Here is a 144,179-nt window from a genome sequence, read left to right on the forward strand (position 1 = left end):
CTTCGTCAATAGGAGTGTCAGAGGGATACAGTAAACCTGACGTGAAGCATCGGAATCTATAACTACTGTCACAGGATTGGTTCAAAACATAGACAGTAAGAAGAGCCAGTCTTTGTGTACTTAAGTCGGCATTGTGCCTTTTGTATTTAATTCCGATGCAATTTCTGTGTTTCATCGTCAATACGAAGGTCAGAGTGATACAGTAAATCTGAAGTAAAGCATCGGAATCTATAACTAGTGTTACAGGTATGGTTCAAAACATAGACAGTAAGAAGTGTCAGTCATCTTGTACTTAAGTGGGGATTGTGACTTTTGTATTTAATTCCGAAGCAATTTCTGTCTTTCTTCGTCAATAAGAAGGTCAGAGTGATACAGTAAACCTGAAGTGAAGCTTCGGAATCTATAACTTGTGTCACAGGAATGGTTTAAAACATAGACAGTAAGAAGAGCCAGTCTTCTTGTACTTTAGTCGGCATTGTGCCTTTTGTATATAATTCCGATGCAATCTCTGTGTTTCATCGACAATAAGAAGCTCAGAGGGATACAGTAAACCTGAAGTGAAGCATCGGAATTTATAACTAGTGTCACATGAATGGTTCAAAACATAGACAGTAAGAAGAGTCAGTTTTCTTGTACTTAAGTCGGCATTGTGCCTTTTGTATTTAATTCCGATTCAATTTCTGTGTTTCTTCGTCAATAAGAAGGTCAGAAGGATACAGTAATCCTGACGTGAAGAATCGGAATCTATAACTACTGTCACAGGAGTGGTTCATAACAGACTGTAAGATGAGTCAGTCTTTTTGTACTTAAGTCAGCATTGTGCATTTTGTATTTAATTCCGATGCAATTTCTGTGTTTCATCGTCATTAAGAAGGTCAGAGGGATACAGTAAACCTGAAGTGAAGCATCGGAATCTATAACTAGTGTCACAGGAATGGTACAAAACACAGACAGTAAGAAAAGTCAGTTTTCTTGTACTTAAGTCGGCATTGTGCCTTTTGTATTTAATTCCGATGCCATTTCTGTGTTTCTTCGTCAATAAGAAGGTCAGAGGGATACAGTAAACCTGACGTGAAGAATCGGAATCTATAACTACTGTCACAGGAATGGTTCAAAACAGACTGTAAGATGAGTCAGTCTTTTTGTACTTAAGTCTGCATTGTGCATTTTGTATTTAATTCCGATGCAATTTCTGTGTTTCATCGTCATTAAGTAGGTCACAGGGATACAGTAAACGTGAAGTGAAGCATCGGAATCTATAACTAGTGTCACAGGAATGGTTCAAAACATAGACAGTAAGAAAAGTCAGTTTTCTTGTACTTAAGTCGGCATTGTGCCTTTTGTATTTAATTCCGATGCAATTTCTGTGTTTCATCGTCAATAAGAAGGTCAGAGGGATACAGTAAACGTGAAGTGTAGCATCGGAATCTATAACTAGTGTCACAGGAGTGGTTCAAAACATAAACAGTAAGAAGAGTCAGTTTTCTTGTACTTAGGTCGGCATTGTGCCTGTTGTATTTAATTCCGATGCAATTTCTGTGTTTCATCGTCAATAAGATGGTCAACTGGATACAGTAAACCTGAGGTGAAGCATCGGAATCTATAACTAGTGTCACAGGAAAGGTTCAAACATAGACAGGAAGTATAGCCAGTCTTCTTGTACTTGAGTCGGCATTGTGCCTTTTGTATATATTTCCGATGCATTTTCTGCTCTTCATCGTCAGTACGACGGTCAGAGGGATACAGTAAACCTGAAGTGAAGCATCGGATTCTATAACTAGTGTCACAGGAATGGTTCAAAACATAGACAATAAGAAGAGTCAGTCTTCTTATACTTATGTCGGCATTGTGCTTTTGTATGTAATTCCTATGCAATTTCTATGTTTCATCGTCAATAAGAAGCTCAGAGGAATACAGTAAACCTGAAGTGAAACATCGGAATCTATAACTAGTGTCAGAGGAATGGTTCAAAACATAGACAGTAGGAAGAGTCAGTTTTCTTGTACTTAAGTCGGCATTGTTCCTTTTGTATTTAAGTCCGATGCAATTTCTGTGTTTCATCGTCAATAAGAAGATCACAGCGATACAGTAAACCTGAAGTGAAGCATCGGAATCTATAACTTGTGTCACAGGAATGGTTTAAAACATAGACAGTAAGAAGAGCCAGTCTTCTTGTACTTTAGTCGGCATTGTGCCTTTTGTATATAATTCCGATGCAATCTCTGTGTTTCATCGACAATAAGAAGCTCAGAGGGATACAGTAAACCTGAAGTGAAGCATCGGAATCTATAACTAGTGTCACATGAATGGTTCAAAACATAGACAGTAAGAAGAGTCAGTTTTCTTGTACTTAAGTCGGCATTGTGCCTTTTGTATTTAATTCCGATTCAATTTCTGTGTTTCTTCGTCAATAAGAAGGTCAGAGGGATACAGTAATCCTGACGTGAAGAATCGGAATCTATAACTACTGTCACAGGAATGGTTCAAAACAGACTGTAAGATGAGTCAGTCTTTTTGTACTTAAGTGAGCATTGTGCATTTTGTATTTAATTCCGATGCAATTTCTGTGTTTCATCGTCATTAAGTAGGTCAGAGGGATACAGTAAACCTGAAGTGTAGCATCGGAATCTATAACTAGTGTCACAGGAATGGTTCAAAACACAGACAGTAAGAAAACTCAGTTTTCTTGTACTTAAGTCGGCATTGTGCCTTTTGTATTTAATTTCGATGCCATTTCTGTGTTTCTTCGTCAATAAGAAGGTCAGAGGGATGCAGTAAACCTGACGTGAAGAATCGGAATCTATAACTACTGTCACAGGAATGGTTCAAAACAGACTGTAAGATGAGTCAGTCTTTTTGTACTTAAGTCTGCATTGTGCATTTTGTATTTAATTCCGATGCAATTTCTGTGTTTCATCGTCATTACGTAGGTCACAGGGATACAGTAAACGTGAAGTGAAGCATCGGAATCTATAACTAGTGTAACAGGAATGGTTCAAAAGCATAGACAGTAAGAATAGTCAGTTTTCTTGTACTTAAGTCGGCATTGTGCCTTTTGTATTTAATTCCGATGCAATTTCTGTGTTTCATCGTCAATAAGAAAGTCAGAGGGATACAGTAAATCTGAAGTGTAGCATCAGAATCTATAACTAGTGTCACAGTAGTGGTTCAAAACATAAACAGTAAGAAGAGTCAGTATTCTTGTACTTAGGTCGGCATTGTGCCTGTTGTATTTAATTCCGATGCAATTTCTGTTTCATCGTCAATAAGAAGGTCAGAGGGTTACAGTAAACCCGAAGTGAAGCATCGGAATTTATAACTAGTGTCACAGGAATGGTTCAAACATAGACAGTAAGAAGCGTCAGTTTTCTTGTACTTAATTCGGCATTGTGCCTTTTGTATGTAATTCCGATGCAATTTCTGTGTTTCATCGTCAAATAGAAGGTCAGAGGGATACAGTAAACCTGAAGTGAAGCATCGGAATCTATAACTAGTGTCACAGGAATGGTTCAAAACATAGACAGTAAGTAGAGTCAATTTTCTTTTACTTACGTCGGCATTGTGCCTTTTCTATTTAATTCCGATGCAATATCTTTGTTTCGGCATCAATAAGAAGGTCCAAGGGGTACAGTTAACTTGAAGTGAAGCATCGGAATCTAAAACCGGTCTCACAGGAAAGGTTCAGCATAGACACTAAGAAGAGCCAGTCTTCTTGTACTTGAGTCGGCATTGTGCATTTGTATTTAATTCCGATGCAATTTCTGTGTTTCTTCGTCAATAGGAGTGTCAGAGGGATACAGTAAACCTGACGTGAAGCATCGGAATCTATAACTACTGTCACAGGAATGGTTCAAAGCAGACAGTAAGAAGAGTCAGTCTTTTTGTACTTAAGTCGGCATTGTGCATTTTGTATTTAATTTCGATGCAATTTCTGTGTTTCATCGTCATTAAGAAGGTCAGAGGGATACAGTAAACCTGAAGTAAAGCATCGGAAACTATAACTAGTGTCACAGGAATGGTTCAAAACATAGACAGTAAGAAAAGTCAGTCTTCTTGTACTTAAGTCGGCATTGTGCCTTTTGTATTTCATTCCAATGCAATTTACGTGTTTCATCGTCAATAAGAAGGTCAGAGGGATACAGTAAACATGAAGTGAAGCATCGGAATCTATAACTAGTGTCACAGGAATGGGTCAAAACATAGACAGTAGGCAGAGTCAGTTTTCTTGTACTTAAGTCGGCATTGTGCCTTTTGTATTTAATTCCGATGCAATTTCTGAGTTTCATCGTCAATAAGAAGGTCACAGGGATACAGTAAACGTGAAGTGAAGCATCGGAATCTATAACTAGTGTCACAGGATTGGTTCAAAACATAGACAGTAAGAAGAGCCAGTCTTTGTGTACTTAAGTCGGCATTGTGCCTTTTGTATTTAATTCCGATGCAATTTCTGTGTTTCATCGTCAATACGAAGGTCAGAGTGATACAGTAAATCTGAAGTAAAGCATCGGAATCTATAACTAGTGTTACAGGTATGGTTCAAAACATAGACAGTAAGAAGTGTCAGTCATCTTGTACTTAAGTGGGGATTGTGACTTTTGTATTTAATTCCGAAGCAATATCTGTCTTTCTTCGTCAATAAGAAGGTCAGAGTGATACAGTAAACCTGAAGTGAAGCTTCGGAATCTATAACTTGTGTCACAGGAATGGTTTAAAACATAGACAGTAAGAAGAGCCAGTCTTCTTGTACTTTAGTCGGCATTGTGCCTTTTGTATATAATTCCGATGCAATCTCTGTGTTTCATCGACAATAAGAAGCTCAGAGGGATACAGTAAACCTGAAGTGAAGCACCGGAATTTATAACTAGTGTCACATGAATGGTTCAAAACATAGACAGTAAGAAGAGTCAGTTTTCTTGTACTTAAGTCGGCATTGTGCCTTTTGTATTTAATTCCGATTCAATTTCTGTGTTTCTTCGTCAATAAGAAGGTCAGAGGGATACAGTAATCCCGACGTGAAGAATCGGAATCTATAACTACTGTCACTGGAATGGTTCAAAACAGACTGTAAGATGAGTCAGTCTTTTTGTACTTAAGTCAGCATTGTGCATTTTGTATTTAATTCCGATGCAATTTCTGTGTTTCATCGTCATTAAGAAGGTCAGAGGGATACAGTAAACCTGAAGTGAAGCATCGGAATCTATAACTAGTGTCACAGGAATGGTTCAAAACACAGACAGTAAGAAAAGTCAGTTTTCTTGTACTTAAGTCGGCATTGTGCCTTTTGTATTTAATTCCGATGCAATTTCTGTGTTTCTTCGTCAATAAGAAGGTCAGAGGGATACAGTAAACCTGACGTGAAGAATCGGAATCTATAACTACTGTCACAGGAATGGTTCAAAACAGACTGTAAGATGAGTCAGTCTTTTTGTACTTAAGTCTGCATTGTGCATTTTGTATTTAATTCCGATGCAATTTCTGTGTTTCATCGTCATTAAGTAGGTCACAGGGATACAGTAAACGTGAAGTGAAGCATCGGAATCTATAACTAGTGTCACAGGAATGGTTCAAAACATAGACAATAAGAAGAGTCAGTCTTCTTATACTTAAGTCGGCATTGTGCTTTTGTATGTAATTCCTATGCAATTTCTATGTTTCATCGTCAATAAGAAGCTCAGAGGAATACAGTAAACCTGAAGTGAAACATCGGAATCTATAACTAGTGTCAGAGGAATGGTTCAAAACATAGACAGTAGGAAGAGTCAGTTTTCTTGTACTTAAGTCGGCATTGTTCCTTTTGTATTTAAGTCCGATGCAATTTCTGTGTTTCATCGTCAATAAGAAGATCACAGCGATACAGTAAACCTGAAGTGAAGCATCGGAATCTATAACTTGTGTCACAGGAATGGTTTAAAACATAGACAGTAAGAAGAGCCAGTCTTCTTGTACTTTAGTCGGCATTGTGCCTTTTGTATATAATTCCGATGCAATCTCTGTGTTTCATCGACAATAAGAAGCTCAGAGGGATACAGTAAACCTGAAGTGAAGCATCGGAATCTATAACTAGTGTCACATGAATGGTTCAAAACATAGACAGTAAGAAGAGTCAGTTTTCTTGTACTTAAGTCGGCATTGTGCCTTTTGTATTTAATTCCGATTCAATTTCTGTGTTTCTTCGTCAATAAGAAGGTCAGAGGGATACAGTAATCCTGACGTGAAGAATCGGAATCTATAACTACTGTCACAGGAATGGTTCAAAACAGACTGTAAGATGAGTCAGTCTTTTTGTACTTAAGTAAGCATTGTGCATTTTGTATTAATTTCCGATGCAATTTCTGTGTTTCATCGTCATTAAGTAGGTCAGAGGGATACAGTAAACCTGAAGTGAAGCATCGGAATCTATAACTAGTGTCACAGGAATGGTTCAAAACACAGACAGTAAGAAAAGTCAGTTTTCTTGTACTTAAGTCGGCATTGTGCCTTTTGTATTTAATTCCGATGCAATTTCTGTGTTTCTTCGTCAATAAGAAGGTCAGAGGGATACAGTAAACCTGACGTGAAGAATCGGAATCTATAACTACTGTCACAGGAATGGTTCAAAACAGACTGTAAGATGAGTCAGTCTTTTTGTACTTAAGTCTGCATTGTGCATTTTGTATTTAATTCCGATGCAATTTCTGTGTTTCATCGTCATTAAGTAGGTCACAGGGATACAGTAAACGTGAAGTGAAGCATCGGAATCTATAACTAGTGTCACAGGAATGGTTCAAAACATAGACAGTAAGAAAAGTCAGTTTTCTTGTACTTAAGTCGGCATTGTGCCTTTTGTATTTAATTCCGATGCAATTTCTGTGTTTCATCGTCAATAAGAAGGTCAGAGGGATACAGTAAACCTGAAGTGTAGCATCGGAATCTATAACTAGTGTCACAGGAATGGTTCAAACATAGACAGTAAGAAGAGTCAGTTTTCTTGTACTTAATTCGGCATTGTGCCTTTTGTATGTAATTCCGATGCAATTTCTGTGTTTCATCGTCAAAAAGAAGGTCAGAGGGATACAGTAAACCTGAAGTGGAGCATCGGAATCTCTAAATAGTGTCACAGGAATGGTTCAAAACATAGACAGTAAGTAGAGTCAATTTTCTTTTACTTACGTCGGCATTGTGCCTTTTCTACTTAATTCCGATGCAATATCTTTGTTTCGGCGTCAATAAGAAGGTCCAAGGGGTACAGTTAACTTGAAGTGAAGCATCGGAATCTAAAACCGGTCTCACAGGAAAGGTTCAGCATAGACACTAAGAAGAGCCAGTCTTCTTGTACTTGAGTCGGCATTGTGCATTTGTATTTAATTCCGATGCAATTTCTGTGTTTCTTCGTCAATAGGAGGGTCAGAGGGATACAGAAAACCTGACGAAGCATCGGAATGTATAACTACTGACACAGCAGTGGTTCAAAACAGACAGTAAGAAGAGTCAGTCTTTTTGTACTTAAGTCGGCATTGTGCATTTTGTATTTAATTCCGATGCAATTTCTGTGTTTCATCGTCATTAAGAAGGTCAGAGGGATACAGTAAACCTGAAGAGAAGCATCGGAATCTATAACTAGTGTCACAGGAATGGTTCAAAACATAGACAGTAAGAAGAGCCAGTCTTTGTGTACTTAAGTCGGCATTGTGCCTTTTGTATTTAATTCCGATGCAATTTCTGTGTTTCATCGTCAATACGAAGGTCAGAGTGATACAGTAAATCTGAAGTAAAGCATCGGAATCTATAACTAGTGTTACAGGTATGGTTCAAAACATAGACAGTAAGAAGTGTCAGTCTTCTTGTACTTAAGTGGGGATTATGACTTTTGTATTTAATTCCGAAGCAATATCTGTCTTCCTTCGTCAATAAGAAGGTCAGAGTGATACAGTAAACCTGAAGTGAAGCATCGGAATCTATAACTAGTGTCACAGAAATGGTTCAAAACATAGACAGTAAGAAGAGCCAGTCTTCTTGTACTTGAGTCGGCATTGTGCCTTTTGTATTTAATTCCGATGCAATTTCTGTGTTTCATCGTCAATAAGATGGTCAACTGGATACAGTAAACCTGAGGTGAAGCATCGGAATCTATAACTAGTGTCACAGGAAAGGTTCAAAACATAGACAGGAAGTATAGCCAGTCTTCTTGTACTTGAGTCGGCATTGTGCCTTTTGTATATATTTCCGATGCAATTTCTGTGCTTCATCGTCAGTACGACGGTCAGAGAGATACAGTAAACCTGAAGTGAAGCATCGGAATCTATAACTAGTGTCACAGGAATGGTTCAAAAAACAGACAGTAAGAAAAGTCAGTTTTCTTAGACTTAAGTCGGCATTGTGCCTTTTGTATTTAATTCCGATGCAATTTCTGTGTTTCATCGTCAATAAGAAGGTCAGTGGGATACAGTAAACCTGAAGTGAAGCATCGGAATCTATAACTAGTGTCACAGGAGTGGTTCAAAACATAAACAGTAAGAAGAGTCAGTTTTCTTGTACTTAGGTCGGCATTGTGCCTGTTGTATTTAATTCCGATGCAATTTCTGTGTTTCATCGTCAATAAGAAGGTCAGTGGGTTACAGTAAACCCGAAGTGAAGCATCGGAATCTATAACTAGTGTCACAGGAATGGTTTAAACATAGACAGTACAAAGAGTCAGTTTTCTTGTATTTAATTCGACATTGTGCCTTTTGTATGTAATTCCGATGCAATTTGTGTGTTTCATCGTGAAAAAGAATGTCAGAGGGTTACAGTAAACCCTAAGTGAAGCATCGGAATCTATAACTAGTGTCACAGGAATGGTTCAAACATAGACAGTAAGAAGAGTCAGTTTTCTTGTATTTAATTCGACATTGTGCCTTTTCTATTTAATTTCGATGCAATATCTTTGTTTCGGCGTCAATAAGACGGTCCAAGGGGTACAGTAAACTTGAAGTGAAGCATCGGAATCTAAAATCGGTCTCACAGGAAAGGTTCAGCCTAGACAGTAAGAAGAGCCAGTCTTCTTGTACTTGAGTCGGCATTGGGCCTTTTCTATTTAATTCCGTTGCAATATCTGTGTTTCTTCGTCAATAAGAAGGTCAGAGGGATACAGTAAACCTGAAGTGAAGCATCGGAATCTATAACTAGTGTCACAGGAATGGTTCAAAACATAGACAATAAGAAGAGCCAGCCTTCTTGTACCTTAGTCGGCATTGTGCCTTTTGTATATAATTCCGATGCAATCTCTGTGTTTCATCGACAATAAGAAGCTCAGAGGGATCCAGTAAACCTGAAGTGAAGCATCGGAATCTATAACTAGTGTCACAGGAATGGTTCAAAACATTGACAGTAAGAAGAGTCAGTTTTCTTCTACTTAAGTCGGCATTGTGCCTTTTGTATTTAATTCCGATGCAATTTCTGTGTTTCTTCGTCTATAAGAGGGTCAGAGGGATACAGTAAACCTGACGTGAAGCTTCGGAATCTATAACTAGTGTCACAGGAATGGTTCAAAACAGACAGTAAGACGAGTCAGCCTTTTTGTACTTAAGTCGGCATTGTGCATTTTGTATTTAATTCCGATGCAATTTCTGTGTTTCATCGTCATTAAGAAGATCAGAGGGATACAGTAAACCTGAAGTGAAGCATCGGAAACTATAACTAGTGTCACAGGAATGGTTCAAAACATAGACAGAAAGAAAAGTCAGTCTTCTTGTACTTAAGTCGGCATTGTGCCTTTTGTATTTCATTCCAATGCAATGTACGTGTTTCATCGTCAATAAGAAGGTCAGAGGGATACAGCAAACATGAAGTGAAGCATCGGCATCTATAACTAGTGTCACAGGAATGGTTCAAAACATAGACAGTAAGAAGAGTCAGTTTTCTTGTAATTAAGTCGGCATTGTGCCTTTTGTATTTAATTCCGATGCAATTTCTGAGTTTCATCGTCAATAAGAAGGTCACAGGGATACAGTAAACCAGAAGTGAAGCATCGGAATCTATAACTAGTGTCACAGGAATGGTTCAAAACATAGACAGTAAGAAGAGTCAGTCTTTTTGCACTTAAGTCGGCATTGTGCCTTTTGTATTTAATTCCAATGCAATTTCTGTGTTTCATCGTCAATATGAAGGTCAGAGGGATACAGTAAACCTGAAGTGAAGCATCAGAATCTATAACTAGTGTCACAGGTATGGTTCAAAACATAGACCGTATGAAGTGTCAGTCTTCTTGTACTTAAGTGGGGATTGTGACTTTTGCATTTAATTCCGATGCAATTTCTGTCTTTCTTCGTCAATAAGAAGGTCAGAGGGATACAGTAAACCTGAAGTGAAGCATCGGAATCTATAACTAGTGTCACAGGAATGGTTCAAAACATAGACAGTAAGAAGAGTCAGTTCTCTTGTACTTAAGTCGGCATTGTGCCTTTTGTATTTAATTCCGATGCAATTTCTGTGTTTCTTCGCCAATAAGAAGGTCACAGGGATACAGTAAACCTGAAGTGAAGCATCGGAATCTATAACTAGTGTCACAGGAATGGTTCAAAACATAGACAGTGACAACAGTCAATTTTCTTGTACTTACGTCGCCATTGTGCCTTTTCTATTTAATTCCGATGCAATATCTTTGTTTCGGCGTCAATAAAAGGTCCAAGGGGTACAGTAAACTTGAAGTGAAGCATCGGAATCTAAAACCGGTCTCACAGGAAAGGTTCAGCATAGACAGTAAGAAGAGCCAGTCTTCTTGTACTTGAGTCTGCATTGTGCCTTTTGTATTTAATTCCGATGCAATATCTGTGTTTCTTCGTCAATAAGAAGGACAGAAGGATACAGTAAACCTGAAGTGAAGCATCGGAATCTATATCTAGTGTCACAGAAATGGTTCAAAACATAGACAGTAAGAAGAGCCAGTCTTCTTGTACTTGAGTCGGCATTGTGCCTTTTGTATTTTATTCAGATGCAATATCTGTGTTTCTTCGTCAATAAGAAGGACAGAAGGATACAGTAAACCTGAAGTGAAGCATCGGAATCTATAACTAGTGTCACAGGAATGGTTCAAAACATAGACAGTAAGAAGAGTCAGTTCTCTTGTACTTAAGTCGGCATTGTGCCTTTTGTATTTAATTCCGATGCAATTTCTGTGTTTCTTCGCCAATAAGAAGGTCACAGGGATACAGTAAACCTGAAGTGAAGCATCGGAATCTATAACTAGTGTCACAGGAATGGTTCAAAACATAGACAGTAACAACAGTCAATTTTCTTGTACTTACGTCGCCATTGTGCCTTTTCTATTTAATTCCGATGCAATATCTTTGTTTCGGCGTCAATAAAAGGTCCAAGGGGTACAGTAAACTTGAAGTGAAGCATCGGAATCTAAAACCGGTCTCACAGGAAAGGTTCAGCATAGACAGTAAGAAGAGCCAGTCTTCTTGTACTTGAGTCGGCATTGTGCCTTTTGTATTTAATTCCGATGCAATATCTGTGTTTCTTCGTCAATAAGAAGGACAGAAGGATACAGTAAACCTGAAGTGAAGCATCGGAATCTATATCTAGTGTCACAGAAATGGTTCAAAACATAGACAGTAAGAAGAGCCAGTCTTCTTGTACTTGAGTCGGCATTGTGCCTTTTGTATTTAATTCAGATGCAATATCTGTGTTTCTTCGTCAATAAGAAGGACAGAAGGATACAGTAAACCTGAAGTGAAGCATCGGAATCTATAACTAGTGTCACAGGAATGGTTCAAAAAACAGACAGTAAGAAAAGTCAGTTTTCTTAGACTTAAGTCGGCATTGTGCCTTTTGTATTTAATTCGATGCAATTTCTGTGTTTCATCGTCAATAAGAAGGTCAGTGGGATACAGTAAACCTGAAGTGAAGCATCGGAATCTATAACTAGTGTCACAGGAGTGGTTCAAAACATAAACAGTAAGAAGAGTCAGTTTTCTTGTACTTAGGTCGGCATTGTGCCTGTTGTATTTAATTCCGATGCAATTTCTGTGTTTCATCGTCAATAAGAAGGTCAGAGGGTTACAGTAAACCCGAAGTGAAGCATCGGAATCTATAACTAGTGTCACAGGAATGGTTTAAACATAGACAGTAAGAAGAGTCAGTTTTCTTGTATTTAATTCGACATTGTGCCTTTTGTATGTAATTCCGATGCAATTTGTGTGTTTCATCGTGAAAAAGAATGTCAGAGGGTTACAGTAAACCCTAAGTGAAGCATCGGAATCTATAACTAGTGTCACAGGAATGGTTCAAAACATAGACAATAAGAAGAGCCAGCCTTCTTGTACTTTAGTCGGCATTGTGCCTTTTGTATATAATTCCGATGCAATCTCTGTGTTTCATCGACAATAAGAAGCTCAGAGGGATCCAGTAAACCTGAAGTGAAGCATCGGAATCTATAACTAGTGTCACAGGAATGGTTCAAAACATTGACAGTAAGAAGAGTCAGTTTTCTTCTACTTAAGTCGGCATTGTGCCTTTTGTATTTAATTCCGATGCAATTTCTGTGTTTCTTCGTCTATAAGAGGGTCAGAGGGATACAGTAAACCTGACGAGAAGCATCGGAATCTATAACTAGTGTCACAGGAATGGTTCAAAACAGACAGTAAGACGAGTCAGCCTTTTTGTACTTAAGTCGGCATTGTGCATTTTGTATTTAATTCCGATGCAATTTCTGTGTTTCATCGTCATTAAGAAGATCAGAGGGATACAGTAAACCTGAAGTGAAGCATCGGAAACTATAACTAGTGTCACAGGAATGGTTCAAATCATAGACAGAAAGAAAAGTCAGTCTTCTTGTACTTAAGTCGGCATTGTGCCTTTTGTATTTCATTCCAATGCAATGTACGTGTTTCATCGTCAATAAGAAGGTCAGAGGGATACAGCAAACATGAAGTGAAGCATCGGCATCTATAACTAGTGTCACAGGAATGGTTCAAAACATAGACAGTAAGAAGAGTCAGTTTTCTTGTAATTAAGTCGGCATTGTGCCTTTTGTATTTAATTCCGATGCAATTTCTGAGTTTCATCGTCAATAAGAAGGTCACAGGGATACAGTAAACCAGAAGTGAAGCATCGGAATCTATAACTAGTGTCACAGGAATGGTTCAAAACATAGACAGTAAGAAGAGTCAGTCTTTTTGCACTTAAGTCGGCATTGTGCCTTTTGTATTTAATTCCAATGCAATTTCTGTGTTTCATCGTCAATACGAAGGTCAGAGGGATACAGTAAACCTGAAGTGAAGCATCAGAATCTATAACTAGTGTCACAGGTATGGTTCAAAACATAGACCGTATGAAGTGTCAGTCTTCTTGTACTTAAGTGGGGATTGTGACTTTTGCATTTAATTCCGATGCAATTTCTGTCTTTCTTCGTCAATAAGAAGGTCAGAGGGATACAGTAAACCTGAAGTGAAGCATCGGAATCTATAACTAGTGTCACAGGAATGGTTCAAAACATAGACAGTAAGAAGAGTCAGTTCTCTTGTACTTAAGTCGGCATTGTGCCTTTTGTATTTTATTCCGATGCAATTTCTGAGTTTCATCGCCAATAAGAAGGTCACAGGGATACAGTAAACCTGAAGTGAAGCATCGGAATCTATAACTAGTGTCACAGGAATGGTTCAAAACATAGACAGTAACAACAGTCAATTTTCTTGTACTTACGTCGCCATTGTGCCTTTTCTATTTAATTCCGATGCAATATCTGTGTTTCTTCGTCAATAAGAAGGACAGAAGGATACAGTAAACCTGAAGTGAAGCATCGGAATCTATATCTAGTGTCACAGAAATGGTTCAAAACATAGACAGTAAGAAGAGCCAGTCTTCTTGTACTTGAGTCGGCATTGTGCCTTTTGTATTTAATTCAGATGCAATATCTGTGTTTCTTCGTCAATAAGAAGGACAGAAGGATACAGTAAACCTGAAGTGAAGCATCGGAATCTATAACTAGTGTCACAGGAATGGTTCAAAACATAGACAGTAAGAAGAGTCAGTTCTCTTGTACTTAAGTCGGCATTGTGCCTTTTGTATTTAATTCCGATGCAATTTCTGTGTTTCATCGCCAATAAGAAGGTCACAGGGATACAGTAAACCTGAAGTGAAGCATCGGTATCTATAACTAGTCTCACAGGAATGGTTCAAAACATAGACAGGAAGTATGGCCAGTCTTCTTGTACTTGAGTCGGCAATGTGCCTTTTGTATATAATTCCGATGCAATTTCTGTGCTTCATCGTCAGTACGACGGTCAGAGGGATACAGTAAACCTGAAGTGAAGCATCGGAATCTATAACTAGTGTCACAGGAATGGTTCAAAACATAGACAGTAAGAAGAGTCAGTCTTCTTATACTTAAGTCGACATTGTGCTTTTGTATATAACTGCGATGCAATTTCTGTGTTTCATCGTCAATAAGAAGCTCAGAGGTATACAGTAAACCTGAAATGAAGCATCGGAATCTATATCTAGTGTCACGGGAATTGTTCAAAGCATTGACAGTAGGAAGAGTCAGTTTTCTTGTACTTAAGTCGGCATTGTTCCTTTTGTATTTAAGTCCGATGCAATTTCTGTGTTTCATCGTCAATAAGAAGATCAGAGGGATACAGTAAACCTGAAGTGAAGCATCACAATCTGTAACTTGTGTCACAGGAATGGTTTAAAACATAGACAGTAAGAAGAGCCAGCCTTCTTGTACTTCAGTCGGCATTGTGACTTTTGTATATAATTCCGATGCAATTTCTGTGTTTCATCGACCATAAGAAGCTCAGAGGGATACAGTAACCCTAAAGTGAAGCATCGGAATCTATAACTAGTGTCACAGGAATGGTTCAAAACGTAGACAGTAAGAAGAGTCAGTTTTCTTGTACTTTAGTCGGCATTGTGCCTTTTGTATTTAATTCCGATGCAATTTCTGTGTTTCTTCGTCAATAAGAAGGTCAGAGGGATACAGTGAACCGGACGTGAAGCAACGGAATCTATAACTACTGTCACAGGAATGGTTCAAAACAGACAGTAAGAAGAGTCAGTCTTTTTGTACTTAAGTCGGCATTGTGCCTTTTGTATTTAATTCCGATGCAATTTCTGTGTTTCATCGTCAATACGAAGGCCAGAGGGATACAGTAAACCTGAAGTGAAGCATCGGAATCTATATCTATTGTCACAGGTATGGTTCAAAACATAGACAGTATGAAGTGTCAGTCTTCTTGCACTTAAGTGGGGATTGTTACATTTGTATTTAATTCCGAAGCAATATCTGTCTTTCTTCGTCAACAAGAAGGTCAGAGGGGTACAGTAAACCTGAAGTGAAGCATCGGAATCTATAACTAGTGTCACAGGAATGGTTCAAAACATAGACAGTAAGAAGAGTCAGTTTTCTTGCACTTAAGTCGGCATTGTGCTTTCTGTATTTAATTCCGATGCAAATTCTGTATTTCATCGTCAATAAGAAGGTCAGAGGGGTACAGTACACCCGAAGTGAAGCATCGGAATCTATAACTAGTGTCACAGGAATGGTTCAAAACATAGACAGTAAGAAGAGCCAGTTTTCTTGTACTTAAGTCGGCATTGTGCCTTTTGTATGTAATTCCGATGCAATTTCTGTGTTTCATCGTCAATAAGAAGGTCAGAGGGATACAGTAAACCTGAAGTGAAGCATCGGAATCTATAACTAGTGTCACAGGAATGGTTCAAAGCATAGACAGTAAGAAGAGTCAATTTTCTTGTACTTACGTCGGCATTGTGCCTTTTCTATTTAATTCCGATGCAATATCTTTGTTTAGACGTCCATAAGAAGGTCCAAGGGATACAGTAAACTTGAAGTGAAGCATCGGAATCCAAAACCAGTCTCACAGGAATGGTTCAAAGCATAGACAGTAAGAATAGCCGGTCTTCTTGTACTTGAGTCGACATTGTGCCTTTTGTATTTAATTCCAATGCAATTTCTGTGTTTCATCGTCAATAAGATGGTCAGCTGGATACAGTAAGCCTGAAGTGAAGCATCGGAATCTATAACTAGTGTCACAGGAATGGTTCAAAACATAGACAGTAGGAAGAGTCAGTTTTATTGTACTTAAGTCAGCATTGTTCCTTTTGTATTTAAGTCGGATGCAATTTCTGTGTTTCATCGTCAATAAGAAGATCAGAGGGATACAGTAAACCTGAAGTGAAGCATTGGATTCTATAACTTGTGTCACAGGAAAGGTTTAAAACATAGGCAGTAAGAAGAGCCAGCCTTCTTGTACTTCAGTCGGCATTGAGCCTCTTGTATATAATTCCGATGCAATCTCTGTGTTTCATTGTCATTAAGAAGGTCAGAGGGATACAGTAAACCTGAAGTGAAGCATCGGAAACTATAACTAGTCACACAGGAATGGTTCAAAACATAGACAGTAAGAAACGTCAGTCTTCTTGTACGTAAGTCAGCATTGTGCCTTTTGTATTTAATTCCAATGCAATTTACGTGTTTCATCGTCAATAACAAGGTCAGAGGGATACAGTAAACCTGAAGTGAAGCATCGGAATCTATAACTAGTGTCACAGGAATGGTTCAAAACATAGACAGTAAGAAGAGTCTGTTTTCTTGTACTTAAGTCGGCATTGTGCCTTTTGTATATAATTCCGATGCAATTTCTGAGTTTCATCGTCAATAAGAAGGTCACAGGGATGCAGTAAACCTGAAGTGAAGCATCGGAATCTGTAACTAGTGTCACAGGAGTGGTTCAAAACATAAACAGTAAGAAGAGTCAGTTTTCTTGTACTTAGGTCGGCATTGTGCCTTTTGTATTTAATTCCGATGCAGCTTCTGGTTTCATCGTCAATAAGGAGGTCAGAGGGATACAGTAAACCTGAAGTGAAGCATCGGAATCTATAACTAGTGTCACAGGAATGGTTCAAAACATATACAGTAAGAAGAGTCAGTCTCTTGTACTTAGGTCGGCATTGTGCCTTATGTATATAATTCCGACGCAATTTCTGTGTTTCATCGTCAATAAGAAGCCCAGAGGGATACAGTAAACCTGAAGTTAAGCATCGGAATCTATAACTAGTGTTACAGGAATGGTTCAAAACATAGACAGTAGGAAGAGTCAGTTTTCTTGTACTTAAGTCGGCATTGTTCCTTTTGTATTTAATTCCGATGTATTTTCTGAGTTTCATCGTCAATAAGAAGATCAGAGGGATACAGTAAACCTGAAGTGAAGCATCGGAATCTATAACTTGTGTCACAGGAATGGTTCAAACCTAGACAGTAAGAAGAGTCGGTCTTTTTGTACTTAAGTCAGCATTGTGCCATTTGTATTTAATTCCGATGCAAATTCTGTGTTTCTTCGTCAATATGAAGGTCAGAGGGATACAATAAACCTGAAGTGAATCATCGGAATCTATAACTAGTTTCACAGGAATGGTTCAAAACATAGACAGTAAGAAGGGTCAGTCTTCTTGTACTTAAGTGGGCATTGCGCCTTTTGTATTTAATTCCAATGCAATTTCTGTGTTTCATCGTCAATACGAAGGTCAGAGGGATACAGTAAACCTGAAGTGAAGCATCGGAATCTATAACTAGTGTCACAGAAATGGTTCAAAACATAGACGGTAAGATGAGCCAGTCTTCTTGTACTGAGTCGGCATTGTGCCTTTTGTATTTAATTCCGATGCAATTTCTGTGTTTCATCGTCAATAAGATGGTCAGAGGGATACAGTAAACCTGAAGTGAAGCATCGGAATCTATAACTAGTGTCACAGTAATGGTTGAAACATAGACAGTAAGAAGAGTCACTCTTCTTGTACTTAAGTTGGCATTGTGCCTTTTGTATTTAATTCCGATGCAATTTACGTGTTTCATCGTCAATATGGTCAGAGGGGTACAGTAAACCTGAAGTGAAGCATCGGAATCTGTAACTGATGTCACAGGAATGGTTCAAAACCTAGACAGTAAGAAGAGTCAGTTTTCTTGTACTTAAGTCGGCATTGTGCCTTTTGTATTTAATTCCGATGCAATTTCTGTGTTTCATTGTCAATAAGAAGGTCACAGGGATACAGTAAAACTGAAGTAAAGCATCGGAATCTATAACTAGTGTCACAGGAGTGGTTCAAAACATAAACAGTAAGAAGAGTCAGTTTTCTTGTACTTAGGTCGGCATTGTGCCTTTTGTATTTAATTCCGATGCAATTTCTGTGTTTCATCGTCAATAAGAAGGTCAGAAGGATACAGTAAACCCGAAGTGAAGCATCGAAATATATAACTAGTGTGACAGGAATGGTTCAAAACATAGACAGTAAGAAGGGTCAGTCTTTTTGATCTTAAGTCTGCATTGTGCATTTTGTATTTAATTCCGATGCAATTTCTGTGTTTCATCGTCAATACGAAGGTCAGAGGGATACAGTAAACCTGAAGTGAAGCATCGGAATCTATAACTAGTGTCACAGGAATGGTTCCAAACATAGACAGTAAGAAGTGTCAGATTTCTTGTACTTAAGTCGGTATTGTTCCTTTTGTATTTAATTCCGATGCAATTTCTGTGTTTCATCGTCAATAAGAAGGTCAGAGAAATACAGTAAACCTGAAGTGAAGCATCGGAATCTATAACTTGTGTCACAGGAATGGTTCAAAACATAGACAGTAAGAAGAGTCAGTCTTTTTGTACTTAAGTCGGCATTTTGCCTTTTGTATTTAATTCCGCTGCAATTTCTGTGTTTCATTGTCAATATGAAGGTCAGAGGGATACAGTAAACCTGAAGTGAAGCATCGGAATCTATAACTAGTGTCACAGGAATGGTTCAAACATAGACGGTAAAAAGGGTCAGTCTTCTTGTACTTAAGTCGGCATTGTGCCTTTTGTATTTAATTCCGGTGCAATATCTGTGTTTCTTCGTCGATACGAAGGTCATAGGGATACAGTAAACCTGAAGTGAAGCATCGGAATCTATAACTAGTGTCACAGGAATGGTTCAAACATAGACAGTAAGAAGAGTCAGTCTTCTTGTACTTAAGTCGGCATTGTGCCTTTTGTATATAATTTCGATGCAATTTCCGTGTTTCATTGTCAATAAGAAGCTCAGATGGATACAGTAAACCTGAAGTGAAGCATCGGAATCTATAACTAGTGTGACAGGAATGGTTCAACACATAGACAGTAAGAAGAGTCAGTTTTGTTGTACTTAAGTCGTCATTGAGCACTTGTATTTAATTCAGATGCAATTTCTGTGTTTCATTGTCAATAAGAAGGTCAGAGGGATACAGTAAACCTGAAGTGAAGCAACGGAATCTATAACTAGTGTCACAGGAATGGTCCAAAACATAGACAGTAAGAAGAGTCAGTCTTTTTGTACTTAAGTCGGCATTGTGCCTTTTGGATTTAATTCCGATGCAATTTCTGTGTTTCATCGTCAATACGAAGGTCAGAGGGATACAGTAAACCTGAAGTGAAGCATCGGAATCTATTCCTAGTGTCACAGGAATGGTCCAAAACATAGACAGTAAGAAGGGTCAGTCTTCTTGTACTTAAGTCGGCATTGTGACTTTTGTAATTAATTCCGATGCAATATCTGTGTTTCTTCATCAATAAGAAGGTCAGAAGGATACAGTAAACCTGAAGTGAAGCATCGGAATCTACAACTAGTGTCACAGAAATGGTTCAAAACATAGACAGTAAGAAGAGCCAGTCTTCTTGTACTTGAGTCGGCATTGTGCCTTTTGTATTGAAATCCGATGCAATTTCTGTGTTTCATCGTCAGTAAGAAGGTCAGAGGGATACAGTAAAAATGAAGTGAAGCATCGGAATCTATAACTAGTGTCACAGGAGTGGTTCAAAACGTAGTCAGTAAGAAGAGTCAGTCTTCTTGTACTTGAGTCGGCATTGTGCCTTTTGTATTTAATTCCGATCCAATTTCTGTGTTTCATCGTCAATAAGAAGGTCCGAGGGATACAGTAAACCTGAAGTGAAGCATCGGAATCTATAACTAGTGTCACAGGAATGGTTCAAAACATAGACAGTAGCAGGAGACAGTCTTCTTGTACTTAAGTCGGCATTGTGCATTTTGTACTTAATTCCGATGAAATTTCTGTGTTTCATCGTCTTTAAGAAGGTCAGCTGGATACAGTAAACCTGAAGTGAAGAATCGGAATCCATAACTAGTGTCACAGGAATGGTTCAAAACATAGACAGGAAATAGAGTCAGTTATCTTGTACTGAAGTCGGCATTGTGCATTTTCTATTTAATTGCGATGCAATATCTGTGTTTCATCGGCAATACGAAGGTCACAGGCATACAGTAAACCTGAAGTGAAGCATCGGAATCTATAACTTGTGTCACAGGAATGGTTCAAAACATAGACAGTAAGAAGAGTTAGTCTTTTTGTACTTAAGTCGGCATTGTTCCTTTTGTATTTAATTCCGATGCAATTTCTGTGTTTCATCGGCAATACGAAGGTCAGAGGCATACAGTAAACCTGAAGTGAAGCATCGGAATCTATAACTAGTGGCTTAGGAATGGTTAAAAACATAGACAGTAAGAAGGGTCAGTCTTCTTGTACTTAAGTATATAATTCCGATGCAATTTCTGTGTTTCATCGTCAATACGACGGTCAGAGAGATACAGTAAACCTGAAGTGAAGCATCGGAATCTATAACTAATGTCACAGAAATGGTTCAAAACATAGACAGTAAGTAGAGCCAGTCTTCTTGTACTTCAGTCGGCATTGTGCCTTTTGTAATTAATTCCGATGCAAATTCTGTGTGTCATCGTCAATAAGAAGGTCAGAGGGATACAGTAAACCTGAAGTGAAACATCGGAATCTGTAACTAGTGTCACAGGAATGGTTCAAATCATAGACAGTAAGAAGAGTCACTCTTCATGTACTTAAGTCGGCATTGTGATTTTTGTATTTAATTCCGATGCAATTTCTGTGTTTCATTGTCAATATGAAGGTCAGAGGGATACAGTAAACCTGAAGTGAAGCATCGGAATCTATAACTAGTGTCACAGGAATGGTTCAAAGATAGACAGTAAGAAGGGTCAGTCTTCTTGTACTTAAGTCGGCATTAAGCCTTTTGTATTTAATTCCGATGCAATATCTGTGTTTCTTCGTCAATACGAAGGTCATAGGGATACAGTAAACCTGAAGTGAAGCATCGGAATCTATAACTAGTGTCACAGAAATGGTTCAAAACATAGACAGTAAGAAGAGCCAGTCTTCTTGTACTTCAGTCGGCATTGTGCCCTTTGTATTTAATTCCGATGCAAATTCTGTGTTTCATCGTCAATAAGAAGGTCAGAGGGAAACAGTAAACCTGAAGTGAATCATCGGAATCTGTAACTAGTGTCACAGGAATGGTTCAAATCATAGACAGTAAGAAGAGTCAGTCTTTTTGTACTTAAGTCGGCATTGTGCCTTTTGTATTTAATTCCGATGCAATTTCTGTGTTTCATCGTCAATACGAAGCTCAGAGTGATACAGTAAACCTGAAGTGAAGCATCGGAATCTATAACTAGTGTCACAGGAATGGTTCAAAACATAGACAGTAAGAAGGGTCAGTCTTCTTGTACTTAAGTCGGCATTGTGACTTTTGTAATTAATTCCGAAGCAATATCTGTATTTCTTAATCAATAAGAAGGTCAGAGGGATACAGTAAACCTGAAGTGAAGCATCGCAATCTATAACTAGTGTCACAGAAATGGTTCAAAACATAGACAGTAAGAAGAGCCAGTCATCTTGTACTTCAAACGGCATTGTGCCTTTTGTAATTAATTCCGATGCAAATTTTGTGTTTCATCGTCAATAAGAAGGTCAGAGGGATACAGTAAACCTGAAGTGAAACATCGGAATCTGTAACTAGTGTCACAGGAAAGGTTCAAATCATAGACAGTAAGAAGAGTCACTCTTCATGTACTTAAGTCGGCATTGTGATTTTTTATTTAATTCCGATGCAATTTCTGTGTTTCATTGTCAATATGAAGGTCAGAGGGATACATTAAACCTGAAGTGAAGCATCGGAATCTATAACTAGTGTCACAGGAATGGTTCAAAGATAGACAGTAAGAAGGGTCAGTCTTCTTGTACTTAAGTCGGCATTGTGCCTTTTGGATTTAATTCCGATGCAATATCTGTGTTTCTTCGTCAATACGAAGGTCATAGGAATACAGTTAACCTGAAGTGAAGCATCGGAATCTATAACTAGTGTCACAGAAATGGTTCAAAACATAGACAGTAAGAAGAGCCAGTCTTCTTGTACTTCAGTCGGCATTGTGCCCTTTGTATTTAATTCCGATGCAAATTCTGTGTTTCATCGTCAATAAGAAGGTCAGAGGGAAACAGTAAACCTGAAGTGAAACATCGGAATCTGTAACTAGTGTCACAGGAATGGTTCAAATCATAGACAGTAAGAAGAGTCACTCTTCTTGCACTTAAGTCGGAATTGTGCCTTTTGTATTTTATTAAGATGCAATTTCTGTGTTTCATCGTCAATAGGAAGGTCAAAGGTATACAGTAAACCTGAAGTGAAGCATCGGAATCTATAAGTAGTGTCACAGGAATGGTTCAAAACATAGACAGTAAGAAGAGTCAGTCTTCTTTTACTTAAGTCGGCATTGTGCCTTTTGTATATAATTTCGATGCAATTTCTGTGTTTCATAGTCAATAAGAAGCTCAGAGGGATACGGTAAACCTGAAGTGAAGCATCGGAATCTATAACTAGTGTGACAGGAATGGTTCAACACATAGTCAGTAAGAAGAGTCAGTTTTCTTGTACTTAAGTCGCATTGTGACTTTTGTAATTAATTCCGAAGCAATATCTGTGTTTCTTAATCAATAAGAAGGTCAGAGGGATACAGTAAACCTGAAGTGAAGCATCGGAATCTATAACTAGTGTCACAGAAATGGTTCAAAACATAGACAGTAAGAAGAGCCAGTCTTCTTGTACTTGAGTCGGCATTGTGCCTTTTGTATTGAATTCCGATGCAATTTCTGTGTTTCATCGTCAGTAAGAAGGTCAGAGGGATACAGTAAAAATGAAGTGAAGCATCGGCATCTATAACTAGTGTCACAGAAATGGTTCAAAACATAGACAGTAAGAAGAACCAGTCTTCTTGTACTTCAGTCGGCATTGTGCTTTTTGTATTTAATTCCGATTCAATTTCTGTGTTTCATCGTCAATAAGAAGGTCAGAGGGATACAGTAAACCTTAAGTCAAGCATCGGAATCTATAACTTGTGTCACAGGAATGGTTCAAAACATAGACAGTAAGAAGAGGCAGTCTCTTTGTACTTAAGTCGGCATTGTGCCTTTTGTATTTAATTCCGATGCAATTTCTGTGTTTCATCGGCAATACGAAGGTCAGAGGCATACAGTAAACCTGAAGTGAAGCATCGGAATGTATAACTAGTGTCTTAGGAATGGTTAAAAAATAGACAGTAAGAAGTGTCAGTCTTCTTGTACTTAAGTCGGCATTGTGCCTTTTGTATTTAATTCCGATGCAATATCTGTGTTTCTTCGTCAATAAGAAGGTCAGAGGGATACAGTAAACCTGAAGTGAAGCATCGGAATGTGTAACTAGTGTCACAAAAATGGTTCAAAACATAGAAAGTAAGAAGAGCCAGGCTTCTTGTACTTCAGTCGGCATTGCGCCTTTTGTATTTAATTCCGATGCAAATAATGTGTTTCATCGTCAATAAGAAGGTCAGAGGGATACAGTAAACCTGAAGTGAAACATCGGAATCTGTAACTAGTGTCACAGGAATGGTTCAAATCATAGACAGTAAGAAGAGTCACTCATCTTGAACTTAAGTCGGCATTGTGCCTTTTGTATTTAAATAAGATGCAATTTCTGTGTTTCATCGTCAATAAGAAGGTCAAAGGGATTCAGTAAACCTGAAGTGAAGCATCGGAATCTATAACTAGTGTCACAGGAATGGTTCAAAACATAGACGGTAAGAAGAGTCAGTCTTCTTGTACTTATGTCGGCACTGTGCCTTTTGTATATAATTTCGATGCAATTTCTATGTTTCATAGTCAATAAGAAGCTCAGAGGGATACAGTAAACCTGAAGTGTAGCATCGGAATCTATAACTAGTGTCACAGGAACGGTTCAAAACATAGACAGTAAGAAGAGTCAGTCTTCTTGTACTTGAGTCAGCATTGTGCCTTTTGTATTTAATTCCGATCCAGTTTCTGTGTTTCATCGTCAATAAGAAGGTCAGAGGGATACAGTAAACCTGAAGTGAAGTATCGGAATCCATAACTAGTGTCACAGGAATGGTTCAGAACATAGACAGGAAAAAGAGTCAGTTATCTTGTACTGAAGTCGGCATTGTGCATTTTCTATTTAATTCCGATGCAATTTCTGTGTTTCATCGGCAATACGAAGGTCAGAGGCATACAGTAAACCTGAAGTGAAGCATCGGAATCTATAACGTGTGTCACAGGAATGTTTCAAACCATAGACAGTAAGAAGAGTCAGTCTTTTTGTACTTAAGTCGGCATTGTGCCTCTTGTATTTAATTCCGATGCATTTTCTGTGTTTCATCGGCAACACGAAGGTCAGAGGCATACAGTAAACCTGAAGTGAAGCATCGGAATCTATAACTACTGTCTTAGGAATGGTTAAAAACATAGACAGTAAGAAGGGTCTGTCTTCTTGTACTTAAGTATATAATTCCGATGCAATTTCTGTGTTTCATCGTCAATAATTAGCTCAGAGGGATGCAGTAAACCTGAAGTGAAGCATCGGAATCTATAACTAGTGTCACAGAAATGATTCAAAACATAGACAGTAAGAAGAGCCAGTCTTCTTGTACTTCAGTCGGCATTGTACTTTTTGTATTTAATTCCGATGCAATTTCTGTGTTTCATCGTCAATAAGAAGGTCAGAGGGATACAGTAAACCTTAAGTCAAGCATCGGAATCTATAACTTGTGTCACAGGAATCGTTCAAAACATAGACAGTAAGAAGAGTCAGTCTTTTTGTACTTATGTCGGCACTGTGCCTTTTGTATATAATTTCGATGCAATATCTGTGTTTCATAGTCAATAAGAAGCTCAGAGGGATACAGTAAACCTGAAGTGAAGCATCGGAATCTATAACTAGTGTCACAGGAACGGTTCAAAACATAGACAGTAAGAAGAGTCAGTTTTCTTGTACTTAAGTCTGCATTGTGCCTTTTGTATTTAATTCCGATGCAATTTCTGTGTTTCATCGTCAATAAGGTCAGAGCGATACAGTAAACCTGAAGTGAAGCATCGGAATCTATAACTAGTGTCACAGGAATGGTTCAAAACATAGACAGTAAGAAGAGTCAGTCTATTTGTACTTAAGTCGGCATTGTGCCTTTTGTATTTAATTCCGATGCAATTTCTGTGTTTCATCGTCAATACGACGGTCAGAGTGATACAGTAAACCTGAAGTGAAGCATCGGAATCTATAACTAGTGTCACAGAAATGGTTCAAAACATAGACAGTAAGAAGAGCCAGTCTTCTTGTACTTCAGTCGGCATTGTGCCTATTGTAATTAATTCCGATGCAAATTCTGTGTTTCATCGTCAATAAGAAGGTCAGAGGGATACAGTAAACCTGACGTGAAACATCGTAATCTGTAACTAGTGTCACAGGAATGGTTCAAATCATAGACAGTAAGAGGAGTCACTCTTCTTGTACTTAAGTCGGCATTGTGCCTTTTGTATTTAATTCCGATGCAATTTCTGTGTTTCATCGTCAATAAGTAGGTCAGAGGGATACAGTAAACCTAAAGTGAAGCATGTGAATCTATAACTAGTGTCACAGGAATGGTTCAAAACATAGACAGTAAGAAGAGTCAGTCTTCTTGTACTTATGTCGGCATTGTGCTTTTTGTATATAATTTCGATGCAATTTCTGTGTTTCATAGCTCAGAGGGATACAGTAAACCTGAAGTGAAGCATCGGAATCTATAACTAGTGTCACAGGAATGGTTCAAAACATAGACAGTAAGAAGGGTCAGTTTACTTGTACTTAAGTCGGCATTGTGACTTTTGTATGTAATTCCGATGCAATATCTGTGTTTCTTCGTCAATAAGAAGGTCAGAGGGATACAGTAAACCTGAAGTGAAGCATCGGAATCTAAAACCGGTCTCACAGGAAAGGTTCAAAACATAGACAGTAAGAAGAGCCAGACTACTTGTACTTGAGTCGGCATTATGCTTTTTGTATTTAATTCCGATGCAATTTCTGTGTTTCATCGTCAATAAGACGGTCAGAGGGTACAGTAAAACTGAAGTGAAGCATCGGAATCTATTACTAGTGTCACAGGAATGGTTCAAAACATAGACACTAAGAAGAGTCAGTCTTCTTGTACTTAAGTATATAATTCCGATGCAATTTCTGTGTTTCATCGTCAATTAGAAGGTCAGAGGGATACAGTAAACCTGAAGTGAAACATCGGGATCCATAACAAGTGTCACAGGAATGGTTCAAAACATAGACAGTAAGAAGGGTCAGTCTTCTTGTACTTAAGTTGGCATTGTGACTTTTGTATGTAATTCCGATGCAATATCTGTGTATCTTCGTCAATAAGAAGGTCAGAGGGATACAGTAAACCTGAAGTGAAGCATCGGAATCTATAATTAGTGTCACAGAAATGGTTCAAAACATAGACAGTAAGAAGAGCCAGTCTTCTTGTACTTCAGTCGGCATTGTGCCTTTTGTATTTAATTCCGATGCAATTTCTGTGTTTCATCTTCAATACGACGGTCAGAGGGATACAGTAAACCTGAAGTGAAGCATCGGAATCTATAACTTGTGTCACAGGAATGGTTCAAAACATAGACAGTAAGAAGAGTCAGTCTTTTTGTACATAAGTTGTCATTGTGCCTTTTGTATTTAATTCCGATGCAATTTCTGTGTTTCATCGTCAATACGACGGTCAGAGGGATACAGTAAACCTGAAGTGAAGCATCGGAATCTATAACTAGTGTCACAGGAATGGTTCAAAACATAGACAGTAAGAAGGGTCAGTCTTCTTGTACTTAAGTCGGCATTGTGCCTTTTGTATTTAATTCCGATACATTTTCAGTGTTTCATCGTCAATAAGAAGGTCAGTGGGATATAGCAAACCTGAAGTGATGCATCGCAATCTATAACTAGTGTCACAGGAATGGTTCAAAACATAGATATTAAGAAGAGTCTGTTTTCTTGTACTTAAGTCGGCATTGTGCCTTTTCTATTTAATTCCGATGCAATTTCTGTGTTTCGTCGTCAATAAGAAGGTCCAAGGGATACAGTAAACCTGATGTGAAGCATCGGAATCTAAAAATGGTCTCACAGGAAAGGTTCAAAGCAGAGACAGTATGAAGAGCCAGTCTTCTTGTACTTGAGTCGGCATTGTTCCTTTTGTATTTAATTCCGATGCAATTTCTGTGTTTTATCGTCAATACGAATGTCAGAGGGATACAGTAAACCTTAAGTGAACCATTTGAATCTATAACTTGTGTCACAGGAATGGTTCAAAACATAGACAGTAAGAAGAGTCAGTCTTTTTGTACTTAAGTCGGCATTGTGCATTTTGTATTTAATTCCGATGCTATTTCTGTGCTTCATCGGCAATACGAAGGTCAGAGGCATACAGTAAACCTGAAGTGAAGCATCGGAATCTATAACTAGTGTCACAGGAATGGTTAAAAACATAGACAGTAAGAAGGGTCAGTCTTCTTGTACTTAAGTCGGCATTGTGCCTTTTGTATTTAATTCCGATGCAATATCTGTGTTTCTTCGTCAATAAGAAGGTCAGAGGGATAGAGTAAACCTGAAGTGAAGCATCGGAATCTATAACTAGTGTCACAGAAATGGTTCAAAACATAGACAGTAAGAAGAGCCAGTCTTCTTGTACTTCAGTCGGCACTGTGCCTCTTGTATTTAATTCCGATTAAAATTCTGTGTTTCATTGTCAATAAGAAGGTCAGATTTATACAGTAAACCTGAAGTGAAACATCGGAATCTGTAACTAGTGTCACAGGAATGGTTCAAATCATAGACAGTAAGAAGAGTCACTCTTCTTGCACTTAAGTCGGCATTGTGCCTTTTGTATTTTATTAAGATGCAATTTCTGTGTTTCATCGTCAATAGGAAGGTCAAAGGTATACAGTAAACCTGAAGTGAAGCATCGGAATCTATAAGTAGTGTCACAGGAATGGTTCAAAACATAGACAGTAAGAAGAGTCAGTCTTCTTTTACTTAAGTCGGCATTGTGCCTTTTGTATATAATTTCGATGCAATTTCTGTGTTTCATAGTCAATAAGAAGCTCAGAGGGATACGGTAAACCTGAAGTGAAGCATCGGAATCTATAACTAGTGTGACAGGAATGGTTCAACACATAGACAGTAAGAAGAATCAGTTTTCTTGTACTTAAGTCAGCATTGTGCTTTTGTATTTAATTCAGATGCAATTTCTGTGTTTCATTGTCAATAAGAAGGTCAGAGGGATACAGTAAAACTGAAGTGAAGCAACGGAATCTATAACTAGTGTCACAGGAATAGTTCACAACATAGACAGTAAGAAGAGTCAGTCTTTTTGTACTTAAGTCGGCATTGTGCCTTTTGTATTTAATTCCGATGCAATTTCTGTGTTTCATCGTCAATACGAAGGTCAGAGTGATACAGTAAACCTGAAGTGAAGCATCGGAATCTATAACTAGTGTCACAGGAATGGTTCAAAGCATAGACAGTAAGAAGGGTCAGTCTTCTTGTACTTAAGTCGGCATTGTGACTTTTGTAATTAATTCCGAAGCAATATCTGTGTTTCTTAATCAATAAGAAGGTCAGAGGGATACAGTAAACCTGAAGTGAAGCATCGGAATCTATAACTAGTGTCACAGGAATGGTTCAAAACATAAACGGTAAGAAGAGTCAGTCTTCTTGTACTTAAGTATATAATTCCGATGCAATTTCTGTGTTTCATCGTCAATAAGAAGCTCAGAGGGATACAGTAAATCTGAAGTGAAGCATCGGAATCTATAACTAGTGTCACAGGAATGGTTCAAAACATAGACAGTAAGAAGGGTCAGTTTACTTGTACTTAAGTCGGCATTGTGACTTTTGTATGTAATTCCGATGCAATATCTGTGTTTTTTCGTCAATAAGAAGGTCAGAGGGATACAGTAAACCTGAAGTGAAGCATCGGAATCTAAAACCGGTCTCACAGGAATGGTTCAAAACATAGACAGTAAGAAGAGCCAGACTACTTGTACTTGAGTCGGCATTATGCTTTTTGTATTTAATTCCGATGCAATTTCTGTGTTTCATCGTCAATAAGACGGTCAGAGGGTACAGTAAAACTGAAGTGAAGCATCGGAATCTATTACTAGTGTCACAGGAATGGTTCAAAACATAGACAGTAAGAAGAGTCGGTCTTCTTGTACTTAAGTATATAATTCCGATGCAATTTCTGTGTTTCATCGTCAATAAGAAGGTCAGAGGGATACAGTAAACCTGAAGTGAAACATCGGGATCCATAACAAGTGTCACAGGAATGGTTCAAAACATAGACAGTAAGAAGGGTCAGTCTTCTTGTACTTAAGTCGGCATTGTGACTTTTGTATGTAATTCCGATGCAATATCTGTGTTTCTTCGTCAATAAGAAGGTCAGAGGGATACAGTAAACCTGAAGTGAAGCATCGGAATCTATAACTAGTGTCACAGGAATAGTTCAAAACATAGACAGTAAGAAGGGTCAGTCTTCTTGTACTTAAGTCGGCATTGTGCCTTTTGTATTTAATTCCTATGCAATTTCTGTGTTTCATCTTCAATACGACGGTCAGAGGGATACAGTAAACCTGAAGTGAAGCATCGGAATCTATAACTTGTGTCACAGGAATGGTTCAAAACATAGACAGTAAGAAGAGTCAGTCTTTTTGTACATAAGTTGTCATTGTGCCTTTTGTATTTAATTCCGATGCAATTTCTGTGTTTCATCGTCAATACGACGGTCAGAGGGATACAGTAAACCTGAAGTGAAGCATCGGAATCTATAACTAGTGTCACAGGAATGGTTCAAAACATAGACAGTAAGAAGGGTCAGACTTCTTGTACTTAAGTCGGCATTGTGCCTTTTGTATGTAATTCCGATACATTTTCAGTGTTTCATCGTCAATAAGAAGGTCAGTGGGATATAGCAAACCTGAAGTGATGCATCGCAATCTATAACTAGTGTCACAGGAATGGTTCAAATCATAGACAGTAAGAAGAGTCACTCATCTTGAACTTAAGTCGGCATTGTGCCTTTTGTATTTAAATAAGTTGCAATTTCTGTGTTTCATCGTCAATAAGAAGGTCAAATGGATACAGTAAACCTGAAGTGAAGCATCGGAATCTATAACTAGTGTCACAGGAATGGTTCAAAACATAAACGGTAAGAAGAGTCAGTCTTCTTGTACTTATGTCGGCACTGTGCCTTTTGTATATAATTTCGATGCAATTTCTGTGTTTCATAGTCAATAAGAAGCTCAGAGGGATACAGTAAACCTGAAGTGAAGTATCGGAATCCATAACTAGTGTCACAGGAATGGTTCAAAACATAGACAGGAAAAAGAGTCAGTTATCTTGTACTGAAGTCGGCATTGTGCATTTTCTATTTAATTCCGATGCAATTTCTGTGTTTCATCGGCAATACGAAGGTCAGAGGCATACAGTAAACCTGAAGTGAAGTATCGGAATCTATAACTTGTGTCGCAGGAATGTTTCAAAACATAGACAGTAAGAAGAGTCAGTCTTTTTGTACTTAAGTCGGCATTGTGCCTTTTGTATTTAATTCCGATGCAATTTCTGTGTTTCATCGGCAACACGAAGGTCAGAGGCATACAGTAAACCTGAAGTGAAGCATCGGAATCTATAACTAGTGTCTTAGGAATGGTTAAAAACATAGACAGTAAGAAGGGTATGTCTTGTTGTACTTAAGTATATAATTCCGATGCAATTTCTGTGTTTCATAGTCAATAATTATCTCAGAGGGATACAGTAAACCTGAAGTGAAGCATCGGAATCTATAACTAGTGTCACAGAAATGATTCATAACATAGACAGTAAGAAGAGCCAGTCTTCTTGCACTTCAGTCGGCATTGTGCTTTTTGTATTTAATTCCGATGCAATTTCTGTGTTTCATCGTCAATTAGAAGGTCAGAGGGATACAGTAAACCTGAAGTGAAATATCGGAATCTATAACTTGTGTCACAGGAATCGTTCAAAACATAGACAGTAAGAAGAGTCAGTCTTTTTGTACTTATGTCGGCACTGTGCCTTTTGTATATAATTTCGATGCAATTTCTGTGTTTCATAGTCAATAAGAAGCTCAGAGGGATGCAGTAAACCTGAAGTGAAGCATCGGAATCTATAACTAGTGTCACAGGAACGGTTCAAAACATAGACAGTAAGAGGAGTCAGTTTTCTTGTACTTAAGTCTGCATTGTGCCTTTTGTATTTAATTCCGATGCAATTTCTGTGTTTCATCGTCAATAAGGTCAGAGCGATACAGTAAACCTGAAGTGAAGCATCAGAATCTATAACTAGTGTCACAGGAATGGTTCAAAACATAGACAGTAAGAAGAGTCAGTCTATTTGTACTTAAGTCGGCATTGTGCCTTTTGTATTCAATTCCGATGCAATTTCTGTTTTTCATCGTCAATACGACGGTCAGAGTGATACAGTAAACCTGAAGTGAAGCATCGGAATCTATAACTAGTGTCACAGAAATGGTTCAAAACATAGACAGTAAGAAGAGCCAGTCTTCTTGTACTTCAGTCGGCATTGTGCCTATTGTAATTAATTCCGATGCAAATTCTGTGTTTCATCGTCAATAAGAAGGTCAGAGGGATACAGTAAACCTGACGTGAAACATCGTAATCTGTAACTAGTGTCACAGGAATGGTTCAAATCATAGACAGTAAGAGGAGTCACTCTTCTTGTACTTAAGTCGGCATTGTGCCTTTTGTATTTAATTCCGATGCAATTTCTGTGTTTCATCGTCAATAAGAAGGTCAGAAGGATACAGTAAACCTGAAGTGAAGCATGTGAATCTATAACTAGTGTCACAGGAATGGTTCAAAACATAGACAGTAAGAAGAGTCAGTCTTCTTGTACTTATGTCGGCATTGTGCTTTTTGTATATAATTTCGATGCAATTTCTGTGTTTCATAGCTCAGAGGGATACAGTAAACCTGAAGTGAAGCATCGGAATCTATAACTAGTGTCACAGGAATGGTTCAAAACATAGACAGTAAGAAGGGTCAGTTTACTTGTACTTAAGTCGGCATTGTGACTTTTGTATGTAATTCCGATGCAATATCTGTGTTTTTTCGTCAATAAGAAGGTCAGAGGGATACAGTAAACCTGAAGTGAAGCATCGGAATCTAAAACCGGTCTCACAGGAAAGGTTCAAAACATAGACAGTAAGAAGAGCCAGACTACTTGTACTTGAGTCGGCATTATGCTTTTTGTATTTAATTCCGATGCAATTTCTGTGTTTCATCGTCAATAAGACGGTCAGAGGGTACAGTAAAACTGAAGTGAAGCATCGGAATCTATTACTAGTGTCACAGGAATGGTTCAAAACATAGACAGTAAGAAGAGTCGGTCTTCTTGTACTTAAGTATATAATTCCGATGCAATTTCTGTGTTTCATCGTCAATAAGAAGGTCAGAGGGATACAGTAAACCTGAAGTGAAACATCGGGATCCATAACAAGTGTCACAGGAATGGTTCAAAACATAGACAGTAAGAAGGGTCAGTCTTCTTGTACTTAAGTCGGCATTGTGACTTTTGTATGTAATTCCGATGCAATATCTGTGTTTCTTCGTCAATAAGAAGGTCAGAGGGATACAGTAAACCTGAAGTGAAGCATCGGAATCTATAACTAGTGTCACAGGAATGGTTCAAAACATAGACAGTAAGAAGGGTCAGTCTTCTTGTACTTAAGTCGGCATTGTGCCTTTTGTATTTAATTCCTATGCAATTTCTGTGTTTCATCTTCAATACGACGGTCAGAGGGATACAGTAAACCTGAAGTGAAGCATCGGAATCTATAACTTGTGTCACAGGAATGGTTCAAAACATAGACAGTAAGAAGAGTCAGTCTTTTTGTACATAAGTTGTCATTGTGCCTTTTGTATTTAATTCCGATGCAATTTCTGTGTTTCATCGTCAATACGACGGTCAGAGGGATACAGTAAACCTGAAGTGAAGCATCGGAATCTATAACTAGTGTCACAGGAATGGTTCAAAACATAGACAGTAAGAAGGGTCAGACTTCTTGTACTGAAGTCGGCATTGTGCCTTTTGTATGTAATTCCGATACATTTTCAGTGTTTCATCGTCAATAAGAAGGTCAGTGGGATATAGCAAACCTGAAGTGATGCATCGCAATCTATAACTAGTGTCACAGGAATGGTTAAAGACATGGACAGTAAGAAGGGTCAGTCTTCTTGTACTTAAGTCGGCATTGTGCCTTTTGTATTTAATTCCGATGCAATATCTGTGTTTCTTCGTCAATAAGAAGGTCAGAGGGATACAGTAAACCTGAAGTGAAGCATCGGAATCTATAACTAGTGTCACAGAAATGGTTCAAAACATAGACAGTAAGAAGAGCCAGTCTTCTTGTACTTCAGTCGGCACTGTGCCTTTTGTATTTAATCCCGATGCAAATTCTGTGTTTCATTGTCAATAAGAAGGTCAGATTTATACAGTAAACCTGAAGTGAAACATCGGAATCTGTAACTAGTGTCACAGGAATGGTTCAAATCATAGACAGTAAGAAGAGTCACTCTTCTTGTACTTAAGTCGGCATTGTGCCATTTGTATTTAATTCCGATGCAATTTCTGTGTTTCATCGTCAATAAGAAGGTCAGAGGGATACAGTAAACCTGAAGTGAAGCATCGGAATCTATAACTAGTGTCACAGGAATGGTTCAAAACATAGACAGTAAGAAGAGTCAGTCTTTTTGTACTTAAGTCGGCGTTGTGCCTTTTGTATTTAATTCCGATGCAATTTCTGTGTTTCATCGTCAATACGAAGGTGAGAGGGATACAGTAAAACTGAAGTGAAACATCGGAATCTATAACAAGTGTCACAGGAAAGGTTCAAAACATAGACAGTAAGAAGGGTCAGTCTTCTTGTACTTAAGTCGGCATTGTGACTTTTGTATGTAATTCCGATGCAATATCTGTGTTTCTTCGTCAATAAGAAGGTCAAAGGGATACAGTAAACCTGAAGTGAAGCATCGGAATCTATAATTAGTGTCAAAGAAATGGTTCAAAACATAGACAGTAAGAAGAGCCAGTCTTCTTGTACTTGAGTCGGCATTGTGCGTTTTGTATTTAATTCCTATGCAATTTCTGTGTTTCATCTTCAATACGACGGTCAGAGGGATACAGTAAACTTGAAGTGAAGCATCGGAATCTATAACTTGTGTCACAGGAATGGTTCAAAACGTAGACAGTAAGAAGAGTCAGTCTTTTTGTACTTAAGTTGGCATTGTGCCTTTTGTATTTAATTCCGATGCAATGTCTGTGTTTCTTCGTCAATAAGAAGGTCAGAGGGATACAGTAAACCTGAAGTGAAGCATCGGAATCTATAACTAGTGTCACAGGAGTGGTTCAAAACATAAACAGTAAGAAGAGTCAGTTTTCTTGTACTTAATTCGGCATTGTGACTTTTGTATATAATTCTGATGCAATTTCTGTGTTTCATCGTCAGTATGACGGTCAGAGGGATACAGTAAACCTGAAGTGAAACATCGGAATCTATAACAAGTGTCACAGGAATGGTTCAAAACGTAGACAGTAAGAAGGGTCAGTCTTCTTGTACTTAAGTCGGCCTTGTGACTTTTGTATGTAATTCCGATGCAATGTCTGTGTTTCTTCGTCAATAAGAAGGTCAGAGGGATACAGTAAACCTGAACTGAAGCATCGGAATCTATAATTAGTGTCACATGAATGGTTCAAACATAGACAGTAAGAAGAGCCAGTCTTCTTGTACTTCAGTCGGCATTGTGCCTTTTGTATTTAATTCCTATGCAATTTCTGTGTTTCATCTTCAATACGACGGTCAGAGGGATACAGTAAACCAGAAGTGAAGCATCGGAATCTATAACTTGTGTCACAGGAATGGTTCAAAACATAGACAGTAAGAAGAGTCAGTCTTTTTGTACTTAAGTCGGCATTGTGCCTTTTGTATTTAATTCCGATGCAATATCTGTGTTTCTTCGTCAATAAGAAGGTCAGAGGGATACAGTAAACCTGAGGTGAAGCATGTGAATCTATAACTAGTGTCACAGAAATGGTTCAAAACATAGACAGTAAGAAGATCCATTCTTCTTGTACTTCGGTCGGCACTGAGCCTTTTGTATTTAATTCCGATGCAAATTCTGTGTTTCATCGTCAATAAGAAGGTCAGAGGTATACAGTAAACTTGAAGTTAAACATCGGAATCTATAACAAGTGTCACAGAAAAGGTTCAAAACATAGACAGTAAGAAGGGTCAGTCTTCTTGTACTTAAGTCGGAATTGTGACTTTTGTATGTAATTCCGATGCAATATCTGTGTTTCTTCGTTAATAAGAAGGTCAGAGGGATACAGTAAACCTGAAGTGAAGCATCGGAACCTATAATTAGTGTCACAGAAATGGTTCAAAACATAGACAGTAGGAGAGCCAGTCTTCTTGTACTTGAGTCGGCATTGTGCCTTTTGTATTTAATTCCTATGCAATTTCTGCGTTTCATCTTCAATACGACGGTCAGAGGGATACAGTAAACTTGAAGTGAAGCATCGGAATCTATAACTTGTGTCACAGGAATGGTTCAAAACATAGACAGTAAGAAGAGTCAGTCTTTTTGTACTTAAGTTGGCATTGTGCCTTTTGTATTTAATTCCGATGCAATTTCTGTGTTTCATCGTCAATACGACGATCAGAGGGATACAGTAAACCTGAAGTGAAGCATCGGAATCTATAACATGTGTCACAGGAATGGTTCAAAACATAGACAGTAAGAAGGGTCAGTCTTCTTGTACTTAAGTCGGCATTGTGCCTTTTGTATTTAATTCCGATGCATTTTCTGTGTTTCATCGTCAATAAGAAGGTCAGTGGGATATAGCAAACCTGAAGTGATGCATCGGAATCTATAACTAGAGTCACAGGAATGGTTCAAAACATAGATATTAAGAAGAGTCTATTTTCTTGTACTTGAGTCTGCATTGTGCCTTTTGTATTTAATTCGGATGCAATTTCTGTGTTTCATCGTCAGTACGACGGTCGGAGGGATACAGTAAACTTGAAGTAAAGCATCGGAATTTATAACTAGTGTCACAGGAATGGTTCAAAACATAGACAGTCGCAAGAGTCAGTCTTCTTGTTCTTAAGTCGGCAATTTGCCTTTTGTATTTAATTCCGATGCAATTTCTGGGTTTCGTCGTCAATAAGAAGGTCAGCTGGATACAGTAAACCTGAAGTGAAGCATCGGAATCCATAACTAGTGTCACAGGAATGGTTCAAAACATAGACAGGAAAAAGAGTCAGTTATCTTGTACTGAAGTCGGCATTGTGCATTTTCTATTTAATTCCGATGCAATTTCTGTGTTCATCGTCAATAAGGAGGTCCAGGGGATACAGTAAACCTGAAGTGAAGCATCGGAATATTAAAACCGGTCTCACAGGAAAGGTTCAAAACATAGACAGTAAGAAGAGCCAGACTACTTGTACTTGAGTCGGCATTATGCCTTTTGTATTTAATTCCGATGCAATTTCTGTGTTTCATCGTCAATAAGACGGTCAGAGGGTTACAGTAAAACTGAAGTGAAGCATCGGAATCTATAACTAGTGTCACAGGAATGGTTCAAAACAGAGACAGTAAGAGGCGTAAGTTTTCTTGTACTTAAGTCGGCATTGTGCCTTTTGTATTTAATTCCGATGCAATTTCAGTGTTTCATCGTCAATAAGAAGGTCAGAGGGATACAGTAAACCTGAAGTGAAGCATCGGAATCTATAACTAGTGTCACAGGAATGGTTCAAAGCATAGACAGTAGGTAGAGTCAGTCTTCTTGTACTTAAGTCGGCATTGTGCCATTTCTATTTAATTCAGATGCAATTTCTGTGTTTCATCGTCAATAAGACGGTCAGAAGGATACAGTAAACCTGAAGTGAAGCATCGGAATCTAACACTAGTGTCACAGGAGTGGTTCAAATCATAGACAGTAGGAAGAGTCAGTCTTCTTGTACTTAAGTCGTCATTGTGCCTTTTGTATTTAATTCCGATGCAATTTCTGTATTTCATCGTCAATAAGAAGGTCAAAGGGATACAGTAAACCTGAAGTGAAGCATCGGAATCTATAACTAGTGTCACAGGAATGGTTCAAAATATAGACAGTAAGAAGAGTCAGTCTTCTTGTACTTATGTCGGCATTGTGCCTTTTATATATAATTTCGGTGCAATTTCTGTGTTTCATAGTCAATAAGAAGCTTAGAGGGATACAGTAAACCTGAAGTGAAGCATCGGAATCTATAACTAGTGTCACAGGAATGGTTCAAAACATAGACAGTAAGAGGAGCCGGCTTTTTTGTACTTAAGTCGACATTGTGCCTTTTGTATTTAATTCCGATGCAATTTCTGTGTTTCATCGTCAATACGAAGGTCAGAGGGATACAGTAAACCCGAAGTGAAGCATCGGAATCTATAACTAGTGGCACAGAAATCGTTCAAACATAGACAGTAAGAAGAGCCGGCCTTCTTGTACTTCAGTCGGCATTGTGCCTTTTGTATTTAATTCCGATGCAAATTCTGTGTTTCATCGTCAATAAGAAGGTCAGAGGGATACAGTAAACCTGAAGTGAAACATCGGAATCTGTAACTAGTGTCACAGGAATGGTTCAAAACATAGCCAGTAATAAGAATCAGTTTTCTTGTACTTATGTCTGCACTGTGCCTTTTGTATTTAATTCCGAAGCAATTTCTGTGTTTCATCGTCAATAAGAAGGTCAGAGGGATACAGTAAACCTGAAGTGAAGCATCAGAATCTATAACTAGTGTCACAAGAATGGTTCAAAACATAGACTGTAAGAAGAGTCAGTTTACCTGTACTTAGGACGGCATTGTGCCTTTTGCATTTAATTCCGATGCAATTTCTATGTTTCATCGTCAATAAGAAGGTCAGAGGGATACAGTAAATCTGAATTGAAGCATCGGAATCTATAACTAGTGTCACAGGAATGGTTTAAAACATAGACAGTAAGAAGAGCCGGTCTTCTTGTTCTTGAGTCGGCATTGTGCCTTTTGTATTTAATTCCGATGCAATTTCTGTGTTTCATCGTCAATAAGGAGGTCTGAGGGATACAGTAAACCTGAAGTGAAGCATCGGAATCTATAACTAGTGTCATAGAAATGTTTCAAAACATAGAAAGTAAGAAGAGTCAGTTTTCTTGTACTTAGGTCGGCATTGTGCCTTTTGTATTTAATTCCGATGCAAATTCTGTGTTTCGTCGTCAATAAGAAGGTCGGAGGGATACAGTAAACCTGAAGTGAAACATCGGAATCTGTAACTAGTGTCACAGGAATGGTTCAAAACATAGACAGTAATAAGAATCAGTTTTCTTGTACTTATGTCTGCACTGTGCCTTTTGTATTTAATTCCGATGCAATTTCTGTGTTTCATCGTCAATACGAAGGTCAGAGGGATACAGTAAACCTGAAGTGAAGCATCAGAATCTATAACTAGTGTCACAAGAATGGTTCAAAACATAGACTGTAAGAAGAGTCAGTTTACCTGTACTTAGGACGGCATTGTGCCTTTTGCATTTAATTCCGATGCAATTTCTATGTTTCATCGTCAATAAGAAGGTCAGAGGGATACAGTAAATCTGAATTGAAGCATCGGAATCTATAACTAGTGTCACAGGAATGGTTTAAAACATAGACAGTAAGAAGAGCCGGTCTTCTTGTACTTGAGTCGGCATTGTGCCTTTTGTATTTAATTCCGATGCAATTTCTGTGTTTCATCGTCATTAAGGAGGTCAGAGGGATACAGTAAACCTGAAGTGAAGCATCGGAATCCATAACTAGTGTCATAGAAATGTTTCAAAACATGGAAAGTAAGAAGAGTCAGTTTTCTTGTACTTAGGTCGGCAATGTGCCTTTTGTATTTAATTCCGATGCAATTTCTGTGTTTCATCGTCAATAAGAAGGTCAGAGGGATACAGAAAGCTTGAAGTGAAGCATTGGAATATATAACTAGTGTCACAGGAATGGTTCGAAATATAGACAGTAAGAAGAGTCATTTTTCTTGTACTTAAGTGGGCATTGTGTCTTTTGTATTTAATTCCGATGCAATTTCTGTGTATCATCGTCAATAAGAAGGTCTGAGGGATACAGTAAACCTAAAGTGAAGCATCGGAATCTATAACTAGTGTCACAGGAATGTTTCAAAACGTAGACAGTAAGAAGAGTCAGTCTTCTTGTACTTAAGTCGGCATTGTGCCTTTTGTATATAATTCCGATGCAATTTCTGTTTTTCATCGTCTATAAGAATGTCAGAGGGATACAGTAAACCTGAAGTGAAGCATCGGAATCTATAACTAGTGTCACAGGAATGGTTCAAAGAATAGACAGTAGGAAGAGGCAGTCTTCTTGTACTTCAGTCGGCATTGTGCCTTCTTTATTTAATTCCGATGCAATTTCTGTGTTTCATCGTCAATAAGAAGGTCAGAGGGATACAATAAAACTGTAGTGACGCATCGGAATCTATAACTAGTGTCACAGGAATGGTCAAAACACAGACAGTAAGAAGAATCAGTCTTCTTGTACTAAAGTCGGAATTGTGCCTTTTGTATGTAACTGCGATTCAATTTCTGTGCTTCATCATCAATAAGAAGGTCATTTGGATACAATATACCTGAAGTGCAGCATCTGAATCTATAACTAGTGTCACAGGAATGGTTCAAACCATAGACAGTAAGAAGAGTCAGTCTTCTTTTACTTAAGTTGGCATTGTGCCTTTTGTATTTAATTAAGATTCAATTTTTGTGTTTCATCGTCAATAAGAAGGTCAGAGGGATACAGTAAACCTGAAGTGAAGCATCGGAATCTATAACTAGTGTCACAGGAATGGTTCAAAACATAGACAGTAAGTAGAGCCAGTCTTCTTGTACTTGAGTCGGCATTGTGCCTTTTGTATGTAATTCCTATGCAATTTCTGTGTTTCATTGTCAATAAGGAGGTCAGAGGGATACAGTAATCCTGAAGTGAAGCATCGGAGTATATAACTAGGGACACAGGAATGGTTCAAACATAGACAGTAAGAAGTGTCATATTTCTTGTACTTAGGGGGGCATTGTGCTTTTTGTATTTAATTCCGAGGCAAATTCTGTGTTTCGTCGTCAATAGGAATGCCCAAGGGATACAGTAAACCTGGAGTGAAGCATCTGAATCTAAAACCGGGCTAACAGAAAAGGTTCAAAACATAGACAGTAAGAAGAGCCAGTCTTCTTGTACTTGAGTCGGCATCGTACCTTTTGCATTTAATTCCGATGCAATTTCTGTGATTCATCAACAATAAGAAGTTCAGAGGGATACAGTAAACCTGAAGTGAAGCATCGGAATCTATAACTAGTGTCACAGGAATGGTTCAAAATATTGACAGTAAGATGAGTCCGATTTCTTGCACTTAAGTCGGCATTGTGCCTTTTGAGTTTAATTCCGACGCACTTTCTGTGTTTCATCGTAAATAAGAAGGTCAGAGAGATACAGTAAACCTGAGGTGAAGCATCGGAATCTATAACTAGTGTCACAGGAATGGTTCAATAAATAGACAGTAAGAAGAGTCCGTTTTCTTGTACTTAAGTCGGCATTGTGCCATTTGTATTTAATCCCGATGCAATTTCTATGTTTCATCGTCAATAAGAATGTCAGAGGGATACAGTGAACCTGAAGTGAAGCATCGGAATCTAAAACCGGTTTCACAGGAAAGGTTCAAAACATAGACAGTAAGAAGAGTCAGTTTTCTTGTACTTAGTTCGGCATTGTGCCTTTTCCATTTAATTTCGACGCAATTTCTGTGTTTCATCGACAATAAAAAGGTCAGAGGGATACAGCAAACCTGAACTGAAGCATCGGAATGTATAACTAGGGTCACAGGAATGGTTCAAATCATGGACAGTAAGAAGTGTTATACGTCTTGTACTTAAGTCGGTATTGTGCCTTTTGTATTCAATTCCGATGCTATTTCTGCGTTTCGTCGTCAATAAGAATGTCAGCGGGATTCAGTAAACTTGACGTGAAGAATCGGAATCTATAACTAGTGTACAGGAATGGTTCAAAACATAGACAGTAAGAAGAGTCAGTCTTCTTGTACTTAAGTCGGCATTGTGCCTTTTGTATTTAATTCCGACGTAATTTCTGTGTTTCATCGTCAATAAGAAGGTCAGAGGGATACAGTAAGGTTGAAGGGAAGCATCGGAATCTATAACTAGTGTCACAGGAATGGTTCACAGCAAAGACAGTAAGAAAAGTAAGTTTTCTTGTACTTAAGTCGGCATTGTGCCTTTTGTATTTAATTCCGATGCAATTTCTGAGTTTCATCGTTAATAAGAAAGTCAGAGGGATACAGTAAACCTGAAGTGAAGCATCAGAATCTATAACTAGTGTCACAAGAATGGTTCAAAACATAGACTGTAAGAAGTGTCAGTTTTCCTGTACTTACGACGGCATTGTGCCTTTTGCATTTAATCCGATGCAATTTCTATGTTTCATCGTCAATAAGAAGGTCAGAGCGATACAGTAAATCTGAATTGAAGCATCGGAATCTATAACTAGTGTCACAGGAATGGTTCAAATCATAGACAGTAAGAAGAGTCAGTTTTCTTGTACTTAAGTCGGCATTGTGCCTATTCTATTTAATTCCGATGCAATTTCTGTGTTTCGGCGTCCATAAGAAGATGCAAGGGATACAGTAAACCTGAAGTGAAGCATCGGAATCTAAAAACGGTCTCACAGGAAAGGTTCAAACATAGACAGTAAAAAGAGCCAGTCTTCTTGTACTTGAGTCGGCATTGTGCCTTTGGTATATAATTCCAATGCTATTTCTGTGTTTCATCGTCAATAAGAAGGTCAGAGGGATGCAGTAAACCTGAAGTGAAGCATCGGAATCTATAACTAGTGTCACAGGAATGGGTCAAACATAGACAGTAAGATGAGTCAGTTTTCTTGTACTTAAGTCGGCATTGTGCCTTTTGTATTTAATTCCGATGCAATTTCTGTGTTTCATCGTCAATAAGAAGGTCAGAGGGATACAGTAAGCTTGAAGTGAACCATTGGAATATATAACTAGTGTCACAGGAATGGTTCGAAACATAGACAGTAAGAAGAGTCAGTTTTCTTGTACATAAGTGGGCATTGTGTCATTTGTATATAATTTCGATGCAATTTCTGTGTTTCATAGTCAATAAGAAGCTCAGAGGGATACAGTAAACCTGAAGTGAAGCATCGGAATCTATAACTAGTGTCACAGGAATGGTTCAAAACATAGACAGTAAGAAGAGTCAGTTTTCTTGTACTTAAGTCTGCATTGTGCCTTATGTATTTAATTCCGATGCAATTTCAGTGTTTCATCGTCAATAAGAAGGTCAGAGGGACACAGTATACCTGAAGTGAAGCATCGGAATCAATAACTAGTGTCACAGGAATGATTCAAAACATAGACAGTAAGAAGAGTCAGTCTTTTTGTACTTAAGTCGACATTGTGCCTTTTGTATTTAATTCCGATGCAATTTCTGTGTTTCATCGTCAATACGAAGGTCAGAGGGATACAGTAAACCCGAAGTGAAGCATCGGAATCTATAACTAGTGTCACAAGAATGGTTCAAAACATAGACTGTAAGAAGAGTCAGTTTTCCTGTACTTAAGACGGCATTGTGCCTTTTGCATTTAATTCCGATGCAATTTCTATGTTTCATCGTCAATAAGAAGGTCAGAGGGATACAGTAAATCTGAATTGAAGCATCAGAATCTATAACTAGTGTCACAAGAATGGTTCAAAACATAGACTGTAAGAAGAGTCAGTTTTCCTGTACTTAAGACGGCATTGTGCCTTTTGCATTTAATTCCGATGCAATTTCTATGTTTCATCGTCAATAAGAAGGTCAGAGGGATACAGTAAATCTGAATTGAAGCATCGGAATCTATAACTAGTGTCACAGGAATGGTTTAAAACATAGACAGTAAGAAGAGCCAGTCTTCTTGTACTTGAGTCGGCATTGTGCCTTTTGTATTTAATTCCGATGCAATTTCTGTGTTTCATCGTCAATAAGGAGGTCAGAGGGATACAGTAAACCTGAAGTGAAGCATCGGAATCTATAACTAGTGTCATAGAAATGGTTTAAAACATAGAAAGTAAGAAGAGTCAGTTTTCTTGTACTTAGGTCGGCAATGTGCCTTTTGTATTTAATTCCGATGCAATTTCTGTGTTTCATCGTCAATAAGAAGGTCAGAGCGATACAGAAAGCTTGAAGTGAAGCATTGGAATATATAACTAGTGTCACAGGAATGGTTCGAAATATAGACAGTAAGAAGAGTCAGTTTTCTTGTACTTAAGTGGGCATTGTGTCTTTTGTATTTAATTCCGTTGCAATTTCTGTGTATCACCGTCAATAAGAAGGTCTGAGGGATACAGTAAACCTAAAGTGAAGCATCGGAATCTATAACTAGTGTCACAGGAATGGTTCAAAACGTAGACAGTAAGAAGAGTCAGTGTTCTTGTACTTAAGTCGGCATTGTGCCTTTTGTATATAATTCCGATGCAAATCTTTTTTTCATCGTCTATAAGAACGTCAGAGGGATACAGTAAACCTGAAGTGAAGCATCGGAATCTATAACTAGTGTCACAGGAATGGTTCAAAACATAGACAATAAGAATAGCCAGTCTTCTTGTACTTGAGTTAGCATTGCGCCTTTTGTATTTAATTCCGATGCAATTTCTGTGTTTCATCGTCAATAAGAAGGTCAGAGGGAAACAGTAAAACTGAAGTGAAGCCTCGGAATCTATAACTAGTGTCACAGGAAGGGTTCAAAACATAGGCAGTAAGAAGAGTCAGTCTTCTTGACTTATGTCGGCATTGTGCCTTTTGTATTTAACTCCGATGCAATTTCTGTGCTTCATCATCAATAAGAAGGTCAGCTGGATACAGTATACCTGAAGTGCAGCATCTGAATCTATAACTAGTGACACAGGAATGGTTCAAACCATAGACAGTAAGAAGAGTCAGTCTTCTTGTACTCAAGTCGGCATTGTGCCTTTTGTATTTAATTCCGATGCAATTTCTGTGTTTCATCTTTAATAAGAAGGTAAGGGGATACAGTAAAACTGAAGTGAAGCATCGGAATCTATAAATAGTGTCACAGGGATGGTTCAAAACATAGACAGTAAGAAGAGTCAGTCTTCTTGTACTTAAGTCGGCATTGTGCCTTTTGTATATAATTCCGATGCAATTTCTGTGTTTCATCGTCAATAAGAAAGCCAGCTGGATACAGTAAACCTGAAGTGAAGCATCGGAATCTATAACTAGTGTCACAGGAATGGTTCAAAACATTGGCAGTAAGAAGAGCCAGTCTTCTTGTACTTGAGTCTGCATTGTGCCTTTTGTATTTAATTCCGATGAAATTTCTGTGTTTGATCGTCAATAAGAAGGTCAGAGGGATACAGTTAACCTGAAGTGAAGCATCGGAATCTAAAACTAGTGTCACAGAAATGGTTCAAAACATAGACAATTAGCAGAGTCAGTCTTCCTGTACTTAAGTCGGCATTGTGCCTTTTGTATTTAATTAAGATGCAATTTCTGTGTTTCATCGTCAATAAGGAGGTCAGAGGGATACAGTAAACCTGAAGTGAAGCATCGGAATCTAAAACTAGTGTCACCGGAATGGTTCAAAACATAGATAGTAGGAAGAGGCAGTCTTCTTGTACTTCAGTCGGCATTGTGCCTTCTTTATTTAATTCCGATGCAATTTCTGTGTTTCATCGTCAACAAGAAGGTCAGAGGGATACAGTAAAACTGTAGTGACGCATCGGAATCTATAACTAGTGTCACAGGAATGGTCAAAACACAGACAGTAAGAAGAGTCAGTCTTCTTGTACTTAAGTTGGCATTGTGCCTTTTGTATTTAATTAAGATGCAATTTTTGTGTTTCATCGTCAATAAGAAGGTCAGAGGGATACGGTAAACCTGAAGTGAAGCATCGGAATCTATAACTAGTGTCACAGGAATGGTTCAAAACATAGACAGTAAGAAGAGCCAGTCTTCTTGTACTTGAGTTGGCATAGTGCCTTTTGTATGTAATTCCTATGCAATTTCTGTGTTTCATCGTCAATAAGGAGGCCAGAGGGATACAGTAAACCTGAGGTGAAGCATCGGAATATATAACTAGGGTCACAGGAATGGTTCAAACATAGACAGTAAGAAGTGTCATATTTCTTGTACTTAGGGGGGCATTGTGCCTTTTGTATTTAATTCCGAGGCAAATTCTGTGTTTCGTCGTCAATAGGAATGCCCAAGGGATACAGTAAACCTGGAGTGAAGCATCTGAATCTAAAACCGGGCTCACAGAAAAGGTTCAAAACATAGACAGTAAGAAGAGCCAGTCTTCTTGTACTTGAGTCGGCATTGTACATTTTGCCTTTACTTCCGATGCAATTTCTGTGATTCATCGCCAATAAGAAGGTCAGAAGGATACAGTAAACCTGAAGTGAAGCATCGGAATCTATAACTAGTGTCACAGGAATGGTTCAAAACATTGACAGTAAGAAGAGTCCGATTTCTTGCACTTAAGTCGGCATTGTGCCTTTTGAGTTTAATTCCGACGCACTTTCTGTGTTTCATCGTCAATAAAAAGGTCAGAGGGAAACAGTAAACCTGAGGTGAAGCATCGGAATCTATAACTAGTGTCACAGGAATGGTTCAATAAATAGACAGTAAGAAGAGTCCGTTTTCTTGTACTTAAGTCGGCATTGTGTCATTTGTATTTAATCCCGATGCAATTTCTATGTTTCATCGTCAATGAGAAGGTCAGAGGGATACAGTGAACCTGAAGTGAAGCATCGGAATCTAAAACCGGTTTCACAGGAAAGGTTCAAAACAATGACAGTAAGAAGAGTCAGTTTTCTTGTACATAGTTCGGCATTGTGCGTTTTCCATTTAATTCCGATGCAATTTCTGTGTTTCATCGACAGTAAAAAGGTCAGAGGGATACAGCAAACCTGAACTGAAGCATCGGAATGTATAACTAGGGTCACAGGAATGGTTCAAAACATAGACAGTAAGAAGAGTCATTCTTCTTGTACTTAAGTCGGCATTGTGCCTTTTGTATTTAATTCCGATGCAATTTCTGAGTTTCATCGTTAATAAGAAAGTCAGAGGGATACAGTAAACCTGAAGTGAAGCATCAGAATCTATAACTAGTGTCACAAGAATGGTTCAAAACATAGACTGTAAGAAGAGTCAGTTTTCCTGTACTTACGACGGCATTGTGCCTTTTGCATTTAATCCTATGCAATTTCTATGTTTCATCGTCAATAAGAAGGTCAGAGGGATACAGTAAATCTGAATTGAAGCATCGGAATCTATAACTAGTGTCACAGGAATGGTTTAAAACATAGACAGTAAGAAGAGCCAGTCTTCTTGTACTTGAGTCGGCATTGTGCCTTTTGTATTTAATTCTGATGCAATTTCTGTGTTTCATCGTCAATAAGGAGGTCAGAGGGATACAGTAAACCTGAAGTTAAGCATCGGAATCTATAACTAGTGTCATAGAAATGGTTCAAAACATAGAAAGTAAGAAGAGTCAGTTTTCTTGTACCTAGGTCGGCAATGTGCCTTTTGTATTTAATTCCGATGCAATTTCTGTGTTTCATCGTCAATAAGAAGGTCAGAGGGATACAGCAAGCTTGAAGTGAAGCATTGGAATATATAACTAGTGTCACAGGAAAGGTTCGAAATATAGACAGTAAGAAGAGTCAGTTTTCTTGTACTTATGTGGGAATTGTGTCTTTTGTATTTAATTCCGATGCAATTTCTGTGTATCATCGTCAATAAGAAGGTCTGAGGGATACAGTAAACCTAAAGTGAAGCATCGGAATCTATAACTTGTGTCACAGGAATGGTTCAAAACATAGACAATAAGAAGAGCCAGTCTTCTTGTACTTGGGTTGGCATTGTGCCTTTTGTATTTAATTCCGATGCAATTTCTGTGTTTCATCGTCAATAAGAAGGTCAGAGGGAAACAGTAAAACTGAAGTGAAGCATCGGAATCTATAACTAGTGTCACAGGAACGGTTCAAAACATAGGCAGTAAGAAGAGTCAGTCTTCTTGACTTATGTCGGCATTGTGCCTTTTGTATTTAACTCCGATGCAATTTCTGTGCTTCATCATCAATAAGAAGGTCATCTGGATACAGTAAACCTGAAGTGCAGCATCTGAATCTATAACTAGTGTCACAGGAATGGTTCAAGCCATAGACAGTAAGAAGAGTCAGTCTTCTCGTACTTACGTCAGCATTGTGCCTTTTGTATTTAATTAAGAAGCAATTTCTGTGTTTCATCGTCAATAAGAAGGTCACAGTGATACAGTAAACCTGAAGTGAAGCATCGGAATCTAAAAACGGTCTCACAGGAAAGGTTCAAACATAGACAGTAAAAAGAGCCAGTCTTCTTGTACTTGGGTCGGCATTGTGCCTTTGGTATATAATTCCGATGCTATTTCTGTGTTTCATCGTCAATAAGAAGTTCAGAGGGATGCAGTAAACCTGAAGTGAAGCATCATAATCTATAACTAGTGTCACAGGAATGGTTCAAAACATAGACAGTGAAAAGAGTCAGTTTTCTTGTACTTAAGTCGGCATTGTGCCTTTTGTATTTAATGCCGATGCAATATCTGTGTTTCATCGTCAGTAAGAAGGTCAGAGGGATAGAGTAAACCTGAAGTGAAGCATCGGAATCTATAACTAGTGTCACAGGAATGGTTCAAAACATAAAGAGTAAGAAGAGTCAGTTTTCCTGTACTTAAGACGGCATTGTGCATTTTGCATTTAATTCCGATGCAATTTCTATGTTTCATCGTCAATAAGAAGGTCAGAGGGATACAGTAAATCTGAATTGAAGCATCGGAATCTATAACTAGTGTGACAGGAATGGTTTAAAACATAGACAGTAAGAAGAGCTAGTCTTCTTGTACTTGAATCGACATTGTGCCTTTTGTATTTAATTCCGATGCAATTTCTGTGTTTCATCGTCAATAAGGAGGTCAGAGGGATACAGCAAACCTGAAGTGAAGCATCGGAATCTATAACTAGTGTCAAAGAAATGGTTCAAAACATAGAAAGTAAGAAGAGTCAGTTTTCTTGTACTTAAGTCGGCATTGAGCCTTTTGTATATAATTCCGATGCAATTTCTGTGTTTCATCGTCAATAAGAAGGTCAGAGGGATACAGTAAACCTGAAGTGAAGCATCGGAATCTATAACTAGTGTCACAGGAGTGGTTCAAAACATAGACAGTAGGAAGTGTCTGTTTTCTTGTACTTAAGTCGGTATTGTGCCTTTTGTATTTAATTCCGATGCAATTTCTGTGTTTCGTCGTAAATAAGAAGGTCCATGGGATGCAGTAATCCTGAAGTGCAGCAACGGAATCTAAAACCTGTCTCACAGGAATGGTTCAAAGCATAGACAGTAAGAAGAGCCAGTCTTCTTGTACTTGAGTTGGCATTGTGCCTTTACTATTTAATTTCGATGCAATTTCTGTGTTTCATCGTCAATAACAAGGTCAAAGGGATACAGAAAACCTGAAGTGAGGCATCGGAATCTATAACTAGTGTCACAGGAATGGTTCAAACCATAGACAGTAAGAAGAGTCAGTCTTCTTGTACCTAAGTCGGCATTGTGCCTTTTGTATTTAATTAAGAAGCAATTTCTGTGTATCATCGTCAATAAGAAGGTCAGAGGGATACAGTCAACCTGAAGTGAAGCATCGGAATCTATAGCTAGTGTCACAGAAATGGTTCAAACACAGATAGTAAGAAGAGTCAGTTTCCTTGTCCTTAAGTCGGCATTGTGCCTTTTGTATTTAATTCCGGTGCAATTTCTGTGTTTCATCGTCAATAAAAAGGTCAGAGGGATACAGTAAACCTGAAGTGAAGCATCGGAATGTATAACTAGGGTCACAAGAATCGTTCAAAGCATGGACAGTAAGAAGTGTCATATTTCTTGTACTTAAGTCGGCATTGTGCCTTTTGTATTCAATTCCGATGCAATTTCTGTGTTTCATCGTCAATAAGGTGGTCAGAGGGATACAGTAAACCTGAAGTGAAGCATCGGAATCTATAACTAGTGTCATAGAAATGGTTCAAAACATAGAAAGTAAGAAGAGTCAGTTTTCTTGTACTTAAGTCGGCAATGTGCCTTTTGTATTTAATTCCGATGCAATTTCTGTGTTTCATCGTCAATAAGAAGGTCAGCTGGATGCAGTATACCAGAAGTGCAGCATCTGAATCTATAACGAGTGTCACAGGAATGGTTCAAACCATAGACAGTAAGAAAAGTCAGTCTTCTTGTACTTAAGTCAGCTTTGTGCCTTTTGTATTTAATTAACATGCAATTTCTTTGTTTCATCGTCAATAAGAAGGTCAGAGGGATTCAGTAAACCTGAAGAGAAGCATCGGAATCTATAACCAGTGTCACAGGAATGGTTCAAGTCATAGACAGTGAGAAGAGTCAGTTTTCTTCTAATTAAGTCGGCATTGTGCCTATTCTATTTAATTCCGATGCAATTTCTGTGTTTCGGCGTCAATAAGAAGGTCCAAGGGATACAGTATACCTGAAGTGAAGCATCGGAATCTGAAACCGGTCTCACAGGAAAGGTTCAAACATAGACAGCAAAAAGAGCCAGTCTTCTTGTATTTGAGTCGGCGTTGTGCGTTTTGTATTAAATTCCGATGCAATTTCTGTAATTCATTGTCAATAAAATTGTCAGCGGGATTCAGTAAACCTGAAGTGAAGAATCGGAATCTATAACTAGCGTCACAGGATTGGTTCAAAACATAGACAGTAACAAGAGTCAGTCTTCTTGTACTTAAGTCGGCATTGTGCCTTTTGTATTTAATTCCGATGCAATTTCTGTGTTTCATCGTCAATAACAGGGTCAGAGGGATACAGTAAGCTCGAAGGGAAGGATCGGAATCTATAACTAGTGTCACAGGAATGATTCACAACAAAGACAGTAAGAAAAGTATGTTTTCTTGTACTTAAGTCGGCATTGTGCCTTTTGTATTTAATTCCGATGCAATTTCTGTGTTTCATCGTCATTAAGAAAGTCCGAGGGATACAGTAAACCTGAAGTGAAGCATCGGAATCTATAACTACTGTCACAAGAATGGTTCAAAACGTAGACAGCTAGAAGAGTCAGTTTTCCTGTACTTATGACGACATTGTGCCTTTTGTATTTAATTCCGATGCAATTTCTATGTTTCATCGTGAATAAGAAGGTCAGAGGGATACAGTAAATCTGAATTGAAGCATCGGAATCTATAACTAGTGTCACAGGAATGGTTTAAAACATAGACAGTAAGAGGAGCCAGTCATCTTGTACTTGAGTCGGCATTGTGCTTTTGTATTTAATTCCGATGCAATTTCTGTGTTTCGTCGTCAACAAGGAGGTCAGAGGGATACAGTAAACCTGAAGTGAAGCATCGGAATCTATAACTAGTGTCATAGAAATGGTTCAAAACATAGAAAGTAAGAAGAGTCAGTTTTCTTGTACTTAAGTCGGCAATGTGCCTTTTGTATTTAATTCCGATGCAATTTCTGTGTTTCATCGTCAATACGAAGCTCAGAGGGATACAGTAAAACTGAAGTGAAGCATCGGAATCTATAACTAGTGTCACAGGAACGGTTCAAAACATAGACAGTAAGAAGAGCCGGTCTTCTTGTACTTGAGTTGGCATTGTGCCATTTGTATTTAGTTCCGATGCAATTTCTGTGTTTCATCGTCAATAAGAAGGTCAGCTGGATGCAGTATACCAGAAGTGCAGCATCTGAATCTATAACTAGTGTCACAGGAATGGTTCAAACCATAGACAGTAAGAAAAGTCAGTCTTCTTGTACTTAAGTCAGCTTTGTGCCTTTTGTATTTAATTAAGATGCAATTTCTATATTTCATCGCCAATAAGGTCAGAGGGATTCAGTAAACCTGAAGTGAAGCATCGGAATCTATAACTAGTGTCACAAGAATGGTTCAAAACATAGACAGTAAGAAGAGTCAGTCTTCTTGTACTTATATCGGCATTGTGCCTTTTTATATAATTCCGATGCAATTTCTGTGTCTCATCGTCTATAAGAAAGTCAGAGGGATACAGTAAACCTGAAATGAAGCATCGGAATCCATAGCTAGTGTCACAGGTATGGTTCAAAGCATAGACAGTAAGAAGAGTCCGTCTTCTTGTACTAATGTCGGCATTGTGCCTTTTGTATTTAACTCCGATGCAATTTCTGTGCTTCATCATCAATAAGAAGGTCAGCTGGAGACAGTATACATGAAGTGCAGCATCTGAATCTGTAACTAGTGTCACAGGAATGGTTAAAACCATAGACAGTAAGAGGAGTCAGTCTTCTTGTAATTAAGTCGTCATTTTGCCTTTTGTATTTAATTAAGATGCAATTTCTGTGTTTCATCGTCAATAACAAGGTCAGAGGGATACAGAAAACCTGAAGTGAAGCATCGGAATCTATAACTAGTGTCACAGGAATGGTTCAAACCATAGACAGTAAGAAGAGTCAGTCTTCTTGTACCTAAGTCGGCATTGTGCCTTTTGTATTTAATTAAGAAGCAATTTCTGTGTATCATCGTCAATAAGAAGGTCAGAGGGATACAGTTAACCTGAAGTGAAGCATCGGAATCTATAGCTAGTGTCACAGAAATGGTTCAAACATAGATAGTAAGAAGAGTCAGTTTCCTTGTACTTAAGTCGGCATTGTGCCTTTTGTATTTAATTCCGGTGCAATTTCTGTGTTTCATCGTCAATAAAAAGGTCAGAGGGATACAGTAAACCTGAAGTGAAGCATCGGAATGTATAACTAGGGTCACAAGAATCGTTCAAAGCATGGACAGTAAGAAGTGTCATATTTCTTGTACTTAAGTCGGCATTGTGCCTTTTGTATTCAATTCCGATGCAATTTCTGCGTTTCATCGTCAATAAGAAAGTCCACCGGATACAGTAAACCTGAAGTGAAGCATCGGAATCTTAAACCGGTCTCACAGGAAAGGTTCATACCATAGACAGTAAGAAGAGCCAGTCATCTTGTATTTGAGTCGGCGTTGTGACTTTTGTATTAATTTCCGATGCAATTTCTGTGTTTCATTGTCAATTAGATTGTCAGCGGGATTCAGTAAACCTGAAGTGTAGAATCGGAATCTATAACTAGTGTCACAGGAATGGTTCAAAACATAGACAGTAAGCAGAGTCAGTCTTCTTGTACTTAAGTCGGCATTGTGACTTTTGTATTTTATTCCGATGCAATTTCTGTGTTTCATCGTCAATAACAGGGTCAGAGGGATACAGTAAGCTCGAAGGGAAGGATCGGAATCTATAACTAGTGTCACAGGAATGATTCACAACAAAGACAGTATGAAAAGTATGTTTTCTTGTACTTAAGTCGGCATTGTGGCTTTTGTATTTAATTCCGATGCAATTTCTGTGTTTCATCGTCTTTAAGAAAGTCCGAGGGATACAGTAAACCTGAAGTGAATCATCGGAATCTATAACTAGTGTCACAAGAATGGTTCAAAACATAGACAGTTAGAAGAGACAGTTTTCCTGTACTTATGACGACATTGTGCCTTATGTATTTAATTCCGATGCAATTTCTATGTTTCATCGTCAATAAGAAGGTCAGAGGGATACAGTAAATCTGAATTGAAGCATCGGAATTTGTAACTAGTGTCACGGGAATGGTTTAAAACATAGACAGTAAGAAGAGCCAGTCTTCTTGTACTTGAGTCGGCATTGTGCTTTTGTATTTAATTCCGATGCAATTTCTGTGTTTCATCGTCAATAAGGAGGTCAGAGGGATACAGTAAACCTGAAGTGAAGCATCGGAATCTATAACTAGTGTCATAGAAATGGTTCAAAACATAGAAAGTAAGAAGAGTCAGTTTTCTTGTACTTAAGTCGGCAATGTGCCTTTTGTATTTAATTCCGATGCAATTTCTGTGTTTCATCGTCAATAAGAATCTCAGAGGGATACAGTAAGCTTGAAGTAAAGCATTGGAATATATAACTAGAGTCACAGGAATGGTTCAAAACGTAGACAGTAAGAAGAGTCAGTCTTCTTGTACTTAAGTCGGCATTGTGCCTTTTGTATATAATTCCGATGCAATTTCTGTGTTTCATGGTCAATAAGAAGGTCAGAGGGATACAGTAAAACTGAAGTGAAGCATCGGAATCTATAACTAGTGTCACAGGAATGGTTCAAATCATAGACAGTAAGAAGAGCTAGTCTGCTTGTACTTGGGTTGGCATTGTGCCTTTTGTATTTAGTTCCGATGCAATTTCTGTGTTTCATCGTCAATAAGAAGGTCAGCTGGATGCAGTATACCAGAAGTGCAGCATCTGAATTTATAACGAGTGTCACAGGAATGGTTCAAACCATAGACAGTAAGAAAAGTCAGTCTTCTTGTACTTAAGTCAGCTTTGTGCCTTTTGTATTTAATTAACATGCAATTTCTATGTTTCATCGTCAATAAGAAGGTCAGAGGGATTCAGTAAACTTGAAGAGAAGCATCGGAATCTATAACCAGTGTCACAGGAATGGTTCAAGTCATAGACAGTAAGAAGAGTCAGTTTTCTTCAAATTAAGTCGGCATTGTGCCTATTCTATTTAATTCCGATGCATTTTCTGTGTTTCGGCGTCAATAAGAAGGTCCAAGGGATACAGTATACCTGAAGTGAAGCATCGGAATCTAAAACCGGTCTCACAGGAAAGGTTCAAACATAGACAGCAAAAAGAGCCAGTCTTCTTGTACTTGAGTCGGCATTGTGCCTTTGGTACATAATTCCGATTCTATTTCTGTGTTTCATCGTCAATAAGAAGGTCAGAGGGATACAGTAAACCTGATGTGAAGCATCGGAATCTATAACTAGTGTCACAGAAATGGTTCAAACATAGACAGTAAGAAGAGTCAGTTTCCTTGTACTTAAGTCGGCATTGTGCCTTTTGTATTTAATTCCGATGCAATTTCTGTGTTTCATCGTCAATAAAAAGGTCAGAGGGATACAGTAAACCTGAAGTGAAGCATCGGAATGTATATCTAGGGTCACAAGAATGGTTCAAAGCATGGACAGTAAGAAGTGTCATTTTTCTTGTACTTAAGTCGGCATTGTGCCTTTTGTATTCAATTCCAATGCAATTTCTGCGTTTCATCGTCAATAAGAAAGTCCACCGGATACAGTAAACCTGAAGTGAAGCATCGGAATCTTAAACCGGTCTCACAGGAAAGGTTCATACCAGAGACAGTAAGAAGAGCCAGTCTTCTTGTATTTGAGTCGGCGTTGTGCGTTTTGTATTAAATTCCGATGCAATTTCTGTGTTTCATTGTCAATAAAATTGTCAGCGGGATTCAGTAAACCTGAAGTGAAGAATCGGAATCTATAACTAGTGTCACAGGAATGGTTCAAAACATAGACAGTAAGAAGAGTAAGTCTTCTTGTACTTAAGTCGGCATTGTGCCTTTTGTGTTTAATTCCGATGCAATTTCTGTGTTTCATCGTCAATAACAGGGTCAGAGGGATACAGTAAGCTCGAAGGGAAGGATCGGAATCTATAACTAGTGTCACAGGAATGATTCACAACAAAGACAGTAAGAAAAGTATGTTTTCTTGTATTTAAGTCGGCATTGTGCCTTTTGTATTTAATTCCGATGCAATTTCTGTGTTTCATCGTCATTAAGAAAGTCCGAGGGATACAGTAAACCTGAAGTGAAGCATCGGAATCTATAACTAGTGACACAGGAATGGTTCAAATCATAGACAGTAAGAAGAGCTAGTCTTCTTGTACTTGGGTTGGCATTGTGCCTTTTGTATTTAGTTCCGATGCAATTTCTGTGTTTCATCGTCAATCAGAAGGTCAGCTGGATGCAGTATACCAGACGTGCAGCATCTGAATTTATAACGAGTGTCACAGGAATGGTTCAAACCATAGACAGTAAGAAAAGTCAGTCTTCTTGTACTTAAGTCAGCTTTGTGCCTTTTGTATTTAATTAACATGCAATTTCTATGTTTCATCGTCAATAAGAAGGTCAGAGGGATTCAGTAAACTTGAAGAGAAGCATCGGAATCTATAACCAGTGTCACAGGAATGGTTCAAGTCATAGACAGTAAGAAGAGTCAGTTTTCTTCAAATTAAGGCGGCATTGTGCCTATTCTATTTAATTCCGATGCAATTTCTGTGTTTCGGCGTCAATAAGAAGGTCCAAGGGATACAGTATACCTGAAGTGAAGCATCGGAATCTAAAACCGGTCTCACAGGAAAGGTTCAAACATAGACAGCAAAAAGAGCCAGTCTTCTTGTACTTGAGTCGGCATTGTGCCTTTGGTACATAATTCCGATTCTATTTCTGTGTTTCATCGTCAATAAGAAGGTCAGAGGGATACAGTAAACCTGATGTGAAGCATCGGAATCTATAACTAGTGTCACAGAAATGGTTCAAACATAGACAGTAAGAAGAGTCAGTTTCCTTGTACTTAAGTCGGCATTATGCCTTTTGTATTTAATTCCGATGCAATTACTGTGTTTCATTGTCAATAAAAAGGTCAGAGGGATACAGTAAACCTGAAGTGAAGCATCGGAATGTATATCTAGGGTCACAAGAATGGTTCAAAGCATGGACAGTAAGAAGTGTCATTTTTCTTGTACTTAAGTCGGCATTGTGCCTTTTGTATTCAATTCCGATGCAATTTCTGCGTTCCATCGTCAATAAGAAAGTCTACCGGATACAGTAAACCTGAAGTGAAGCATCGGAATCTTAAACCGGTCTCACAGGAAAGGTTCACACCAGAGACAGTAAGAAGAGCCAGTCTTCTTGTATTTGAGTCGGCGTTGTGCGTTTTGTATTAAATTCCGATGCAATTTCTGTGTTTCATTGTCAATAAAATTGTCAGCGGGATTCAGTAAACCTGAAGTGAAGAATCGGAATCTATAACTAGTGTCACAGGAATGGTTCAAAACATAGACAGTAAGAAGAGTCAGTCTTCTTGTACTTAAGTCGGCATTGTGCCTTTTGTATTTAATTCCGATGCAATTTCTGTGTTTCATCGTCAATAACAGGGTCAGAGGGATACAGTAAGCTCGAAGGGAAGGATCGGAATCTATAACTAGTGTCACAGGAATGATTCACAACAAAGACAGTAAGAAAAGTATGTTTTCTTGTATTTAAGTCGGCATTGTGCCTTTTGTATTTAATTCCGATGCAATTTCCGTGTTTCATCGTCATTAAGAAAGTCCGAGGGATACAGTAAACCTGAAGTGAAGCATCGGAATCTATAACTACTGTCACAAGAATGGTTCAAAACGTAGACAGCTAGAAGAGTCAGTTTTCCTGTACTTATGACGACATTGTGCCTTTTGTATTTAATTCCGATGCAATTTCTATGTTTCATCGTCAATAAGAAGGTCAGAGGGATACAGTAAATCTGAATTGATGCATCGGAATCTATAACTAGTGTCACAGCAATGGTTTAAAACATAGACAGCAAGAGGAGCCAGTCATCTTGTACTTGAGTCGGCATTGTGCTTTTGTATTTAAGTCCGATGCAATTTCTGTGTTTCGTCGTCAATAAGGAGGTCAGAGGGATACAGTAAACCTGAAGTGAAGCATCGGAATCTATAACTAGTGTCATAGAAACGGTTCAAAACATAGAAAGTTAGAAGAGTCAGTTTTCTTGTACTTAAGTCGGCAATGTGCCTTTTGTATTTAATTCCGATGCAATTTCTGTGTTTCATCGTCAATACGAAGCTCAGAGGGATACAGTAAAACTGAAGTGAAGCATCGGAATCTATAACTAGTGTCACAGGAATGGTTCAAAACATAGACAGTAAGAAGAGCCGGTCTTCTTGTACTTGAGTTGGCATTGTGCCATTTGTATTTAGTTCTGATGCAATTTCTGTGTTTCATCGTCAATAAGAAGGTCAGCTGGATGCAGTATACCAGAAGTGAAGCATCGGAATCTATAACTAGTGTCACAAGAATGGTTCAAAACATAGACAGTAAGAAGAGTCAGTCTTCTTGTACTTATATCGGCATTGTGCCTTTTTATATAATTCCGATGCAATTTCTGTGTTTCATCGTCTATAAGAAAGTCAGAGGGATACAGTAAACCTGAAATGAAGCATCGGAATCCATAGCTAGTGTCACAGGTATGCTTCATAGCATAGACAGTAAGAAGAGTCCGTCTTCTTGTACTAATGTCGGCATTGTGCCTTTTGTATTTAACTCCGATGCAATTTCTGTGCTTCATCATCAATAAGAAGGTCAGCTGGAGACAGTATACCTGAAGTACAGCATCTGAATCTGTAACTAGTGTCACAGGAATGGTTCAAACCATAGACAGTAAGAGGAGTCAGTCTTCTTGTAATTAAGTCGGCATTTTGCCTTTTGTATTTAATTAAGATGCAATTTCTGTGTTTCATCGTCAATAAGAAGGGCAGAGGGATACAGTAAACCTGAAGTGAAGCATCGGAATCTATAACTAGTGTCACAGGAATGGTTCAAAGCATAGACAGTAAGAAGAGTCAGTCTTCTTGTACTTGAGTCGGCATTGTGCCTTTTGTATTTAATTCCGATGCAATTTCTGTGTTTCATCGTCAATAAGAAGGTCAGAGGGATACAGTAAACCTGAAGTGAAGCATCGGAATCTATAACTAGTGTCACAGGAGTGGTTCAAAACATAGACAGTAGGAAGTGTCTGTTTTCTTGTACCTAAGTCGGTATTGTGCCTTTTGTATTTAATTCCGATGCAATTTCTGTGTTTCGTCGTAAATAAGAAGGTCCATGGGATGCAGTAAACCGGAAGTGCAGTAACGGAATCAAAAACCTGTCACACAGGAATGGTTCAAAGCATAGACAGTAAGAAGAGCCAGTCTTCTTGTACTTGAGTCGGCATTGTGCCTTTTGTATTTAATTTCGATGCAATTTCTGTGTTTCATCGTCAATAACAAGGTCAGAGGGATACAGAAAACCTGAAGTGAAGCATCGGAATCTATAACTAGTGTCACAGGAATGGTTCAAAACATAGACAGTAAGAAGATTCCGTTTTCATGTACTTAAGTCGGCAATGTGCATTTGTAGTTTAATTCCGATGCACTTTCTGTGTTTCATTGTTAATAAGAATGTCAGAGGGATACAGTAAACCTGAAGTGAAGCATCGGAATCTATAACTAGTGTCACAGGAATAGTTCAAAGCATAGACAGTAAGAAGAGCCAGTCTTCTTGTACTTAAGGCGGCATTGTGCCTTTTGTATTTAATTCCGATGCAATTTCTGCGTTTCGTCGTCAATAAGAAAGTCCACCGGATACAGTAAACCTGAAGTGAAGCATCGGAATCTATAACCGGTCTCACAGGAAAGGTTCAAAACATAGACAGTAAGAAGAGCCAGTCTTCCTGTACTTGAGTCATCATTGTGACTTTTGCATTTATTTCCGATGCAATATCTGTGTTTCATCGACAATAAGAAGGTCAGAGGGATACAGTAAACCTGAAGTGATGCCTCGGAATCTATAACTAGTGTCACAGGAATGGTTCAAAACATAGACTTTAAGAAGAGACAGTCTTCTTGTACTTGAGTCGGCATTGTGCCTTTTGTATTTAATTCCGATGCAAATTCTGTGTTTCATCGTCAATAAGAAGGTCAGAGGGATACAGTAAACCTGAAGTGAAGCATCGGAATCTATAACTAGTGTCACACAAATGGTTCAAAACATAGACAGTAAGAAGAGTCCGTTATCTTGTACTTATGTCGGCATTGTGCCTTTTGAGTTTAATTCCGATGCACTTTCTGTGTTTCATCGTCAATAAGAAGGTCAGAGGGATACAGTAAACCTGAAGTCAAGCATCGTTATCTCTAACTAGTGTCACAGGAAAGGTTCAAAACATAGACGGTAAGAAGAGTCCGTTTTCTTGTCCTTAAGTCGGCATTGTGCCTTTTGTATTTTATCCGGATGCAATTTCTATGTCTCATCGTCATTAAGAGGGTCAGAGGGATACAGTAAACCTGAAGTGAAGCATCGGAATCTAAAACCGGTCTCACAGGAAATGTTCAAAACATAGACAGTAAGAAGAGCCAGTCTTCTTGTACTTGAGTCGGCATTGTGCATTTTGTGTGAAATTCCGTTGCAATTTCTGTGCTTCATCATCAATAAGAAGGTCAGCTGGATACAGTATACCTGAAGTGCAGCATCTGAATCTATAACTAGTGTCACAGGAATGGTTCAAACATAGACAGTAAGAAGAGTCAGTTTTGTTGTGGTTAAGTCGTCATTGTGCCTATTGTATTTAATTCCGGTGCTATTTCTGTGTTTCGTTGTCAATAAGAATGTCCAAGGGATACAGTAAACCTGAAGTGAAGCATCGGAACCTAAAACCGGGCTCACAGGAAACGTTCAAAACGTAGACAGTAGGAAGAGCCAGTCTTCTTGTACTTGAGTCGGCATTGTGCTTTTTGTATATAATTCCGATGCAATTTCTGTGTTTCATCGTCAATACGAAGGTCAGAGTGATACAGTAAACCTGAAGTGAAGCATTGGAATCTATAACTAGCGTCACAGGAAAGGTTCAAAGCATAGCCAGTAAGAAGAGTCAGTTTCCTTGTACTTAAGTCTGCATTGTGCCTTTTGTATTTGATTCCGATGCAATTTCTGTGTTTCATCGTCAATTAGAAGGTCAGAGGGATACAGTAAACCTGAAGTGAAGCATCGGAATCTATAACTAGTTTCACAGGAATGGTTCAAACATAGACAGTAAGAAGAGTCAGTTTTCTTTTACTTGAGGCAGCATTGTGCATTTTGTATTAATTTCCGATGCAATTTCTGTGTTTCATCGACAATAAGAAGGTCAGAGGGATACAGTAAACCTGAAGTGGAGCATCGGAATCTATAACTAGTGTTACAGGATTGGTTCAAAACACAGTCAGTAAGAAGAGTCAGTTTTCTAGTACTTAGGTCGGCATTGTGCCTTTTTTATTTAATTCCGATGCAATTTCTGTGTTTCATCGTCAATAAGAATGTCAGAGGGATACAGTAAACCTGAAGTGAAGCATCGAAATCTATAACTAGTGTCACAGGAGTGGTTCAAAGCATAGACAGTAGGAAGTGTCTGTTTTCTTGTACTTAAGTCGGTATTGTGCCTTTTGTATTTAATTCCGATGCAATTTCAGTGTTTCGTCGTAAATAAGAAGGTCCATGGGTTGCAGTAATCCTGAAGTGCAGCAACGGAATCTAAAACCTGTCTCACAGGAATGGTTCAAAGCATAGACAGTAAGAAGAGCCAGTCTTCTTGTACTTGAGTCGGCATTGTGCCTTTTGTATTTAATTCCGATTCAATTTCTGTGTTTCATCGTCAATAAGAAGGTCAGAGGGATACAGTAAGCTGGAAGTGAAGCATTTGAATATATAACTAGTGTCACAGGATTGGTTCAAAACATAGACAGTAAGGAGAGTCAGTTATCTTGTACTTAAGTCGGCATTGTGCCTTTTGTATTTAATTCCGATGCAATTTCTGTGTTTCATCGTCAATAAGAAGATCAGAGGGATACAGTAAACCTGAAGTGAAGCATCGGAATCTGGAACTAGTGTCACAGGAATGGTTAAAACCATAGGCAGTAAGAAGAGTCAGTTTTCTTATACTTAAGTCGGCATTGTGCCTTTTGTATATAATTCCGATGCAATTTCTGTGTTTCATCGTCAATACGAATGTAAGAGTGATACAGTAAACCTGAAGTGAAGCATTGGAATCTAGAACTAGCGTCACAGGAATGGTTCAAAGCGTAGACAGTAAGAAGAGTCAGTTTCCTTGTACTTAAGTCTGCATTGTGCCTTTTGTATTTAATTCCGATGCAATTTCTGTGTTTCATCGTCAATTAGAAGGTCAGAGGGATACAGTAAACCTGAAGTGAAGCATCGGAATCCATAACTAGTTTCACAGGAATGGTTCAAACATAGACAGTAAGAAGAGTCAGTTTTCTTGTCCTTGAGGCAGCATTGTGCATTTTGTATTTAATTTCGATGCAATTTCTGTGTTTCATCGACAATAAGAAGGTCAGAGGGATACAGTAAACCTGAAGTGGAGCATCGGAATCTATAACTAGTGTTACAGGATTGGTTCAAAACACAGTCAGTAAGAAGAGTCAGTTTTCTAGTACTTAGGTCGGCATTGTGCCTTTTTTATTTAATTCCGATGCAATTTCTGTGTTTCATCGTCAATAGGAATGTCAGTGGGATACAGTAAACCTGAAGTGAAGCATCGAAATCTATAACTAGGGTCACAGGAGTGGTTCAAAACATAGACAGTAGGAAGTGTCTGTTTTCTTGTACTTAAGTCGGTATTGTGCCTTTTGTATTTAATTCCGATGCAATTTCTGTGTTTCGTCGTAAATAAGAAGGTCCATAGGTTGCAGTAATCCTGAAGTGCAGCAACGGAAACAGGAATGGTTCACAACATAGACAGTAAGAAGAGCCAGTCTTCTTGTACTTGAGTCGGCATTGTGCCTTTTGTATTTAATTTCGATGCAATTTCTGTGTTTCATCGTCAATAACAAGGTCAGAGGGATACAGAAAACCTGAAGTGAAGCATCGGAATCTATAACTAGTGTCACAGGAATGGTTCAAAACATAGACAGTAAGAGGATTCCGTTTTCTTGTACTTAAGTCGGCATTGTGCATTTGTAGTTTATTTCCGATGCACTTTCTGTGTTTCATTGTCAACAAGAAGGTCAGAGGGATACAGTAAACCTGAAGTGAAGCATCGGAATCTAATACTAGTGTCACAGGAATGGTTCAAAACATAGACAATAAGAGGAGGACGTTTTCTTGTACTTAATTCGGCATTGTGCCTTTTGTATTTAATTCCGATGCAATTTCTGTGTTTCATCGACAATAAGAAGGTCAGAGGGATACAGTAAACCTGAAGTGGAGCATCGGAATCTATAACTAGTGTTACAGGATTGGTTCAAAACACAGTCAGTAAGAAGAGTCAGTTTTCTAGTACTTAGGTCGGCATTGTGCCTTTTTTATTTAATTCCGATGCAATTTCTGTGTTTCATCGTCAATAAGAATGTCAGAGGGATACAGTAAACCTGAAGTGAAGCATCGAAATCTATAACTAGTGTCACAGGAGTGGTTCAAAACATAGACAGTAGGAAGTGTCTGTTTTCTTGTACTTAAGTCGGTATTGTGCCTTTTGTATTTAATTCCGATGCAATTTCTGTGTTTCGTCGTAAATAAGAAGGTCCATGGGTTGCAGTAATCCTGAAGTGCAGCAACGGAATCTAAAACCTGTCTCACAGGAATGGTTCAAAGCATAGACAGTAAGAAGAGCCAGTCTTCTTGTACTTGAGTCGGCATTGTGCCTTTTGTATTTAATTCCGATTCAATTTCTGTGTTTCATCGTCAATAAGAAGGTCAGAGGGATACAGTAAGCTGGAAGTGAAGCATTTGAATATATAACTAGTGTCACAGGATTGGTTCAAAACATAGACAGTAAGGAGAGTCAGTTATCTTGTACTTAAGTCGGCATTGTGCCTTTTGTATTTAATTCCGATGCAATTTCTGTGTTTCATCGTCAATACGAATGTAAGAGTGATACAGTAAACCTGAAGTGAAGCATTGGAATCTAGAACTAGCGTCACAGGAATGGTTCAAAGCGTAGACAGTAAGAAGAGTCAGTTTCCTTGTACTTAAGTCTGCATTGTGCCTTTTGTATTTAATTCCGATGCAATTTCTGTGTTTCATCGTCAATTAGAAGGTCAGAGGGATACAGTAAACCTGAAGTGAAGCATCGGAATCCATAACTAGTTTCACAGGAATGGTTCAAACATAGACAGTAACAAGAGTCAGTTTTCTTGTACTTGAGGCAGCATTGTGCATTTTGTATTTAATTTCGATGCAATTTCTGTGTTTCATCGACAATAAGAAGGTCAGAGGGATACAGTAAACCTGAAGTGGAGCATCGGAATCTATAACTAGTGTTACAGGATTGGTTCAAAACACAGTCAGTAAGAAGAGTCAGTTTTCTAGTACTTAGGTCGGCATTGTGCCTTTTTTATTTAATTCCGATGCAATTTCTGTGTTTCATCGTCAATAGGAATGTCAGTGGGATACAGTAAACCTGAAGTGAAGCATCGAAATCTATAACTAGGGTCACAGGAGTGGTTCAAAACATAGACAGTAGGAAGTGTCTGTTTTCTTGTACTTAAGTCGGTATTGTGCCTTTTGTATTTAATTCCGATGCAATTTCTGTGTTTCGTCGTAAATAAGAAGGTCCATGGGTTGCAGTAATCCTGAAGTGCAGCAACGGAAACAGGAATGGTTCACAACATAGACAGTAAGAAGAGCCAGTCTTCTTGTACTTGAGTCGGCATTGTGCCTTTTGTATTTAATTTCGATGCAATTTCTGTGTTTCATCGTCAATAACAAGGTCAGAGGGATACAGAAAACCTGAAGTGAAGCATCGGAATCTATAACTAGTGTCACAGGAATGGTTCAAAACATAGACAGTAAGAGGATTCCGTTTTCTTGTACTTAAGTCGGCATTGTGCATTTGTAGTTTATTTCCGATGCACTTTCTGTGTTTCATTGTCAACAAGAAGGTCAGAGGGATACAGTAAACCTGAAGTGAAGCATCGGAATCTAATACTAGTGTCACAGGAATGGTTCAAAACATAGACAATAAGAGGAGGACGTTTTCTTGTACTTAATTCGGCATTGTGCCTTTTGTATTTAATTCCGATGCAATTTCTGTGTTTCATCGTCAATAAGGTGGTCAGAGGGATACAGTAAACCTGAAGTGAAGCATCGGAATCTATAACTAGTGTAACAGGAATGGTTCAAACATAGACAGTAAGAAGAGTCAGTTTTCTTGTACTTAAGTCGGCATTGTGCATTTTGTATTTAATTCCGATGCAATTTCTGCGTTTCGTCGTCAATAAGAAAGTCCACCGGATGCAGTAAACCTGAAGTGAAGCATCGGAATCTATAACCGGTCTCACAGGAAAGGTCCAAAACATATACAGTAAGAAGAGCCAGTCTACTTGTACTTGAGTCTTCATTGTGACTTTTGTATTTATTTCCGATGCAATATCTGTGTTTCATCGACAATAAGAAGGTCAGAGGGATACAGTAAACCTGAAGTGAAGCATCGGAATCTATAACTAGTGTCACACGAATGGTTCAAAACATAGACAGTAAGAAGAGTCCGTTTTCTTGTACTTAAGTCGGCATTGTGCCTTTTGAGTTTAATTCCGATGCACTTTCTGTGTTTCATCGTCAATAAGAAGGTCAGAGGGATACAGTAAACCTGAAGTGAAGCATCGTTATCCCTAACTAGTGTCACAGGAAAGGTTCAAAACATAGACGGTAAGAAGAGTCCGTTTTCTTGTACTTCAGTCGGCATTGTGCGTTTTGTATTTAATTCCGATGCAATTTCAGTGTTTCATCGTCAATAAGAAGGTCAGAGGTATACAGTAAACATGAAGTGAAGCAACGGAATCTATAACTAGTGTCACAGGAATGGTTCAAAACATAAACAGTAAGAAGAGTAAGTATTCTTGTACTTAAGCCGGCATTGAGCCTTTTGTATTTAATTCCAATGCAATTTCTGTGTTTCATCGTCAATAAGAAGGTCAGAGTGATACAGTAAACCTGAAGTGAAGCATCGGAACCTATAACTAGTGTCACAGGAATGGGTGAAAACATAGACAGTAGGAAGAGCCAGCCTTCTTGTACTTGAGTCGGCAGTGTGCCTTTTGTATTTAATTCCGATGCAATTTCTGTGTTTCATCGTCAATAACAAGGTCAGAGGGATACAGTAAACCTGAAGTGAAGCATCGGGATCCATAACTAGTGTCACAGGAATGGTTCAAAACATAGACATTAAGAAAAGTCAGTCTTCTTGTACTTAAGTCGGCATTGTGCATTTTGTATTAAATTCCGATGCAATTTCTGTGATTAATCGTCAATAAGAAATTCAAAGGGATACAGTAAAGCTGAAGTGAAGCATCGGTATCTATAACTAGTTTCACAGGAATGGTTCAAAACATAGACAGTCAGAAGTGTCAGATTTCTTGTACTTAAGTCGGCATTGTGCCTTTTGTATTCAATTCTGATGCGATTTCTGCGTTTCGTCGTCAATAAGATGGTCCACCGGACACAGTAAACCTGAAGCGAAGCATCGGAATCTAAAACCGGTCTTACAGGATATGTTCAAAACATAGACAGTAAGAAGTGCCAGTCTTCTTGTACTTCAGTCGGCATTGTGCTTTTTGTATTTAATTCCGATGCAATTTCTGTGGTTCATCGTCAGTAAGAAGGTCAGAGGGATACAGTAAACCTGAAGTGAAGCATCGGAATCTATAACTAGTGACACAGGAATGGTTCAAAATATAGACGGTGAGAGGAGTCAGATTTCTTGTACTTAAGACGGCATTGTGCCTTTTGTTTTTAATTCCGATGCAATTTCTGAGTTTCATCGTCAATAAGAAGGTCAGCGGGAATCAGTAAACCTGAAGTGAAGAATCGGAATCTATAACTAGTGTCACAGGAATGGTTCAAAACATAGACAGTAAGAAGAGTCAGTCTTCTTGTACTTAATTCGGCATTGTACCTTTTGTCTTTAATTCCGATGCAATTTCTGTGTTTCATCGTCAATAAGAAGGTCAGAGGGATACAGTAAGCAGGAAGTGAAGCATCGGAATATATAACTAGTGTCACAGGATTGGTTCAAAACATAGACAGTAAGGAGAGTCAGTTATCTTGTACTTATGTCGGCATTGTGCCTTTTGTATTTAATTCCGATGCAATTTCTGTGTTTCATCGTCAATAAGAAGATCAGAGGGATACAGTAAACCTGAAGTGAATCATCGGAATCTGTAACTAGTGTCACCGGAATGGCTAAAACCATAGGCAGTAAGAAGAGTCAGTTTTCTTATACTTAAGTCGGCATTGTGCCTTTTGTATATAATTCCGATGCAATTTCTGTGTTTCATCGTCAATACGAAGGTCAGAGTGATACAGTAAACATGAAGTGAAGCATTGGAATCTATAACTAGCGTCACAGGAATGGTTCAAAGCATAGACAGTAAGAAGAGTCAGTTTCCTTGTACTTAAGTCTGCATTGTGCCTTTTGTATTTAATTCCGATGCAATTTCTGTGTTTCATCGTCAATTAGAAGGTCAGAGGGATACAGTAAACCTGAAGTGAAGCATCGGAATCTATAACTAGTTTCACAGGAATGGTTCAAACATAGACAGTATGAAGAGTCAGTTTTCTTTTACTTGAGGCAGCATTGTGCATTTTGTATTAATTTCCGATGCAATTTCTGTGTTTCATCGACAATAAGAAGGTCAGAGGGATACAGTAAACCTGAAGTGGAGCATCGGAATCTATAACTAGTGTTACAGGATTGGTTCAAAACACAGTCAGTAAGAAGAGTCAGTTTTCTAGTACTTAGGTCGGCATTGTGCCTTTTTTATTTAATTCCGATGCAATTTCTGTGTTTCATCGTCAATAAGAATGTCAGAGGGATACAGTAAACCTGAAGTGAAGCATCGAAATCTATAACTAGTGTCACAGGAGTGGTTCAAAACATAGACAGTAGGAAGTGTCTGTTTTCTTGTACTTAAGTCGGTATTGTGCCTTTTGTATTTAATTCCGACGCAATTTCTGTGTTTCGTCGTAAATAAGAAGGTCCATGGGTTGCAGTAATCCTGAAGTGCAGCAACGGAATCTAAAACCTGTCTCACAGGAATGGTTCAAAGCATAGACAGTAAGAAGAGCCAGTCTTCTTGTACTTGAGTCGGCATTGTGCCTTTTGTATTTAATTCCGATTCAATTTCTGTGTTTCATCGTCAATAAGAAGGTCAGAGGGATACAGTAAGCTGGAAGTGAAGCATTTGAATATATAACTAGTGTCACAGGATTGGTTCAAAACATAGACAGTAAGGAGAGTCAGTTATCTTGTACTTAAGTCGGCATTGTGCCTTTTGTATTTAATTCCGATGCAATTTCTGTGTTTCATCGTCAATAAGAAGATCAGAGGGATACAGTAAACCTGAAGTGAAGCATCGTAATCTGGAACTAGTGTCACAGGAATGGTTAAAACCATAGGCAGTAAGAAGAGTTAGTTTTCTTATACTTAAGTCGGCATTGTGCCTTTTGTATATAATTCCGATGCAATTTCTGTGTTTCATCGTCAATACGAAGGTCAGAGTGATACAGTAAACCTGAAGTGAAGCATCGGAATCTATAACTAGTGTCACAGGAATGGTTGAAAACATAGACAGTAGGAAGAGCCAGCCTTCTTGTACTTGAGTCGGCAGTGTGCCTTTTGTATTTAATTCCGATGCAATTTCTGTGTTTCATCGTCAATAACAAGGTCAGAGGGATACAGTAAACCTGAAGTGAAGCATCGGGATCCATAACTAGTGTCACAGGAATGGTTCAAGGCATAGACATTAAGAAAAGTCAGTCTTCTTGTACTTAAGTCGGCATTGTGCATTTTGTATTAAATTCCGATGCAATTTCTGTGATTAATCGTCAATAAGAAATTCAAAGGGATACAGTAAAGCTGAAGTGAAGCATCGGAATCAATAACTAGTGTCACAGGAATGGTTCAAATCATAGACAGTCAGTAGAGTCAGTTTTCTTGTACTTCAGTCGGCATTGTGCGTTTTGTATTTAATTCCGATGCAATTTCTGTGTTTCATCGTCAATAAGAAATTCAAAGGGTACAGTAAAGCTGAAGTGAAGCATCGGAATCAATAACTAGTTTCACAGGAATGGTTCAAAACATAGACAGTAAGAAGAGTCAGTTATCTTGTACTTAAGTCGGCTTTTTGCCTTTTGTCTTTAATTCCGATGCAATTTCAGTGTTTCATCGTCAATAAGAAGGTCAGATGTATACAGTAAACCTGAAGTGAAGCATTGGAATATATAACTAGCGTCACAGGAATGGTTCAAACATAGACAGTAAGAAGAGTCAGTTTCCTTGTACTTAAGTCGGCAATGTGCCTTTTGTATTTAATTCCGATGCAATTACTGTGTTTCATCGTCAATTAGAAGGTCAGAGGGATACAGTAAACCAGAAGTGAAGCATCGGAATCTATAACTAGTTTCACAGGAATGGTTCAACACATAGACAGTAAGAAGTGTCAGATTTCTTGTACTTAAGTCGGCATTGTGCCTTTTGTATTCAATTCCGATGCGATTTCTGCGTTTCGTCGTCAATAAGAAGGTCCACCGGACACAGTAAACCTGAAGTGAAGCATCGGAATCTAAAACCGGTCTTACAGGAAATGTTCAAAACATAGACAGTAAGAAGAGCCAGTCTTCTTGTACTTGAGTCGGCATTGTGCCTTTTGTATTTAATACCGATGCAATTTCTGTGTTTCATCGTCAGTAAGAAGGTCAGAGGGATACAGTAAACCTGAAGTGAAGCATCGGAATCTATAACTAGTGACACAGGAATGGTTCAAAACATAGACGGTAAGAGGAGTCAGATTTCTTGTACTTAAGACGGCATTGTGCCTTTTGTATTTAATTCCGATGGAATTTCTGTGTTTCATCGTCAATACGAAGGTCAGCGGGACTCAGTAAACCTGAAGTGAAGAATCGGAATCTATAACTAGTGTCACAGGAATGGTTCAAAACATAGACAGTAAGAAGAGTCAGTCTTCTTGTACTTAAGTCGGCATTGTACCATTTGTATTTAATTCCGATGCAATTTCTGTGTTTCATCGTCAATAAGAAGGTCAGAGGGATACAGTAAGCAGGAAGTGAAGCATCGGAATATATAACTAGTGTCACAGCATTGATTCAAAACATAGACAGTAAGGAGAGTCAGTTATCTTGTACTTATGTCGGCATTGTGCCTTTTGTATTTAATTCCGATGCAATTTCTGTGTTTCATCGTCAATAAGAAGATCAGAGGGATACAGTAAACCTGAAGTGAAGCATCGGAATCTGTAACTAGTGTCACCGGAATGGTTAAAACCATAGGCAGTAAGAAGAGTCAGTTTTCTTATACTTAAGTCGGCATTGTGCCTTTTGTATATAATTCCGATGTAATTTCTGTGTTTCATCGTCAATACGAAGGTCAGAGTGAAAAAGTAAACCTGAAGTGAAGCATTGGAATCTATAACTAGCGTCACAGGAATGGTTCAAAGCATAGACAGTAAGAAGAGTCAGTTTCCTTGTACTTAAGTCTGCATTGTGCCTATTGTATTTAATTCCGATGCAATTTCTGTGTTTCATCGTCAATTAGAAGGTCAGAGGGATACAGTAAACCTGAAGAGAAGCATCGGAATCTATAACTAGTTTCACAGGAATGGTTCAAACATAGACAAAAAGAAGAGTCAGTTTTCTTTTACTTGAGGCAGCATTGTGCATTTTGTATTTAATTCCGATGCAATTTCTGTGTTTCATCGACAATAAGAAGGTCAGAGGGATACAGTAAACCTGAAGTGGAGCATCGGAATCTATAACTAGTGTTACAGGATTGGTTCAAAACACAGTCAGATAGAAGAGTCAGTTTTCTAGTACTTAGGTCGGCATTGTGCCTTTTTTATTTAATTCCGATGCAATTTCTGTGTTTCGTCGTAAATAAGAGGGTCCATGGGTTGCAGTAATCCTGAAGTGCAGCAACGGAATCTAAAACCTGTCTCACAGGAATGGTTCAAAGCATAGACAGTAAGAAGAGCCAGTCTTCTTGTACTTGAGTCGGCATTGTGCCTTTTGTATTTAATTCCGATGCAAATTCTGTGTTTCATCGTCAATAAGAAGGTCAGAGGGATACAGTAAACCTGAAGTGAAGCATGGGAATCTATAACTAGTGTCACACGAATGGTTCAAAACATAGACAGTAAGAAGAGTCCGTTTTCTTGTACTTAAGTCGGCATTGTGCCTTTTGAGTTCAATTCCGATGCACTTTCTGTGTTTCATCGTCAATAAGAAGGTCAGAGGGATACAGTAAACCTGAAGTGAAGCATCGTTATCTCTAACTAGTGTCACAGGAAAGGTTCAAAACATAGACGGTAAGAAGAGTCCGTTTTCTTGTACTTAAGTCGGCATTGTGCCTTTTGTATTTTATCCGGATGCAATTTCTATGTCTCATCGTCATTAAGAGGGTCAGAGGGATACAGTAAACCTGAAGTGAAGCATCGGAATCTAAAACCGGTCTCACAGGAAAGGTTCAAAACATAGACAGTAAGAAGAGCCAGTCTTCTTGAACTTGAGTCGGCATTGTGCCTTTTGTATGAAATTCCGTTGCAATTTCTGTGCTTCATCATCAATAAGAAGGTCAGCTGGATACAGTATATCTGAAGTGCAGCATCTGAATCTATAACTAGTGTCACAGGAATGGTTCAAACATAGACAGTAAGAAGAGTCAGTTTTGTTGTGGTTATGTCATCATTGTGCCTATTGTATTTAATTCCGATGCTATTTCTGTGTTTCGTTGTCAATAAGAATGTCCAAGGGATACAGTAAACCTGAAGTGAAGCATCGGAACCTAAAACCGGGCTCACAGGAAACGTTCAAAACGTAGACAGTAAGAAGAGCCAGTCTTCTTGAACTTGAGTCGGCATTGTGCCTTTTGTATTTTATCCGGATGCAATTTCTATGTCTCATCGTCATTAAGAGGGTCAGAGGGATACAGTAAACCTGAAGTGAAGCATCGGAATCTAAAACCGGTCTCACAGGAAAGGTTCAAAACATAGACAGTAAGAAGAGCCAGTCTTCTTGTACTTGAGTCGGCATTGTGCTTTTTGTATATAATTCCGATGCAATTTCTGTGTTTCATCGTCAATAAGAAGGTCAGAGGGATACAGTAAACCTGAAATGAAGCAACGGAATCTGTAACTAGTGTCACAGGAATGGTTCAAAACATAAACAGTAAGAGGAGTAAGTATTCTTGTACTTATGCCGGCATTGAGCCTTTTGTATTTAATTCCAATGCAATTTCTGTGTTTCATCGTCAATAAGAAGGTCAGAGGGATACAGTAAATCTTAAGTGAAGCATCGGAATGTATAACTAGTGTCACAGGAATGGTTCAAAACATAGACAGTAAGAAGTGTCAGATTTCTGGTACTTAAGTCGGCATTGTGCCTTTTGTATTCAATTCCGATGCGATTTCTGCGTTTCGTCGTCAATAAGAAGGTCCACCGGACTCAGTAAACCTGAAGTGAAGCATCGGAATCTAAAACCGGTCTTACAGGAAAGGTTCAAAACATAGATAGTAAGAAGAGCCAGTCTTCTTGTACTTGAGTCGGCATTGTGCCTTTTGTATTTAATTCCGATGCAATTTCTGTTTTTAATCGTCAGTAAGAAGGTCAGAGGGATACAGCAAACCTGAAGTGAAGCATCGGAATCTATAACTAGTGACACAGGAATGGTTCAAAACATAGACGGTAAGAGGAGTCAGATTTCTTGTACTTAAGACGGCATTGTGCCTTTTGTATTTAATTCCGATGCAATTTCTGTGTTTCATCGTCAATAAGAAGGTCAGCGGGACTCAGTAAACCTGAAGTGAAGAATCGGAATCTATAACTAGTGTCACAGGAATGGTTCAAAACATAGACAGTAAGAAGAGTCAGTCTTCTTGTACTTAAGTCGGCATTGTGCCTTTTGTATTTAATTCTGATGCAATTTCTGTGTTTCATTGTCAATAAGAAGGTCAGAGGGATACAGTAAGCTGGAAGTGAAGCATCGGAATATATAACTAGTGTCAAAGGATTGGTTCAAAACATAGACAGTAAGGAGAGTCAGTTATCTTGTACTTAAGTCGGCATTGTGCCTTTTGTATTTAATTCCGATGCAATTTCTGTGTTTCATCGCCAATAAGAAGATCAGAGGGATACAGTAAACCTGAAGTGAAGCATCGGAATCTGTAACTAGTGTCACAGGAATGGTTAAAACCATGGGCAGTAAGAAGAGACAGTTTTCTTATACTTAAGTCGGCATTGTGCCTTTTGTATATAATTCCGATGCAATTTCTGTGTTTCATCGTCAATACGAAGGTCAGAGTGATACAGTAAACCTGAAGTGAAGCATCGGAATCTATAACTAGTGTCACAGGAATGGTTGAAAACATAGACAGTAGGAAGAGCCAGGCTTCTTGTACCTGAGTCGGCAGTGTGCCTTTTGTATTTAATTCCGATGCAATTTCTGTGTTTCATCGTCAATAACAAGGTCAGAGGGATACAGTAAACCTGAAGTGAAGCATCGGGATCCATAACTAGTGTCACAGGAATGGTTCAAAACATAGACAGTAAGAAAAGTCAGTCTTCTTGTACTTAAGTCGGCATTGTGCATTTTGTATTAAATTCCGATGCAATTTCTGTGATTAATCGTCAATAAGAAATTCAAAGGGATACAGTAAAGCTGAAGTGAAGCATCGGAATCAATAACTAGTGTCACAGGAATGGTTCAAAACATAGACAGTAAGTAGAGTCAGTTTTCTTGTACTTCAGTCGGCATTGTGCGTTCTGTATTTAATTCCGAAGCAATTTCTGTGTTTCATCGTCAATAATAAATTCAAAGGGATACAGTAAAGCTGAAGTGAAGCATCGGAATCAATAACTAGTGTCACAGGAATGGTTCAAAACATAGACAGTAAGAAGAGTCTGTTATCTTGTACTTAAGTCGGCATTTTCCTTTTGTTTTTAATTCCGATGCAATTTCAGTGTTTCATCGTCAATAAGAAGGTAAGGGGTATACAGTAAACCTGAAGTGAAGCATTGGAATCTATAACTAGCGTCACAGGAATGTTTCAAAACATAGACAGTAAGAAGAGTCAGTTTCCTTGTACTTAAGTCGGCATTGTGCCTTTTGTATTTAATTCCGATGCAATTTCTGTGTTTCATCGTCAATAAGAAGGTCAGACGGATACAGTAAACCTGAAGTGAAGAATCGGAATCTATAACTAGTTTCACAGGAATGGTTCAAACATAGACAGTAAGAAGAGTCAGTTTTCTTGTACTTGAGTCAGCATTGTGCCTTTTGTATTTAATTCCGATGCAATTTATGTGTTTCATCGTCGATAAGAAGGTCAGAGGGATACAGTAAACCTGAAGTGGAGCATCGGAATCTATAACTAGTGTCACAGGAATTGTTCATAACATAGACAGTAAGAAGAGTCAGTCTTCTTGTACTTAAGTCGGCATTGTGCCTTTTCTGTTTAATTCCGATGCAATTTCTGTGTTTCATCTTCAATAGGAAGGTCGGAGGGATACAGTAAACCTGAAGTCAAGCATCGGAATCTATAACTAGTGTCCCAGGAATGGTTCAAAACATAGACAGTAAGAAGAGCCAGTCTTCTTGTACTTGAGTCGGCATTGTGCCTTTTGTATTTAATTCCGATGCAATTTATGTGTTTCATCGTCAATAAGAAGGTCAGAGGTATACAGTAAACCTGAAGTGAAGGATTGGATTCTATAACTAGTGTCACAGGAATGGTTCAAAACATAGACAGTAAGAAGAGCCAGTCTTCTTGTACTTGAGTTGGCATTGTGCCTTTTGTATTTAGTTCCGATGCAAATTCTGTGTTTCATCGTCAATAAGAAGGTCAGCTGGATGCAGTATACCAGAAGTGCAGCATCTGAATCTACAACTAGTGTCACAGGAATGGTTCAAACCATAGACAGTCAGAAAAATCAGTCTTCTTGTACTTAAGTCGGCTTTTTGCCTTTTGTATTTAATTAAGTTGCAATTTCTATGTTTCATCGTCAATAAGAAGGTGAGAGGGATTCAGTAAAACTGAAGTGAAGCATCGGAATCTATAACTAGTTTCACAGGAATGGTTCAAACATAGACAGTAAGAAGAGTCAGTTTTGTTGTACTTGAGTCAGCATTGTGCCTTTTGAATTTAATTCCGATGCAATTTCTGTGTTTCATCGACAATAAGAAGGTCAGAGGGATACAGTAAACCTGAAGTGGAGCATCGGAATCTATAACTAGTGTTACAGGAAATGTTCAAAACATAGACAGTAAGAAGAGCCAGTCTTCTTGTATTTGAGTTGGTATTGTGCCTTTTGTATTTGATTCTGTGCAATTTCTGTGTTTCATCGTCAATAAGAAGGTCAGAGGGATACAGTAAAACTGAAGTGAAGCATCGGAATCTATAACTAGTGTCACAGGAATGGTTCAAAACATAGACAGTAGGAAGTGTCTGTTTTCTTGTACTTGAGTTGGCATTGTGCCTTTTGTATTTAGTTCCGATGCAATTTCTGTGTTTCATCGTCAATAAGAAGGTCAGCTGGATGCAGTATACCAGAAGTGCAGCATCTGAATCTATAACTAGTGTCACAGGAATGGTTCAAACCATAGACAGTAAGAAAAGCCAGTCTTCTTGTACTTAAGTCGGCTTTGTGCTGTTTGTATTTAATTAAGATGCAATTTCTATGTTTCATCGTCAATAAGAAGGTCAGAGGGATTCAGTAAAGCTGAAGTGAAGCATCGGAATCTATAACTAGTGTCACAGGAATGGTTCAAAACATAGACAGTAAGAGGAGCCAGTCTTCTTGTACTTGAGTTGGCATTGTGCCTTTTGTATTTAGTTCCGATGCAATTTCTGTGTTTCATCGTCAATAAGAAGGTCAGCTGGATGCAGTATACCAGAAGTGCAGCATCTGAATCTATAACTAGTGTCACAAGAATGGTTCAAAACATAGACAGTAAGAAGAGTCAGTTTTCCTGTACTTAAGACGGCATTGTGCCTTTTGTATATAATTCCGATGCAATTTCTGTATTTCATCGTCTATAAGAAGGTCAGAGGGACACAGTAAACCTGAAGTGAAGCATCGGATTCTACAACTAGTGTCACAGGAATGGTTCAAAACATAGACAGTAAGAAGGGCCAGTCTTCTCGTACTTGAGTTGGCATTGTGCCTTTTGTATATAATTCCGATGCAATTTCTGTATTTCATCGTCTATAAGAAGGTCAGAGGGACACAGTAAACCTGAAGTGAAGCATCGGATTCTTCAACTAGTGTCACAGGAATGGTTCAAAACATAGACAGTAAGAAGGGCCAGTCTTCTCGTACTTGAGTTGGCATTGTGCCTTTTGTATTTAATTCCGATGCAATTTCTGTGTTTCATCGTCAATAAGAAGGTCAGAGGGATACAGTATAACTTAAGTGAAGCATCGGAATCTATAACTAGTGTCACAGGAACGGTTCAAAACATAGGCAGTAAGCAGAGTCCGTCTTCTTGTACTAATGTCGGCGTTGTGCCTTTGTATTAACCTCCGATGCAATTTCTGTGCTTCATCATCAATAAGAAGGTAAGCTGGATACAGTATACCTGAAGTGCAGCATGTGAATCTATAACTAGTGTCACAGGAATGGTTCAAACCATAGACAGTAAGAGGAGTCAGTCTTCTTGTACTTAAGTCGGTATTTTGCCTTTTGTCTTTAATTAAGATGCAATTTCTGTGTTTCATCGTCAATAAGAAGTCAGAGGGATACAGTAAACCTGAAGTGAAGCATCGGAATCTATGACTAGTTTCACAGGAGTGGTTCAAAACATAGACAGTAGGAAGACTCAGTTTTCTTGTTCTTAAGTCGGTATTGTGCCTTTTGTATTTAATTCCGATGCAATTTCTGTTTTTTATCGTCAACAAGAAGGTCAGAGGGATACAGTAAACCTGAAGAGAAACATCGGAATCTAAAACTAGTGTCACAGGAATGGTTCAAAACACAGACAGTAAGAAGAGTCAGTTTTCGTGTTCATAAGTCGGTATTGTGCCTTTTGTATTTAATTCCGATGCAATTTGTGTGTTTCATCGTCAATAAGAAGGTCAGAGGTATACAGTAAACCTGAAGTGAAGGATTGGAATCTATAACTAGTGTCACAGGAATGGTTCAAACATAGACAGTAAAAAGAGTCAGTTTTCTTGTACTTGAGTCAGCATTGTGCCTTTTGTATTTAATTCCGATGCAATTTCTGTTTTTCATCGTCAATAAGAAGGTCAGAGGAATACAGTAAACCTGAAGCGAAGCATCGGAATCTATGACTAGTTTCACAGGAGTGGTTCAAAACATAGACAGTAAGAAGAGTCCGTTTTCTTGTACTTAAGTCGGCATTGTGCATTTTTAGTTTAATCCCGATGCAATTTTTATGTTTCATCGTCAATAACAAGATCAGAGTGATACAGTAAACCTGAAGTTAAGCATCGGTATCTAATACCGGTCTCACAGGAAAGGTTCAAAACATAGACAGTAAGAAGAGCCAGTCTTCTTGTACTTGAGTCGCCATTGTGCCTTTTGTATTTAATTCCGATGCTATTTCTGTTTTTTATCGTCAACAAGAAGGTCAGAGGGATACAGTAAACCTGAAGAGAAACATCGGAAACTAAAACTAGTGTCACAGGAATGGTTCAAAACACAGACAGTTAGAAGAGTCAGTTTTCTTGTACTTAATTCGGCATTGTGCATTTTGTTTTTAATTCCGATGCAATTTCTGTGTTTCATCGTCAATAAGGAGGTCAGAGGGATACAGTAAACCTGAAGAGAAGCATCGGAATATATAACTAGTGTCACAGGAATGGTTCAAACGTAGACAGTAAGAAGAGTCAGTTTTCTTGTACTTAATTCGGCATTGTGCCTATTGTATTTAATTCCGATGCAATTTCTGCTTTTCGTCTTCAATAAGAAGGTCCACCGAAAACAGTAAACCTGAAGTGAAGCATCGGGAACTATAACCGGTCTCACAGGAAAGGTTCAAAACATAGACAGTAAGAAGAGCCTGTCTTCTTATACTTGAGTCTTCATTGTGACTTTTGTATTTATTTCCGATGCAATATCTGTGTTTCATCAACAATAGGAAGGTCAGAGGGATACAGTAAACCTGAAGTGATGCCTCGGAATCTATAACTAGTGTCACAGGAATGGTTCAAATCATAGACAGTAAGAAGAGCCAGTCTTCTTGTACTTGAGTCGGCATTGTGCCTTTTGTATTTAATTCCGATGCAATTACAGTGTTTCATCGTCAATAAGAAGGTCAGAGGGATACAGTAAACCTAAAGTGAAGCATCGGAATCTATAACTAGTGTCACACGAATGGTTCAAAACATAGACAGTAAGAAGAGTCCTTTTTCTTGTACTTAAGTCGGCATTGTGCCTTTTGAGTTTAATTCCGATACACTTTCTGTGTTTCATCGTCAATAAGAAGGTCAGAGGGATACAGTAAACCTGATGTGAAGCATCGAAATCTCTAACTAGTGTCACAGAAAACGTTCAGAACATAGACAGTAAGAAGAGTCCGTATCTTGTACTTAAGTCGGCATTGTGCATTTTATATTTTATCCGGATGCAATTTCTATGTTTCATCGTCATTAAGAGGGTCAGAGGGATACAGTAAACCTGAAATGAAGCATCGAAATCTAAAACCGGTCTCACAGGAAAGGTTCAAAACATAGACAGTTATAAGAGCCAGTCTTCTTGTACTTGAATCGGCATTGTGTCTTTTGTATGAAATTCCGTTGCAATTTCTGTATTTTATCGTCAATAATAAGGTCAGAGGGATACAGTAAACGTGAAGTGAAGCATCGGAATCTAAAACTAGTGTCACAGGAATGGTTCAAAACATAGACAGTAAGAAGAGTCAGTTTCCTTGTACTTAATTCGGCATTGTGCCGTTTGTATTTAATTCCGATGCAATTTCTGTGTTTCATCGTCAATAAGGAGGTCAGAGGGATACAGTAAACCTGAAGTGAAGCATCGGAATCTATAACTAGTGTCACAGGAATGGTTCAAAAATAGACAGTAAGAAGAGTCAGTTTTGTTGTGGTTAAGCCGTCATTGTGCCTATTGTATTTAATTACGATGCTATTTCTGTGTTTCGTTGTCAATAAGAATGTCCAAGGGATACAGTAAACCTGAAGTGAAGCATCGGAATCTAAAACCGGGCTCACAGGAAACGTTCAAAACGTAGACAGTAAGAAGAGTCAGTTTCCTTGTACTTAAGTCGGCATTGTGCCTTTTGTATTTAATTCTGATGCAATTTCTGTGTTTCATCGTCAATAAGAAGGTCAGAGAGATACAGTAAACCTGAAGTGAAGCATCTGAATCTATAACTAGTGTCACAGGAATGGTTCAAAACATAGATAGTAATAAAAGTCAGTTTTCTTGTACTTAAGTCGGCATTGTGATTTTTGTATTTCATTCCGATGCAATTTCTGTATTTCATCGTCAATAAGAAGGTCAGAGGGATACAGAAAACCTGAAGTGAAGCAACGGAATTTATAACTAATGTCACAGGAACGGTTCAAACCATAAACAGTAAGAAGAGTAAGTATTCCTGTACTTAAGTCGGCATTGAGCCTTTTGTATTTAATTCCGATGCAATTTCTGTGTTTCATCGTCAATAAGAAGGTCAGAGGGATACAGTAAATCTTATGTGAAGCATTGGAATCTATAACTAGTGTCACTGGAATGGTTCAAAACATAGACAGTAAGAAAAGTCAGTTTCCTTGTACTTAAGTCGGCATTGTGCCTTTTGTATTTAATTCCGATGCAATTTCTGTGTTTCATCGTCAATAAGAAGGTCAGAGGGATACAGTAAACCTGAAGTGAAGCATCGGAATCTATAACTAGTTTCACAGAAATGGTTCAAACATAGACAGTAAGAAGAGTCAGTTTTCTTGTACTTGAGTCAGCATTGTGCCTTTTGTATTTAATTCCGATGCAATTTCTGTGTTTCATCGACAATAAGCAGGTCAGAGGGATACAGTAAACCTGAAGTGGAGCATCGGAATCTATAACTAGTGTTACAGGAAATGTTCAAAACATAGTCAGTAAGAAGAGTCAGTTTTCTAGTACTTAGGTCGGCATTGTGCCTTTTTTATTCAATTCCGATGCAATTTCTGTGTTTCATCGTCAATAAGAATGTCAGAGGGATACAGTAAACCTGAAGTGAAGCATCGGAATCTATAACTAGTGTCACAGGAATGGTTCAAAACATAGTCAGTAAGAAGAGTCAGTTTTCTAGTACTTAAGTCGGCATTGTGCCTTTTGAATTTTATTACGATGCAATACCTGTGTTTAATCGTCAATAAGAAGGTCAGAGGGATACAGCAAACCTGAAGGTAAGCATCGGAATCTATAACTAGTGTCACAGGAATGGTTCAAAACATAGACAGTAAGAAGTGCTAGTCTTCTTGTACTTGAGTCGGCATTGTGCCTTTTGTATTTAATTCCGATGCAATATCTGTGTTTCATCGAGAATAAGGAGGTCAGAGAGATACAGTAAACCTGAAGTGAAGCATCGCAATCTATAACTAGTGTCACAGGAATGGTTCAAAACATAGACAGTAAGAAGAGCCAGTCTTCTTGTGCTTGAATCGGAATTGTGCCTTTTATATTTAATTCCGACGCAATTCCCGTGTTTCATAGTCAATAAGAAGGTCAGGGGGATAAAGTAAAGCTGAAGTGAAGCATCGCAATCTATAACTAGTATCACAGGAATGGTTCATAACATAGAGAGTAAGACGATACAGTCTTCTTGTACTTAAGTCGGCATTGATCCTTTTGTATTTAATTCCAATGCAATTTCTGTGCATCATCGTCAATACAAGGTCAGAGGGATTCAATAAACCTGAACTGAAGCATCGGAATTTATAATTAGTGTCACAGGAATGGCTCAAAACATAGACAGTAAGAAGAGTCAGTTTTCTAGTACATAAGTCGGCATTGTGCCATTTGTATTTAATTCCAATGCAATTTCTGTGTTTCATCGTCAATAAGAAGGTCAGAGGGATACAGTAAACCTGAAGTGAAGCATCGGAATCTATAACTAGTGCCACAGGATTGGTTCAAAACATAGACAGAAAGAAGAGTCCGTTTTCATGTACTTAAGTCGGCATTGTGCCTTTTGTATTTAATTCCGATGCAATTTCTGTGTTTCATCGTCGATATGAAGGTCAGAGGGATACAGTAAACCTGAAGTGAAGCATCGGAATCTATAACTAGTGTCACAGGAATTGTTCAAAACATAGACAGTAAGAAGAGCCAGTCTTCTTGTACTTAAGTCGGCATTTTCCTTTTTCTATTTAATTCCGATGCAATTTCTGTGTTTCATCTTCAATAGGAAGGTCGAAGGGATACAGTAAACGTGAAGTCAAGCATCGGAATCTATAAGTAGTGTCCCAGGAATGGTTCCATACATAGACAGTAAAAAGAGCCAGTCTTCTTGTACTTGAGTCGGCATTGTGCCTTTTGTATTTAATTCCGATGCAATTTATGTGTTTCACCGTCAATAAGAAGGTCAGAGGTATACAGTATACCTGAAGTGAAGCATTGGAATCTATAACTAGTTTCACAGGAATGGTTCAAAACATAGACAGTAAGAACAGTCAGTTTCCTTGTACTTAAGTCGGCATTGTGCCTTTTGTATTTAATTCCGATGCAATTTCTGTGTTTCATCGTCAATAAGAAGGTCAGAGGGATACAGTAAACCTGAAGCGAAGCATCGGAATCTATAACTAGTTTCACAGGAATGGTTCAAAACATAGACAGTAAGAAGAGTCAGTTTTCTTGTACTTGAGTCAGCATTGTGCCTTTTGTATTTAATTCCGATGCAATTTCTGTGTTTCATCGACAATAAGAAGGTCAGAGGGATACAGTAAACCTGAAGTGGAGCATCGGAATCTATAACTAGTGATACAGGAAATGTTCAAAACATAGTCAGTAAGAAGAGTCAGTTTTCTAGTACTTAGGTCGGCATTGTGCCTTTTGTATTTAATTCCGATGCAATTTCTGTCTTTCATCGTCAATAAGAATGTCAGAGGGATACAGTAAACCTGAAGTGAAGCATCGGAATCTATAACTAGTTTCACAGGAATGGTTCAAACATAGACAGTAAGAAGAGTCACTTTTCTTGTACTTAAGTCGGCATTGTGCCTTTTGTATTCAATTCCGATGCAATTTCTGCGTTTCGTCGTCAATAAGAAGGTCCACCGGATACAGTAAATCTGAAGTGAAGCATCGGAATTTAAAACCGGTCTTACAGGAAAGGTTCGAAACATAGACAGTAAGAAGAGCCAGTCTTCTTGTACTTGAGTCGGCATTGTGAATTTTGTATTTAATTCCCATGCAATTTCTGTGTTTCATCGTCAATAACAAGGTCAGAGGGATACAGTAAACCTGAAGTGAAGCATCTGAATCTATAACTAGTGTCACAGGAATGGTTGAAAACATAGACAGTGGGAAGAGCCAGCCTTCTTGTACTTGAGTCGGCAGTGTGCCTTTTGTATTTAATTCCGATGCAATGTCTGTGTTTCATCGTCAATAACAAGGTCAGAGGGATACAGTAAACCTGAAGTGAAGAATCGGGATCCATAACTAGTGTCACAGGATTGGTTCAAAACATAGACAGTAAGAAAAGTCAGTATTTTTGTACTTAAGTCGGTATTGTGCATTAAATTCCGATGCAATTTCTGTGATTCATCGTCAATAAGAAATTCAAAGGGATACAGTAAAGCTGAAGTGAAGCATCGGAATCAATAACTAGTGTCACAGGAATGGTTCAAAACTTAGACAGTAAGAAGAGTCAGTTTTCTTGTACTTCAGTCGGCATTGTGCCTTTTGTATTTAATTCCGATGCAATTTCTGTGTTTCATCGTCAATACGAAATTCAAAGGGATACAGTAAAGCTGAAGTGAAGCATCGGAATCAATAACTAGTGTCACAGGAATGGTTCAAAACATAGACAGTAAGACGAGTCAGTTATGTTGTACTTAAGTGGCCTTTTTGCCTTTTGTCTTTAATTCCGATGCAAGTTCAGTGTTCCATCGTCAATAAGAAGGTCAGAGGTATACAGTAAACCTGATGTGAAGCATTGGAACCTATAACTAGTGTCACAGGAATGGTTCAAAACATAGACAGTAAGAAGAGTCAGTTTCCTTGTACGTAAGTGGGCATTGTGCTTTTTGTACTTAATTCCGATGCAATTTGTGTGTATCATCGTCAATAAGAAGGTGAGAGGGATACAGTAAACCTGAAGTGAAGCATCGGAATCTATAACTAGTGTCACAGGAATGGTTCAAACATAGACAGTAAGAAGACTCAGTTTTCTTGTTCTTGAGTCAGCATTGTGCCTTTTGTATTTAATTCCGATGCAATTTCTGTGTTTCATCGACAATAAGCAGGTCAGAGGGATACAGTAAACCTGAAGTGGAGCATCGGAATCTATAACTAGTGTCACAGGAAATGTTCAAAACATAGACAGTAAGAAGTGCCAGTCTTCTTGTACTTGAGTCGGCACTGTTCCTTTTGTGTTTAATTCCAATGGAATTTCTGTGTTTCATCGACAATAAGGAGGTCAGGGGGATACAGTAAACTTGAAGTGAAGCATCGGAATCTATAACTAGTGTCACTGGAATGTTTCAAAACACAGATAGTAAGAAGAGTCAGTTTTCTAGTACTTAAATCGAAATTGTGCCTTTTGTATTTAATTCCGATGGAATTTCTGTGTTTCATCGTCAATAAGAAGGTCACAGGGATACAGTAAACCCGAAGTGAAGCATCGTAATCTATAACTAGAGTCACATGAATGGTTCAAAACATAGACAGTAAGAAGAGTCAGTTATCTTGTACTTAAGTCGGTATTGTGCCTTTTGTATATAATTCCAATGCAATTTCTGTGTTTCATCGTCAATAAGAAGGTCAGAGGGATACAGTAAACCTGAAGTGAAGCATCGGAATCTATAACTAGTGCCACAGGAATAGTTCAAAACATAGACAGTAAGAAGAGTCAGTTTTCCTGTACTTAAGTCTGCATTGTTCCTTTACTATTTAATTCCGATGCAATTTCTGTGTTTCATCTTCAATAAGAAGGTCGAAGGGATACAGTAAACGTGAAGTCAAGCATCGGAATCTATAACTAGTGTCCCAGGAATGGTTCAAAACATAGACAGTAAAAAGAGCCAGTCTTCTTGTACTTGAGTCGGCATTGTGCCTTTTGTATTTAATTCCGATGCAATTTATGTGTTTCATCGTCAATACGAAGGTCAGAGGTATACAGTATACCTGAAGTGAAGCATTGGAATCTATAACTAGTGTCACAGGAATGGTTCAAAACATAGACAGTAAGAACAGTCAGTTTCCTTGTACTTAAGTCGGCATTGTGCCTTTTGTATTCCATTCCGATGCAATTTCTGTGTTTCATCGTCGATAAGAAGGTCAGAGGGATACAGTAAACCTGAAGTGAAGCATCGGAATCTATAACTAGTTTCACAGGAATGGTTCAAACATCGACAGTAAGAAGAGTCAGTTTTCTTGTACTTGAGTCAGCATTGTGCCTTTTGTATTTAATTCCGATGCAATTTCTGTGTTTCATCGTCAATAAGAAGGTCAGAGGGATACAGTAAACCTGAAGTGGAGCATCGGAATCAATAACTAGTGTTACAGGAAATGTTCAAAACATAGTCAGTAAGAAGAGTCAGTTTTCTAGTACTTAGGTCGGCATTGTGCCTTTTGTATTTAATTCCGATGCAATTTCTGTGTTTCATCGTCAATAAGAATGTCAGAGGGATACAGTAAACCTGAAGTGAAGCATCGGAATCTATAACTAGTTTCACAGGAATGGTTCAAACATAGACAGTAAGAAGAGTCAGTTTTCTTGTACTTACGTCGGCATTGTGCCTTTTGTATTAAATTCCGATGCAATTTCTGCGTTTCGTCGTCAATAAGAAGGTCCACCGGATACAGTAAACCTGAAGTGAAGCATCGGAATCTATAACCGGTCTTACAGGAAAGGTTCAAACATTGACAGTAAGAAGAGCCAGTCTTCTTGTACTTGAGTCGGCATTGTGAATTTTGTATTTAATTCCGATGCAATTTCTGTGTTTCATCATCAATAAGAAGGTCAGAGGGATACAGTAAACCTGAAGTGAAGCATCGGAACCTATAACTAGTGTCACAGGAATGGTTCAAAAAATAGACAGTAAGAAGAGTCAGTTTTCTTGTACTTAAGTCGGCATTGTGCCTTTTGTATATAATTCCGATGCAATTTCTGTGTTTCATCGTCAATACGAAGGTCAGAGTGATACAGTAAACCTGAAAAGAAGCATCGGAATCTATAACTAGTGTCACAGGAATGGTTGAAAACATAGACAGTGGGAAGAGCAAGCCTTCTTGTACTTGAGTCGGCAGTGTGCCTTTTGTATTTAATTCCGATGCAATTTCTGTGTTTCATCGTCAATAACAAGGTCAGAGGGATACAGTAAACCTGAAGTGGAGCATCGGAATCTATAACTAGTGTCACAGGAAGTGTTCAAAACATAGACAGTAAGAAGTGCCAGTCCTCTTGTACTTGAGTCGGCATTGTGCCTTTTGTATTTAATTCCGATGGAATTTCTGTGTTTCATCGACAATAAGGAGGTCAGGGGGATACAGTAAACCTGAAGTGAAGCATCGGAATCTATAACTAGGGTCACAGGTATGTTTCAAAACACAGATAGTAAGAAGAGTCAGTTTTCTAGTACTTAAATCGAAATTGTGCTTGTTGTATTTAATTCCGATGCAATTTCTGTGTTTCATCGTCAATAAGAATGTCACAGGGATACAGTAAACCTGAAGTGAAGCATCGTAATCTATAACTAGAGTCACATGAGTGGTTCAAAACATAGACAGTAAGAAGAGTCAGTTATCTTGTACTTAAGTCGGTATTGTGCCTTTTGTATATAATTCCGATGCAATTTCTGTGTTTCATCGTCAATAAGAAGGTCAGAGGGATACAGTAAACCTGAAGTGAAGCATCGGAATCTATAACTAGTGTCACAGGAATAGTTCAAAATATAGACAGTAAGAAGAGTCCGTTTTCTTGTACTTAAGTCGGCATTGTCCCTTTACCATTTAATTCCGATGCAATTTCTATGTTTCATCGTCAATACGAATGTCATAGTGATACAGTAAACCTGAAGTGAAGCATCGGAATCTATAACTAGTGTTACAGAAATGGTTGAAAACATAGACAAGTAGGAAGAGCCAGCCTTCTTGTACTTGAGTCGGCAGTGTGCCTTTTGTATTTAATTCCGATGCAATTTCTGTGTTTCATCGTCAATAACAAGGTCAGAGGGATACAGTAAACCTGAAGTGAAGAATCGGGATCCATAACTAGTGTCACAGGATTGGTTCAAAACATAGACAGTAAGAAAAGTCAGTCTTTTTGTACTTAAGTCGGCATTGTGCGTTTTGTGTTAAATTCCGATGCAATTTCTGTGATTCATCGTCAATAAGAAATTCAAAGGGATACAGTAAAGCTGAAGTGAAGCATCGGAATCAATAACTAGTGTCACAGGAATGGTTCAAAACATAGACAGTAAGAAGAGTCAGTTTTCTTGTACTTCAGTCAGCATTGTGCCTTTTGTATTTAATTCCGATGCAATTTCTGTGTTTCATCGTCAATACGAAATTCAAAGTGATACAGTCAAGCTGAAGTGAAGCATCGGAATCAATAACTAGTGTCACAGGAATGGTTCAAAACATAGACAGTAAGAAGAGTCAGTTATCTTGCACTTATGTCGCCTTTTTGCCTTTTGTCTTTAATTCCGATGCAATTTCAGTGTTTCATCGTCAATAAGAAGGTCAGAGGGATACAGTAAACCTGAAGTGAAGCATTGGAATCTATAATTAGTGTCACAGGAATGGTTCAAAACATAGACAGTAAGAAGAGTCAGTTTCCTTGTACTTAAGTGGGCATTGTTCTTTTTGTATTTAATTCCGATGCAATTTCTGTGTTTCATCGTCAACAAGAAGGTCAGAGGGATACAGTAAACCTGAAGTGAAGCATCGGAATCTATAACTAGTGTCACAGGAATGGTTGAAAACATAGACAGTAGGAAGAACCATCCATCTTGTACGTGAGTCGGCAGTGTGCCTTTTGTATTTAATTCCGATGCAATTTCTGTGTTTCATCGTCAATAAGAAGGTCAGAGGGATACAGTAAACCTGAAGTGAAGCATCGGAATTTATAACTAGTGTCACAGGAATGGTTCGAAACATAGACAGTAAGAAGTGCCAGTCTTCTTGTACTTGAGTCGGCATTGTGCATTTTGTATTTAATTCCGATGCAATTTCTGTGTTTCATCAACAATAAGGAGGTCAGAGGGATACAGTAAACCTGAAGTGAAGCATCGGAATCTATAACTAGTGTCACATTAATGTTTCAAAACATAGATAGTAAGAAGAGTCAGTTTTCTAGTACTTAAGTCGAAATTGTGCCTTTTGTATTTAATTCCGATGCAATTTCTGTGTTTCATCGTCAATAAGAAGGTCACAGGGATACAGTAAAGCTGAAGTGAAGCATCGGAATCTATAACTAGTGTCACATGAATGGTTCAAAACATAGACAGTAAGTCGAGTCAATTATCTTGAACTTAAGTCGGCATTGTGGCTTTTGTATTTAATTCCGATGCTATTTCTGTGTTTGATCGTCAATAAGAAGGTCAGAGGGATACAGTAAACCTGAAGTGAAGCATCGGAATCTATAACTAGTGTCACAGGAATGGTTCAAAACATAGACAGTAAGAAGAGTCAGTTTTCTATTACTTAAGTCGAAATTGTGCCTTTTGTATTTAATTCCGATGCAATTTCTGTGTTTCATCGTCAATAACAAGGTCAGAGGGATACAGTAAACCTGAAGTGAAGCATCGGAACCTATAACTAGTGTCACAGAAATGGTTCAAAACATAGACAGTAAGAAGAGTCAGTTTTCTTGTACTTAAGTCGGCATTATGCCTTTTGTATATAATTCCGATGCAATTTCTGTGTTTCATCGTCAATACGAATGTCAGAGTGATACAGTAAACCTGAAGTGAAGCATCGGAATCTATAACTAGTGTCACAGGAATGGTTGAAAACATAGACAGTGGGAAGAGCCAGCCTTCTTGTACTTGAGTCGGCAGTGTGCCTTTTGTATTTAATTCCGATGCAATTTCTGTGTTTCATCGTCAATAACAAGGTCAGAGGGATACAGTAAACCTGAAGTGAAGAATCGGGATCCATAACTAGTGTCACAGGATTGGTTCAAAGCATAGACAGTAAGAAAAGTCAGTATTTTTGTACTTAAGTCGGTATTGTGCATTAAATTCCGATGCAATTTCTGTGATTCATCGTCAATAAGAAATTCAAAGGGATACAGTAAAGCTGAAGTGAAGCATCGGAATCAATAACTAGTGTCACAGGAATGGTTCAAAACTTAGACAGTAAGAAGAGTCAGTTTTCTTGTACTTCAGTCGGCATTGTGCCTTTTGTATTTAATTCCGATGCAATTTCTGTGTTTCATCGTCAATACGAAATTCAAAGGGATACAGTAAAGCTGAAGTGAAGCATCGGAATCAATAACTAGTGTCACAGGAATGGTTCAAAACATAGACAGTAAGACGAGTCAGTTATGTTGTACTTAAGTGGCCTTTTTGCCTTTTGTGTTTAATTCCGATGCAATTTCAGTGTTTCATCGTCAATAAGAAGGTCAGAGGTATCCAGTAAACCTGATGTGAAGCATTGGAATCTATAACTAGTGTCACAGGAATGGTTCAAAACATAGACAGTAAGAAGAGTCAGTTTCCTTGTACGTAAGTGGGCATTGTGCTTTTTGTACTTAATTCCGATGCAATTTGTGTGTTTCATCGTCAATAAGAAGGTGAGAGGGATACAGTAAACCTGAAGTGAAGCATCGGAATCTATAACTAGTGTCACAGGAATGGTTCAAACATAGACAGTAAGAAGACTCAGTTTTCTTGTTCTTGAGTCAGCATTGTGCCTTTTGTATTTAATTCCGATGCAATTTCTGTGTTTCATCGACAATAAGCAGGTCAGAGGGATACAGTAAACCTGAAGTGGAGCATCGGAATCTATAACTAGTGTCACAGGAAATGTTCAAAACATAGACAGTAAGAAGTGCCAGTCTTCTTGTACTTGAGTCGGCACTGTGCCTTTTGTATTTAATTCCAATGGAATTTCTGTGTTTCATCGACAATAAGGTGGTCAGGGGGATACAGTAAACCTGAAGTGAAGCATCGGAATCTATAACTAGTGTCACTGGAATGTTTCAAAACACAGATAGTAAGAAGAGTCAGTTTTCTAGTACTTAAGTCGAAATTGTGCCTTTTGTATTTAATTCCGATGCAATTTCTGTGTTTCATCGTCAATAAGAAGGTCACAGGGATACAGTAAACCTGAAGTGAAGCATCGTAATCTATAACTAGAGTCACATGAATGGTTCAAAACATAGACAGTAAGAAGAGTCAGTTATCTTGTACTTAAGTCGGTATTGTGCCTTTTGTATATAATTCCGATGCAATTTCTGTGTTTCATCGTCAATAAGAAGGTCAGAGGGATACAGTAAACCTGAAGTGAAGCATCGGAATCTATAACTAGTGTCACAGGAATAGTTCAAAAGCATAGACAGTAAGAAGAGTCAGTTTTCTTGTACTTAAGTCGGCATTGTTCCTTTACTATTTAATTCCGATGCAACTTCTATGTTTCATCGACAATAAGGAGGTCAGAGGGATACAGTAAACCTGAAGTGAAGCATCGGAATGTATAACTAGTGTCACAGGAATGGTTCGAAACATAGACAGTAAGAAGTGCCAGTCTTCTTGTACTTGAGTCGGCATTGTGCATTTTGTATTTAATTCCGATGCAATTTCTGTGTTTCATCGACAATAAGGAGGTCAGAGGGATACAGTAAACCTGAAGTGAAGCATCGGAATCTATAACTAGTGTCACAGTAATGTTTCAAAACATAGATTGTAAGAAGAGTCAGTTTTCTAGTACTTAAGTCGAAATTGTGCCTTTTGTATTTAATTCCGATGCAATTTCTGTGTTTCATCGTCAATAAGAAGGTCACAGGGATACAGTAAACCTGAAGTGAAGCATCGGAATCTATAACTAGTGTCACATGAATGGTTCAAAACATAGACAGTAAGTCGAGTCAATTATCTTGAACTTAAGTCGGCATTGTGGCTTTTGTATTTAATTCCGATGCTATTTCTGTGTTTGATCGTCAATAGGAAGGTCAGAGGGATACAGTAAACCTGAAGTGAAGCATCGGAATCTATAACTAGTGTCACAGGAATGGTTCAAAACATAGACAGTAAGAAGAGTCAGTTTTCTAGTACTTAAGTCGAAATTGTGCCTTTTGTATTTAATTCCGATGCAATTTCTGTGTTTCATCGTCAATAACAAGGTCAGAGGGATACAGTAAACCTGAAGTGAAGCATCGGAACCTATAACTAGTGTCACAGAAATGGTTAAAAACATAGACAGTAAGAAGAGTCAGTTTTCTTGTACTTAAGTCGGCATTATGCCTTTTGTATATAATTCCGATGCAATTTCTGTGATTCATCGTCAATACGAAGGTCAGAGTGATACAGTAAACCTGAAGTGAAGCATCGGAATCTATAACTAGTGTCACAGGAATGGTTGAAAACATAGACAGTGGGAAGAGCCAGCCTTCTTGTACTTGAGTCGGCAGTGTGCCTTTTGTATTTAATTCCGATGCAATTTCTGTGTTTCATCGTCAATAACAAGGTCAGAGGGATACAGTAAACCTGAAGGGAAGAATCGGGATCCATAACTAGTGTCACAGGATTGGTCCAAAACATAGACAGTAAGAAAAGTCAGTATTTTTGTACTTAAGTCGGTATTGTGTATTAAATTCCGATGCAATTTCTGTGATTCGTCGTCAATAAGAAATTCAAAGGGATACAGTAAAGCTGAAGTGAAGCATCGGAATCAATAACTAGTGTCACAGGAATGGTTCAAAACTTAGACAGTAAGAAGAGTCAGTTTTCTTGTACTTCAGTCGGCATTTTGCCTTTTGTATTTAATTCCGATGCAATTTCTGTGTTTCATCGTCAATACGAAATTCAAAGGGATACAGTAAAGCTGAAGTGAAGCATCGGAATCAATAACTAGTGTCACAGGAATGGTTCAAAACATAGACAGTAAGACGAGTCAGTTATGTTGTACTTAAGTGGCCTTTTTGCCTTTTGTGTTTAATTCCGATGCAATTTCAGTGTTTCATCGTCAATAAGAAGGTCAGAGGTATACAGTAAACCTGATGTGAAGCATTGGAATCTATAACTAGTGTCACAGGAATGGTTCAAAACATAGACAGTAAGAAGAGTCAGTTTCCTTGTACGTAAGTGGGCATTGTGCTTTTTTTACTTAATTCCGATGCAATTTGTGTGTTTCATCGTCAATAAGACGGTGAGAGGGATACAGTAAACCTGAAGTTAAGCATCGGAATCTATAACTAGTGTCACAGGAATGGTTCAAACATAGACAGTAAGAAGACTCAGTTTTCTTGTTCTTGAGTCAGCATTGTGCCTTTTGTATTTAATTCCGATGCAATTTCTGTGTTTCATCGACAATAAGCAGGTCAGAGGGATACAGTAAACCTGAAGTGGAGCATCGGAATCTATAACTAGTGTCACAGGAAATGTTCAAAACATAGACAGTAAGAAGTGCCAGTCTTCTTGTACTTGAGTTGGCACTCTGCCTTTTGTATTTAATTCCAATGGAATTTCTGTGTTTCATCGACAATAAGGAGGTCAGGGGGATACAGTAAACCTGAAGTGAAGCATCGGAATCTATAACTAGTGTCACTGGAATGTTTCAAAACACAGATAGTAAGAAGAGTCAGTTTTCTAGTACTTAAGTCGAAATTGTGCCTTTTGTATTTAATTCCGATGCAATTTCTGTGTTTCATCGTCAATAAGAAGGTCACAGGGATACAGTAAACCTGAAGTGAAGCATCGTAATCTATAACTAGAGTCACATGAATGGTTCAAAACATAGACAGTAAGAAGAGTCAATTATCTTGTACTTAAGTCGGTATTGTGCCTTTTGTATATAATTCCGATGCAATTTCTGTGTTTCATCGTCAATAAGAAGGTCAGAGGGATACAGTAAACCTGAAGTGAAGCATCGGAATCTATAACTAGTGTCACAGGAATAGTTCAAAAGCATAGACAGTAAGAGAAGTCAGTTTTCTTGTACTTAAGTCGGCATTGTTCCTTTACTATTTAATTCCGATGCAACTTCTATGTTTCATCGACAATAAGGAGGTCAGAGGGATACAGTAAACCTGAAGTGAAGCATCGGAATGTATAACTAGTGTCACAGGAATGGTTCGAAACATAGACAGTAAGAAGTGCCAGTCTTCTTGTACTTGAGTCGGCATTGTGCATTTTGTATTTAATTCCGATGCAATTTCTGTGTTTCATCGACAATAAGGAGGTCAGAGGGATACATTAAACCTGAAGTGAAGCATCGGAATCTATAACTAGTGTCACAGTAATGTTTCAAAACATAGATAGTAAGAAGAGTCAGTTTTCTAGTACTTAAGTCGAAATTGTGCCTTTTGTATATAATTCCGATGCAATTTCTGTGTTTCATCGTCAATAAGAAGGTCACAGGGATACAGTAAACCTGAAGTGAAGCATCGGAATCTATAACTAGTGTCACATGAATGGTTCAAAACATAGACAGTAAGTCGAGTCAATTATCTTGAACTTAAGTCGGCATTGTGGCTTTTGTATTTAATTCCGATGCTATTTCTGTGTTTGATCGTCAATAGGAAGGTCAGAGGGATACAGTAAACCTGAAGTGAAGCATCGGAATCTATAACTAGTGTCACAGGAATGGTTCAAAACATAGACAGTAAGAAGAGTCAGTTTTCTAGTACTTAAGTCGAAATTGTGCCTTTTGTATTTAATTCCGATGCAATTTCTGTGTTTCATCGTCAATAACAAGGTCAGAGGGATACAGTAAACCTGAAGTGAAGCATCGGAACCTATAACTAGTGTCACAGAAATGGTTCAAAACATAGACAGTAAGAAGAGTCAGTTTTCTTGTACTTAAGTCGGCATTATGCCTTTTGTATATAATTCCGATGCAATTTCTGTGATTCATCGTCAATACGAAGGTCAGAGTGATACAGTAAACCTGAAGTGAAGCATCGGAATCTATAACTAGTGTCACAGGAATGGTTGAAAACATAGACAGTGGGAAGAGCCAGCCTTCTTGTACTTGAGTCGGCAGTGTGCCTTTTGTATTTAATTCCGATGCAATTTCTGTGTTTCATCGTCAATAACAAGGTCAGAGGGATACAGTAAACCTGAAGGGAAGAATCGGGATCCATAACTAGTGTCACAGGATTGGTCCAAAACATAGACAGTAAGAAAAGTCAGTATTTTTGTACTTAAGTCGGTATTGTGCATTAAATTCCGATGCAATTTCTGTGATTCATCGTCAATAAGAAATTCAAAGGGATACAGTAAAGCTGAAGTGAAGCATCGGAATCAATAACTAGTGTCACAGGAATGGTTCAAAACTTAGACAGTAAGAAGAGTCAGTTTTCTTGTACTTCAGTCGGCATTGTGCCTTTTGTATTTAATTCCGATGCAATTTCTGTGTTTCATCGTCAATACGAAATTCAAAGGGATACAGTAAAGCTGAAGTGAAGCATCGGAATCAATAACTAGTGTCACAGGAATGGTTCAAAACATAGACAGTAAGACGAGTCAGTTATGTTGTACTTAAGTGGCCTTTTTGCCTTTTGTGTTTAATTCCGATGCAATTTCAGTGTTTCATCGTCAATAAGAAGGTCATAGGTATACAGTAAACCTGATGTGAAGCATTGGAATCTATAACTAGTGTCACAGGAATGGTTCAAAACATAGACAGTAAGAAGAGTCAGTTTCCTTGTACGTAAGTGGGCATTGTGCTTTTTGTACTTAATTCCGATGCAATTTGTGTGTTTCATCGTCAATAAGAAGGTGAGAGGGATACAGTAAACCTGAAGTGAAGCATCGGAATCTATAACTAGTGTCACAGGAATGGTTCAAAACATAGACAGTAAGAAGTGCCAGTCTTCTTGTACTTGAGTCGGCACTGTGCCTTTTGTATTTAATTCCAATGGAATTTCTGTGTTTCATCGACAATAAGGAGGTCAGGGGGATACAGTAAACCTGAAGTGAAGCATCGGAATCTATAACTAGTGTCACTGGAATGTTTCAAAACACAGATAGTAAGAAGAGTCAGTTTTCTAGTACTTAAGTCGAAATTGTGCCTTTTGTATTTAATTCCGATGCAATTTCTGTGTTTCATCGTCAATAAGAAGGTCACAGGGATACAGTAAACCTGAAGTGAAGCATCGTAATCTATAACTAGAGTCACATGAATGGTTCAAAACATAGACAGTAAGAAGAGTCAGTTATCTTGTACTTAAGTCGGTATTGTGCCTTTTGTATATAATTCCGATGCAATTTCTGTGTTTCATCGTCAATAAGAAGGTCAGAGGGATACAGTAAACCTGAAGTGAAGCATCGGAATCTATAACTAGTGTCACAGGAATAGTTCAAAAGCATAGACAGTAAGAAGAGTCAGTTTTCTTGTACTTAAGTCGGCATTGTTCCTTTACTATTTAATTCCGATGCAACTTCTATGTTTCATCGACAATAAGGAGGTCAGAGGGATACAGTAAACCTGAAGTGAAGCATCGGAATGTATAACTAGTGTCACAGGAATGGTTCGAAACATAGACAGTAAGAAGTGCCAGTCTTCTTGTACTTGAGTCGGCATTGTGCATTTTGTATTTAATTCCGATGCAATTTCTGTGTTTCATCGACAATAAGGAGGTCAGAGGGATACAGTAAGCCTGAAGTGAAGCATCGGAATCTATAACTAGTGTCACAGTAATGTTTCAAAACATAGATAGTAAGAAGAGTCAGTTTTCTTGTTCTTGAGTCAGCATTGTGCCTTTTGTATTTAATTCCGATGCAATTTCTGTGTTTCATCGACAATAAGCAGGTCAGAGGGATACAGTAAACCTGAAGTGGAGCATCGGAATCTAAAACTAGTGTCACAGGAAATGTTCAAAACATAGACAGTAAGAAGTGCCAGTCTTCTTGTACTTGAGTCGGCACTGTGCCTTTTGTATTTAATTCCAATGGAATTTCTGTGTTTCATCGACAATAAGGAGGTCAGGGGGATACAGTAAACCTGAAGTGAAGCATCGGAATCTATAACTAGTGTCACTGGAATGTTTCAAAACACAGATAGTAAGAAGAGTCAGTTTTCTAGTACTTAAGTCGAAATTGTGCCTTTTGTATTTAATTCCGATGCAATTTCTGTGTTTCATCGTCAATAAGAAGGTCACAGGGATACAGTAAACCTGAAGTGAAGCATCGTAATCTATAACTAGAGTCACATGAATGGTTCAAAACATAGACAGTAAGAAGAGTCAGTTATCTTGTACTTAAGTCGGTATTGTGCCTTTTGTATATAATTCCGATGCAATTTCTGTGTTTCATCGTCAATAAGAAGGTCAGAGGGATACAGTAAACCTGAAGTGAAGCATCGGAATCTATAACTAGTGTCACAGGAATAGTTCAAAAGCATAGACAGTAAGAAGAGTCAGTTTTCTTGTACTTAAGTCGGCATTGTTCCTTTACTATTTAATTCCGATGCAACTTCTATGTTTCATCGACAATAAGGAGGTCAGAGGGATACAGTAAACCTGAAGTGAAGCATCGGAATGTATAACTAATGTCACAGGAATGGTTCGAAACATAGACAGTAAGAAGTGCCAGTCTTCTTGTACTTGAGTCGGCATTGTGCATTTTGTATTTAATTCCGATGCAATTTCTGTGTTTCATCGACAATAAGGAGGTCAGAGGGATACAGTAAACCTGAAGTGAAGCATCGGAATCTATAACTAGTGTCACAGTAATGTTTCAAAACATAGATAGTAAGAAGAGTCAGCTTTCTAGTACTTAAGTCGAAATTGTGCCTTTTGTATTTAATTGCGATGCAATTTCTGTGTTTCATCGTCAATAAGAAGGTCACAGGGATACAGTAAACCTGAAGTGAAGCATCGGAATCTATAACTAGTGTCACATGAATGGTTCAAAACATACACAGTAAGTCGAGTCAATTATCTTGAACTTAAGTCGGCATTGTGGCTTTTGTATTTAATTCCGATGCTATTTCTGTGTTTGATCGTCAATAGGAAGGTCAGAGGGATACAGTAAACCTGAAGTGAAGCATCGGAATCTATAACTAGTGTCACAGGAATGGTTCAAAACATAGACAGTAAGAAGAGTCAGTTTTCTAGTACTTAAGTCGAAATTGTGCCTTTTGTATTTAATTCCGATGCAATTTCTGTGTTTCATCGTCAATAACAAGGTCAGAGGGATACAGTAAACCTGAAGTGAACCATCGGAACCTATAACTAGTGTCACAGAAATGGTTCAAAACATAGACAGTAAGAAGAGTCAGTTTTCTTGTACTTAAGTCGGCATTATGCCTTTTGTATATAATTCCGATGCAATTTCTGTGATTCATCGTCAATACGAAGGTCAGAGTGATACAGTAAACCTGAAGTGAAGCATCGGAATCTATAACTAGTGTCACAGGAATGGTTGAAAACATAGACAGTGGGAAGAGCCAGCCTTCTTGTACTTGAGTCGGCAGTGTGCCTTTTGTATTTAATTCCGATGCAATTTCTGTGTTTCATCGTCAATAACAAGGTCAGAGGGATACAGTAAACCTGAAGGGAAGAATCGGGATCCATAACTAGTGTCACAGGATTGGTCCAAAACATAGACAGTAAGAAAAGTCAGTATTTTTGTACTTAAGTCGGTATTGTGCATTAAATTCCGATGCAATTTCTGTGATTCATCGTCAATAAGAAATTCAAAGGGATACAGTAAAGCTGAAGTGAAGCATCGGAATCAATAACTAGTGTCACAGGAATGGTTCAAAACTTAGACAGTAAGAAGAGTCAGTTTTCTTGTACTTCAGTCGGCATTGTGCCTTTTGTATTTAATTCCGATGCAATTTCTGTGTTTCATCGTCAATACGAAATTCAAAGGGATACAGTAAAGCTTAAGTGAAGCATCGGAATCAATAACTAGTGTCACAGGAATGGTTCAAAACATAGACAGTAAGACGAGTCAGTTATGTTGTACTTAAGTGGCCTTTTTGCCTTTTGTGTTTAATTCCGATGCAATTTCAGTGTTTCATCGTCAATAAGAAGGTCAGAGGTATACAGTAAACCTGATGTGAAGCATTGGAATCTATAACTAGTGTCACAGGAATGGTTCAAAACATAGACAGTAAGAAGAGTCAGTTTCCTTGTACGTAAGTGGGCATTGTGCTTTTTGTACTTAATTCCGATGCAATTTGTGTGTTTCATCGTCAATAAGAAGGTGAGAGGGATACAGTAAACCTGAAGTGAAGCATCGGAATCTATAACTAGTGTCACAGGAATAGTTCAAACATAGACAGTAAGAAGACTCAGTTTTCTTGTTCTTGAGTCAGCATTGTGCCTTTTGTATTTAATTCCGATGCAATTTCTGTGTTTCATCGACAATAAGCAGGTCAGAGGGATACAGTAAACCTGAAGTGGAGCATCGGAATCTATAACTAGTGTCACAGGAAATGTTCAAAACATAGACAGTAAGAAGTGCCAGTCTTCTTGTACTTGAGTCGGCACTCTGCCTTTTGTATTTAATTCCAATGGAATTTCTGTGTTTCATCGACAATAAGGAGGTCAGGGGGATACAGTAAACCTGAAGTGAAGCATCGGAATCTATAACTAGTGTCACTGGAATGTTTCAAAACACAGATAGTAAGAAGAGTCAGTTTTCTAGTACTTAAGTCGAAATTGTGCCTTTTGTATTTAATTCCGATGCAATTTCTGTGTTTCATCGTCAATAAGAAGGTCACAGGGATACAGTAAACCTGAAGTGAAGCATCGTAATCTATAACTAGAGTCACATGAATGGTTCAAAACATAGACAGTAAGAAGAGTCAGTTATCTTGTACTTAAGTCGGTATTGTGCCTTTTGTATATAATTCCGATGCAATTTCTGTGTTTCATCGTCAATAAGAAGGTCAGAGGGATACAGTAAACCTGAAGTGAAGCATCGGAATCTATAACTAGTGTCACAGGAATAGTTCAAAACATAGACAGTAAGAAGAGTCAGTTTTCTTGTACTTAAGTCGGCATTGTTCCTTTACTATTTAATTCCGATGCAATTTCTGTGTTTCATCGACAATAATTAGGTCAGAGGGATACAGTAAACCTGAAGTGAAGCATCGGAATCTATAACTATTGTCACAGCAATGTTTCAAAACATAGATAGTAAGAAGAGTCAGTTTTCTAGTACTTAAGTCGAAATTGTGCCTTTTGTATTTAATTCCGATGCAATTTCTGTGTTTCATCGTCAATAAGAAGGTCACAGGGATACAGTAAACCTGAAGTGAAGCATCGGAATCTATAACTAGTGTCACATGAATGGTTCAAAACATAGACAGTAAGTCGAGTCAATTATCTTGAACTTAAGTCGGCATTGTGGCTTTTGTATTTAATTCCGATGCTATTTCTGTGTTTGATCGTCAATAAGAAGGTCAGAGGGATACAGTAAACCTGAAGTGAAGCATCGGAATCTATAACTAGTGTCACAGGAATGGTTCAAAACATAGACAGTAAGAAGAGTCAGTTTTCTTGTACTTAAGTCGGCATTGTGCCTTTTGTATATAATTCCGATGCAATTTCTGTGTTTCATCGTCAATAAGAAGGTCAGAGGGATACAGTAAACCTGAAGTGAAGCATCGGAATCTATAACTAGTGTCACAGGAATGGTTCGAAACATAGACAGTAAGAAGTGCCAGTCTTCTTGTACTTGAGTCGGCATTGTGCATTTTGTATTTAATTCCGATGCAATTTCTGTGTTTCATCGACAATAAGGAGGTCAGAGGGATACAGTAAACCTGAAGTGAAGCATCGGAATCTATAACTAGTGACACAGTAATGTTTCAAAACATAGATAGTAAGAAGAGTAAGTTTTCTAGTACTTAAGTCGAAATTGTGCCTTTTGTATTTAATTCCGATGCAATTTCTGTGTTTCATCGTCAATAAGAAGGTCACAGGGATACAGTAAATCTGAAGTGAAGCATCGGAATCTATAACTAGTGTCACATGAATGGTTCAAAACATAAACAGTAAGTCGAGTCAATTATCTTGAACTTAAGTCGGCATTGTGGCTTTTGTATTTAATTCCGATGCTATTTCTGTGTTTGATCGTCAATAAGAAGGTCAGAGGGATACAGTAAACCTGAAGTGAAGCATCGGAATCTATAACTAGTGTCACAGGAATGGTTCAAAACATAGACAGTAAGAAGAGTCAGTTTTCTTGTACTTAAGTCGGCATTGTGCCTTTTGTATATAATTCCGATGCAATTTCTGTGTTTCATCGTCAATACGAAGGTCAGAGTGATACAGCAAACCTGAAGTGAATCATCGGGATCTATAACTAGTGTCACACGAATGGTTGAAAACATAGACAGTGGGAAGAGCCAGCCTTCTTGTACTTGAGTCGGCAGTGTGCCTTTTGTATTTAATTCCGATGCAATTTCTGTGTTTCATCGTCAATAACAAGGTCAGAGGGATACAGTAAACCTGAAGTGAAGAATCGGGATCCATAACTAGTGTCACAGGATCGGTTCAAAACATAGACAGTAAGAAATGTCAGTATTTTTGTACTTAAGTCGGTATTGTGCAATAAATTCCGATGCAATTTCTGTGATTCATCGTCAATAAGAAATTCAAAGGGATACAGTAAAGCTGAAGTGAAGCATCGGAATCAATAACTAGTGTCACAGGAATAGTTCAAAACTTAGACAGTAAGAAGAGTCAATTTTCTTGTACTTCAGTCGGCATTGTGCCTTTTGTATTTAATTCCGATGCAATTTCTGTGTTTCATCGTCAATACGAAATTCAAAGGGATACAGTAAAGCTGAAGTGAAGCATCGGAATCAATAACTAGTGTCACAGGAATGGTTCAAAACATTCACAATAAGACGAGTCAGTTATGTTTTACTTAAGTGGCCTTTTTGCCTTTTGTCTTTAATTCCGATGCAATTTCAGTGTTTCATCGTCAATAAGAAGGTCAGAGGTATACAGTAAACCTGATGTGAAGCATTGGAATCTATAACTAGTGTCACAGGAATGGTTCAAAACATAGACAGTAAGAAGGGTCAGTTTCCTTGTACGGAAGTGGGCATTGTGCTTTTTGTACTTAATTCCGATGCAATTTGTGTGTTTCATCGTCAATAAGAAGGTGAGAGGGATACAGTAAACCTGAAGTGAAGCATCGGAATCTATAACTAGTGTCACAGGAATGTTTCAAAACATAGATAGTAAGAAGAGTCAGTTTTCTAGTACTTAAGTCGAAATTGTGCCTTTTGTATTTAATTCCGATGCAATTTCTGTGTTTCATCGTCAATAAGAAGGTCACAGGGATACAGTAAACCTGAAGTGAAGCATCGGAATCTATAACTAGTGTCACATGAATGGTTCAAAACATAGACAGTAAGTCGAGTCAATTATCTTGTACTTAAGTCGGCATTGTGGCTTTTGTATTTAATTCCGATGCTATTTCTGTGTTTGATCGTCAATAGGAAGGTCAGAGGGATACAGTAAACCTGAAGTGAAGCATCGGAATCTATAACTAGTGTCACAGGAATGGTTCAAAACATAGACAGTAAGAAGAGTCAGTTTTCTAGTACTTAAGTCGAAATTGTGCCTTTTGTATTTAATTCCGATGCAATTTCTGTGTTTCATCGTCAATAACAAGGTCAGAGGGATACAGTAAACCAGAAGTGAAGCATCGGAACCTATAACTAGTGTCACAGAAATGGTTCAAAACATAGACAGTAAGAAGAGTCAGTTTTCTTGTACTTAAGTCGGCATTATGCCTTTTGTATATAATTCCGATGCAATTTCTGTGATTCATCGTCAATACGAAGGTCAGATTGATACAGTAAACCTGAAGTGAAGCATCGGAATCTATAACTAGTGTCACAGGAATGGTTGAAAACATAGACAGTGGGAAGAGCCAGCCTTCTTGTACTTGAGTCGGCAGTGTGCCTTTTGTATTTAATTCCGATGCAATTTCTGTGTTTCATCGTCAATAACAAGGTCAGAGGGATACAGTAAACCTGAAGGGAAGAATCGGGATCCATAACTAGTGTCACAGGATTGGTCCAAAACATAGACAGTAAGAAAAGTCAGTATTTTTGTACTTAAGTCGGTATTGTGCATTAAATTCCGATGCAATTTCTGTGATTCATCGTCAATAAGAAATTCAAAGGGATACAGTAAAGCTGAAGTGAAGCATCGGAATCAATAACTAGTGTCACAGGAATGGTTCAAAACTTAGACAGTAAGAAGAGTCAGTTTTCTTGTACTTCAGTCGGCATTGTGCCTTTTGTATTTAATTCCGATGCAATTTCTGTGTTTCATCGTCAATACGAAATTCAAAGGGATACAGTAAAGCTGAAGTGAAGCATCGGAATCAATAACTAGTGTCACAGGAATGGTTCAAAACATAGACAGTAAGACGAGTCAGTTATGTTGTACTTAAGTGGCCTTTTTGCCTTTTGTGTTTAATTCCGATGCAATTTCAGTGTTTCATCGTCAATAAGAAGGTCATAGGTATACAGTAAACCTGATGTGAAGCATTGGAATCTATAACTAGTGTCACAGGAATGGTTCAAAACATAGACAGTAAGAAGACTCAGTTTCCTTGTACGTAAGTGGGCATTGTGCTTTTTGTACTTAATTCCGATGCAATTTGTGTGTTTCATCGTCAATAAGAAGGTGAGAGGGATACAGTAAACCTGAAGTGAAGCATCGGAATCTAAAACTAGTGTCACAGGAAATGTTCAAAACATAGACAGTAAGAAGTGCCAGTCTTCTTGTACTTGAGTCGGCACTGTGCCTTTTGTATTTAATTCCAATGGAATTTCTGTGTTTCATCGACAATAAGGAGGTCAGGGGGATACAGTAAACCTGAAGTGAAGCATCGGAATCTATAACTAGTGTCATTGGAATGTTTCAAAACACAGATAGTAAGAAGAGTCAGTTTTCTAGTACTTAAGTCGAAATTGTGCCTTTTGTATTTAATTCCGATGCAATTTCTGTGTTTCATCGTCAATAAGAAGGTCACAGGGATACAGTAAACCTGAAGTGAAGCATCGTAATCTATAACTAGAGTCACATGAATGGTTCAAAACATAGACAGTAAGAAGAGTCAGTTATCTTGTACTTAAGTCGGTATTGTGCCTTTTGTATATAATTCCGATGCAATTTCTGTGTTTCATCGTCAATAAGAAGGTCAGAGGGATACAGTAAACCTGAAGTGAAGCATCGGAATCTATAACTAGTGTCACAGGAATAGTTCAAAAGCATAGACAGTAAGAAGAGTCAGTTTTCTTGTACTTAAGTCGGCATTGTTCCTTTACTATTTAATTCCGATGCAACTTCTATGTTTCATCGACAATAAGGAGGTCAGAGGGATACAGTAAACCTGAAGTGAAGCATCGGAATGTATAACTAGTGTCACAGGAATGGTTCGAAACATAGACAGTAAGAAGTGCCAGTCTTCTTGTACTTGAGTCGGCATTGTGCATTTTGTATTTAATTCCGATGCAATTTCTGTGTTTCATCGACAATAAGGAGGTCAGAGGGATACAGTAAACCTGAAGTGAAGCATCGGAATCTATAACTAGTGTCACAGTAATGTTTCAAAACATAGATAGTAAGAAGAGTCAGTTTTCTAGTACTTAAGTCGAAATTGTGCCTTTTGTATTTAATTCCGATGCAATTTCTGTGTTTCATCGTCAATAAGAAGGTCACAGGGATACAGTAAACCTGAAGTGAAGCATCGGAATCTATAACTAGTGTCACATGAATGGTTCAAAACATACACAGTAAGTCGAGTCAATTATCTTGAACTTAAGTCGGCATTGTGGCTTTTGTATTTAATTCCGATGCTATTTCTGTGTTTGATCGTCAATAGGAAGGTCAGAGGGATACAGTAAACCTGAAGTGAAGCATCGGAATCTATAACTAGTGTCACAGGAATGGTTCAAAACATAGACAGTAAGAAGAGTCAGTTTTCTAGTACTTAAGTCGAAATTGTGCCTTTTGTATTTAATTCCGATGCAATTTCTGTGTTTCATCGTCAATAACAAGGTCAGAGGGATACAGTAAACCTGAAGTGAAGCATCGGAACCTATAACTAGTGTCACAGAAATGGTTCAAAACATAGACAGTAAGAAGAGTCAGTTTTCTTGTACTTAAGTCGGCATTATGCCTTTTGTATATAATTCCGATGCAATTTCTGTGATTCATCGTCAATACGAAGGTCAGAGTGATACAGTAAACCTGAAGTGAAGCATCGGAATCTATAACTAGTGTCACAGGAATGGTTGAAAACATAGACAGTGGGAAGAGCCAGCCTTCTTGTACTTGAGTCGGCAGTGTGCCTTTTGTATTTAATTCCGATGCAATTTCTGTGTTTCATCGTCAATAACAAGGTCAGAGGGATACAGTAAACCTGAAGGGAAGAATCGGGATCCATAACTAGTGTCACAGGATTGGTCCAAAACATAGACAGTAAGAAAAGTCAGTATTTTTGTACTTAAGTCGGTATTTTGCATTAAATTCCGATGCAATTTCTGTGATTCATCGTCAATAAGAAATTCAAAGGGATACAGTAAAGCTGAAGTGAAGCATCGGAATCAATAACTAGTGTCACAGGAATGGTTCAAAACTTAGACAGTAAGAAGAGTCAGTTTTCTTGTACTTCAGTCGGCATTGTGCCTTTTGTATTTAATTCCGATGCAATTTCTGTGTTTCATCGTCAATACGAAATTCAAAGGGATACAGTAAAGCTGAAGTGAAGCATCGGAATCAATAACTAGTGTCACAGGAATGGTTCAAAACATAGACAGTAAGACGAGGCAGTTATGTTGTACTTAAGTGGCCTTTTTGCCTTTTGTGTTTAATTCCGATGCAATTTCAGTGTTTCATCGTCAATAAGAAGGTCAGAGGTATACAGTAAACCTGATGTGAAGCATTGGAATCTATAACTAGTGTCACAGGAATGGTTCAAAACATAGACAGTAAGAAGAGTCAGTTTCCTTGTACGTAAGTGGGCATTGTGCTTTTTGTACTTAATTCCGATGCAATTTGTGTGTTTCATCGTCAATAAGAAGGTGAGAGGGATACAGTAAACCTGAAGTGAAGCATCGGAATCTATAACTAGTGTCACAGGAATGGTTCAAACATAGACAGTAAGAAGACTCAGTTTTCTTGTTCTTGAGTCAGCATTGTGCCTTTTGTATTTAATTCCGATGCAATTTCTGTGTTTCATCGACAATAAGCAGGTCAGAGGGATACAGTAAACCTGAAGTGGAGCATCGGAATCTATAACTAGTGTCACAGGAAATGTTCAAAACATAGACAGTAAGAAGTGCCAGTCTTCTTGTACTTGAGTCGGCACTCTGCCTTTTGTATTTAATTCCAATGGAATTTCTGTGTTTCATCGACAATAAGGAGGTCAGGGGGATACAGTAAACCTGAAGTGAAGCATCGAAATCTATAACTAGTGTCACTGGAATGTTTCAAAACACAGATAGTAAGAAGAGTCAGTTTTCTAGTACTGAAGTCGAAATTGTGCCTTTTGTATTTAATTCCGATGCAATTTCTGTGTTTCATCGTCAATAAGAAGGTCACAGGGATACAGTAAACCTGAAGTGAAGCATCGTAATCTATAACTAGAGTCACATGAATGGTTCAAAACATAGACAGTAAGAAGAGTCAGTTATCTTGTACTTAAGTCGGTATTGTGCCTTTTGTATATAATTCCGATGCAATTTCTGTGTTTCATCGTCAATAAGAAGGTCAGAGGGATACAGTAAACCTGAAGTGAAGCATCGGAATCTATAACTAGTGTCACAGGAATAGTTCAAAACATAGACAGTAAGAAGAGTCAGTTTTCTTGTACTTAAGTCGGCATTGTTCCTTTACTATTTAATTCCGATGCAATTTCTGTGTTTCATCGACAAAAAGGAGGTCAGAGGGATACAGTAAACCTGAAGTGAAGCATCGGAATCTATAACTATTGTCACAGCAATGTTTCAAAACATAGATAGTAAGAAGAGTCAGTTTTCTAGTACTTAAGTCGAAATTGTGCCTTTTGTATTTAATTCCGATGCAATTTCTGTGTTTCATCGTCAATAAGAAGGTCACAGGGATACAGTAAACCTGAAGTGAAGCATCGGAATCTATAACTAGTGTCACATGAATGGTTCAAAACATAGACAGTAAGTCGAGTCAATTATCTTGAACTTAAGTCGGCATTGTGGCTTTTGTATTTAATTCCGATGCTATTTCTGTGTTTGATCGTCAATAAGAAGGTCAGAGGGATACAGTAAACCTGAAGTGAAGCATCGGAATCTATAACTAGTGTCACAGGAATGGTTCAAAACATAGACAGTAAGAAGAGTCAGTTTTCTTGTACTTAAGTCGGCATTGTGCCTTTTGTATATAATTCCGATGCAATTTCTGTGTTTCTACGTCAATAAGAAGGTCAGAGGGATACAGTAAACCTGAAGTGGAGCATCGGAATCTATAACTAGTGTCACAGGAATGGTTCGAAACATAGACAGTAAGAAGTGCCAGTCTTCTTGTACTTGAGTCGGCATTGTGCATTTTGTATTTAATTCCGATGCATTTTCTGTGTTTCATCGACAATAAGGAGGTCAGAGGGATACAGTAAACCTGAAGTGAAGCATCGGAATCTATAACTAGTGTCACAGTAATGTTTCAAAACATAGATAGTAAGAAGAGTAAGTTTTCTAGTACTTAAGTCGAAATTGTGCCTTTTGTATTTAATTCCGATGCAATTTCTGTGTTTCATCGTCAATAAGAAGGTCACAGGGATACAGTAAATCTGAAGTGAAGCATCGGAATCTATAACTAGTGTCACATGAATGGTTCAAAACATAAACAGTAAGTCGAGTCAATTATCTTGAACTTAAGTCGGCATTGTGGCTTTTGTATTTAATTCCGATGCTATTTCTGTGTTTGATCGTCAATAAGAAGGTCAGAGGGATACAGTAAACCTGAAGTGAAGCATCGGAATCTATAACTAGTGTCACAGGAATGGTTCAAATCATAGACAGTAAGAAGAGTCAGTTTTCTTGTACTTAAGTCGGCATTGTGCCTTTTGTATATAATTCCGATGCAATTTCTGTGTTTCATCGTCAATACGAAGGTCAGAGTGATACAGCAAACCTGAAGTGAATCATCGGGATCTATAACTAGTGTCACACGAATGTTTGAAAACATAGACAGTGGGAAGAGCCAGCCTTCTTGTACTTGAGTCGGCAGTGTGCCTTTTGTATTTAATTCCGATGCAATTTCTGTGTTTCATCGTCAATAACAAGGTCAGAGGGATACAGTAAACCTGAAGTGAAGAATCGGGATCCATAACTAGTGTCACAGGATCGGTTCAAAACATAGACAGTAAGAAATGTCAGTATTTTTGTACTTAAGTCGGTATTGTGCAATAAATTCCGATGCAATTTCTGTGATTCATCGTCAATAAGAAATTCAAAGGGATACAGTAAAGCTGAAGTGAAGCATCGGAATCAATAACTAGTGTCACAGGAATAGTTCAAAACTTAGACAGTAAGAAGAGTCAATTTTCTTGTACTTCAGTCGGCATTGTGCCTTTTGTATTTAATTCCGATGCAATTTCTGTGTTTCATCGTCAATACGAAATTCAAAGGGATACAGTAAAGCTGAAGTGAAGCATCGGAATCGATAACTAGTGTCACAGGAATGGTTCAAAACATTCACAATAAGACGAGTCAGTTATGTTGTACTTAAGTGGCCTTTTTGCCTTTTGTCTTTAATTCCGATGCAATTTCAGTGTTTCATCGTCAATAAGAAGGTCAGAGGTATACAGTAAACCTGATGTGAAGCATTGGAATCTATAACTAGTGTCACAGGAATGGTTCAAAACATAGACAGTAAGAAGAGTCAGTTTCCTTGTACGTAAGTGGGCATTGTGCTTTTTGTACTTAATTCCGATGCAATTTGTGTGTTTCATCGTCAATAAGAAGGTGAGAGGGATACAGTAAACCTGAAGTGAAGCATCGGAATCTATAACTAGTGTCACAGGAATGGTTCAAACATAGACAGTAAGAAGACTCAGTTTTCTTGTTCTTGAGTCAGCATTGTGCCTTTTGTATTTAATTCCGATGCAATTTCTGTGTTTCATCGACAATAAGCAGGTCAGAGGGATACAGTAAACCTGAAGTGGAGCATCGGAATCTATAACTAGTGTCACAGGAAATGTTCAAAACATAGACAGTAAGAAGTGCCAGTCTTCTTGTACTTGAGTCGGCACTGTGCCTTTTGTATTTAATTCCAATGGAATTTCTGTGTTTCATCGAAAATAAGGAGGTCAGGGGGATACAGTAAACCTGAAGTGAAGCATCGGAATCTATAACTAGTGTCACTGGAATGTTTCAAAACACAGATAGTAAGAAGAGTCAGTTTTCTAGTACTTAAGTCGAAATTGTGCCTTTTGTATTTAATTCCGATGCAATTTCTGTGTTTCATCGTCAATAAGAAGGTCACAGGGATACAGTAAACCTGAAGTGAAGCATCGTAATCTATAACTAGAGTCACATGAATGGTTCAAAACATAGACAGTAAGAAGAGTCAGTTATCTTGTACTTAAGTCGGTATTGTGCCTTTTGTATATAATTTCGAAGCAATTTCTGTGTTTCATCGTCAATAAGAAGGTCAGAGGGATACAGTAAACCTGAAGTGAAGCATCGGAATCTATAACTAGTGTCACAGGAATAGTTCAAAACATAGACAGTAAGAAGAGTCAGTTTTCCTGTACTTAAGTCGGCATTGTTCCTTTACTATTTAATTCCGATGCAATTTCTGTGTTTCATCTTCAATAGGAAGGTCGAAGGGATACAGTAAACGTGAAGTCATGGATCGGAATCTATAACTAGTTTCACAGGAATGGTTCAAACATCGACAGTAAGAAGAGTCAGTTTTCTTGTACTTGAGTCAGCATTGTGCCTTTTGTATTTAATTCCGATGCAATTTCTGTGTTTCATCGACAATAAGAAGGTCAGAGGGATACAGTAAACCTGAAGTGGAGCATCGGAATCTATAACTAGTGTTACAGGAAATGTTCAAAACATAGTCAGTAAGAAGAGTCAGTTTTCTAGTACTTAGGTCGGCATTGTGCCTTTTGTATTTAATTCCGATGAAATTTCTGTGTTTCATCGTCAATAAGAATGTCAGAGGGATACAGTAAACCTGAAGTGAAGCATCGGAATCTATAACTAGTTTCACAGGAATGGTTCAAACATAGACAGTAAGAAGAGTCAGTTTTCTTGTACTTATGTCGGCATTGTGCCTTTTGTATTAAATTCCGATGCAATTTCTGCGTTTCGTCGTCAATAAGAAGGTCCACCGGATACAGTAAACCTGAAGTGAAGCATCGGAATCTAAAACCGGTCTTACAGGAAAGGTTCAAACATAGACAGTAAGAAGAGCCAGTCTTCTTGTACTTGAGTCGGCATTGTGAATTTTGTATTTAATTCCGATGCAATTTCTGTGTTTCATCATCAATAAGAAGGTCAGAGGGATACAGTAAACCTGAAGTGAAGCATCGGAACCTATAACTAGTGTCACAGGAATGGTTCAAAACATAGACAGTAAGAAGAGTCAGTTTTCTTGTACTTAAGTCGGCATTGTGCATTTTGTATATAATTCCGATGCAATTTCTGTGTTGCATCGTCAATACGAAGGTCAGAGTGATACAGTAAACCTGAAAAGAAGCATCGGAATCTATAACTAGTGTCACAGGAATGGTTGAAAACATAGACAGTGGGAAGAGCAAGCCTTCTTGTACTTGAGTCGGCAGTGTGCCTTTTGTATTTAATTCCGATGCAATTTCTGTGTTTCATCGTCAATAACAAGGTCAGAGGGATACAGTAAACCTGAAGTGAAGAATCGGGATCCATAACTAGTGTCACAGGATTGGTTCAAAACATAGACAGTAAGAAAAGTCAGTCTTTTTGTACTTAAGTCGGCATTGTGCATTTTGCATTAAATTCCGATGCAATTTCTGTGATTCATCGTCAATAAGAAATTCAAAGGGATACAGTAAAGCTAAAGTGAAGCATCGGAATCAATAACTAGTGTCACATGAATGGTTCAAAACTTAGACAGTAAGAAGAGTCAGTTTTCATGTACTTCAGTCGGCAATGTGCCTTTTGTATTTAATTCCGATGCAATTTCTGTGTTTCATCGTCAATACGAAATTCAAAGGGATACAGTAAAGCTGAAGTGAAACATCGGAATCAATAACTAGTGTCACAGGAATGGTTCAAAACATAGACAGTAAGACGAGTCAGTTATCTTGTACTTAAGTGGCCTTTTTGCGTTTTGTCTTTAATTCCGATGCAATTTCAGTGTTTCATCGTCAATAAGAAGGTCAGAGGTATACAGTAAACCTGAAGTGAAGCATTGGAATCTATAACTAGTGTCACAGGAATGGTTCAAAACATAGACAGTAAGAAGAGTCAGTTTCCTTGTACGTAAGTGGGCATTGTGCTTTTTGTACTTAATTCCAAAGCAATTTGTGTGTTTCATCGTCAATAAGAAGGTCAGAGGGATACAGTAAACCTGAAGTGAAGCATCGGAATCTATAACTAGTGTCACAGGAATGGTTCAAACATAGACAGTAAGAAGACTCAGATTTCTTGTACTTGAGTCAGCATTGTGCCTTTTGTATTTAATTCCGATGCAATTTCTGTGTTTCATCGACAATACGCACGTCAGAGGGATACAGTAAACCTGAAGTGGAGCATCGGAATCTATAACTAGTGTCACAGGAAGTGTTCAAAACATAGACAGTAAGAGGTGCCAGTCCTCTTGTACTTGAGTCGGCATTGTGCCTTTTGTATTTAATTCCGATGGAATTTCTGTGTTTCATCGACAATAAGGAGGTCAGGGGGATACAGTAAACCTGAAGTGAAGCATCGGAATCTATAACTAGTGTCACAGGAATGTTTCAAAACACAGATAGTAAGAAGAGTCAGTTTTCTAGTACTTAAATCGAAATTGTGCCTTTTGTATTTAATTCCGATGCAATTTCTGTGTTTCATCGTCAATAAGAATGTCACAGGGATACTGTAAACCTGAAGTGAAGCATCGTAATCTATAACTAGAATCACATGAATGGTTCAAAACATAGACAGTAAGAAGAGTCAGTTATCTTGTACTTAAGTCGGTATTGTGCCTTTTGTATATAATTCCGACGCAATTTCTGTGTTTCATCGTCCATACGAAGGTCAGAGGGATACAGTAAACCTGAAGTGTAGCATCGGAATCTATAACTAGTGTCACAGGAATAGTTCAAAACATAGACAGTAAGAAGAGTCAGTTTTCTTGTACTTAAGTCGGCATTTTTCCTTTACCATTTAATTCCGATGCAATTTCTATGTTTCATCGTCAATACGAAGGTCATAGTGATACAGTAAACCTGAAGTGAAGCATCGGAATCTATAACTAGTGTTACAGGAATGGTTGAAAACATAGACAAGTAGGAAGAGCCAGCCTTCTTGTACTTGAGTCGGCAGTGTGCCTTTTGTATTTAATTCCGATGCAATTTCTGTGTTTCATCGTCAATAACAAGGTCAGAGGGATACAGTAAACCTGAAGTGAAGAATCGGGATCCATAACTAGTGTCACAGGATTGGTTCAAAACATAGACAGTAAGAAAAGTCAGTCTTTTTGTACTTAAGTCGGCATTGTGCGTTTTGTATTAAATTCCGATGCAATTTCTGTGATTCATCGTCAATAAGAAATTCAAAGGGATACAGTAAAGCTGAAGTGAAGCATCGGAATCAATAACTAGTGTCACAGGAATGGTTCAAAACATAGACAGTAAGAAGAGTCAGTTTTCTTGTACTTCAGTCGGCATTGTGCCTTTTGTATTTAATTCCGATGCAATTTCTGTGTTTCATCGTCAATACGAAATTCAAAGGGATACAGTAAAGCTGAAGTGAAGCATGGGAATCAATAACTAGTGTCACAGGAATGGTTCAAAACATAGACAGTAAGAAGAGTCAGTTATCTTGCACTTATGTCGCCTTTTTGCCTTTTGTCTTTAATTCCGATGCAATTTCAGTGTTTCATCGTCAATACGAAGGTCAGAGGGATACAGTAAACCTGAAGTGAAGCATTGGAATCTATAACTAGTGACACAGGAATGGTTCAAAACATAGACAGTAAGAAGAGTCAGTTTCCTTGTACTTAAGTGGTTATTGTGCTTTTTGTATTTAATTCCGATGCAATTTCTGTGTTTCATCGTCAACAAGAAGGTCAGAGGGATACAGTAAACCTGAAGTGAAGCATAGGAATCTATAACTAGTGTCACAGGAATGGTTCAAACATAGACAGTAAGAAGAGTCAGTTTTCTTGTACTTAGGTCGGCATTGTGCCTTTTGTATTTAATTCCGATGCAATTTCTGTGTTTCATCGTCAATAAGAATGTCAGAGGGATACAGTAAACCTGAAATGAAGCATCGGAATCTATAACTAGTTTCACAGGAATGGTTCAAACATAGACAGTAAGAAGAGTCAGTTTTCTTGCACTTAAGTCGGCATTGTGCCTTTTGTATTAAATTCCGATGCAATATCTGCGTTTCGTCGTCAATAAGAAGGTCCACCGGATACAGTAAACCTAAAGTGAAGCATCGGAATCTAAAACCGGTCTTACAGGAAACGCTCAAAACATAGACAGTAAGAAGAGCCAGTCTTCTTGTACTTGAGTCGGCATTGTGAATTTTGTATTTAATTCCGATGCAATTTCTGTGTTTCATCATCAATAAGAAGGTCAGAGGGATACAGTAAACCTGAAGTGAAGCATCGGAACCTATAACTAGTGTCACAGGATTGGTTCAAAACATAGACAGTAAGAAAAGTCAGTCTTTTTGTACTTAAGTCGGCATTGTGCATTTTGCATTAAATTCCGATGCAATTTCTGTGATTCATCGTCAATAAGAAATTCAAAGGGATACAGTAAAGCTAAAGTGAAGCATCGGAATCAATAACTAGTGTCACATGAATGGTTCAAAACTTAGACAGTAAGAAGAGTCAGTTTTCATGTACTTCAGTCGGCAATGTGCCTTTTGTATTTAATTCCGATGCAATTCCTGTGTTTCATCGTCAATACGAAATTCAAAGGGATACAGTAAAGCTGAAGTGAAGCATCGGAATCAATAACTAGTGTCACAGGAATGGTTCAAATCATAGACAGTAAGACGAGTCAGTTATCTTGTACTTAAGTGGCCTTTTTGCCTTTTGTCTTTAATTCCGATGCAATTTCAGTGTTTCATCGTCAATAAGAAGGTCAGAGGTATACAGTAAACCTGAAGTGAAGCATTGGAATCTATAACTAGTGTCACAGGAATGGTTCAAAACATAGACAGTAAGAAGAGTCAGTTTCCTTGTACATAAGTGGGCATTGTGCTTTTTGTACTTAATTCCAAAGCAATTTGTGTGTTTCATCGTCAATAAGAAGGTCAGCGGGATACAGTAAACCTGAAGTGAAGCATCGGAATCTATAACTAGTGTCACAGGAATGGTTCAAACATAGACAGTAAGAAGACTCAGATTTCTTGTACTTGAGTCAGCATTGTGCCTTTTGTATTTAATTCCGATGCAATTTCTGTGTTTCATCGACAATAAGCACGTCAGAGGGATACAGTAAACCTGAAGTGGAGCATCGGAATCTATAACTAGTGTCACAGGAAGTGTTCAAAACATAGACAGTAAGAAGTGCCAGTCCTCTTGTACTTGAGTCGGCATTGTGCCTTTTGTATTTAATTCCGATGGAATTTCTGTGGTCATCGACAATAAGGAGGTCAGGAGGATACAGTAAACCTGAAGTGAAGCATCGGAATCTATAACTAGTGTCACAGGAATGTTTCAAAACACAGATAGTAAGAAGAGTCAGTTTTCTAGTACTTAAATCGAAATTGTGCCTTTTGTATTTAATTCCGATGCAATTTCTGTGTTTCATCGTCAATAAGAATGTCACAGGGATACAGTAAACCTGAAGTGAAGCATCGTAATCTATAACTAGAGTCACATGAATGGTTCAAAACATAGACAAGTAGGAAGAGCCAGCCTTCTTGTACTTGAGTCGGCAGTGTGCCTTTTGTATTTAATTCCGATGCAATTTCTGTGTTTCATCGTCAATAACAAGGTCAGAGGGATACAGTAAACCTGAAGTGAAGCATTGGAATCTATAACTAGTGTCACAGGAATGGTTCAAAACATAGACAGTAAGAAGAGTCAGTTTTCTTGTACTTCAGTCGGCATTGTGCCTTTTGTATTTAATTCCGATGCAATTTCTGTGTATCATTGTCAATACGAAATTCAAAGGGATACAGTAAAGCTGAAGTGAAGCATCGGAATCTATAACTAGTGTCACAGGAATGGTTCAAAACATAGACAGTAAGAAGAGTCAGTTTTCTTGTACTTAAGTCGGCATTGTGCTTTTTGTATATAATTCCGATGCAATTTCTGTGTTTCATCGTCAATACGAAGGTCAGAGTGATACAGTAAACCTGAAGTGAAGCATTGGAATCTATAACTAGTGTCACAGGAATGGTTCAAAACATAGACAGTAAGAAGAGTCAGTTTCCTTGTACTTAAGTGGGCATTGTGCTTTTTGTATTTAATTCCGATGCAATTTCTGTGTTTCATCGTCAACAAGAAGGTCAGAGGGATACAGTAAACCTGAAGTGAAGCATAGGAATCTATAACTAGTGTCACAGGAATGGTTCAAACATAGACAGTAAGAAGACTCAGTTTTCTTGTACTTGAGTCAGCATTGTGCCTTTTGTATTTAATTCCGATGCAATTTCTGTGTTTCATCGACAATAAGCAGGTGAGAGGGATACAGTAAACCTGAAGTGGAGCATCGGAATCTATAACTAGTGTCACAGGAAATGTTCAAAACATAGTCAGTATGAAGAGTCAGTTTTCTAGTACTTAGGTCGGCATTGTGCCTTTTGTATTTAATTCCGATGCAATTTCTGTGTTTCATCGTCAATTAGAAGGTCAGAGGGATACAGTAAACCTGAAGTGAAGCATCGGAATCTATAACTAGTGTCACAGGAATGGTTCAAAACATAGTCAGTAAGAAGAGTCAGTTTTCTAGTACTTAAGTCCGCATTGTGCCTTTTGTATTTCATTCCGATGCAATATCTGTGTTTCATCGTCAATAAGAAGGTCAGGGGGATACAGTAAACCTGAAGTGAAGCATCGGAATCTATAACTAGTATCACAGGAATGGTTCAAAACTGAGACAGTAAGATGAGTCAGTTTTCTTGTACTTAAGTCGGCTTGTGCCTTTTGTATTTAATTCCGATGTTATTTCTGTGTTTCATCGTCAATAAGAGGGTCAGAGGGATACAGTGAACCTGAAGTGAAGCATCGGAGTCTATAACTAGTGTCACAGGAATGGTTCAAAACATAGACAGTAAGAAGAGTCAGTTTTCTTGTACTTAAGTCGACATTGTGCCTTTTGTATTCAATTTCGATGCAATTTCTGCGTTTCGTCGTCAATAAGAAGGTCCACCGGATACAGTAAACCAGAAGTGAAGCATCGGAATGTAAAACCGGTCTTACAGGAAAGATTCAAAACATAGACAGTAAGAAGAGCCAGTCTTCTTGTACTTGAGCCGGCATTGTGCCTTTTGTATTTAATTCCGATGCAATTTCTGTGTTTCATCGTCAATAAGAAGGTCAGAGGGATACAGTAAATCTGAAGTGAAGCATCGGAATCTATAACTAGTGTCACATGAATGGTTCAAAACATAGACAGTAAGTCGAGTCAATTATCTTGAACTTAAGTCGGCATTGTGGCTTTTGTATTTAATTCCGATGCTATTTCTGTGTTTGATCGTCAATAAGAAGGTCAGAGGGATACAGTAAACCTGAAGTGAAGCATCGGAATCTATAACTAGTGTCACAGGAATGGTTCAAAACATAGACAGTAAGAAGAGTCAGTTTTCTTGTACTTAAGTCAGCATTGTGCCTTTTGTATATAATTCCGATGCAATTTCTGTGTTTCATCGTCAATACGCAGGTCAGAGTGATACAGTAAACCTGAAGTGAAGCATCGGAATCTATAACTAGTGTCACAGGAATGGTTGAAAACATAGACAGTAGGAAGAGCCATCCATCTTGTACTTGAGTCGGCAGTGTGCCTTTTGTATTTAATTCCGATGCAATTTCTGTGTTTCATCGACAATAAGAAGGTCAGAGGGATACAGTAAACCTGAAGTGAAGCATCGGAATGTATAACTAGTGTCACAGGAATGGTTCGAAACATAGACAGTAAGAAGTGCCAGTCTTCTTGTACTTGAGTCGGCATTGTGCATTTTGTATTTAATTCCGATGCAATTTCTGTGTTTCATCGACAATAAGGAGGTCAGAGGGATACAGTAAACCTGAAGTGAAGCATCTGAATCTATAACTAGTGTCACAGTAATGTTTCAAAACATAGATAGTAAGAAGAGTCAGTTTTCTAGTACTTAAGTCGAAATTGTGCCTTTTGTATTTAATTCCGATGCAATTTCTGTGTTTCATCGTCAATAAGAAGGTCACAGGGATACAGTAAACCTGAAGTGAAGCATCGGAATCTATAACTAGTGTCACATGAATGGTTCAAAACATAGACAGTAAGTCGAGTCAATTATCTTGAACTTAAGTCGGCATTGTGGCTTTTGTATTGAATTCCGATGCTATTTCTGTGTTTGATCGTCAATAAGAAGGTCAGACGGATACAGTAAACCTGAAGTGAAGCATCGGAATCTATAACTAGTGTCACAGGAATGGTTCAAAACATAGACAGTAAGAAGAGTCAGTTTTCTTGTACTTAATTCGGCATTGTGCGTTTTGTATTTAATTCCGATGCAATTTCTGTGTTTCTTCAATAATAAGAAGTTCAGAGGGATACAGTAAACCTGAAGTGAAGCATCGGAATCTATAACTAGTCTCACAGGAATGGTTCAAAACTGAGACAGTAAGAAGAGTCAGTTTTCTTGTACTTAAGTCGGCTTGTGCCTTTTGTATTTAATTCCGATGTTATTTCTGTGTTTCATCGTCAATAAGAAGGTCAGAGGGATACAGTGAACCTGAAGTGAAGCATCGGAATCTATAACTAGTGTCACAGGAATGGTTCAAAGCATAGACAGTAAGAAGAGTCAGTTTTCTTGTACTTAAGTCGGCATTGTGCCTTTTGTATTCAATTTCGATGCAATTTCGGCGTTTCGTCGTCAATATGAAGGTCCACCGGATACAGTAAACCTGAAGTGAAACATCGGAATCTAAAACCGGTCTTACAGGAAAGGTTTAAAACATAGACAGTAAGAAGAGCCAGTCTTCTTCTACTTGAGTCGGCATTGTACCTATTGTATTTAATTCCGATGCAATTTCTATGTTTCATCGTCAATAAGAAGGTCAGAGGGATACAGTAAACCTGAAGTGAAGCATCGGAATCTATAACTAGTGTCACAGGAATGGTTCAAAACATAGACAGTAAGAAGAGTCAGTTTTCTTGTACTTAAGTCGGCATTGTGCCTTTTGTATATAATTCCGATACAATTTCTGTGTTTCATCGTCAAAAAGAAGGTCAGAGTGATACAGTAAACCTGAAGTGAAGCATCGGAATCTATAACTAGTGTCACAGGAATGGTTGAAAACATAGACAGTAGGAAGGCCAGCCTTCTTGTACTTGAGTCGGCATTGTGCCTTTTGTATTTAATTCCGATGCAATTTCTGTGTTTCATCGTCAATAACAAGGTCAGAGGGATACAGTAAACCTGATGTGAAGCATCGGGATCCATAACTGGTGTCACAGGAATGGTTCAAAACATAGACAGTAAGAAAAGTCAGTCTTCTTGTACTTAAGTCGGCATTGTGCATTTTGTATTAAATTCCGATGCAATTTCTGTGATTCATCGTCAATAACAAATTCAAAGGGATACAGTAAAGCTGAAGTGAAGCATCGGAATCAATAACTAGTGTCACAGGAATGGTTCAAAACATAGACAGTAAGAAGAGGCAGTCTTCTTGTTCTTGAATCGGAATTGGGCTTTTTATATTTAATTCCGATGCAATTTCCGTGTTTCATAGTCAATAAGAAGGTCAGGGAGATACAGTAAAGCTGAAGTGAAGCATCGGAATCTATAACTAGTGTCTCAGGAATGGTTCAAAACATAGAGAGTAAGATGATACAGTCTCTTGTACTTACGTCGGCATTGAGCCTTTTGTATTTAATTCCGACGCAATTTCTGTGTTTCATCGTCAATATAAGGTCAGTGGGATACAGTAAACCTGAACAGAAGCATCGGAATCTATAACTAGTGTCACAGGAATTGTTCAAAACATAGACAGTAAGAAGAGTCAGTCTTCTTGTACTTATGTCGGCATTGTGCCTTTTCTATTTAGTTCCGATGCAATTTCTGTGTTTCATCTTCAATAGGAAGGTCGGAGGGATACAGTAAACCTGAAGGCAAGCATCGGAATCTATAACTAGTGTCTCAGGAATGGTTCAAAACATAGACAGTAAGAAGAGCCAGTCTACTTGTACTTGAGTCGGCATTGAGCCTTTTGTATTTAATTCCGATGCAATTTATGTGTTTCATCGTCAATAAGAAGGTCAGAGGGATACAGTAAACATGAAGTGAAGCATCGGGATCCATAACTAGTGTCACAGGAATGTTTCAAAACATAGACAGTAAGAGGAGTCTGTCTTCTGGTACTTAAGTCGGCATTGTGCATTTTGTATTAGTTTCCAATGCAATTTCTATGTTTCATCTTCAATAAGAAGGTCAGAGGGATACAGTAAACCTGAAGTGAAGCATCGGAATCTATAACTAGTGTCACAGGAATGTTTCAAACTTAGACAGTAAGAAGAGTCAGTTTTCTTGTACTTAAGTCGGCATTGTGGCTTTTGTATTGAATTCCGATGCTATTTCTGTGTTTGATCGTCAATAAGAAGGTCAGAGGGATACAGTAAACCTGAAGTGAAGCATCGGAATCTATAACTAGTGTCACAGGAATGGTTCAAAACATAGACAGTAAGAAGAGTCAGTTTTCTTGTACTTAATTTTGCATTCTGCGTTTTGTATTTAATTCTGATGCAATTTCTGTGTTTCATCAACAATAAGAAGTTCAGAGGGATACAGCAAACCTGAAGTGAAGCATCGGAATCTATAACTAGTGTCACAGGAATGTTTCAAACTTAGACAGTAAGAAGAGTCAGTTTTCTTGTACTTAAGTAGGCATTGTGCCTTTTGTATTTAATTCCGATGTTATTTCTGTGTTTCATCGTCAATAAGAAGGTCAGAGGGATACAGTAAACCTGAAGTGAACCATCGGAATCTATAACTAGTGTCACAGGAATGGATCAAAACATAGACAGTAAGAAGAGTCAGTTTTCTTTTACTTAAGTCGGCATTGTGCCTTTTGTATTTAATTCCGATCCAATTTCTGCGTTTGGTGGTCAATAAGAAGGTCCACCGGATACAGTGAACCTGAAGTGAAGCATCGGAATCTAAAACCGGTCTTACAGGAAAGGTTCAAAGCATAGACAGTAAGACGAACCAGTCCTCTTGTACTTGAGTCGGCATTGTGCCTTTTGTATTTAATTCCAATGCAATTTCTGTGTTTCATCGTCAATAAGAAGGTCAGAGGGATACAGTAAACCTGAAGTGAAGCATCGGAATCTATAACTAGTGTCACAGGAATGGTTCAAAACATAGACAGTAAGAAGAGTCAGTTTTCTTGTACTTAAGTCGGCATTGTGCTTTTTGTATATAATTCCGATGCAATTTCTGTGTTTCATCGTCAATACGAAGGTCAGAGTGATACAGTAAACCTGAAGTGAAGCATCGGAATCTATAACTAGTGTCACAGGAATGGTTGAAAACATAGACAGTAAGAAGAGCCAGCCTTCTTGTACTTGAGTCGGCAGTGTACCTTTTGTATTTAGTTCCGATGCAATTTCTGTGTTTCATCGTCAATAACAAGGTCAGAGGGATACAGTAAAGCTGAAGTGAAGCATCGGAATCAATAACTAGTGTCACAGGAATTGTTCAAAACATAGACAGTAAGAAGAGTCAGTCTTCTTGTACTTAAGTCGGCATTGTGCCTTTTCTATTTAATTCCGATGCAATTTCTGTGTTTCATCTTTAATAGGAAGGTCGGAGGGATACAGTAAAACTGAAGTCAAGCGTCGGAATCTATAACTAGTGTCACAGGAATGGTTCAAAACATAGACAGTAAGAAGAGCCAGTCTTCTTGTACTTGAGTCGGCATTGTGCCTTTTGTATTTAATTCCGATGCAATTTATGTGTTTCATCGTCAATAAGGAGGTCAGAGGGATACAGTAAACATGAAGTGAAGCATCGGAATCTATAACTAGTATCACAGGAATGGTTCAAAACATAGACAGAAAGAGAAGTATGTCTTCTGGTACTTAAGTCGGCATTGTGCCTTTTGTACTTAATTCCGATGCAATTCCTGTGTTTCATCGTCAATAAGAAGGTCAGAGGGATACAGTAAAGCTGAAGTGAAGCATCGGAATCAATAACTAGTGTCACAAGAGTGGTTCAAAACATAGACAGTAAGAAGAGTCAGTTTTCTTGTACTGAAGACGGCATTGTGACTTTGTATTTAATTCCGACGCAGTTTCTGTGTTTCATCGACAATAAGAGGGTCAGAGGGATACAGTAAACCCGAAGTGAAGCATCGGAATCTATAACTAGTGACACAGGAATGGTTCAAAACATAGACAGTAAGAAGAGTCAGTTTTCTTGTTGTTAAGTCTGCATTGTGCCTTTTGTATTTAATTCCGATGTAATTTCTGTGTTTCATCGTCAATAAGAAGGTCAGAGGGATACAGTAAAGCTGAAGTGAAGCATCGGAATCAATAACTAGTGTCACAGGAATGGTTCAAAGCATAGACAGTAAGAAGAGTCAGTTTTCTTGTACTTAAGTCGGCATTTTGCCTTTTGTCTTTAATTCCGATGCAATTTCAGTGTTTCATCGTCAATAAGAAGGTCAGAGGTATACAGTAAACCTGAAGTGAAGCATCGAAATCTATAACTAGTGTCACAGGAATGGTTCAAATCGTAGACAGTAAGAAGAGTCAGTTTTCTTGTACTTAAGTCGGAATTGTGCCTTTTGTATTTAATTCCGATGCAATTTCTGTGTTTCATCGCCAATAAGAAGGTCAGAGGGATACAGTAAACCTGAAGTGAAGCATCGGAATCGATAACTAGTGCCACAGGAATGGTTCAGAACATAGACAGTAATAAGAGTCAGTTTTCTTGTACTTGAGTCAGCTTTGTGCCTTTTGTATTTAATTCCGATGCAATTTCTGTGTTTCATCGACAATAAGAAGGTCAGAGAGATACAGTAAACCTGAAGTGAAGCATCGGAATCCATAACTAGTGTCACAGGAAATGTTCAAAGCATAGTCAGTAAGTTGAGTCATTTTTCTTGTACTTAAGTCGGCATTGTGCCTTTTGTATTTAATTCCGATGCCATTGATGTGTTTCATCGTCAATAAGTAGGTCAGAGGGATACAGTAAACCTGAAGTGAAGCATCGGAATCAATAACTAGTGTCACAGGAATGGTTAAAAACAGACAGTAAGAAGAGTCAGTTTTCTTGTACTTAATTCGGCATTGTGCGTTTTGTATTTAATTCCGATGCAATTTCTGTGTTTCATCAACAATAAGAAGTTCAGAGGGATACAGTAAACCTGAAGTGAAGCATCGGAATCTATATGTAGTGTCACAGGAATGGTTCAAAACATAGACAGTAAGAAGAGTCAGTTTTCTTGTACTTAAGTCGGCATTGTGCCTTTTCTATTTAATTCCGATGCAATTTCTGTGTTTCATCGTCAATAACAAGGTCAGAGGGATACAGTAAACCTGAAGTGAAGCATCGGGATCAATAACTAGTGTCACAGGAATAGTTCAAAACATAGACAGTAAGAAGAGTCAGTTTTCTTGTACTTCAGTCGGCATTGTGCCTTTTGTATTTAATTCCGATGCAATTTCTGTGTTTCATCGTCAATAAGAAATTCAAAGGGATACAGATAAGCTGAAGTGAAGCATCGGAATCAATAACTAGTGTCATAGGAATGGTTCAAAACAAAGACAGTAAGAAGAGTCAGTTATCTTGTACTTAAGTCGGCATTTTGCCTTTTGTCTTTAATTCCGATGCAATTTCTGTGTTTCATCGACAATAAGGAGGTCAGAGGGAGACAGTAAACCTGAATTGAAGCATCGGAATCTATAACTGGTGTCACAGGAATGGTTCAATACATAGACAGTAAGAAGAGTCAGTTTTCTTATACTTAAGTCGGCATTGTGCCTTTTGTATTTAATTCCAATGCAATTTCTGTGTTTCATCGTCAATATAAGGTCAGAGGGATATAGTAAACCTGAACTGAAGCATCGGAATCTATAACTAGTGTCACAGGAATGGTTCAAAACATAGACAATAAGAAGAGTCAGTTTTCGTGTACATAAGTCGGCATTGTGCCTTTTGTATTTAATTCCGATGCAATTTCTGTGTTTCATCGTCAATACGAAGGTCAGAGGGATACAGTAAACCTGAAGTGAAGCATCGGAATCTATAACTAGTGTCACAGGAATGGTTCAAAACATAGACAGTAAGAAGAGTCAGTTTTCTTGTACTTGAGTCGGCATTGTGCCTGTTGTATTTAATTCCGATGCAATTTATGTGTTTCATCGTCAATAAGAAGGTCAGAGGGATACAGTAAACATGAAGTGAAGCATCGGGATCCGTAACTAGTGTCACAGGAATGGTTCAAAACATAGACAGTAAGAGGAGTCAGTCATCTGGTACTTAAGTCAGCATTGTGCATTTTGTATTAATTTCCGATGCAATTTCTATGTTTCATCTTCAATATGAAGGTCAGAGGGATGCAGTAAACCTGAAGTGAAGCAACGGAAACTATAACTTGTGTCACAGGAGTGGTTCAAAGCATAGACAGTAAGAAGAGTCAGTTTTCTTGTACTTAATTTTGCATTCTGCGTTTTGTATTTAATTCTGATGCAATTTCTGTGTTTCATCAACAATAAGAAGTTCAGAGGGATACAGCAAACCTGAAGTGAAGCATCGGAATCTATAACTAGTGTCACAGGAATGTTTCAAACTTAGACAGTAAGAAGAGTCAGTTTTCTTGTACTTAAGTCGGCATTGTGCCTTTTGTATTTAATTCCGATGTTATTTCTGTGTTTCATCGTCAATAAGAAGGTCAGAGGGATACAGTAAACCTGAAGTGAACCATCGGAATCTATAACTAGTGTCACAGGAATTGATCAAAACATAGACAGTAAGAAGAGTCAGTTTTCTTTTACTTAAGTCGGCATTGTGCCTTTTGTATTTAATTCCGATCCAATTTCTGCGTTTGGTGGTCAATAAGAAGGTCCACCGGATACAGTGAACCTGAACTGAAGCATCGGAATCTAAAACCGGTCTTACAGGAAAGGTTCAAAGCATAGACAGTAAGACGAACCAGTCCTCTTGTACTTGAGTCGGCATTGTGCCTTTTGTATTTAATTCCAATGCAATTTCTGTGTTTCATCGTCAATAAGAAGGTCAGAGGGATACAGTAAACCTGAAGTGAAGCATCGGAATCTATAACTAGTGTCACAGGAATGGTTCAAAACATAGACAGTAAGAAGAGTCAGTTTTCTTGTACTTAAGTCGGCATTGTGCTTTTTGTATATAATTCCGATGCAATTTCTGTGTTTCATCGTCAATACGAAGGTCAGAGTGATACAGTAAACCTGAAGTGAAGCATCGGAATCTATAACTAGTGTCACAGGAATGGTTGAAAACATAGACAGTAAGAAGAGCCAGCCTTCTTGTACTTGAGTCGGCAGTGTACCTTTTGTATTTAATTCCGATGCAATTTCTGTGTTTCATCGTCAATAACAAGGTCAGAGGGATACAGTAAAGCTGAAGTGAAGCATCGGAATCAATAACTAGTGTCACAGGAATTGTTCAAAACATAGACAGTAAGAAGAGTCAGTCTTCTTGTACTTAAGTCGGCATTGTGCCTTTTCTATTTAATTCCGATGCAATTTCTGTGTTTCATCTTTAATAGGAAGGTCGGAGGGATACAGTAAAACTGAAGTCAAGCGTCGGAATCTATAACTAGTGTCACAGGAATGGTTCAAAACATAGACAGTAAGAAGAGCCAGTCTTCTTGTACTTGAGTCGGCATTGTGCCTTTTGTATTTAATTCCGATGCAATTTATGTGTTTCATCGTCAATAAGGAGGTCAGAGGGATACAGTAAACATGAAGTGAAGCATCGGAATCTATAACTAGTATCACAGGAATGGTTCAAAACATAGACAGAAAGAGGAGTATGTCTTCTGGTACTTAAGTCGGCATTGTGACTTTTGTACTTAATTCCGATGCAATTCCTGTGTTTCATCGTCAATAAGAAGGTCAGAGGGATACAGTAAAGCTGAAGTGAAGCATCGGAATCAATAACTAGTGTCACAAGAGTGGTTCAAAACATAGACAGTAAGAAGAGTCAGTTTTCTTGTTGTTAAGTCTGCATTTTGCCTTTTGTCTTTAATTCCGATGCAATTTCAGTGTTTCATCGTCAATAAGAAGGTCAGAGGTATACAGTAAACCTGAAGTGAAGCATCGAAATCTATAACTAGTGTCACAGGAATGGTTCAAATCGTAGACAGTAAGAAGAGTCAGTTTTCTTGTACTTAAGTCGGAATTGTGCCTTTTGTATTTAATTCCGATGCAATTTCTGTGTTTCATCGACAATAAGAAGGTCAGAGAGATACAGTAAACCTGAAGTGAAGCATCGGAATCCATAACTAGTGTCACAGGAAATGTTCAAAGCATAGTCAGTAAGTTGAGTCATTTTTCTTGTACTTAAGTCGGCATTGTGCCTTTTGTATTTAATTCCGATGCCATTGATGTGTTTCATCGTCAATAAGAAGGTCAGAGGGATACAGTAAACCTGAAGTGAAGCATCGGAATCAATAACTAGTGTCACAGGAATGGTTAAAAACAGACAGTAAGAAGAGTCAGTTTTCTTGTACTTAATTCGGCATTGTGCGTTTTGTATTTAATTCCGATGCAATTTCTGTGTTCCATCAACAATAAGAAGTTCAGAGGGATACAGTAAACCTGAAGTGAAGCATCGGAATCTATATTTAGTGTCACAGGAATGGTTCAAAACATAGACAGTAAGAAGAGTCAGTTTTCTTGTACTTAAGTCGGCATTGTGCCTTTTCTATTTAATTCCGATGCAATTTCTGTGTTTCATCGTCGATAACAAGGTCAGAGGGATACAGTAAACCTGAAGTGAAGCATCGGGATCAATAACTAGTGTCACAGGAATAGTTCAAAACATAGACAGTAAGAAGAGTCAGTTTTCTTGTACTTCAGTCGGCATTGTGCCTTTTGTATTTAATTCCGATGCAATTTCTGTGTTTCATCGTCAATAAGAAATTCAAAGGGATACAGATAAGCTGAAGTGAAGCATCGGAATCAATAACTAGTGTCATAGGAATGGTTCAAAACAAAGACAGTAAGAAGAGTCAGTTATCTTGTACTTAAGTCGGCATTTTGCCTTTTGTCTTTAATTCCGATGCAATTTCTGTGTTTCATCGACAATAAGGAGGTCAGAGGGAGACAGTAAACCTGAATTGAAGCATCGGAATCTATAACTAGTGTCACAGGAATGGTTCAAAACATAGACAGTAAGAAGAGCCAGTCTTCTTGTACTTGAGTCGGCATTGTGCCTTTTGTATTTAATTCCAATGCAATTTCTGTGTTTCATCGACAATAAGAGGGTCAGAGGGATGCAGTAAACCTGAAGTGAAGCAACGGAAACTATAACTAGTGTCACAGGAGTGGTTCAAAGCATAGACAGTAAGAAGAGTCAGTTTTCTTGTACTTAATTTTGCATTCTGCGTTTTGTATTTAATTCTGATGCAATTTCTGTGTTTCATCAACAATAAGAAGTTCAGAGGGATACAGCAAACCTGAAGTGAAGCATCGGAATCTATAACTAGTGTCACAGGAATGTTTCAAACTTAGACAGTAAGAAGAGTCAGTTTTCTTGTACTTAAGTCGGCATTGTGCCTTTTGTATTTAATTCCGATGTTATTTCTGTGTTTCATCGTCAATAAGAAGGTCAGAGGGATACAGTAAACCTGAAGTGAACCATCGGAATCTATAACTAGTGTCACAGGAATTGATCAAAACATAGACAGTAAGAAGAGTCAGTTTTCTTTTACTTAAGTCGGCATTGTGCCTTTTGTATTTAATTCCGATCCAATTTCTGCGTTTGGTGGTCAATAAGAAGGTCCACCGGATACAGTGAACCTGAACTGAAGCATCGGAATCTAAAACCGGTCTTACAGGAAAGGTTCAAAGCATAGACAGTAAGACGAACCAGTCCTCTTGTACTTGAATCGGCATTGTGCCTTTTGTATTTAATTCCAATGCAATTTCTGTGTTTCATCGTCAATAAGAAGGTCAGAGGGATACAGTAAACCTGAAGTGAAGCATCGGAATCTATAACTAGTGTCACAGGAATGGTTCAAAACATAGACAGTAAGAAGAGTCAGTTTTCTTGTACTTAAGTCGGCATTGTGCTTTTTGTATATAATTCCGATGCAATTTCTGTGTTTCATCGTCAATACGAAGGTCAGAGTGATACAGTAAACCTGAAGTGAAGCATCGGAATCTATAACTAGTGTCACAGGAATGGTTGAAAACATAGACAGTAAGAAGAGCCAGCCTTCTTGTACTTGAGTCGGCAGTGTACCTTTTGTATTTAATTCCGATGCAATTTCTGTGTTTCATCGTCAATAACAAGGTCAGAGGGATACAGTAAAGCTGAAGTGAAGCATCGGAATCAATAACTAGTGTCACAGGAATTGTTCAAAACATAGACAGTAAGAAGAGTCAGTCTTCTTGTACTTAAGTCGGCATTGTGCCTTTTCTATTTAATTCCGATGCAATTTCTGTGTTTCATCTTTAATAGGAAGGTCGGAGGGATACAGTAAAACTGAAGTCAAGCGTCGGAATCTATAACTAGTGTCACAGGAATGGTTCAAAACATAGACAGTAAGAAGAGCCAGTCTTCTTGTACTTGAGTCGGCATTGTACCTTTTGTATTTAATTCCGATGCAATTTATGTGTTTCATCGTCAATAAGGAGGTCAGAGGGATACAGTAAACATGAAGTGAAGCATCGGAATCTATAACTAGTATCACAGGAATGGTTCAAAACATAGACAGAAAGAGGAGTATGTCTTCTGGTACTTAAGTCGGCATTGTGCCTTTTGTACTTAATTCCGATGCAATTCCTGTGTTTCATCGTCAATAAGAAGGTCAGAGGGATACAGTAAAGCTGAAGTGAAGCATCGGAATCAATAACTAGTGTCACAAGAGTGGTTCAAAACATAGACAGTAAGAAGAGTCAGTTTTCTTGTACTGAAGACGGCATTGTGACTTTGTATTTAATTCCGACGCAGTTTCTGTGTTTCATCGACAATAAGAGGGTCAGAGGGATACAGTAAACCCGAAGTGAAGCATCGGAATCTATAACTAGTGACACAGGAATGGTTCAAAACATAGACAGTAAGAAGAGTCAGTTTTCTTGTTGTTAAGTCTGCATTGTGCCTTTTGTATTTAATTCCGATGTAATTTCTGTGTTTCATCGTCAATAAGAAGGTCAGAGGGATACAGTAAAGCTGAAGTGAAGCATCGGAATCAATAACTAGTGTCACAGGAATGGTTCAAAGCATAGACAGTAAGAAGAGTTAGTTTTCTTGTACTTAAGTCGGCATTTTGCCTTTTGTCTTTAATTCCGATGCAATTTCAGTGTTTCATCGTCAATAAGAAGGTCAGAGGTATACAGTAAACCTGAAGTGAAGCATCGAAATCTATAACTAGTGTCACAGGAATGGTTCATATCGTAGACAGTAAGAAGAGTCAGTTTTCTTGTACTTAAGTCGGAATTGTGCCTTTTGTATTTAATTCCGATGCAATTTCTGTGTTTCATCGCCAGTAAGAAGGTCAGAGGGATACAGTAAACCTGAAGTGAAGCATCGGAATCGATAACTAGTGCCACAGGAATGGTTCAGAACATAGACAGTAATAAGAGTCAGTTTTCTTGTACTTGAGTCAGCTTTGTGCCTTTTGTATTTAATTCCGATGCAATTTCTGTGTTTCATCGACAATAAGAAGGTCAGAGAGATACAGTAAACCTGAAGTGAAGCATCGGAATCCATAACTAGTGTCACAGGAAATGTTCAAAGCATAGTCAGTAAGTTGAGTCATTTTTCTTGTACTTAAGTCGGCATTGTGCCTTTTGTATTTAATTCCGATGCAATTTCTGTGTTTCATCGTCAATAAGAAATTCAAAGGGATACAGATAAGCTGAAGTGAAGCATCGGAATCAATAACTAGTGTCATAGGAATGGTTCAAAACAAAGACAGTAAGAAGAGTCAGTTATCTTGTACTTAAGTCGGCATTTTGCCTTTTGTCTTTAATTCCGATGCAATTTCTGTGTTTCATCGACAATAAGGAGGTCAGAGGGAGACAGTAAACCTGAATTGAAGCATCGGAATCTATAACTGGTGTCACAGGAATGGTTCAATACATAGACAGTAAGAAGAGTCAGTTTTCTTATACTTAAGTCGGCATTGTGCCTTTTGTATTTAATTCCAATGCAATTTCTGTGTTTCATCGTCAATATAAGGTCAGAGGGATATAGTAAACCTGAACTGAAGCATCGGAATCTATAACTAGTGTCACAGGAATGGTTCAAAACATAGACAATAAGAAGAGTCAGTTTTCGTGTACATAAGTCGGCATTGTGCCTTTTGTATTTAATTCCGATGCAATTTCTGTGTTTCATCGTCAATACGAAGGTCAGAGGGATACAGTAAACCTGAAGTGAAGCATCGGAATCTATAACTAGTGTCACAGGAATGGTTCAAAACATAGACAGTAAGAAGAGTCAGTTTTCTTGTACTTGAGTCGGCATTGTGCCTGTTGTATTTAATTCCGATGCAATTTATGTGTTTCATCGTCAATAAGAAGGTCAGAGGGATACAGTAAACATGAAGTGAAGCATCGGGATCCGTAACTAGTGTCACAGGAATGGTTCAAAACATAGACAGTAAGAGGAGTCAGTCATCTGGTACTTAAGTCAGCATTGTGCATTTTGTATTAATTTCCGATGCAATTTCTATGTTTCATCTTCAATATGAAGGTCAGAGGGATGCAGTAAACCTGAAGTGAAGCAACGGAAACTATAACTAGTGTCACAGGAGTGGTTCAAAGCATAGACAGTAAGAAGAGTCAGTTTTCTTGTACTTATGACGGCATTGTAAGTTTGTATTTAATTCCGATGCAATTTCTGTGTTTCATCGACAATAAGAGGGTCAGAGGGATACAGTAAACCCGAAGTGAAGCATCGGAATCTATAACTAGTGTAACAGGAATGGTTCAAAACATAGAGAGTAAGAAGAGTCAGTTTTCTTGTACTAAAGTCTGCATTGCGCCTTTTGTAATTAATTCCGATGCAATTTTTATTTGTTTCATCGTCAATAAGAAGGTCAGAGGGATACAGTAAAACTGATGTGAAGCATCAGAATCAATAACTAGTGTCACAGGAATGGTTCAAAGCATAGACAGTAAGAAGAGTCAGTTTTCTTGTACTTAAGTCAGCATTTTGCCTTTTGTCATTAATTCCGATGCAATTTCAGTGTTTCATCTTCAATAAGAAGGTCCGAGGTATACAGTAAACATGAAGTTAAGCATCGGAATCTATACCTAGTGTCACAGGAATGGTTCAAAAACTAGACAGTAAGAAGAGTCAGTTTTCTTGTACTTAAGTCGGCATTGTGCCTTTTGTATTTAATTCCGATGCAATTTCTGTGTTTCATCGACAATAAGAAGGTCAGAGGGATACAGTAAACCTGAAGTGAAGCATCGGAATCTATAACTAGTGTCACAGGAAATGTAAAAACATATTCAATAAGTAGAGTCATTTTTCTTGTACTTAAGTCTGCATTGTGCCTTTTGTATTTAATTCCGATGCAATTTCTGTGTTTCATCGTCAATAAGAAGGTCTGAGGGATACAGTAAACCTGAAGTGAAGCATCGGAATCTATAAGTAGTGTCACAGTAATGGTTCAAAACATAGACAGTAAGAAGAGTCAGTTTTCTTGTACTTAAGTCGGCATTGTGCCTTTTGTATTTACTTCCGATGCAATATCTGTGTTTCATCGTCAATAAGAAGGTCAGAGGGATACAGTAAACCTGAAGTGAAGCATCGGAATCAATAAATAGGGTCACAGGAAAAGGTTCAAAACCTAGACAGTAAGAAGAGTCAGTTCTCTTGTAGTTAAGTCGGCATTGTGCTTTTTCTATTTAATTCCGATGCAATTTCTATGTTTCATCGTCAATAAGAAGGTCAGAGGGATACAGTAAACCTGAAGTGAAGCATCGGAATCCATAACTAGTGTCACAGGAATGGTTCAAAACATAGGCAGTAAGAAGAGTCAGTTTTCTTGTACTTAAGTCGGCATTGTGCCTTTTGTATTTAATTCCGATGAAATTTCTGTGTTTCATCGTTAATAAGAAGGTCACAGGGATACAGTAAACCTGAAGTGAAGCATCGGAATTTTTAACTAGTGTCACAGGAATGGTTCAAAACATAGACATTAGAAGAGTCAGTTTTCTTGTACTTAAGTCAGCAGTGTTTCTTTTGTAATTACTTCCGATGCAATTTCTGTGTTTCATCGTCAATAAGAAGGTCAGAGGAATACAGTAAACCTGAAGTGAAGCATCGGAATCTATAACTAGTGTCACAGGAATGGTTCAAAACATAGATAGAAAGAATAGTCAGTTTTCTTGTACTTATGTCGGCATTGTGCCTTTTGTATTTAATTCCGATGCAATTTCTGTGTTTCATCGTCAATAAGAAGGTCACAGGGATACAGTAAACCTGAAGTGAAGCATCGGAATCTATAACTAGTGTCACATGAATGGTTCAAAACGTAGACAGTAAGTAGAGTCAGTTATCTTGAACTTAAGTCGGCATTGTGGCTTTTGTATTTAATTCCGATGCTATTTCTGTGTTTCATCGTCAATAAGAAGGTCAGAGGGATACAGTAAACCTGAAGTGAAGCATCGGAATCCATAACTAGTTTCAAAGGAATGGTTCAAAACATAGACAGTAAGAAGAGTCAGTTTTTTTGTACTTAATTCGGCATTGTGCGTTTTGTATTTAATTCCGATGCAATTTCTGTGTTTCATCAACAATAAGAAGTTCAGAGGGATACAGTAAACTTGAAGTGATGCATCGGAAACTATAACTACTCTCACAGGAATGGTTCAAAACTTAGACAGTAAGAAGAGTCAGTTTTCTTGTACTTAAGTCGGCATTGTGCCTTTTGTATTTAATTCCGATGTTATTTGTGTGTTTCATCGTCAATAAGAAGGTCAGAGGGATACAGTAAACCTGAAGTGAAGCATCGGAATCAATATTTAGTGTCACAGGAATGGTTCAAAGCATAGACAGTAAGAAGAGTCAGTTTTCTTGTACTTAAGTCGGATTTGTGCCTTTTCTATTTAATTCCGATGCAATTTCTGTGCTTCATCTTCAACAAGACGGTCAGAGGGATACAGTAAACCCGAAGTGAAGCATCGGATTCTATAACTAGTGTCACAGGAATGGTTCAAAACATAGACAGTAAGAAGAGTCAGTTTTCTAGTACTTAAGTCGGCATTGTGCCTTTTGTATTTAATTCCGATGCAATATCTGTGTTTCATCGTCAATAAGAAGTTCAGAGGGATACAGTAAACCTGAAGTGAAGCATCGGAATCTATAACAGGTGCCACAGGAATGGTTCAAAACATTGACTGTAAGAAGAGTCAGTTTTCTTGTATTTAAGTCGGCATTGTGAATTTTGTATTTAACTCCGAGGCAATTTCTGTGTTTCATCGTCAATAAGAAGGTCAGAGGGATACAGTTTACCTGAAGTGAAGCATCGGAATCTGTAACTAGTGTCACAGGAATGGTTCAAAACATAGACAGTAAGAAGAGTCAGTTTTCTTGTACTTAAGACGGCATTGTGCCTTTGTATTTAATTCCGATGCAATTTCTGTGTTTCATCGTCAATAAGAAGGTCAGATGGATACAATAAAACCTGAAGTGAAGCATCGGAATCTATAACTAGTGTCACAGGAGTGTTTCAAACATAGACAGTAAGAAGAGTCAGTTTTCTTGTACTTAAGTAGGCATCGTGCCTTTTGCATTTAATTGCGATGCAATTTTTGTGTTTCATCGTCAATAAGAAGGTCGGAGAGATACAGTAAACCTGAAGTGAAGCATCGGAATCTATTACTAGTGTCAATTGAAAGGTTCAAACATAGACAGTAAGAAGAGTCAGTTTTTTTGTACTTAAGTCGGCATTGTGCCTTTTGTATTTAATTCCGATGCAATTTCTGTGTTTCATCGTCAATAAGAAGGTTAGAGGGATACAGTAAACCTGAAATGAAGCATCGGAATCTATAACTAATGTCACAGGAATGGTTCAAAGCATAGACAGTAAGGAGAGTCAGTTTACTTGTACTTAAGTCGGCATTGTGCTTTTGTATCTAATTCCGATGCAATTTCTGTGTTTCATCGTCAATAAGAAGGTCAGAGGCATACAGTAAACCTGAAGTGAAGCATCGGAATGTATAGCTAGTGTCACAGGAATGGTTCAAAACATAGACAGTGAGAAGAGTCAGTTTTCTTGTTCTTAAGTCGGTATTGTGCTTTTTGTATTTAATTCCGATGCAATTTCTGTGTTTCATCGTCAATAAGAAGGTCAGAGGGATACAGAAAACCTGAAGTGAAGCATCGGAAACTATAACAAGTGTCACAGGAATGGTTCAAAACATAGACAGTAAGAAGAGTCAATTTTCTTGTACTTAAGTCGGCATTGTGACTTTTGTATTTAATTCCGATACAATATCTGTGTTTCATCGTCAATAAGAAGGTCAGAGGGATACAGTAAACCTGAGGTGAAGCATTGGAATCTATAACAGGTGTCACAGGAATGGTTCAAAACACTGACTATATGATGAGTCAGTTTTCTTGTACTTAAGTCGGCATTGTTCCTTTTGTATTTAACTCCGAAGCAATTTCTGTGTTTTATCGGCAATATGAAGGTCAGAGGGACACAGTAAACCTGAAGTGACGCATCGGAATCTGTAACTAGTGTCACAGTAATGGTTCAAAACATAGACAGTAAGATGAGTCAGTTTTCTTCTACTTAAGTCGGCATTGTGCCTTTGTATTTAATTCCTTTGCAATTTCTGTGTTTCATCGTCAATAAGAAGGTCGGAGAGATACAGTAAACCTGAAGTGAAGCATCGGAATCTATAACTAGTGTCACATGAATGGTTCAAACATAGACAGTAAGAAGAGTCAGTTTTCTTGTACATAAGTGGGCATTGTGCCTTTTGTATTTACTTCCGATGCAATTTTTGTGTTTCATCGTCAATAAGAAGGTCAGAGGGATACAGTAAACCTGAAGTGAAGCATCGGAATCCATAACTAGTGTCACATGAGTGGTTGAAAACATGTACAGTAAGAAGAGTCAGTTTTCTTATACTTAAGTCGGCATTGTGCCTTTTGTATTTAATTCCTATGCAATTTCTGTGTTTCATCGTCAATAAGGAGGTCAGAGGGATACAGTAAACCTGAAGTGAAGCATCGGAATCTATAACTAGTGTCACAGGAGTGGTTCAAAAACATAGACAGTAAGAAGAGTTAGTTTTCTTGTACTTAAGTCGGCATTGTGCCCTTTGTATTTAATTCCGACGCGATTTCTGTGTTTCATCGTCAATAAGAAGGTCAGGGGGATATAGTAAAGCAGAAGTGAAGCATCGGAATCTATAATTAGTGTCACAGGAAAGGTTCAAAACATAGAGAGTAAGATGATACAGTCTTCTTGTACTTAAGTCGGCATTGATCCTTTTGTATTTAATTCCGATGCAATATCTGAGTTTCATCGTTAATATAAGGTCAGAGGGATACAGTAAACCAGAACTGAAGCATCGGAATCTATAACTAGTGTCACAGGAATGGTTCAAAACATAGACAGTAAGAAGAGTCAGTTTTCGTGTACATAAGTCGGCATTGTGCCTTTTGTATTTAATTCCGATGCAATTTCTGTGTTTCATCGTCAATACGAAGGTCAGAGGGCTACAGTAAACCTGAAGTGAAGCATCGGTATCTATAACTAGTGTCACAGGATTGGTTCAAAACATAGACAGAAAGAAGAGTCAGTTTTCTTGTACTTAAGTCGGCATTGTGCCTTTTGTATTTAATTCCGATGCAATTTCTGTGTTTCATCGTCGATAAGAAGGTCAGAGGGATACAGTAAACCTGAAGTGAAGCATCGGACTCTATAACTAGTGTCACAGGAATGGTTCAAAACATAGACAGTAAGAAGAGTCAGTTTTCTTGTACTTGATTCGGCATTGTGCCTGTTGTATTTAATTCCGATGCAATTTATGTGTTTCATCGTCAATAAGAAGGTCAGAGGGATACAGTAAACATGAAGTGAAGCATCGGGATCCGTAACTAGTGTCACAGGAATGGTTCAAAACATAGACAGTAAGAGGAGTCAGTCTTCTGGTACTTAAGTCAGCATTGTGCATTTTGTATTAATTTCCGATGCAATTTCTATGTTTCATCTTCAATATGAAGGTCAGAGGGATACAGTAAACCTGAAGTGAAGCAACGGAAACTATAACTAGTGTCACAGGAGTGGTTAAAAGCATAGACAGTAAGAAGAGTCAGTTTTCTTGTACTTAAGTCAGCATTTTGCCTTTTGTCTTTAATTCCGATGCAATTTGAGTGTTTCATCTTCAATAAGAAGGTCCGAGGTATACAGTAAACCTGAAGTGAAGCATCGGAATCTATAACTAGTGTCACAGGAATGGTTCAAACATAGACAGTAAGAAGAGTCAGTTTTCTTGTACTTAAGTAGGCATCGTGCCTTTTGCATTTAATTGCGATGCAATTTTTGTGTTTCATCGTCAATAAGAAGGTCGGAGGGATACAGTAAACCTGAAGTGAAGCATCGGAATCTATTACTAGTGCCACATGAAAGGTTCAAACATAGACAGTATGAAGAGTCAGTTTTCTTGTACTTAAGTCGGCATTGTGCCTTTTGTATTTAATTCCGATGCAATTTCTGTGTTTCATCGTCAATAAGAAGGTTAGAGGGATACAGTAAACCTGAAATGAAGCATCGGAATCTGTAATTAGTGTCACAGGAATGGTTCAAAACATAGACAGTAAGGAGAGTCAGTTTACTTGTACTTAAGTCGGCATTGTGCCTTTTGTATCTAATTCCGATGCAATTTCTGTGTTTCATCGTCAATAAGAAGGTCAGAGGCATACAGTAAACCTGAAGTGAAGCATCGGAATCTATAACTAGTGTCACAGGAATGGTTCAAATCATAGACAGTAAGAAGAGTCAGTTTACTTGTACTTAAGTCGGCATTGTGACTTTTGTATTTAGTTCCAATGCAATTTCTGTGTTTCACCGTCAATAAGAAGGTCAGAGGGATACAGTAAACCTGAAGTGAAGCATCGGAAACTATAACAAGTGTCACAGGAATGGTTCAAAACATACACAGTAAGAAGAGTCAGTTTTCTGGTACTTAAGTCGGCATTGTGCCTTTTGTATTTAATTCCGATGCAATATCTGTGTTTCATCGTCAATAAGAAGTTCAGAGGGATACAGTAAACCTGAAGTGAAGCATCGGAATCTATAACAGGTGTCACAGGAATGGTTCAAAACATTGACTGTAAGAAGAGTCAGTTTTCTTGTTCTTAAGTCGGTATTGTGCCTTTTGTATTTAATTCCGATGCAATTTCTGTGTTTCATCGTCAATAAGAAGGTCAGAGGGATACAGAAAACCTGAAGTGAAGCATCAGAAACTATAACAAGTGTCACAGGAATGATTCAAAGCATAGACAGTAAGAAGAGTCAGTTTTCTTGTACTTAAGTCAGCATTTTGCCTTTTGTCTTTAATTCCGATGCAATTTGAGTGTTTCATCTTCAATAAGAAGGTCCGAGGTATACAGTAAACCTGAAGTGAAGCATCGGAATCTATAACTAGTGTCACAGGAATGGTTCAAACATAGACAGTAAGAAGAGTCAGTTTTCTTGTACTTAAGTAGGCATCGTGCCTTTTGCATTTAATTGCGATGCAATTTTTGTGTTTCATCGTCAATAAGAAGGTCGGAGGGATACAGTAAACCTGAAGTGAAGCATCGGAATCTATTACTAGTGTCACATGAAACGTTCAAACATAGACAGTAAGAAGAGTCAGTTTTCTTGTACTTAAGTCGGCATTGTGCCTTTTGTATTTAATTCCGATGCAATTTCTGTGTTTCATCGTCAATAAGAAGGTTAGAGGGATACAGTAAACCTGAAATGAAGCATCGGAATCTGTAATTAGTGTCACAGGAATGGTTCAAAACATAGACAGTAAGGAGAGTCAGTTTACTTGTACTTAAGTCGGCATTGTGCCTTTTGTATCTAATTCCGATGCAATTTCTGTGTTTCATCGTCAATAAGAAGGTCAGAGGCATACAGTAAACCTGAAGTGAAGCATCGGAATCTATAACTAGTGTCACAGGAATGGTTCAAATCATAGACAGTAAGAAGAGTCAGTTTACTTGTACTTAAGTCGGCATTGTGACTTTTGTATTTAGTTCCAATGCAATTTCTGTGTTTCACCGTCAATAAGAAGGTCAGAGGGATACAGTAAACCTGAAGTGAAGCATCGGAAACTATAACAAGTGTCACAGGAATGGTTCAAAACATACACAGTAAGAAGAGTCAGTTTTCTGGTACTTAAGTCGGCATTGTGCCTTTTGTATTTAATTCCGATGCAATATCTGTGTTTCATCGTCAATAAGAAGTTCAGAGGGATACAGTAAACCTGAAGTGAAGCATTGGAATCTATAACAGGTGTCACAGGAATGGTTCAAAACATTGACTGTAAGAAGAGTCAGTTTTCTTGTTCTTAAGTCGGTATTGTGCCTTTTGTATTTAATTCCGATGCAATTTCTGTGTTTCATCGTCAATAAGAAGGTCAGAGGGATACAGAAAACCTGAAGTGAAGCATCAGAAACTATAACAAGTGTCACAGGAATGGTTCAAAACATAGACAGTAAGAAGAGTCAGTTTTCTTGTACTTAAGTCGGCATTGTGCCTTTTGTATTTAATTCCCATGCAATATCTGTGTTTCATCGTCAATAAGAAGGTCAGAGGGATACTGTAAACCTGAGGTGAAGCATTGGAACCTATAACAGGTGTCACAGGAATGGTTCAAAACATTGACTATAAGATGAGTCAGTTTTCTTGTGCTTAAGTCGGCATTGTGCCTTTTGTATTTAACTCCGAAGCAATTTCTGTGTTTTATCGTCAATAAGAAGGTCAGAGGGACACAGTAAACCCGAAGTGACGCATCGGAATCTGTAACTAGTGTCACAGGAATGGTTCAAAACATAGACAGTAAGAAGAGTCAGTTTTCTTGTACTTAAGTCGGGTTTGTGCCTTTGTATTTAATTCCGATGCAATTTCTGTGTTTCATCGTCAATAAGAAGGTCGGAGAGATACAGTAAACCTGAAGTGAAGCATCGGAATCTATAACTAGTGTCACATGAATGGTTCAAACATAGACAGTTAGAAGAGTCAGTTTTCTTGTACATAAGTGGGCATTGTGCCTTTTGTATTTACTTCCGATGCTATTTTTGTGTTTCATCGTCAATAAGAAGGTCAGAGGGATACAGTAAACCTGAAGTGAAGCATCGGAATCCATAACTAGTGTCACATGAATGGGTCAAAACATGTACAGTAAGAAGAGTCAGTTTTCTTATACTTAAGTCGGCATTGTGCCTTTTGTATTTAATTCCTATGCAATTTCTGTGTTTCATCGTCAATAAGAAGGTCAAAGGGATACAGTAAACCTGAAGTGAAGCATCGGAATCTATAACTAGTGTCACAGGAGTGGTTCAAAACATAGACACTAAGAAGAGTCAGTTTTCTTGTACTTAAGTCGGCATTGTGCCCTTTGTATTTAATTCCGACGCAATTTCTGTGTTTCATCGTCAATGAGAAGGTCAGAGGGATACAGAAACCCTGAAGTGAAGCATCGGAAACTATATTTAGTGTCACAGGAATGGTTCAAAACATAGACAGTAAGAAGAGCCAGTTTTCTTGTACTTAAGTCGGCATTGTGCCTTTTGTATGTAATTCCGATGCAATTTCAGTGTTTCATCGTCAATAAGAAGGTCAGGGGGATACAGTGAACCTGAAGTGAAGCATCGGAATCTATAACTAGTGTCACAGGAATGCTTCAAACCATAGACAGTAAGAAGAGTCAGTTTACTTGTACTTAAGTTGGCATTGTGCCTTTTGTATTTAGTTCCGATGCAATTTCTGTGTTTCACCGTCAATAAGAAGGTCAGAGGGATACAGTAAACCTGGAGTGAAGCATCGGAATCTATAACTAGTGTCCCAGGAATGGTTCAAATCATAGACAGTAAGAAGAGTCAGTTTTCTTGTACTTAAGTCGGCATTGTGCCTTTTGAATTTAATTCCGATGCAATTTCTGTGTTTCATCGTAAATAAGAAGGTCAGAGGGGTACAGTAAACCTGAAGTGAAGCATCGGAAACTATAACAAGAGTCACAGGAATGGTTCAAAACATACACAGTAAGAAGAGTCAGTTTTCTGGTTCTTAAGTCGGCATTGTGCCTTTTGTATTTAATTCCGATGCAATATCTGTGTTTCATCGTCAATAAGAAGTTCAGAGGGATACAGTAAACCTTAAGTGAAGCATCGGAATCTATAACAGGTGTCACAGGAATGGTTCAATACATTGACTGTAAGAAGAGTCAGTTTTCTTGTATTTAAGTCGGCATTGCGCCTTTTGTATTTAACTCCGAGGCAATTTCTGTGTTTCATCATCAATAAGAAGGTCAGAGGGATACAGTTCACCTGAAGTGAAGCATCGGAATCTGTAACTAGTGTCACAGGAATGGTTCAAAACATAGACAGTAAGAAGAGTCAGTTTTCTTGTACTTAAGACGGCATTGTGCCTTTGTATTTAATTCCGATGCAATTTCTGTGTTTCATCGTCAATAAGAAGGTCAGAAGGATACAGTAAACCTGAAGTGAAGCATCGGAATCTATAACTAGTGTCACAGGAATGGTTCAAACATAGACAGTAAGAAGAGTCAGTTTTCTTGTACTTAAGTAGGCATCGGGCCTTTTGCATTTAATTGCGATGCAATTTTTGTGTTTCATCGTCAATAAGAAGGTCGGAGAGATGCAGTAAACCTGAAGTGAAGCATCGGAATCTATTACTAGTGTCACATGAAATGTTCAAACATAGGCAGTAAGAAGAGTCAGTTTTCTTGTACATAAGTCGGCATTGTGCGTTTTGAATTTAATTCCGATGCAGTTTCTGTGTTTCATCGTCAATAAGAAGGTCAGAGGGGTACGGTAAACCTGAGGTGAAGCATCGGAATCTATTACAAGTGTCACAGGAATGGTTCAAAACATACACAGTAAGAAGAGTCAGTTTTCTGGTACTTAAGTCGGCATTGTGCCTTTTGTATTTAATTCCGATGCAATATCTGTGTCTCATCGTCAATAAGTAGTTCAGAGGGATACAGTAAACCTGAAGTGAAGCATCGGAATCTATAAGTAGTGTCACATGAATGGTTCAAATCGTAGACAGTAAGTAGAGTCAGTTAACTTGAACTTAAGTCGGCATTGTGGCTTTTGTATTTAATTCCGATGCTATTTCTGCGTTTCATCGTCAATAAGAAGGTCAGAGGGGTACAGTAAACCTGAAGTGAAGCATCGGAATCTATAACTAGTTTCACAGGAATGGTTCAAAACATAGTCAGTAAGAAGAGTCAGTTTTCTTGTACTTAATTCGGCATTGTGCGTTTTGTATTTAATTCCGATGCAATTTCTGTGTTTCATCAACAATAAGAAGTTCAGAGGGATACAGTAAACTTGAAGTTAAGCATCGGAAACTATAACTACTCTCACAGGAATGGTTCAAAACTTAGACAGTAAGAAGAGTCAGTTTTTTTGTACTTAAGTCGGCATTGTGCCTTTTGTATTTAATTCCGATGTTATTTGTGTGTTTCATCGTCAATAAGAAGGTCAGAGGGATACAGTAAACCTGAAGTGAAGCATCGGAATCTATAACTAGTGTCACAGGAATGGTTCAAAACATAGATAGGAAGAAGAGTCAGTTTCCTTGTACTTAAGTCAGCAATGAGCTTTTTGTATTTACGTCCGATGCAATTTCTGTGTTTCATCGTCAATACGAAGGTCAGAGGGATACAGAAAACCTGAAGTGAAGCATCGGAAACTATATTTAGTGTCACAGGAATGGTTCAAAGCATAGACAGTAAGAAGAGTCAGTTTTCTTGTACTTAAGTCGAAATTGTGCCTTTTCTATTTAATTCCGATGCAATTTCTGTGTTTCATCTTCAATAAGAAGGTCAGAGGGATACAGTAAACCTGAAGTGAAGCATCGGATTCTATAACTAGTGTCACAAAAATGGTTCAAAACATAGACAGTAAGAAGAGCCAGGTTTCTTGTACTTAAGTCGGCATTGTGCCTTTTGTATGTAATTCCGATGCAATTTCAGTGTTTCATCGTCAATAAGAAGGTCAGGGGGATACAGTGAACCTGAAGTGAAGCATCGGAATCTATAACTAGTGTCACAGGAATGCTTCAAAACATAGACAGTAAGAAGAGTCAGTTTACTTGTATTTAAGTCGGCATTGTGCCTTTTGTATTTAGTTCCGATGCAATTTCTGTCTTTCACCGTCCATAAGAAGGTCAGAGGGATACAGTAAACCTGGAGTGAAGCATCGGAAACTATAACAAGAGTCACAGGAATGGTTCAAAACATACACAGTAAGAAGAGTCAGTTTTCTGGTTCTTAAGTCGGCATTGTGCCTTTTGTATTTAATTCCGATGCAATATCTGTGTTTCATCGTCAATAAGAAGTTCAGAGGGATACAGTAAACCTGAAGTGAAGCATCGGAATCTATAACAGGTGTCACAGGAATGGTTCAATACATTGACTGTAAGAAGAGTCAGTTTTCTTGTATTTAAGTCGGCATTGTGCCTTTTGTATTTAACTCCGAGGCAATTTCTGTGTTGCATCGTCAATAAGAACGTCAGAGGGATACAGTTAACCTGAAGTGAAGCATCGGAATCTGTAACTAGTGTCACAGGAATGGTTCAAAACATAGACAGTAAGAAGAGTCAGTTTTCTTGTACTTAAGACGGCATTGTGCCTTTGTATTTAATTCCGATGCAATTTCTGTGTTTCATCGTCAATAAGAAGGTCAGAAGGATACAGTAAACCTGAAGTGAAGCATCGGAGTCTATAACTAGTGTCACAGGAATGGTTCAAAACATAGACAGTGAGAAGAGTCAGTTTTCTTGTTCTTAAGTCAGTATTGTGCCTTTTGTATTTAATTCCGATGCAATTTCTGTGTTTCATCGTCAATAAGAAGGTCAGAGGGATACAGTAAACCTGAAGTGAAGCATCGGAAACTATAACAAATGTCACAGGAATGGTTCAAACATAGACAGTAAGAAGAGTCAGTTTTCTTGTACTTAAGTCGGCATTGTGCCTTTAGTATTTAATTCCGATGCAATATCTGTGTTTCATCGTCAATAAGAACGTCAGAGGGATACAGTAAACCTGAGGTGAAGCATTGGAATCTATAACAGGTGTCACAGGAATGGTTCAAAACATTGACTGTAAGATGAGTCAGTTTTCTTGTACTTAAGTCGGCATTGTGCCTTTTGTATCTAACTCCGAAGAAATTTCTGTGTTTTATCGTCAATAAGAAGGTCAGAGGGACACAGTAAACCGGAAGTGAAGCATCGGAATCTATAACTAGTGTCACATGAATGGTTCAAACATAGACAGTAAGAAGAGTCAGTTTTCTTGTACATAAGTGGGCATTGTGCCTTTTGTATTTACTTCCGATGCAATTTTTGTGTTTCATCGTCAATAAGAAGGTCAGAGGGATACAGTAAACCTGAAGTGAAGCATCGGAATCTATAACTAGTGTCACAGGAGTGGTTGTAAACATAGACAGTAAGATGAGTCAGTTTTCTTGTACTTAAGTCACCATTGTGCCCTTTGTATTTAATTCCGACGCAATTTCTGTGTTTCATCGTCAATGAGAAGGTCAGAGGGATACAGTAAACCTGAAGTGAAGCATCGTAATCTATAACTAGTCTCACATGAATGGTTCAAAAGATAGACAATAGGAAGAGTCAGTTTTCTTGTACTTAAGTCCGCATTGTGCCTTTTGTATTTAATTCCGACGCAATTTCTGTGTTTCACCGTCAATAAGAAGGTCAGAGGGATACAGTAAACCTGAAGTGAAGCATCGGAATCTATAACTGGTGTCCCAGGAATGGTTCAAATCATAGACAGTAAGAAGAGTCAGTTTTCTTGTACTTAAGTCGGCATTGTGCGTTTTGAATTTAATTCCGATGCAGTTTCTGTGTTTCATCGTCAATAAGAAGGTGGGAGAGATACAGTAAACCTGAAGTGGAGCATCGGAATCTATAACTAGTGTCACATGAATGGTCCAAACGTAGACTGTAAGAAGAGTCAGTTTTCTTGTACATAAGTCGGCATTGTGCCTTTTGTATTTACTTCCGATGCAATTTCTGTGTCTCATCGTCAATACGAAGGTCAGAGGGATATAGTAAACCTGAAGTGAAGCATCGGAAACCATAACTAGTGTTACATGAATGGTTAAAAACATAGACAGTAAGAAGAGTCAGTTTTCCTGTACTTAAGTCGGCATTGTGCCTTTTGTATTTAGTTCCGATGCAATTTCTGTGTTTCATCGTCAATAAGAAGGTTAGAGGCATACAGTAAACCTGAAGTGATGCATCGGAATCTATAACTAGTGTCACAGGAATGGTTCAAAACATAGACAGTAAGAAGAGTCAGTTTACTTGTACTTAAGTCGGCATTGTGCCTTTTGTATTTAATGCCGATGCAATTTCTGTGTTACATCGTCAATAAGAAGGTCAGAGGCATACAGTAAACCTGAAGTGAAGCTTCGGAATGTATAACTAGTGTCACAGGAATGGTTCAAAACATAGACAGTGAGAAGAGTCAGTTTTCTTGTTCTTAAGTCGGCATTGTGCCTTTTGTATTTAATTCCGATGCAATTTCTGTGTTTCATCGTCAATAAGAAGGTCAGAGGGATACAGTAAACCTGAAGTGAAGCATCGGAAACTATAACAAGTGTCACAGGAATCGTTCAAAACATAGACAGTAAGAAGAGTCAGTTTTCTTGTACTTAAGTCGGCATTGTGCCTTTTGTATTTAATTCCGATGCAATATCTGTGTCTCATCGTCAATAAGAAGGTCAGAGGGATACAGTAAACCTGAAGTGAAGCATCGGAATCTATAACTAGTGTCCCAGGAATGGTTCAAATCATAGACAGTAAGAAGAGTCAGTTTTCTTGTACTTAAGTCGGCATTGTGCCTTTTGAATTTAATTCCGATGCAGTTTCTGTGTTTCATCGTCACTAAGAAGGTCAGAGGGGTACAGTAAACCTGAAGTGAAGCATCGGAAACTATAACAAGTGTCACAGGAATGGTTAAAACATACACAGTAAGAAGAGTCAGTTTTCTGGTACTTAAGTCGGCATTGTGCCTTTTGTACTTAATTCCGATGCAATATCTGTGTTTCATCGTCAATAAGAAGTTCAGAGGGATACAGTAAACCTGAAGTGAAGCATCGGAATCTATAACAGGTGTCACAGGAATGGTTCAAATCATTGACTGTAAGATGAGTCAGTTTTCTTGTACTTAAGTCGGCATTGTGCCTTTTGTATTTAACCCCGAAGCAATTTCTGTGTTTCATCGTCAATAAGAAGGTCAGAGGGATACAGTTAACCTGGAGTGAAGCATCGGAATTTGTAACAAGTGTCACAGGAATGGTTCAAAACATAGACAGTAAGAAGAGTCTGTTTTCTTGTACTTAAGACGGCATTGTGCCTTTGTATTTAATTCCGATGCAATTTCTGTGTTTCATCGTCAATAAGAAGGTCAGAAGGATACAGTAAACCTGAAGTTAAGCATCGAAATCTATAACTAGTGTCACAGGAATGGTTCAAACATAGACAGTAAGAAGAGTCAGTTTTCTTGTACGTAAGAAGGCATCGTGCCTTTTGCATTTTATTGCGATGCAATTTTTTTGTTTCATCGTCAATAAGAAAATCGGAGAGATACAGTAAACCTGAAGCAAAGCATCGGAATCTATAACTAGTGTCACATGAATGGTTCAAACGTAGACAGTAAGAAGAGTCAGTTTTCTTGTACTTAAGTCGGCATTGTGCCTTTTGTAATTAATTCCGATGCAATTTCTGTGTTTCATCGCCAATAAGAAGGTTAGAGGCATACAGTAAACCTGAAGTGAAGCATCGGAATCCATAACTAGTGTCACAGGAATGGTTCAAAACATAGACAGTAAGAAGAGTCAGTTTTCTTGTACTTAAGTCGGCATTGTGGCTTTTGTATTTAATTCCGATGCAATTTCTGTGTTTCATCGTCAATAAGAAGGTCAGAGGGATACAGTAAACCTGAAGTGAAGCATCGGAATCTATAACTAGTGTCACAGGAGTGGTTCAAGACATAGACAGTAAGAAGAGTCAGTTTCCTTGTACTTAATTCGGCATTGTGATTTTTGTATTTAATTCCGATGCAATATCTGTGTTTTATCGTCAATAAGAAGGTCAGAGGGATACAGTAAACCTGAAGTGAAGCATCGGAATCCATAACTAGTATCACAGGAATGGTTCAAAACATAGACAGTAAGAAGAGTCAGTTTTCTTGTACTTAAGTCGGCATTGTGCCTTTTGTATTTAATTCCGATGCAATTTCTGTGTTTCATCGTCAATAAGATGGTCAGAGGGATACAGTAAACCTGAAGTGAAGCATCGGAATCTATAACTAGTGTCACAGGAATGGTTCAAAGCACAGACAGTAAGAAGAGTCAGTTTTCTTGTACTTAAGTCGGCATTGTGCTTTTTGTATTTAATTCCGAAGCAATTTCTGTGTTTCATCGTCAATAAGAAGGTCAGAGGGATACAGTAAACCTGAAGTGAAGCATCGGAATTTATATTTAGTGTCACAGAAATGGTTCAAAACAGACAGTAAGAAGAGTCAGTTTTCTTTTACTTAAGTCAGCATTGTGCCTTTGTATTTAATTCCGACGCAATTTCTGTGTTTCATCGTCAATAAGAAGGTCGGAGAGATAGAGTAAACCTGAAGTGAAGCATCGGAATCTATAACTAGCGTCACATGAATTTTTCAAACATAGACAGTAAGAAGAGTCAGTTTTCTTGTACATAAGGGGGCATTGTGCCTTTTGTATTTAATTCCGATGCAATTTCTGTGTTTCATCGTCAATAAGAAGGTCAGAGGGGTACAGTAAACCTGAGGTGAAGCATCGGAATCTATAACTAGTGTCACATGAATGGTTCAAAAGATAGACAGTAAGAAGAGTCAGTTATCTTGTACTTAAGTTGGCATTGTGCCTTTTGTATTTAATTGCGATGCAATTTCTGTGTTTCATCGACAATAAGAGGGTCAGAGGGATACAGTAAACCCGAAGTGAAGCATCGGAATCTATAACTAGTGTAACAGGCATGGTTCAAAACATAGACAGTAAGAAGAGTCAGTTTTCTTGTACTTAAGTC

Source organism: Schistocerca americana, chromosome 10 (genome assembly GCF_021461395.2).
Source record: "Schistocerca americana isolate TAMUIC-IGC-003095 chromosome 10, iqSchAmer2.1, whole genome shotgun sequence".
Lineage (NCBI taxonomy): Eukaryota > Metazoa > Arthropoda > Insecta > Orthoptera > Acrididae > Schistocerca > Schistocerca americana.